This window comes from Oncorhynchus keta, chromosome 5 (assembly GCF_023373465.1).
Source record: "Oncorhynchus keta strain PuntledgeMale-10-30-2019 chromosome 5, Oket_V2, whole genome shotgun sequence".
In the NCBI taxonomy this organism is placed as follows: domain Eukaryota; kingdom Metazoa; phylum Chordata; class Actinopteri; order Salmoniformes; family Salmonidae; genus Oncorhynchus; species Oncorhynchus keta.
This window is the reverse complement of record NC_068425.1, coordinates 23582421-23704316: the sequence shown is the minus strand read 5'-3', so window position 1 is coordinate 23704316 and position 121896 is coordinate 23582421. Positions and strand designations below refer to the sequence as shown.

General features: G+C 43.7%; 3 protein-coding genes, 1 long non-coding RNA gene and 4 pseudogenes across 16 annotated transcripts; 5 read left to right on the top strand and 3 right to left on the bottom strand.

Annotated features, from left to right (window-relative positions):
• Nucleotides 1-1535: 1535 nt before the first annotated feature.
• LOC118382538 (myosin-binding protein C, fast-type-like) lies at nucleotides 1536-55576 on the bottom strand. Of its 4 annotated transcripts, none has more exons than XM_052519158.1 (29): nucleotides 55424-55576; nucleotides 50385-50575; nucleotides 26435-26509; nucleotides 26132-26280; nucleotides 25859-25976; nucleotides 25573-25621; nucleotides 22257-22280; nucleotides 21748-21804; nucleotides 21493-21665; nucleotides 21141-21273; nucleotides 20838-20962; nucleotides 19587-19692; nucleotides 19284-19444; nucleotides 18980-19145; nucleotides 18563-18669; nucleotides 18417-18446; nucleotides 18156-18295; nucleotides 17804-17963; nucleotides 17423-17527; nucleotides 16993-17181; nucleotides 16733-16867; nucleotides 16399-16566; nucleotides 16087-16175; nucleotides 15617-15812; nucleotides 8155-8294; nucleotides 7765-7924; nucleotides 5325-5461; nucleotides 2358-2544; nucleotides 1536-2025 (listed from the first exon to the last, which is right to left on the bottom strand). In XM_052519158.1, the coding sequence occupies exons 2-29, from the start codon at nucleotides 50404-50406 to the stop codon at nucleotides 1985-1987; spliced, it is 3342 nt and encodes a 1113-aa protein (XP_052375118.1). In that variant the 5' UTR covers nucleotides 50407-50575; nucleotides 55424-55576; the 3' UTR covers nucleotides 1536-1984. The 4 variants fall into 4 exon arrangements, with proteins under 4 accessions (XP_052375118.1, XP_052375119.1, XP_052375116.1 ...); XM_052519159.1 differs by lacking the exon at nucleotides 55424-55576 and adding an exon at nucleotides 54945-55061; XM_052519156.1 differs by lacking the exons at nucleotides 50385-50575; nucleotides 55424-55576 and adding exons at nucleotides 27200-27214; nucleotides 27564-28631.
• LOC118375359 (ER membrane protein complex subunit 10-like) lies at nucleotides 55080-64531 on the top strand. 2 transcript variants are annotated; one of them, XM_035761886.2, is made up of 8 exons: nucleotides 55080-55240; nucleotides 58201-58267; nucleotides 58389-58501; nucleotides 58599-58709; nucleotides 58813-58997; nucleotides 59145-59235; nucleotides 63508-63608; nucleotides 64241-64531. In XM_035761886.2, exons 1-7 carry the CDS (start codon nucleotides 55145-55147, stop codon nucleotides 63595-63597), a joined length of 753 nt encoding a protein of 250 aa, XP_035617779.2. In that variant the 5' UTR covers nucleotides 55080-55144; the 3' UTR covers nucleotides 63598-63608; nucleotides 64241-64531. The 2 variants fall into 2 exon arrangements, with proteins under 2 accessions (XP_035617779.2, XP_035617778.2); XM_035761885.2 differs by lacking the exon at nucleotides 63508-63608.
• Nucleotides 59946-61051, bottom strand: LOC127930070 (uncharacterized). Of its 8 annotated transcripts, none has more exons than XR_008136642.1 (4): nucleotides 60611-61051; nucleotides 60281-60577; nucleotides 60116-60214; nucleotides 59948-60082 (listed from the first exon to the last, which is right to left on the bottom strand). It is a non-coding gene; the product is annotated as an uncharacterized LOC127930070 (long non-coding RNA). The 8 variants fall into 8 exon arrangements; XR_008136644.1 differs by having other exon boundaries at nucleotides 60644-61051; XR_008136649.1 differs by having other exon boundaries at nucleotides 60677-61051.
• Nucleotides 64532-71901: 7370 nt separating the features above from the next.
• zgc:195001 (uncharacterized protein LOC567531 homolog) lies at nucleotides 71902-85812 on the top strand. The gene is made up of 5 exons (XM_052519153.1): nucleotides 71902-72027; nucleotides 83676-83702; nucleotides 83876-83938; nucleotides 84230-84369; nucleotides 84509-85812. The coding sequence occupies exons 1-5, from the start codon at nucleotides 71967-71969 to the stop codon at nucleotides 84914-84916; spliced, it is 699 nt and encodes a 232-aa protein (XP_052375113.1). The 5' UTR covers nucleotides 71902-71966; the 3' UTR covers nucleotides 84917-85812.
• A 3552-nt stretch (nucleotides 85813-89364) lies between these two features.
• LOC127930063 (uncharacterized) lies at nucleotides 89365-92954 on the bottom strand (annotated as a pseudogene). The gene is made up of 6 exons (XR_008136641.1): nucleotides 92792-92954; nucleotides 91231-92066; nucleotides 90869-91133; nucleotides 90700-90783; nucleotides 90453-90625; nucleotides 89365-90365 (listed from the first exon to the last, which is right to left on the bottom strand). The product of XR_008136641.1 is annotated as an uncharacterized LOC127930063 (transcript).
• Nucleotides 92955-95035: 2081 nt separating this feature from the next.
• LOC118384725 (TBC1 domain family member 17-like) lies at nucleotides 95036-104053 on the top strand (annotated as a pseudogene).
• A 3953-nt stretch (nucleotides 104054-108006) lies between these two features.
• Nucleotides 108007-109635, top strand: LOC127930064 (G1/S-specific cyclin-D2-like; annotated as a pseudogene).
• Nucleotides 109636-111409: 1774 nt separating this feature from the next.
• Nucleotides 111410-120959, top strand: LOC127930067 (nucleobindin-1-like; annotated as a pseudogene).
• The last annotated feature ends 937 nt before the right edge of the window (nucleotides 120960-121896 follow it).

Genomic DNA, 121896 nt, shown 5'->3' with positions numbered 1-121896 from the left:
CTACCCTCCACTCCCCATACCCATTACCTACCCTCCACCCCCATACCCATTACCCACCCTCCACTCCCCATACTCATTAACTACCCTACCCTACCCTCCACTCCCCATACCCATTACATACTCTCCACTCCCCATACCCATTACCTACTCTCCACTCCACATACCCATTACCTACCCTCCACTCCACATACCCATTAACTACCCTACCCTCCACATACCCATTACCTACCCTTACACTCCCCATACTCATTAACTACCCTACCCTACCCTCCACTCCCCATACCCATTACCTACCCTCCACTCCCCATACTCATTAACTACCCTACCCTACCCTCCACTCCCCATACCCATTACCTACCCTTACACTGCCCATACCTATTACCTACCCTCCACTCCCCATACCCATTACCTACCCTCCACTCCCCATACCCATTACCTACCCTTACACTCCCCATACCTATTACCCACCCTTACACTCCCCATACCCATTACCTACCCTACCCTCCCCATACCCATTACCTACCCTTACACTCCCCATACCCATTACCTACCCTTACACTCCCCATACCCATTACCTACCCTTACACTCCCCATACCCATTACCTACCCTTACACTCCCCATACCTATTACCCACCCTTACACTCCCCATACCCATTACCTACCCTCAACTCCCCATACCCATTACCTACCCTCCACTCCCCATACCCATTACCTACCCTCCACTCCTCATACCCATTACCTACCCTTACACTCCCCATACCCATTACCTACCCTTACACTCCCCATACCTATTACCCACCCTTACACTCCCCATACCCATTACCTACCCTCAACTCCCCATACCCATTACCTACCCTCCACTCCCCATACCCATTACCTACCCTCCACTCCTCATACCCATTAACTATCTTACCCTTACACTCCCCATACCTATTGCATACCCTCCACTCCCCATACCCATTACCTACCCTCCACCCCCATACCCATTACCTACCCTCCACTCCCCGTACTCATTAACTACCCTACCCTTACACTCCCCATACCTATTGCATACCCTCCACTCCCCATACCCATTACCTACCCTCCACCCCCCATACCCATTACCTAGCCTCCACTCCCCATACCCGTTACCTAGCCTCCACTCCCCATACCTATTACTTCCCCTTCCCATTCCCTACCCTTACACTCCCCATACCTATTGCATACCCTCCACTCCCCATACCCATTACCTACCCTCCACTCCCCATACCTATTGCATACCCTCCACTCCCCATACCCGTTACCTAGCCTCCACTCCCCATACCCGTTACCTAGCCTCCACTCCCCATACCTATTACTTCCCCTTCCCATTCCCTACCCTTACACTCCCCATACCTATTACCTACCCTACACTCCCCATACCTAATGCAACCAATATGATGGAAGGTAGGTGCACACACACACACACCAATGCTTTCACTAGCAGAATTACAATCATAAATTCCACCAGCCGTGATAAACCCACTCGGGACCTCACACACAACACTGACAATGCTTTGGTAAATGACTGTTTTATGTGTGTTGCACTGACAGGTTCATGTCACAGATAAGAAGAATCCATCTCTGAGCTGTAATATTCAGCCATTATTAAGGTACTATATTACTACTCTCAATTAGCTTGTCTCAATGCAGTGGTGTGTTATTATCATAATTCATTCAGTTATTACTGATATGGTATTTGACATGCCACTGGTGAGGATGTGAGAACGAGAGGGATAGAGAGAGGAAGAAAGAGAGAGAGAGAGAGGGATAGAGAGAGGAAGAAAGAGAGAGAGGGGGATAGAGAGAGGAAGAAAGAAAGAGAGGGAGATAGAGAGAGCATATTTAGAAAACATCACCAGTTTTTTATTCTAATCATATTTATTCACGTCTATCCTGTTATATATAATCCATTATGATTCCTGCAGAACTGTATCTTCTGGTGTTTCTATCGGTCACTGTAACTCATTTCTTCTCCTCGTCTCCTTCTTTCTTCTCCTTTAAGACTGGGGAGGGCAGAGAGAGAAACTCACCATGAAAGAGAGGCTGGAGGGGGAATTTATCCTACTTTAATCTCCCGTCTATATATATATATAAAAGCAACAAAGTGTTGGTCCCATTTCTGTTATTACTCTTAAATGTTGTGCACAAATTTGTTTACATCCCTGTTAGTGAGCATTTCTGTAACAGGCCCTTTTGTGGGGAAAAACCTGGCTCCCAAGTGGGTGGGCCTATGCCCTTCCAGTCCCACCCATGGCCGTGCCCCTGCCCAATCATGTGAAATCCATAGATTAGGGCCTTATGAATTTATTTAAATTGACTGTGTGTGTTCCAGTACCTCGGACTTCCAGCCTGCACTCCACCTCGTCCTCCCCCAGGTCGTTGATGGCCTTACAGGAGTACTTTCCCCCGTCAAACTGGCTGGGCTTCCTGATGTTCAGGGTCAACACCCCCTGGTTGTTCTGCATCAAGAATTTAGGATCCTCCCCAATGATCATCTTGTTCTTCATCCACACTATCTTAGCCTGAGGAGAGGACGGGAGAGGGGGGGTTAAGAGAGGAGGGAGGGACTTTAATTTTAATTGGGGAAACATTTGGCCTTGAAATATACATCACCAACTCACTAGGCAATTTTCCATTGACCCCGGTTTATTCGACAAAAGCAATATCAAAGTAACATGTGTAATGGAAAGGCAGATATAGGAGACATTTTCTGAAGAACGATAACAGTTTTATCGATTCAACAGGGGTGGATTTTAGTAATTTTTCTTTATTTGTGAAAAAAATATGGAAATTATGTTTTTCAGAATAAATAATGATTGCCTAATCATTTAAGGTACCCGGGGCACGTGATGTCACCGAGTAACTATAAAGCTCCACTCCACATTTAATTCTATGCTTACAATATACATTTTTCCAACTACACTGAACAAAAATATAAACACAACATGTACAGTGTTGGTCCCATATTTCATGATCTGAAATAAAAGATACCATACGTTCCATGTGCACAAAAAGGTTATTCCGCTCCAATTTTGTGCACAGATTTATTTACATCCCTGTTAGTGAGCATTTCTGCCAAGATAATCCATCCACCTGACAGGTGTGGCATATCAAGAAGCTAATTAAACAGTATGATCATTACACAGGTGCACCTTGTACTGGGGACAATAAAAGGCCACTTTAAAATGTGAAGTTTTGTCGCAACACAATGGCCACAGATGTCTCAAGTTGAGGGAGTGTGCAATTGGCATGCTGACTGCAGGAGTGTCCACCAGAGCTGTTGCCAGAGAATTGAATGTTCATTTCTCTACCAAAGTCGTTTTAGACTAGCCCAGGACCTCCATATCTGGCTTCTTCTTCACCTGTGGGTGTCACACCTGCCCCCGCTCCCCCTCCCTGGCCCTTGAGGGCGCCAGGCTACCCGTCATCCTACACACCTGTTACCAACATGCTGCGCTCATTGGACTCCATGTATATCTGTCTGTTCCTTGGTTGTGTTCCCTGTGTCCACATTATTCCGTATTGTGTTTGTCATATGCCCTTGTTTACCCGTGTGCTGATGCTGTTCCTCTCGTGTTCTATATCTGTTCCTGAATAAATGTTTAACTCCCAGTACCTGCTTCTCATCTCCGGCATCAGGTCCTTGCAGTGGGATTGTCTGAAACCAGCCACCCGGACAGCTGATGAAACTGTGGGTTTGCACAATCAAATTTCTTCACAAACTGTCAGAAACCTTCTCAGGGAAGCTCATCTGCGTGCTCGTCGTCTTCACCAGGGTCTTGACTTGACTGCAGTTCGGCATCGTAACCGACATCAGTGGGCAAATGCTCACCTTCAATGGCCACTGGCACGCTAAAGAAGTGTGCTCTTCACGGATTATTCCCGGTTTCAACTGTACTGGCCAGATGGCAGACAGCGTGTACGGTGTCATGTTGGCGAGCGGTTTGCTGATGTCATCGTTGTGAACAGAGTGCCCAGTGGTGGCGGTTGGAGGGGGGGTACATTGTGTGTCAGTGAGAAAGAGATACTCCAGACAGCCTAACTGACCGCTCGGAGACGTCCGCAAGGTCCTAAAGCAGTTTCCTCGTTTTGTATCACATTCCAATGATAAAACTGTGGGGGACAAAAATGCAATTTCAGAATGTGGGGGGGACATGTCCCAAATGAAAGTTGCGCCCCTGTGGGCATGCATAAGCTACGGGCAACAAACACAACTGCATTTCATCGACGGCAATTTGAATGCACATTGATACCGTGACGAGATCCTGAGGCCCATTGCCGTGCCATTCATCTGCCGCCATCACCTCATGTTTCAGCATGATAATGCACAGCCACATGTCGTAAGGAACTGTACACAATTCCTGGAAGTTATTCCATTGCCTGCATACTCACCAGACATGTCACACATTGAGCATATTTGGGATGCTCTGGATCGACGTGTACAACAGTGTGTTCCAGTTCCCGACAATAACCAGCAACTTCGCACAGCCATTGAAGAGGAGTGGGACAACATTCCACAAGCAGCAATCAACAGCCGGATCAACTGTATGTGAAGGAGATGTGTTGCGCTGCATGAGGCAAATGGTGGTCACACCAGATAGTGGCTGGTTTTCTGATCCACGCCCCTATTTTTTTTTAAAGGTATCTGTGACCAACAGATACATATCTGTATTCCTAGTCATGTGAAATACATAGATTAGGGCCTAATGAATTCATTTCAATTTGACTGATTTCCTTATATGAACTAACTCAGTAAAATCTTGAAAATTGTTGCATGTTGAGTTTATATTTTTGTACAGTGTACAAAAATAAAGTTTCTTTGCAGTACATGGATTGTCCTGAATTCGGGATCTCGAGTGGCACTGCATCGCAGTGCTAGAGGCGTCACTACAGACCCTGGTTCAATTCCAGGCTGTATCACAACCGGCTGTGTATCACAACCGGCCTGAAACATGAAACAGATAGGTGTGAAGCGATACAGGTTGTTGCCAATTTATTAATGTAAAATGTGACTAAATGGTAATGGAAACACTTCAACCACTACATTTGTATTTTAGGTGTAACATCATTACGTCCAGCTGTTTTTATCGACACAAGATCGTTAAATGGAAACGCACCGAAGCAGGCAATTGTCGCATCTATTTTCTATGCCAACTTTCTAAATGTTGAAAAGTCATCGGACAAGTTAATGGAACCACAGCTTGTGACACAAACGCACCGTCAAACAGCTTCTTGTTCTCGCTCTCTCAACACACACTCACATTTAATTACAGTACTGCCCCCCACACACACACACCCTCACCTTAGGGTAGGCCCGGACAGCACAGCTGATGGCAGTACTGTAGCCTGCAACAACAACCCTGTCCACTAGGGGAGCTGTAAACTTGGGGGAGCTGCTCATGTCCTTCTCTTTGAAGGCTGGTTTGTTGTACTCCAGATCTGAGGGAGGGATATAGATGGGGACTGTGATAGCTGTTTTTATTAAGCTATATAATAATAATATGAATAAATGCCATTTAGCAGGTGCTTCTATCCAAAGGGACTGACAGTCATGCGTGCATACATTTTACGTATGTCTTGTCCCGGGAATCAAACCCACTATCCTAGCATTACAAGCGGCATGCTTTAGCTTTACCAACTGAGCTACAGAGGACCACATATTGTCTATTATATCTACATACTACATTTGGTTTAGTATAGTATTGTGTAGTGTAGTGGTTCTCAAACTGAGGTTCGCAAGAAGGTTTTGTGGAGGGGAGTCGCAAGTTGGAAACAATCTTTTCACACATTTTAAATCAGCTACATAAAGTTTAGCAATCTGCTACGAACACATCTTTGCCAGAACAATAGGCTACCTGGCAATTTCATTGATTATTTTCACATTTTAGAAGGTTTGGGTGGCTAGTACTGGCTATATTTCTAAAGATATCTGTAACACTGTAACAGTCTTTTTTTACTTATGGGGTGAAGATGTAACATATTCTGGTGAATTTATTGTAAGATTTGTGAGGAAGAAATAGACTACAGACAGACCATGGTTAGGCTGTTACGGTGACTGTATTACCGCCACGCCGGCGGTCACGAGTCATGGCCGGCGGTCACGAGTCATGACCGCAGTCAAATTCCATGTGACCGTTTAGTCACAGTAACTAGACTTCTCCAAGCTCTTATGCTGCTGATGGTCATTAGCAGCCTACCAAACTTGCTAACTGCCTGGTACTCAGCACTCTATTGTCCCTCTAATCACTCTGACATCAATGCAAATGTAATCGAAAATCAAATCAAAACCCTTCAAGAGAGCCCATGAGAAAAGCCCATGCATGAGAAAACAGAGTTTTCACGGCCTCTATTAAAAAGAGGAGGATCCCGGCTAGGCCTACTATATTTATTTCTCACCTTTCATAATATAAAGCACATTGCTTCTCTTTACAACAGGAGATTAGCTGACCTGGCTGGTAAGAAAATGAACCACGTGAAAATCGTCCTCTATTCTCTATTTAAGTGCATAGATGACATGTATTTCTTCCCCCTGCCCGTTCCGACATGTGGATAATGGTACATTCTAAATCAAATACTAAATAATGTGTGTGAAATTGAAAAAGTCAAGAATAAATCAAGAATAGTCTGATGGGTGATAATATTAGCCTATCACTTGTGAATGATGTGTTATCACTTATGAATAATGCATTATCACTTGTGACTGATGCATTATCACTTGTGAATGATGTGTTATCACTTGTGAATGATGCGTTATCACTTGTGAATGATGCATTATCACTTGTGAATGATGGGTTATCACTTGTGAATGATGGGTTATCACTTGTGAATGATGTGTTATCACTTGTGAATGATGGGTTATCACTTGTGAATGATGGGTTATCACTTGTGAATGATGGGTTATCACTTGTGAATGATGCCCAGCTTGTGTGCAGTAAGGAAAGAAACAGAACATGCCTTTTTTTTGCAACTTTTCCGTAATCGCACACCTCCTGTAGCCTAGCCCAAAGCCCTAAATGTTTTGATAAGGTTTGGTAAGGTTTGTATCACAAAAATAAAGTGGCCAAATAACTTCTTAAAATGAAGCACATTAATCCGCTTTACAACCAGTGTAGAGCCTAACTGGTATACATAGGGAGCGTGTGAGTTTCAAATTTGGGGAAGATCATTTTCACACTGTCGTGCGCGCATTGCTGCGCTTATAATGTGAAGAAATTGCCTAATAGTTTATCAACATTTTAAGAGAAACGTTCTGATCTGTTGCATCAGCCTCAATGCCTTTAAAAGTTTTTGTTGATGCTAGTGGTTGTATTGATTTTGGATCTATCACATCCCACAACTGTCCCAGACTATGTTTGGACTATTTCTTTTTCACACAGAAGACCAAGTTGACCAATACAATAGGTCAACTTTTGTACTATGGGGGATAGTAGATTGACATACTGTAGGCTAGTGCTTACCCTAACCATGGTTTCCATCCTCCGATACATACAGGTAGACCATATGACCCGGCTTGCTCTGGACTCCAGAGAAGTGACATGATATCCCTAGTTGATATTGGCTGCTAATAGCTATGAATGACTTTAATCTCAAAATGCTGGTGTAAAACTCAAGTTTATTTCTCGATCTTGCCTTTTGAAAGTGCATCACTGTTTATGGCTGTAATGACAGGCTACATTTGCACAGCGATGGTGTGTGCGAGTTTGCGTGAGTGTGCAGAGGGGTGTAGTATTGTAGTGTGTTACCTGTTTTGCCTATGATGGCAGTGTTCTTGCTGAAGGCCACCTCCTCGCTCAAGCCACAGATGTTCTCACTGAACACACGGAAGGAGTACTCGTTCCCCATGACCAGGTCAGACGCTGTGCAGTTTGGCCGGCGGTTGTGCTCGTACACTGTGAACCAACCCTGACCAGAGAGAGGAGGAGAGGGAGAGGGAGAGAGAGAGAGAGAAATATGTTTACAGAGAACTAGAGAGCTTGAAAGAAAAGGGGATGATATGTGGATATATAGAGGCAGATGTTTGAGAACAGAGGACGAGGGTAGAGAGGGCAGAGAAGGAGAGGTAAGGTGGATACACAGTAAAGAAAGAGAGAGCTATAGAGAGATGAGGAAAGACAGAGGAGGGAGTTGGAGACCTGGGTCTTCTTGTCAGCCTTCTGGATGGTGTAGCCGATGATATCAGTGTTGCCTGTGTCTTTGGGGGGCTTCCACTCCAGAGCAGCATTGAAGCCCCACACATCTGTTACCATCACATTTATAGGAGGACCTGGCTTGTCTGTGAGGGGGTACATTGTGTGTCAGTGAGAAAGAGATCTCTTTTAACAGACAAACAGACAGCGGAAATGGAGCATGTGGAGTGTGTCTCATGTACGTCAGTACTCCAGTATGTTTGTCATTAATCCTGGTCTCTGCCGTGCTGCTGCTGCTGTGACTAAACATGTGTGGGGGCTGATCTGAGGAGGCTGGGCCCTCTCATTAGCTCACCTCCCAGCAGGGGAAAGGAGACAAAGGCCCCTAATCCCACCCTAATCCCACCCTACACACCAATAATTCCAATGGAACCCCACTGCATAATCCACCCACCCAGCCATACAGCACCCTGACCCTCACACGGGTGCTAAAGGGAGCAGGAAGGAGGGAAAGAGGGGAGGGAGGGAGCCAAGCGGTGGTACGGTGGCAGTCAGGGCAGGAGGGAAGGATTAAGAAGAGAGGAGAGGAAGACTGGAATGAGCCTCTTTGATGATTCCCTCCGAGGATTAAATGAGGAATTATCATCACATTAAACTCTGGGGTGTCATCCTAGATTTAAGTCATTGCATCATGGTGGCTCTGTAATAAGACTGTAATAAGTAATAAAACATACTCGGTATAGTGACTGAAGGGTGAGTGGGGACATACATGGTGGCTCCATATTTGACTGTAATAAGTAATAAAACATACTCGGTATAGTGACTGAAGGGTGAGTGGGGACATACATGGTGGCTCCATATTTGACTGTAATATTAGTGATTAGTGTATTAGTGATTAGTGTAGTGTCAACAACGCAGCCACTGCCAGCTAGCCTACTTCAGCAGTACTGTATCATTTTAATCATTTTAGTCAATAAGATTCTTGCTACGTAAGCTTAACTTTCTGAACATTCGAGACGTGTAGTCCACTTGTCATTCCAATCTCCTTTGCATTAGCGTAGCCTCTTCTGTAGCCTGTCAACTATGTGTCTGTCTATCCCTGTTCTCTCCTCTCTGCACAGACCATACAAACGCTCCACACCGCGTGGCCGCGGCCACCTAATCTGGTGGTCCCAGCGCGCACGACCCACGTGGAGTTCCAGGTCTCCGGTAGCCTCTGGAACTGCCGATCTGCGGCCAACAAGGCAGAGTTCATCTCAGCCTATGCCTCCCTCCAGTCCCTCGACTTCTTGGCACTGACGGAAACATGGATCACCACAGACAACACTGCTACTCCTACTGCTCTCTCTTCGTCCGCCCACGTGTTCTCGCACACCCCGAGAGCTTCTGGTCAGCGGGGTGGTGGCACCGGGATCCTCATCTCTCCCAAGTGGTCATTCTCTCTTTCTCCCCTTACCCATCTGTCTATCGCCTCCTTTGAATTCCATGCTGTCACAGTTACCAGCCCTTTCAAGCTTAACATCCTTATCATTTATCGCCCTCCAGGTTCCTCGGAGAGTTCATCAATGAGCTTGATACCTTGATAAGCTCCTTTCCTGAGGACGGCTCACCTCTCACAGTGCTGGGCGACTTTAACCTCCCCACGTCTACCTTTGACTCATTCCTCTCTGCCTCCTTCTTTCCACTCCTCTCCTCTTATACATGGTGGCTCCATATTTGACCTCACCCTCTCACCTTCCCCCTACTCACAAGGCAGGCAATACGCTCGACCTCATCTTTACTAGATGCTGTTCTTCCACTAACCTCATTGCAACTCCCCTCCAAGTCTCCGACCACTACCTTGTATCCTTTTCCCTCTCGCTCTCATCTAACACCTCCCACACTGCCCCTACTCGGATGGTATCGCGCCGTCCCAACCTTCGCTCTCTCTCCCCGCTACTCTCTCCTCTTCCATCCTATCATCTCTTCCCTCTGCTCAAACCTTCTCCAACCTATCTCCTGATTCTGCCTCCTCAACCCTCCTCTCCTCCCTTTCTGCATCCTTTGACTCTCTATGTCCCCTATCCTCCAGGCCGGCTCGGTCCTCCCCTCCCGCCCCGTGGCTCGACGACTCATTGCGAGCTCACAGAACAGGGCTCCGGGCAGCCGAGCGGAAATGGAGGAAAACTCGCCTCCCTGCGGACCTGGCATCCTTTCACTCCCTCCTCTCTACATTTTCCTCCTCTGTCTCTGCTGCTAAAGCCATTTTCTACCACTCTAAATTCCAAGCATCTGCCTCTAACCCTAGGAAGCTCTTTGCCACCTTCTCCTCCCTCCTGAATCCTCCTCCCCCTCCCCCTCCTCCCTCTCTGCAGATGACTTCGTCAACCACTTTGAAAAGAAGGTCGACGACATCCGATCCTCGTTTGCTAAGTCAAACGGCACCGCTGGTTCTGCTCACACTGCCCTACCCTGTGCTCTGACCTCTTTCTCCCCTCTCTCTCCAGATGAAATCTCGCGTCTTGTGACGGCCGGCCGCCCAACAACCTGCCCGCTTGACCCTATCCCCTCCTCTCTTCTCCAGACCATTTCCGGAGACCTTCTCCCTTACCTCACCTCGCTCATCAACTCATCCCTGACCGCTGGCTACGTCCCTTCCGTCTTCAAGAGAGCGAGAGTTGCACCCCTTCTGAAAAAACCTACACTCGATCCCTCCGATGTCAACAACTACAGACCAGTATCCCTTCTTTCTTTTCTCTCCAAAACTCTTGAACGTGCCGTCCTTGGCCAGCTCTCCCGCTATCTCTCTCTGAATGACCTTCTCGATCCAAATCAGTCAGGTTTCAAGACTAGTCATTCAACTGAGACTGCTCTTCTCTGTATCACGGAGGCGCTCCGCACCGCTAAAGCTAACTCTCTCTCCTCTGCTCTCATCCTTCTAGACCTATCGGCTGCCTTCGATACTGTGAACCATCAGAACCTCCTCTCCACCCTCTCCGAGTTGGGCATCTCCGGCGCGGCCCACGCTTGGATTGCGTCCTACCTGACAGGCCGCTCCTACCAGGTGGTGTGGCGAGAATCTGTCTCCTCACCACGCGCTCTCACCACTGGTGTCCCCCAGGGCTCTGTTCTAGGCCCTCTCCTATTCTCGCTATACACCAAGTCACTTGGCTCTGTCATAACCTCACATGGTCTCTCCTATCATTGCTATGCAGACGACACACAATTAATCTTCTCCTTTCCCCCTTCTGATGACCAGGTGGCGAATCGCATCTCTGCATGTCTGGCAGACATATCAGTGTGGATGACGGATCACCACCTCAAGCTGAACCTCGGCAAGACGGAGCTGCTCTTCCTCCCGGGGAAGGACTGCCTGTTCCATGATCTCGCCATCACGGTTGACAACTCCATTGTGTCCTCCTCCCAGAGCGCTAAGAACCTTGGCGTGATCCTGGACAACACCCTGTCGTTCTCAACTAACATCAAGGCGGTGGCCCGTTCCTGTAGGTTCATGCTCTACAACATCCGCAGAGTTCGACCCTGCCTCACACAGGAAGCGGCGCAGGTCCTAATCCAGGCACTTGTCATCTCCCGTCTGGATTACTGCAACTCGCTGTTGGCTGGGCTCCCTGCCTGTGCCATTAAACCCCTACAACTCATCCAGAACGCCGCAGCCCGTCTGGTGTTCAACCTTCCCAAGTTCTCTCACGTCACCCCGCTCCTCCGCTCTCTCCACTGGCTTCCAGTTGAAGCTCGCATCCGCTACAAGACCATGGTGCTTGCCTACGGAGCTGTGAGGGGAACGGCACCTCAGTACCTCCAGGCTCTGATCAGGCCCTACACCCAAACAAGGGCACTGCGTTCATCCACCTCTGGCCTGCTCGCCTCCCTACCACTGAGGAAGTACAGTTCCCGCTCAGCCCAGTCAAAACTGTTCGCTGCTCTGGCCCCCAATGGTGGAACAAACTCCTCACGACGCCAGGACAGCGGAGTCAATCACCACCTTCCGGAGACACCTGAAACCCCACCTCTTTAAGGAATACCTAGGATAGGATAAGTAATCCTTCTCACCCCCCTTTAAGATTTAGATGCACTATTGTAAAGTGACTGTTCTACTGGATGTCATAAGGTGAATGCACCAATTTGTAAGTCGCTCTGGATAAGAGCGTCTGCTAAATGACTTAAATGTAAAATGTAAATGTAAAACATACTAGGTATAGTGACTGAAGGGTGAGTGGGGACATACAGTTACTGTGGCAGTTACTGGTCATACAATTTGATCTGATCTTCATCTAAGTCACAACAACACACAAACAGTCTGCTTAAACTAATAACACACAAACAATTATACGTTTTCATGTCTTTATTGACACACTGTAAACATTCACACCGTGTAAACATTCACAGTGCAGGGTGGGGAAAGTATGTGAACACTTGGATTTAACAACTGGTTGACCCTCCTTTGGCAGCAATAATCTCAACCAAACATTTTCTGTAGTTGCGGATCAGACCTGCACAACGGTCAGGATGAATTTTGGACCATTCCTCTTTACAAAACTGTTTCAGTTCAGCAATATTTTTGGGATGCCTGGTGTGAACCCCTCTCTTGAGGTCATGCCACAGCATCTCAATTGGGTTGAGGTCAGCACTCTGACTGGGCCACTCCAGAAGGCGTATTTACTTCTGTGTTTTGGGTCGTTGTCCTGTGGCATCCCCCAACTTCTGTTTAGCTTCAATTGGCGGATAGATAGCCTTACATTCTCCTGCAAAATGTCTTGATAAACTTGGGAATTTATTTTTCCATCGATGATAGCAAGCTGTCCAGGCCCTGAGGCAGCAAAGCAGCTCCAAACCATGATGCTCCCTTCACCATACTTTACAGTTGGGATGAGGTTTTGATGTTGGTGTGCTGTGCCTTTTTTCTCCACACATAGTGTTGTGTGTTCCTTCCAAACAACTCCACTGTAGTTTCATCTGTCCCCAGAATAGTTTGCCAGTACCACTGTGGAACATCCAGATGCTCTTTTGCGAACTTCAGATGTGCAGCAATGTTTTTTTTGGACAGCAGTTGCTTCTTCTGTGGTGTCCTCCCATGAACAGTCTTTTACATATCGTAAACTCGTCAACAGAGATGTTAGCATGTTCCAGAGATATCTGTAAGTCTTTAGCTGACACTCTAGGATTCTTCTTAACCTCATTGAGCATTCTGCGCCGTGCTCTTGCAGTCATTTTTGCAGGACGGCTACTCCTAGGGAGAGTATCAGCAGTGATGAACTTTGTCCATTTACAGACAATTTGTCTTACTGTGGACTGATGAACATCAAGGCTTTTAGAGATACTTTTGTAACTCTTTCCAGCTTTATACAAGTCAACAATTCTTAATCTTGGGTCTTCTGAGATCTCTTTTGTTCAAGGCATGGTTCACATCAGGCAATGCTTCTTGTGAACAGCAAACTCAAATTTTGTGAATGTTTTTTATAGGGCAGGCCAGCTCTTACCAACATCTCCAATCTCATCTCAATGATTGTATTCCAGGTTAGCTGACTCCTGACTTCAATTAGCTTTTGGAGAAGTCATTAGCCTAGGGGTTCATGTACCTTTCCCAACCTACAAGACGAATGTTTAAATGACGTACTCAATATAGACAAGAAAAATACAATACTTTGTGTGTTATTAGTTAAAGCAGACTGTGTTTGTCTATTGTTGTGACTTGGATGAAGATCAGACCTAATTGTATGACCAACTGATGCAGAAATCCAGATACATCCGAAGGGTTCACATACTTTTTCTTGCCACTGTACATACAGTGCCTTGAACTTTGCGACCTTTTGCCACATTTCAGGCTTCAAACATAAAGATATAAAACTGTATTTTTTTGTGAAGAATCAACAACAAGTGGGACACAATCATGAAGTGGAACGACATTTATTGGATATTTCAAACTTTTTTAACAAATCAAAAACTGAAAAATTGGGCGTGCAACATTATTCAGCCCCCTTAAGTTAATACTTTGTTGCGCCACCTTTTGCTGCGATTACAGCTGTTGCTGGGGTATGTCTCTATCAGTTTTACAGACTGAAATTTTTTTCCCATACCTCATTGCAAAACAGCTCGAGCTCAGTGAGGTTGGATGGAGAGCATTTGTGAACAGCAGTTTTCAGTTCTTTCCACAGATTCTCGATTGGATTCAGGTCTGGACTTTGACTTGGCCATTCTAACACCTGGATATGTTTATTTTTGAACCATTCCATTGTAGATTTTGCTTTATGTTTTGGATCATTGTCTTGTTGGAAGACAAATCTCCGTCCCAGTCTCAGGTCTTTTGCAGACTCCATCAGGTTTTCTTCCAGAATGGTCCTGTATTTGGCTCCATCCATCTTCCCATCAATTTGAACCATCTTCCCTGTCCCTGCTGAAGAAAAGCAGGCCCAAACCATGATGCTGCCACCACCATGTTTGACAGTGGGGATGGTGTGTTCAGGGTGATGAGCTGTGTTGCTTTTACGCCAAACATAACGTTTTGCATTGTTGCCAAAAAGTTCAATTTTGGTTTCATCTGACCAGAGCACCTTCTTCCACATGTTTGGTGTGTCTCCCAGGTGGCTTGTGGCAAACTTTAAACAACACTTTTTATGGATATCTTTAAGAAATGGCTTTCTTCTTGCCACTCTTCCATAAAGGCCAGATTTGTGCAATATACGACTGATTGTTGTCCTATGGACAGAGTCTCCCACCTCAGCTGTAGATCTCTGCAGTTCATCCAGAGTGATCATGGGCCTCTTGGCTGCATCTCTGATCAGTCTTCTCCTTGTATGAGCTGAAAGTTTAGAGGGACGACCAGGTCTTGGTAGATTTGCAGTGGTCTGATACTCCTTCCATTTCAATATTATCGCTTGCACAGTGCTCCTTGGGATGTTTAAAGCTTGGGAAATCTTTTTGTATCCAAATCCGGCTTTAAACTTCTTCACAACAGTATCTTGGACCTGCCTGGTGTGTTCCTTGTTCTTCATGATGCTCTCTGCGCTTTTAACGGACCTCTGAGACTATCACAGTGCAGGTGCATTTATATGGAGACTTGATTACACACAGGTGGATTGTATTTATCATCATTAGTCATTTAGGTCAACATTGGATCATTCAGAGATCCTCACTGAACTTCTGGAGAGAGTTTGCTGCACTGAAAGTAAAGGGGCTGAATAATTTTGCACGCCCAATTTCAGTTTTTGATTTGTTAAAAAAGTTTGAAATATCCAATAAATGTCTTTCCACTTCATGATTGTGTCCCACTTGTTGTTGATTCTTCACAAAAATTACAGTTTTATATCTTTATGTTTGAAGCCTGAAATGTGGCAAAAGGTTGCAAAGTTCAAGGGGGCCAAATACTTTCACAAGGCACTGTATGGCCTCCATCCCAAATGGAAACCCTATTGCCTATATAGTGCACTACTTTTCACCAGAGCCCCTAATGATGTTGGTGCCAGTGACTGACCTACAATCTGGATGTGTATGTCAGCCTTGTCCTGCATGTTGTCTATCTGGACAGACAGGGTGTACGTCCCAGAGTGGTCCCTTTCTGCCGAGCGGATGAACAGGATGGTGTCAAAGTCACTGGTGCGGATGCCCACCGACTTATTCTCCAGGGGCTCACCATCTTTCAGCCAGTTGACCACGGGGCGAGGCTTCCCCTGGGGAAACAGAGGGGTGATATGGTCAGTGAATGAAAATTACATTTACTGAATTAAAGAGTGAGATGCTGCTACAGGAGAAGTGCAGGAGAAACACCCTAAAGTGAGAAAGGTGTAGACTGGCAAGAATATCCCATTTTCTGATGGGTTTATTTTTGCATTACAGGATAATGATTGCTCTTCTTTTCACACACTGAGACCCAGATAACATGAAGTCAGCCCTGCCTCTAGCCTGGGGAAGATTACTACTGTGTGGTGCTAGGTGTTCTCAGACCTGGAAGGGGATGACCAGGTTGATCTTCTCGCCCACTTTCCTGATGAACTTGGTTCTGAGCTGGCGAGGCAGGCGAATCTTTGGGTACTCTGAAACATGGAGGGAGACAGAGAGAAATGTCAACACAGAAGTAATGGAAGTGGCTGTGTATACCGTGTGTGTCAGAGGTCTATGGAGAAGTGTGTGTGTGTGTGTGTGTGTGTGTGTGTGTGTGTGTGTGTGTGTGTGTGTGTGTGTGTGTGTGTGTGTGTGTGTGTGTGTGTGTGTGTGTGTGTGTGTGTGTGTGCGTCCATGCATGCGTGTGAGTCTGACCCATGATCTCTCTGATGATGACAGACTGTTTCATGGTGCAGGGGGGGCTGCGTCCAGCGATGTTCATAGCCACCACTCTGAACAAGAGCTTCTCTCCTGTTGGCAGCCCCTTCACACGGTACGTGTTCTTGTCCACTGGCTCCTTATTGGCTTCCACCCAGTTATCCTCTGAGGGATGGACCAATAGCAGAAGAGTATTCATTGTCATCCACTTGGAAATGAGATGGTTCATCTGTAGGGTTTTATAGGAATTCTATATAGGAATTCTATAGGAGTGATTAGTGAATTAGAAGGAATAATAATGTTATTGAACAATCCCCAAATCCTCCTTCACCTCCTTCTTTGCACCACTCGATTATGTACCCGTCAACGCCCCCTGCTCCAACCCTCTCTGGAGGACGCCACTTCAGGGCACAGGTGCTGTCTGTTACATCCTCCACCGTCAGACGAGTGGGCTCACTGGTAGGGGCTGAGAGAGAGAGAGAGAGAGAGAGAATAGTTAAGAGAGAGGAAGACCGAGGTAAGCTGTATAAGTAGAGTATCAGGAGATTGAAAGGCTTCTCTCCACTGCTCTAGTAATAAGTGTCTACCCACCTATGGGCATGAAGGGCTTTGAGTTGCCGCTGGGCTGGGAGATCCCGATCCCGTTGACAGCAAACACTCTCATCTCATAAAAAACACCCTCAATCATCTTCTTAGCCTCGTACGTGGTTGACTCAAACACCTCAAAGTTCAGCTTGGTCCACCTGGAGGAACCCTGCTTCTTCCTTTCCATCAGGTAGCCTGAGAGTGACATCATCACATAGCAACATTACAGACCGACATTATCAGTGACATCATCACAGAGCGACATCTTCACAGAGCGACATCTTCACAGAGCGACATCTTCACAGAGCGACATCTTCACAGAGAGACATCATTAGATCTTACCAATGTAATGAGAGAGGTTAACAGATGCCTGTTAACCCAGAAGAAAGAGAGTCTGATAGCTCAACAGATAGATATAAAAATAGGAAAGGTGCACCTTTGATGGGCGCTCCCCCGTCAAATTTGGGGGGATCCCATGTAATGGTGGCTGTGTCCTCGCCAACTCCCATACATCTGACGTTCTCTGGAGGGTTAGGCACATCTGGAGTGGACAGGGGGAACAGTCAGGACAGAGGTGTTCTTACCAGCTCAGAATGGGTTCTAACTTAATGTCACATCTATTATTGAATCTTTCTTAGTGAATTGTTTTTACATATCTGTTTACATATATATTGCATAAGACGGGAGAACAAGACACAGAGAGAGAAAAGGGAGAGAGCAGGGAGATGTGGGGGAAAGAGGAGAGGAGTGTAGAGAGAGAGTAGACGACTGGAAAGAGAGAGGAGAGAGAGAGAAGGAAACAGAGAGTACCACTGACCAACAATCTTGACATTGAGCTCAGCTCTGTCCTCTCCAGCTGGGTTGGTCACTATGATGGAGTACTGGCCTTCGTCTGGCCTCTCCGCCCCCTCAATGACAAAGCTGCTCAGAGTGGTTCTGGTTTCCACCCTCACTCTGCCCTCCGCCTCCGATATCACCTAGAGACAGGAACAGGGAGGGCACTTAGACAACTGGACTGACACTGTCTGGTGATTCAGCTACTGGGTGTAACTTGGATGGCCTAATGGTTGATTAATGTGAGTGACACCCTGCCTTCCTTAGAGAAGCATGCTGGGGCAGGGGTTTGATGTGTGTGTGAGGAGGATGTAACAGAAAGACTAGATCCTCACAGTGTCTCCTTTCATCCAGCACACAGTGGGGACAGGCTCTCCTGTGATCTCCACATCAAGGCGGAGCTTGTTGCCAGCCACCACAACAATGGTGTTCTTGCTGCCCGTGCTACTGGTGTCCAGGTGGATTTTGGGAGGGTCTGTGAGGAGCGGAGGAATGTCAGAGAGGGACAGAGGGTCCTGGGTGATTATCACAGTATTAAATACACTGTAATAAATAGGTAATGCCAACGGATGATAGGTGACAATAGCCACACCTACCTTGGCGTGGAACATATTCAATCTTGATTTCTGAGATTAACAGGGAAAACACATGAATCAGTATTGTTTAAAATGCAGGCTCTGCTTCATTGTACTCAGTAAAACTTAGAGGAGTCTCTCTCTCTTTCTTGCTCTCTCTCACTCACCAATGAAGTTGAGTTTAGCGGAGAGGGAGAGTGCGTATCCTTCAGGGACAAATGTGTAGTTTCCTTCGTCCTGCGGCTTCACATCATCAATCGTCAGCTTGTGGATCCTGGAGAACCAAAGGCAACCCAACATTACCAAGGAGACAACAGACACCCACAATTATGCAAAGCACAGTTACCCTGGCAAAATGCTTCATTATGCAATATCAAGTAAAAAGACGCATGGGAAAGCTCCTTCCCTGCATGACCAGTGTTGCCATGGTAAAACACCCGCCATAGGTGGGTCTAGCTAGTGAGAATATGTACTGTACTGACAAGATCCCATGGAGAAGGAGAATTTGAGGATGTTCAGGCCTGTCTGAAGTTACTGCAACTCAATGAGGACCCCCCCAAGGCCCCAGCAATGTGATGCCATACCTTCCGATGTGTGACATCTTGATGCGGTTGCCGGGTTTGACCTCCACACCGTCCTTGAACCACTTGCCCACCACCTTCTCATCAGACACCTCACACTTGAACATGGCCTGTTCACACGCCTTCACCGACAGGTCAGCTATACTCTGCAGAACCTCCAGCTCCTTGGCTGAGCACCAGGGATAGAGATGAAGGGAAGGAGAGAGAAAGAGAAAACAGAAAGAGACAGCATTTCAGACTCTTCCAAAAATGAAGTTAATAAAACATTTCCTTATTTAGTGTACTGTATGATATCCGGAAGTGGTACCTTCCACTTCCAGTTCTCCTTTGGATTCTCCCCCGTTAGTGTAAACATAGTACATTCCGATGTCCTCTATGGTTGCTTCATTGATGACCAGAGTGTGTTTCTTCCCATCCTTCTTTATCCTGTACTTCCCATCCTTGGTCAGCTCAACTCCATCTTTCATCCTGAGCCCGGGTGAGACACACACAGAAATAGTGTTTAACAGTGGAGTCACATATACACACAAATGCCACAGCTGTAACAGAGATTGATTGATTTAGTTACTTAGTCATTTGATTAAAAAGGGTATTAGTATGAGTCCCTTACCATTTGACGTTGGCTCCTTCCTCTGAGACCTCACACTCAAACTCCACCTTCTCTCCCACCACTACATGCACATCGTCCAGCAGCTTGGTGATGGTGACCGGGGGCTCTGTGGATAGACACAGCCGTCAACACAACTCATACACCTCATACAAACACCATGGGGAAGTTACACACATACACAACCACACTTACAGGAAAACTCACCAACAAAGACTTGACCACTCAACACCAAAGTAAGCAGAAGAATAAGGAGGAAGAAGTGGAAGAATGATGAAGCTGTAGATTTCATGGCACAGCACTGTATAATGTGCTAACACAAAGACATGAACACCTAACATGTGCCAGACCGTACCAGGATTCGATACCATGTTTCACAACAACGCAATGTCCTCCATAGTCTCCGTTAATACTGCTATAGAAACAGAGAACTGAGCTGTTGTGGTACGGGGGAGGTCTCTAGGAAGGTGACATCATCATCACTGTGTCAATGCGTGATGCTAAGCTAACATCCGTTAGCTGCCGTCCTCTACATCCACCTCCCTCTGACCTCCTTTTCCTCAGCAACCTCAGCAGATGATAGACATCAACTCTGGTATCTGAGTCACGGCACCACTGTAACGTGAACCCGTCCGCTGCGGGCTCCCATACAGTACCATGCTCACAACAACAACACAACAACGTACTCCGAAGGGTGGGGGGGACAGTACTTCAGGTCTCCAGAAGGTGACTGAACTGTGTGATCGATGCTAAGCTAGCTTCCATCCGCTAAACACACGTACACCTTCTCTCACGTTAGACACATCAACACGTACGGCATTGATATAAACACTGACAGAAGCAATAGGGACGTCTAAATACACACAACAACATACTGTGGTTGTCGCACTGGAATGGCGTCTGTGTGGGGAAAGCTTACCCGTTGCTGTACGGTCTGATAAATGCAAAAACAGGATGAAATGAATGGGCACAGAGAGAGAGCAAAGCACGTGATGATTGAGGAGCAAATGCATCTTTGCCCCTCTACCCAAAATCAACAAGACACACAGAACACGCATAAGACACGCTACAAACCGGACAACAAATATAGGACGACAACGTTGTGCAAACTTACTGTTCATATACATTAATACACACATACATATAAACATTGAGACATGTACTGCATACACAGTAAATGTTGACAGACCCTGAACTAAGCAGGGAACAACTCCCTCCCCTCAAACACCCTATGTAAAGATGCTGAGTGTTTACCTTTGACAAAGACTTCAGTGAAGCTCTTCTCCTCTCCCACCACACACTCATAGGCTGCATCGTCAGACAGGTTGCTCTTGTTGATGGTGAGTGTCCGTTTGTTGCCCACGCACTCAAACACATACCTGACATGACAGACAGACAGGGGCAGAAAGAGACACTAGCAGAAAACAGAGAGGACAGACAGACACTAGTGACCGAGTGTCGCTCACTCAACTCATCGACAAATGAATGACTCACACGCTCATATAGTCAAATATACTGACAATCGCACACACACACACACACACCAGCCAGTCTCACTTGGCAGAGGGTTTGATCTCTACTCCGTTCTTCAGCCATTTGACCTGAACGTTGGGGTCATGGAGCTCAACATGCATCTGGGTCCTCTTGCCCTTGTCCACAGAGTAACATTGCTCTAGCTTCTTCAGGAAGGCTGAGGGAGGGAAAGAACCACTGTTATGTCTCCAGCCTTTACACACCAGACACAACAACCAGAATAACCCAAGCAACACTACACCAGACTACCTCCCTTTCAGAGCCCCTCGGGCATTCACTATAATAAAACATTCCCTATCCCAAACACTCTCAAATAGAAATGCCCACAGCTTGCCTACTTCCTCCTCCAGTATCACCCCCCTTTCTCTCCCCTCACCATCACTCTTCTTGGGTTCCACCTTCTTCATCTTCTTCAGTCTCTTGAGCAGGCCCCTGAGGTCTGTGATGCCATAGTCAAAGGCAATCTTCTCATAGTCACATGGCTTAGCATCCTTCAGGATCTCCCACACATCCACATCCTCTTTGGGCTCGTCCCTCGCCTTTTTTTCCCTGAAAGAGAGGGGGAGAGGAGATTGATTGTGTGTGTGAGAGTATGTGTGATTGCTCATAATGGAGTTAACTCCACTCCTACCTTTTTTTGAGGAGGGCACTGAAGTCCAGGTCACCTGCATCCTCTCCTGCATCTCCCCTGGGGACAAGAAAGGGTACGAGTGGGAGAATTAGGTTTCCTACAGTGTTAGGTCAGGTTAGAGGAGTCGGTCATTTCAAACATAACATACAGTATACAGTACATACAAATATACTTGTTGTATATTAAGGTTTCACATAAGATCAATCAACAATGAATAGCTGCGCTATTTCAATGCTATAGTAGTGAATCATTGTTAGTTTACAAAAAATATGGAAGTGAACGAATGGTACTGGACATACAGTAGATGGTACTACACTGTACCCTGCTAAGACGAACACACACACACACACACAAACATCCACACCCACATTCACGTTCCCTGACATCAACGATACAGTATTGATATAAAAGTTATAACAGCTCGGAATTCTCATATACTGTACACACAAATATACAGACAGTACACTGTGGTTGCACAGTATCGCACAGTGTCTGTAGCCATGTCTTACCCTTTTTTGGTGCCTTTTATGCCTCTGATAACACAAAACAGGATGGTAATGAGTGAGCATATAGAGCAGAGCATAAGGCGCATACTGACACTTTGCCCGCCTAAATTCAATGGGACATAAAAAGCAGCATACTAGTGCACACACACACACACACACACACACACACACACACACACACACACACACACACACACACGCACAGTATTGACCTCTATTTGTTACTGTATGTAACGCAAACCCAGATACACTGTACTTGTACAAGGCTGTACATTGACACATATATACAAGGTAAATACTGTGTAAATGTACACGCACAGGTACTGGTGATACACACCCACACAGAGCTTTTCTTACACTCGCATAAAAATCCACACATATGACACCTCATGATTGCATCTCTAATGTATGTAATCCATGGGAAATATACACTGGTTCCACTTGAGGCCTTGTCAATGGGCCAGACGTACAGTACCAGAAATAGCCTCACATGACAAAGAACACATGAGGGGAAGCACGGGCTATTTCACATCTGAACACACACAGTGGACAGATGAAGAATTACAAAGGTGGGAATATGGAAGCACACGGAAGGGAATCCCACATAATATATTCTGAACACACACAATGGATTCAGGTTCTGGAAGAAGCATAGGACAAGGCTGCCTTATAACAGAGAGGCAGCAAGGCCAGACACAGAATCACTGAGGAGGTAGATGGGGGTACACACGGATGAATCGCAATGACTGGATTCTCCATACTTACTGACAGTGGGAGTGGGAATGCAAAGACCACCACATACTGTGGCAAGGTCAACACTAACCCATCCAGCAACCTTTGGGGTATTGAAGGTTTTTTGGCATCTTGAGTTTTCACACTTTAATTCAGGCTTGTAACGCATCTATTTTTTCACATCTTTTCATTCTCTTTTTCTTTTCTTCATACCAAAATTCACAAAATAAACAAAAACACAATCTGAAATGGTCCTTTGCACATTGTGCTTCCTGTTTTACCCTTGCCTTTTTGTCTTTTTGTCTGATTAGGAGAGGAAATCATATTTGAAACAGTAACTAGAGTGAACTGACTGGCGGCAGCACTATGCCAACAAACAGGGATTTTCTACAGCTTCACAGTGAGAGACAGAGCTGCTGCACACATATTGAAACAAGTCTTTGGAGACAGGGAAGAGAAGACACACGAATACAGAGATACAGAGATATACATAGTGAACAGACACAGAAATAGAAACATATGGACACATCATACAACTGAAACATAAAAACACACAAACAAACATACAGGTAAGTCACAGAGACACACCAATAAGTCACAGAGACACACCAGTAAGTTACAGAGACACATTAGTAAGTCACAGAGACACATTAGTAAGTCACAGAGACACACCAGTAAGTCAGAGACACACCAGTAAGTCACAGAGACACATTAGTAAGTCACAGAGACACACCAGTAAGTCACAGAGACACATTAGTAAGTCACAGAGACACACCAGTAAGTCACAGACACACATTAGTAAGTCACAGAGACACATTAGTAAGTCACAGAGACACATTAGTAAGTCACAGAGACACACCAGTAAGTCACAGAGAGACATTAATAAGTCACAGGGACACACCAGTAAGTCACAGAGACACATTAGTAAGTCACAGAGACACACCAGTAAGTCACAGAGACACACCAGTAAGTCACAGAGACACCTTAGTAAGTCACAGAGACACATTAGTAAGTCACAGAGACACACCAGTAAGTCACAGAGACACATTAGTAAGTCACAGAGACACCGTAGTAAGTCAGAGACACCATAGTAAGTCACAGAGACACCTTAGTAAGTCAGAGACACATTAGTAAGTCACAGAGACACATTAGTAAGTCACAGAGACACCTTAGTAAGTCACAGAGACACACCAGTAAGTCACAGAGAGACATTAATAAGTCACAGGGACACACCAGTAAGTCACAGAGACACATTAGTAAGTCACAGAGACACACCAGTAAGTCACAGAGAGACATTAGTAAGTCACAGAGACACACCAGTAAGTCACAGAGACACACCAGTAAGTCACAGAGACACATTAGTAAGTCACAGAGACACATTTGTAAGTCACAGAGACACACCAGTTAGTCACAGAGACACCTTAGTAAGTCACAGCAACACCTTAGTAGGTCACAGAGACACCTTAGTAAGTCACAGAGACACCTTAGTAAGTCACCGAGACACAAGTGTAAGTCAGAGACACAAGTGTAAGTCACAGAGACACACCAGTAAGTCACAGAGACACACCAGTAAGTCACAGAGACACATTAGTAAGTCACAGAGACACACCAGTAAGTCACAGAGACACACCAGTAAGTCACAGAGACACATTAGTAAGTCACAGAGACACATTAGTAAGTCACAGAGACACACCAGTAAGTCACAGAGACACATCAGTAAGTCACAGAGACACATTAATAAGTCACAGAGACACACCAGTAAGTCACAGAGACACCTTAGTAAGTCACAGAGACACCTTAGTAAGTCACAGAGACACCTTAGTAAGTCACAGAGACACCTTAGTAAGTCACAGAGACACATTAGTAAGTCACAGAGACACCTTAGTAAGTCAGAGACACACCAGTAAGTCAGAGACACATTAGTAAGTCAGTGTGGTCCTTCATTAGTAAGTCACAGAGCTCAGTTAGTAAGTCACAGAGCATGGCGCTTGTAAGTCACGCCAGGGTAGTAAGGGTAAGTCACAGAGATAAGTCACAGAGAGACGGGACCACCAGTAAGTACCAGTAAGTAGAATGTATGCACACATGACTGTAAGTCACAGAGACACATTAGTTGGAGTAGTCAAAGCGTCAGCTAAACAGAGCATATATTATTATATTATTATATATTAGAGACACATTAGTAAGTCACAAAGACACACCAGTAAGTCACAGAGAGACATTAGTAAGTCACAGAGACACATTAGTAAGTCAGAGACACATTAGTAAGTCAGAGACACACCAGTAAGTCACAGAGACACAAATAGACATGAATGCACAGATAAAGACATAGAAAAGGCAGATGTCTAGTACAATGACAGACATACAGTGAAGCCAAAACGCACACAGACAACGTGACTTGACATAGATATACCAAAGACACCTACAAACACAGATATGGGAGCCAGAATGACAGTCAGGGGAAGATATACTCACAGAGTGGGACAGATGCCCGGAGGCAAAGATAGAGAGAATAACCAACATATGTGAGGTGGGAGAGAAAGACAGAAGATATGTTGAATGGAACCACCCTGACAGTCACACTCACGATCGCTTGAAGGCATCCAGGATGTTGGCGGGCTGCTCCTCTTGTACGGCTGAAACATGACAGAGGGAGGGAACGGTGAGAGGAACACTGGACTAACTGACAGACAGTTGAAAAATCAGGAAGAGTAATGGACTGAGTACTGACACTGAAACACATATACACTACCTGCTTTATCATTAAACATTCTGTATCAAATATTGAATTACTTACTGACAAACTCGCTGACCACAGGTTAAGTGAGATACATGACTAAATGGCTGACAATGATGGCCTGGGAGGGACCAACCTTCCACTGTGACTTCAAATGTACAGCTGTCACACTTGTCTTTGGAGGTGACCTCACAACGGTAGCCACCTGCGTCTCCTTCCACTACTTTGATGATGCTCATCTCATATGTGTAGACCTGGTTGAGATAGGGAGAGAGGAAGACATACACCCTTACAATATATACACACACACACACACACACACAGTACACACAAAATAGTAACACAGATGTACAGTAGACTTTCACTTGTGCAGATTTGAGAGAATGTGAAAACAGTGACACACACACACCTTGGAGTTCCTGTCATAGGCCTCTTTAAACTGCACGTGCTTGCCAGCCTTGCTGCCCAGGTCCAGCCACTTCCCTTTCAGCCATTTCATGTTGGGCTTCCTCAGCAGGTCAGATGAGTCCACTTTAGCCACAAAGGTGACGTTCTTCCCTGACACCCACAATTTACATCAGCAATCAGACATTCTGACCTCTGGATCATGGTGTTTTTAGGGTTGTTATGCATGATCCTTATGTGAGTGTCAATCCAAACTTCAGAGTGCTACAGTATGTCTCAGAGAGGGGCAAGAGGGCAGGGGTCTCACCTTTGATTACTGTAGTGCTCTCTGGCCTCTCTACAAATAGTCCGGTCAGCTCGGACTGTCCCCCTGGGACAGTTTCTAAAAGTAGGGAGAGGTCATAGAGGTCAGGGGTTAGAATAAGGTCATGGATAACTGCTCATCAGACATCATAGACACAACAACATCAGTGAACAGACAAGTAGAGACAGAAAACCAAACATTAGACCAAAGCACCTAACCTTTGTTTATAAATACCATTCATTTATTCATATTTTGTCTACTAAGCAGCAAGATCAAAGGTCAGAGGTGAAGCTAGTCTTTGTTCACCCTGTGACTTGAGACTTCTTACATCCACATTTAGCAACAGCTTTTCTCAAAGACAGAGAAAAGTGCTGCGGCATGTGTTTCCACTCCCTGAAATGTCTCCATTATTCTAATGGATGATCATGAGAAATCATGACAATGACATCAGTCTTGTATTTAACTGAGGGTCAGTATCCAAGCCTCTAGTCAACACCAGAAGAGGGCCTCTAACAGCAGTAAGGTAAGCCCACCTGGGAATGAACAAGGAACTAAAAACACATCTGAAGACGTGTTTATCCATCCCTTTCCACTAGTCTTCTCCCACTGTGACAAAAGTAAATATAGCTCTTTAATGTTGTGATATTATCAAAGCATGACTGCTCGCTCCTGTTCCTTTGCGTGCTCCCTCCTTTTCAAAAAAAAAGGATTGCATTGTTTTGTGTCAGCAGATAGACAAATACAAGCTTAAGTATTTGTTTGTCTTACCATCATCGGGCAATTCTGTATCAGGGAGAAAGAGAGAGAGAGAAACACAGCGGGGGAACACATTAGCTGCAGTATCTTTACTGTAATCTGAAGGATGAGCGTTTACTGAGCAGCTATGAAAACCTGACCTGCAGGTGCTCTCTCTCACACACACTTAACGTCTCTCTCTTCCCTCTCTGACTTGGATGAACATTTCCTTTCTTTTCAAAATGGAGGTAAAAACTAGACGGTTAATGAGTTATTTCCTCACTCGTCAAATTCAAACCAGTTGGTGACACTGTACTCATCATTACTATTATTATTATTGAGAATTTAGGGGAATTATTAGCTGTGAAAACGGAACACAATTGATTTGTTCTCTCACCTTCTGAATCTGACAACAGCTCTATGGAAAAAGAGAGTTTATAAGCATAGAGAAGCAGGTAAAAAGCCATATTGATTGACCAATCGATTGGGTGAAAAGGTTGTCGAGAGAATGGAACAAGGGTCAAGAATCAAGTGAGGCCATGCACCTCCATAAACTCAGAGTCACACCGCATATGCCCCTCTCTGCTTTTATGGGCTCAGTTAATTTGATTGGAATCAAGTGACCCTTGTGCACAGATCCAGGCTCAGTTCTCTAGTGTGATTTAAATCATTTCATATCAACATCTTTTGCAATACAGTGATCAATGATAAGGGATATTGTATTGTGCAGGAACAGTATTTTAACTAACGCAACAAAACAGCAAAACTTATCATCAACTTATCCTTCTATTAAACCATTACCGTAGTAAGTGCACACATACACACAGGTCACGATATATACCCAGAGTAAATATATACAGTATATATCATTTGGTCATTTGTCATTTAGATTACGTTTTCACTCTGCATCAATTTCAAGTCAAGGTCATTTGATGTTTAATACAATTCCTTCACTTGGATGCTTTGGCGAAACCATGATACTGTATCATGTAATGCCTAATCTCAACAGATCAGGGTTTTCCCCAAAACATGAAGATCATCTTAAGTCCATTCATAAGCAATAGAAAAATTATGATTTTATGCCATTTTGCCAATATGATCTTTATGTTTTTGGGAAACTCACCGCTGATCTCTAGTAATTAGTATCAGTCGGCGCTGATATCACAACAACTATCTGTCAGACTGATTCTCTGGGTCTAACTCCTCAACAGATGATTCCTAAAGATCTCTACATAAATGATACAGTATCCATAAACCCATCAAATAGGCCTGCAGGATCTTTTCCATTACTGACGGCCATCTACAATGGTCTGTACTGCTACAGTCAGACTATGAAGGCCTTCGCCAGAGCAATCCCAGGATTCAGTAGTCTCCGTTTGTCAGTCCACCGTGACGGACACTCAGGTCACCGACACACCGTGCCGTGACTGAGACTGACAGACATGCACGTTAACCAGGTGATTGACAGGAAGCAGGGAAGCATACGAACACACAAACACAGAGGGGGAGTTGTGTATTGTTTCCTTTCCTTACCATCTCTGCACTCACTTCCCTCTGAATGAAAAGAAACAATTGGTACATAGACATTAGTACTGCGGACATCGAAGGGTTAAACAACAACCAAATGTCCTGTTCCTGTGTACGGCGTCTGTGACTGGAGAAAAAAGTTGTGGATATATGAATATATGAAATACTAGATCATAAAAACAAGACATACAAAAACACATAGGCTTACCCATGATGACACTGGCATACATGCTGGTTTATACAAATACACACAAACGCAGAATGCATTGATACATTTGTGCATTCATACAGTCACTGCACTACAATCCTTTTTGTTACAGTACCCTTCCTTGTCTCAGGGTGCCTCACCTCTGATAAAAGAAAGTAAAAGGTTTTATGGTTAAGTATGAGGAGAATGCTAATATATACAGTACCAGTCAAAAGTTTGGACACACCTACTCATTCAAGGGCTTTTCTTTACCTTTACTATTTTCTAAATTGCAGAATAATAGCAAAGACATCAAAACTATGAAATAGCACATATGGAATAATGTAGTAACCAAAAAAGTATTATATTTCAGATTCTTCAAAGTATCCACCCTTTGCCTTGATGACAGCTTTGCACACTCTTGGCACTCTTGGCATTCTCTCAACCAGCTTCATGAGATTTTCACCTGGAATGGATTTAAATTAACAGGTGTGTCATGTTAAAAGTTCATTTGTGGAATTTATTTCCTTCCTAATGTGTTTGATCAGTTGTGTTGTGACAAGGTAGAGGTGGTATACAGAATATAGCCCTATTTGGTAAAATAGCAACTCCATATTATGTCAAGAACAGCTCAAATAAGCAAAGAGAAATGACAGTCCATCATTACTTTAAGACATGAAGGTAAGTCAATGCAGAACACGTCAACAGTCGCAAAAACCATCAAGCGCTATGATAAAATTGGCTCTCATGAGGACTTCCACAGGAAAGGAAGACCCAGAGTTACCTCTGCTGCAGAGGACAAGTTCATTAGAATTAAATTCACCTCAGATTACAGCCCAAATAAATGCTTCACAGAGTTCAAGTAACAGACACATCTCAAAATCAACTGTTCAGAGGAGACTGCGTGAATCAGGCCTTCATGGTCAAATTGCTGCAAAGAAACTACTAAAAGACAACAATAATAAGAAGAGACTTGCTTGGGCCAAAAAACACGAGCAATGGTCATTAGACTGGCGGAAATCTGTCCTTTGGTCTGATGAGTCCACATTTTTGGTTCCAACTGCCATGTCTTTGTGAGACGCAGAGTAGGTGAACGGATGATCTCCGCATGTGTGGTTCCCACCATAAAGCATGGAGGAGGTGGTGTGATGGTGTGGGAGTGCTTTAATGGTGACACCGTCTGTGATTTATTTAGAATTCAAGGCACACTTAACCAGCATGGCTACCACCGCATTCTGCAGCGATATGCCATCCCATCTGGTTTGCGCTTAGTGGGAATATAATTTGTTTTTCAACAGGACAATGACCCAAAACACACCTCCAGGTTGTGTAAGGGCTATTTTACCAAGAAGGAGAGTGATGAGTGCTGCATCAGATGTCCTGGCCTCCACAATCACCCGACTTCAACCCAATTGAGATAGTTTGGGATGAGTTGGACCGCAGAGTGAAGGACTCCTTCAAGACTGTTGGAAAATCATTCCTCATGAAGCTGATTGAGAAAATGCCAAGAGTGTGCAAGCTGTCATCAAGGCAAATGGTGGCTACTTTGAAGAATCTAAAATCTATTTTGATTTGCTTAACACTTTTTTGGTTACTACATGATTCCATGTGTTATTTCATAGTTTTGATGTCTTCACTATTATTCTACAATGTAGAAAATATCTGGTTTGAGTAGATGTGTCTAAACTTTCACTGGTACTATACAGTATATGTAGAAGCCCACACTGAAATACCCACACACACCCACCCAAAAGACACTCCCGCAAATATGTATACAAGATACAAACAAACAAGTAAAAGCTAATATACAGTGCATTCGGAACCTATTCAGACCACTTCACTTTTTCCATATTTTTTTTATACCTGAAAGCATTATTGTAAAATAGATTCAATATTTTTTTTCAATGGAAACAGGATGCACCTGAGCTCAATACCGAGTCTCATACAAAAGGTCTTAATACTTATGTAAATAAGGAGTATGTTTTTTATTTTTAAGAAATTTGCAACAATTTGTAAAAACAAATTGTGTTAATGTTTCAGGCTGGACCCTGTGTTAATGTTACAGGATGGGCCTGTGTTAATATTACAGGTTGAGCCTGTGTTAATATTACAGGTTGGGCCTGTGTTAATATTACAGGTTGGGCCTGTGTTAATGTTACAGGATGGGCCTGTGTTAATATTACAGGTTGGGCCTGTGTTAATGTTACAGGATGGGCCTGTGTTAATGTTACAGGATGGGCCTGTGTTAATATTACAGGTTGGGCCTGTGTTAATGTTGCAGGTTGGGCCTGTGTTAATGTTACAGGATGGGCCTGTGTTAATATTACAGGTTGGGCCTGTGTTAATGTTGCAGGCTGGGCCTGTGTTAATGTTACAGGATGGGCCTGTGTTAATGTTGCAGGCTGGGCCTGTGTTAATGTTGCAGGCTGGGCCTGTGTTAATGTTGCAGGCTGGACCTGTGTTAATGTTGCAGGCTGGACCTGTGTTAATGTTGAAGGCTGGACCTGTGTTAACCTCTTGGAACACTAGGGGCATTATTTCATTTTTGGATGAAAAAACGCTCCCGTTTTAAACAAGATATTTTGTCACGAAAAGATGCTCGACTATGCATATAATTGACAGCTTTGGAAAGAAAACACTCTGACGTTTCCAAAACTGCAAAGATATTATCTGTGAGTGCCACAGAACTGATGCTACAGGCGAAACCAAGATGAAACTTCAAAAGGAAATGAGCAACATTTTTGAGGCGCTGTTTTCCATTGTCTCCTTATATGGCTGTGAATGTGCCCTGAACGAGCCTACACGTTCTGCCGTGACCCCAAGGTGTCTGCAGCATTGTGACGTGTTTGTAGGCATATCATTGGAAGATTGGCCATAAGAGACTACATTTACCAGGTGTCCGCCCGGTGTCCTTTGTCGAAATTGGTGCGTAATCTCCAGCTGCAAGCATTTGTCCATGTGATTCAGAGGAGAGAGGAGACTTCCACGAACGATATATCATTGAAGAGATATGTGAAAAACACCTTGAGGATTGATTCTAAACAACGTTTACCATGTTTCTGTCGATATTATGGAGTTAATTTGGAAAAAAGTTTGCCGTTTTGACATTTGCTATCTAACTGAGAGTCTCCTCATTGAAAACATCCGAAGTTCTTCAAAGGTAAATGATTTTATTTGAATGCTTTTCTTGTTTTTGTGAAAATGTTGCCCGCTGAATGCTAAGCTAAATGCTACGCTAAATGCTACGCTAAATGCTACTCTAGCTATCAATAATCTTACACAAATGCTTGTTTTGCTATGGTTGAAAAGCATTTTGAAAATCTGAGATGACAGTGTTGTTAACAAAAGGCCAAGCTTGAGAGCTAATATATTTATTTCATTTCATTTGCGATTTTCATGAATAGTTAACGTTGTGTTATGCTAATGAGCTTGCAGGATAATTACACTCCTGGATACAGGTTTTTTTTCGTAGCTAAACGTGATGAACAAAACGGAGCGATTTCTCCTACACAAAGAATCTTTTTGGAAAAACTGAACATTTGCTATCTAACTGAGAGTCTCCTCATTGAAAACATCTGAAGTTCTTCAAAGGTAAATGATTTTATTTGAATGCTTTTCTTGTTTTTGTGAAAATGTTGCATGCTGAATGCTACGCTAAATGCTATGCTAGCTATCAATAATCTTACACAAATGCTTGTTTTGCTATGGTTGAAAAGCATTTTGAAAATCTGAGATGACAGTGTTGTTAACAAAAGGCTAAGCTTGAGAGCTAGCATATTTATTTCATTTAATTTGCGATTTTCATGAATAGTTAACGTTGCGTTATGGTAATGAGCTTGAGGCTGTATTCACGATTCCGGATCCGGGATGGCTAGAATCTAGAGGTTAATGTTGCAGGCTGGACCTGTGTTAATGTTGCAGGCTGGACCTGTGTTAATGTTGCAGGCTGGGCCTGTGTTAATGTTGCAGGCCTGTGTTAATGCTGCAGACCAGAAATCATCTTAGCCTCAGTAGCAGGCTGGGCCTCTGTTAATATAAGATCATAAGGATTTAGGGGATACATTTAACTAACATGAGTTGTTAAGCATGAGGCACGTATTTTAAAATGACAAGCACACCACTCACTCACACACACTGTACAAGTGACATGTTAGGCCATCTATAACAGAAAATGATAACATATTAGGCAGGGGGTGAAATAACTTAGTAATGCTAGCATGATGCGCCAGTCACTCATACATACAATCACACAGGTACACTTCCACATAATAGTAGGCACACACACACACACCACACACACACTAACATGACTAGTAATGCTAGCATGGTGCACATTGCACACCCACTCTGTACAAGTAACACATCCAGACAGAAAAGCTTATCCTTTGGAGCAGGCTGGGTCACTTACGGCCCCCAAACCCCCCCTAAAAACTCTGTCGGGGTCTCAACCCCCATTGATTTTGTTAGCCAACCAAATCTCGCTCAGGGCCCCCAACAGGCTAAAGCCGGTCCTGCACACAAACATCACATACACATTTTACAAGTGACACAATAGGCCAGAAAAGCTCTTGCCATCTGTAACACCATCTGCTAATGAAAATGATAAGATATTAGGCAGGGCATTAATTGAGAATGAGTAGAATTAGAAAAACTGTTTTGTCCATTTGTAAAGCTAGCATGATGTACCTTATCCACACATACAGGTACACTTCCACATAACAGTATGCACACACATACAAGTAACACATTCAGCTAGAGAAGCACTTACCCTCTGCAGCAGGCTGGTTTTGGGGGATGAACTGAATAAGTAGTATTGCACCTTGTAAGCATTCACACACACACACACACACACACACACACACACACGTACACACACACATCCCGTACAAGTGACAAGTTAGGCCAGAAAAGCTCTTACCCTCTATAGCAGACCGGTCTTCTGCCAAGAAAGTGAAGGGCTTTTAGAAGAGGAACTTGAGTAATTACTTGGTAAATATGGCATGATTTACACACACACACCTGTTCATACAGAATGCTATCTTCATACATTGCATACACTCACGTAAGTATCACATTCAGCCAGAAAAGCTCTTACCCATTATAAATAAGAGGGTTTAAGGAACCGGACTTAAATGTTGAGTAGAGCTGCCTGACATGATGTAATATGAACTCACCCATACACATCCACAAACACATAGTGTACACAGACGCAACTAACACATTTAGCCAGAAAAGCTCTTACCTTCCGTAACAGGTTCGACCACTGTCAATACAATGACAGAATTTCAGTGATATGAACTAGACTGTACCAAATTATCTGAGTCTGTACCAAAGCTAGCATCAATGCAGTATGTATACAGATGTAGGTCCTTAATTTGACCACTCTTTTGTTGATCAGAATTTCCCTGCGAAGCAGGAAATGCAAACTTGTCGTGCACTCAAGGTTTAAAAAGGCTTCCAAAGTTTATAATTTCCACTTTAAAACGTCAGACTTGATTTGCCTTAGCGTGAAGTGTATCCCTACAAAAATATCCATGAATTATAATCAACATAATAATTCACATTTCCAGTTACTGCAGGATTATTTTCCTGCTGTAGCAATCTGGCTCAAATTAAAATCCTACATGTACACTCTCACACACACATAAATTACTCGTATACCCACAAGCAAATGCCTCCACCATCTCTCTGATGAACCGTAGATAACACACTGACTTCAACTTAATGCTGTGTGTGTTATACATTGAAGAACCATATTAAGCCAGAACAGCTCTTACCCTCTACAGCAGGTTCGCCTTCTGTCAGTAAAGATAAACAGGGCTATCAGGGAGGACGACTGGACTTCATTGTTGAATAGAGCTGACATGATGCATGGAGTACACATACAGCACTCTCACAATATATGCAAACTTACCGTGTACACACACACAACAACCCATGTGCTCGTGCTGCATACACTTATTTAAGTAATTCATTCAGCCACAAAAATGTTTCCCCTCTATAGCAGGCTGGGCCTCTGTTAATACACACAAATGGATTTCAGTAGGAGGTACTGGACTTAAGTCCATATTGGAGCTAGCATTATGTACAGACAGTCACAGTCACACGCACATACACACACACGCTCACACACACAGACATACAAACACAAATACAAACATACAACACGGACAAAAACCTATACCTGCACACATCCACATGCAATACATCCACAAATGACACAACAGAATAGCTCCAACCCTCTTCAGCAGGCTGGGCCTCTGCCACTAAAACGAGAGGATTTCAGTGTGGAGTAAGTGTGTAATAAAGGTGGTATACTGCAGTAGCAGACACTCACACAAACTCACACACTGAGTACAAGGAAATACACATCCGAAACGTTTCCTGAACAATCCTCCACGTATGCATGTATGTATACACTGTAACAAAAAGATGTTGATTCAACGTACAATTGTTCTTTGTTGTGAGTTTGTTGAGCAAACTCACAATCCTATTGCAGCTGGTTGTTTTGCAAATGTACGTTGATCCAACAGATTTTTTTTTTTACAGCGTACACACACAAAATAAAAAATAATAAACACACACACTCACACAGACCACAGCACACACACGCACACCCAGATACATACACGCACCCAGAAACACACTCCAGTGCTTGCCAAAATAACCCACATAACAAACATCACCTCAACCTTAACATAGCTCTTACCAACTGATTGGTGACCTGTTATCTCAGGTAACAAAGAAAACAGAATAAGAATCAGAAGAATAATGACTAATATATCATTTAAATGAATATAGTCTGCTTTGTCAGGCATAAACCAGTAGGATATTGTGATAGGCGTGAATATAAACATGTGAAGCCTAAGTTAGTTAAGTGGATTGGCATTCTGTCTGATCAACACTGTCATGGTGCGTGGTGAGAATCATGCATGGCCACTCTCTGTCTCATCCCCACAGAAAGCTACTTCTGTGATTGGTCTTAGAGGCCTTACCATGATCCTCCGCTGGCTTCGCTGAGTGAGGGAAAACTGTTAACCGACATTACATTGGAATGATGAGGGGATGGTTATGCCCTACTGACTAACAAACACACACAAAGGGACACAGGTTAACACACACACACACACACACACATGCCCTGTTCTCACCCACCCTTATCTGTAAAAAAGAAAATGTAAAAAAAGAAAAAAAGAAAGAAAAGAAAAATTGAATCAGACATTGATTGTAGTATAGGCCTAACCATAAAAGCGTCAGCTAAATGGCATATATTATTATATTATATTATCAAAGTATTTCATGTATAAGTATTTGTCATTCATTTGTTATGAGTGGACTCACCAGCAGGTGCTGCTGCAGCCTTATCTGTCTTGGCTGCTACAATTAAAGACAAACATATACAATAATGAATAACTAAAGTGACATATGTTTTCATCGGTAGTATGTAAAGAGGGCAAAGGTTAGATTCCAACCATACCATCTCGAAAACATCATGGACCATTAAACTTACAATATAGTTGATATAATATAATCACCACTGTGAATTACCAATATTTGACTTCACACTGTGCAAACATGCATACATACAAACATTCACAAATGATTTGAATGCACATGTATTATGTAGAAGTCTAGATATGCATAATCCACGCATGCACACAGCACTGTAGTTTAAATTCAGAATGTTGATACATTAATGCATTCCCACAATATTATACCGGTACGTAGACACATAACACATAAGTTCATACGATAAACAAATACATATTCTAATGTAACCACAGAGGAGTTGCACATTCACTCAACCTTGCTTTGTGCAGTTCTTACCAATTTCTTCAGGCTTTGCCTCTGGCAAAGAAAGAGTATTGGAATTGGAGTCAATGTAATAAGTACACTGTATATAGAAAAAAAGGTTGGCGTTCATTGGGATGACTCATGTACTGGAGGCAGCTCTGCCATGTGGTCACCAGCTGGCACAGCCACAAAATCATAAAATAATTAACCCTAACCTTAACCACACTGCTAACCTTACGCCTAACCCTAACCTTAAATGTATTTTTTGCAATATATAGCTAATTTTGACTTTGTAGCTGGCCCATCTAGTGGATATCACTCAATTATGCCTCCAGGACAAGATTCATCCCAATAAACATCAACATGCTATAGAAACAGTGGCTACTGTGTGTATATTCTTGATAGAGATGGGAAGTTTTAAAGAGAAGATCATTTTTATTTTTTATTTCACCAGGTAGGCTAGTTGAGAACAAGTTCTCATTTACAACTGCGACCTGGCCAAGATAAATCAAAACAGTGCGACACAAACAACAACACAGAGTTGCACATGGAATAAACAAACATACAGTCAATAATACAATAGAAAAAGTCTATATACAGTGTGTGGAAATGAGGTAGGATAAGGGAGGCAAGGCAATATATAGGCCATAGTGGCGAAATAATTACAATATAGCAATTAAACACTGGAGTGATAAATGTGCAGAAGATGAGTGTGCAAGTAGAGACACTGGGGTAGAAAGGAGCAAATTTTTTTTTTTAAATAACAGTATGGGGATGCGGTAGTTGGATGGGCTATTTACAGATGGGCTATGTACAGGTGCAGTTATCTGTGAGCTGCTCTGACAGCTGCTGCTTAAAGTTAGTGAGGGAGAATTGAGTCTCCAGCTTCAGTGATTTTTGCAATTCGTTCCAGTCATTGGCAGCAGAGAAATGGAAGGAAAGGCGGCCAAAGGAGGAATTGGCTTTGGGGGTGACCAGTGAAATATACTTGCTGGAGCACGTGCTATGGGTGGGTGCTACTATGGTGACCAGTGAGCTGAGATAAGGCGGGGCTTTACCTAGTAAAGACTTATAGATGACCTGGAGCCAGTGGATTTGGCGATAAATATGAAGGCCAGCCAACGAGAGCATACAGGTCGCAGTGGTGGGTAGTATATGGGGCTTCGGTGACAAAACGGATGGCACTGTGATAGACTGCATCCAATTTGCTGAGTAGACTGTTGGAGGCTATTAGGGTTTTGATAGGGTTTATCAAAAGCATCTTAGTCTTGAGGCTGCGTTCTTTGATATTTTTCAGTAACTGACTATCCTACCGATCCTTGACTTTGGCGATGTCATTTACAATGACTGTAGAGATTAAGTCTTAGTTACTGACAAACAAACTGAACCACACAGTAACGGTAATGATCTCTGGCTCAAACTCTGGCCGGACACATGGATCTGCCATCCAAAGCTATAATTTGTACAGCCAGTGTCCTTGTTCAGAGCACCTGTTAAAGTGATAACATAAATAGTCTCAGTGCCTTGGGGTTTGTAGTCAGCTAAATCCATTAAACTACCCAACCACAGAATGTAGAACATCAACCAAGTCTCCCGAACCATCTCCATCTGATCAATCACAACTGACTTTTCAGAACTATTGTCCCATGAGTATACCGAACTGTGATTCTGAGATTTCAGCCTTGGCCTTGACACTCTGGTTGTGCTGAATGACCCTGGCTGTGTTCTCAGTGTTGGCATACTGATCAACTGACACATCTATTTTTGAAAAGGTTTGTTTTTCAGGCAGCAATATGTTAGCGTTCTCAGCACATCTAGTTTTATTCCTGGCAACACCCACTGTCTTAGGTCTCAGGGGGTCTTTGACGCCCAGGGCATTAAAAGCCTTCTTTAGCCCAGGTTCTGAGCCTTTTTTAGCAGGCCCAGTCCATAGATGGAGGGTAAGTGGGTCAGTGAAGTGCTGATGCTCCATTTGCTGCTCAGTCCACTATTGTTGACTGGGATGGGTGTTATGCACCATTGAGCACATGGCATGAGACGGTAAGCCCCGATGACAAGGCCTTGTGTACTAAGCTGGCACAAAGCATTTGTTTAACCACCCATCATGGCATTGTTAAATGACACAGGATGAGTGGCTGTTGTAAAGCACGGGAGAAATATGGAACATGTAGTGACTATCACTGCATGGTCTCCTCTGTGACAACAGTGTAGAAGTCAGCAATCAAAATGACAAATCCTGTCCCTATACTACAGTATGTTCCAGGATGGTGGTTACCAGTCAAATCCCCTGTTCAGATTCCCATGAAAATGTATGATAGCAGAAATTGATAGATGAGACCATCCCTAGATTCCATTGCTAAATATGATGCCTTAGGATACTATAAAAACAGGCCGGAATTTGACAAGTGATTGTCTTTGGTTAGACCAACACACAACCCCTTCTCTCCTTCAGGCCTTCAGCCCAGTTTGGCCAAGGCTTCTCTCTGGTTACGACCTGTCAGCACTCTCTCTATCACAGGCCAGCTCAGTGTCTCTGTCTGTCTGTCTGTCTGTCTGTCTGTCTGTCTGTCTGTCTGTCTGTCTGTCTGTCTGTCTGTCGTATTCATACCAAAAGTTCTAAGTACAGCGTTAAGTCATAGAGCGCGCGAGGGGGAGACAGACAGAATGACAGACAGACAGAATGACAGACAGACAGAAAAGATGAGAGCGAGAGAAAGAGAGAAAAGAGAGCCGAGAAATGAGAGAAAGTGAGAAGGAGCGAGAGGGAGAGGTAAATGAGAAAGGCCATCAGGGGTCAGATATGGTGAGAAGTGTTCAGTTGAGGGCTTGAGGGTCAGCTCCATCAGATTTAGTCATGGGAGAGATGGATACCATGGTGTATATTTAACAAATATCCTGTGAGATAGTTGATGAACCAGTGTTTGATTTCCTAAATTTCTCTACCCAAGCTGCCCCATCACTGTCAAGCCTTCCTCTAAATATATACTGAACAAAAATATAAATGCAACATGTAAAGTGTTGGTCCCATGTTTCATGAGTTGGAATAAAAGATCCCAGAAATGTTCCATATGCACAAAAAGGTTATATATCTCAAATGATGTGCACAAATCAGTTTACATGTTAGTGAGCATTTCTCCTTTGCCAAGATGGCATATCAAGAAGCTGATTAAACGGCATTGTCATTACACAGGTTGTCACGGACGTCCTCCTCTTCATCTGAAGAGGAGAGGCGAGAAGGATCGGAGGACCAAAATGCAGCATGGCATATGTTCATCATGAATTTTAATAAAGAAACCACTGAACACTGAAACACACTATACCAAAAACAATAAACGAAATAACGACCATGAAGCTAATGAGAACTGTGTTGACAAGCAATCAACATAGACAATCACCCACAAACAAACAGTGAAACCCAGGCTACCTAAGTATGATTCTCAATCAGAGACAACTAATGACACCTGCCTCTGATTGAGAACCATGCTAGGCCGAAACATAGAAATCCCAAAATCATAGAAAAACAAACAGACTGCCCACCCCAACTCACGCCCTGACCATACTAAATAATGGCAAAACAAAGGAAATAAAGGTCAGAACGTGACACAGGTGCACCTTGTGCTGGGGACAATAAAAAGCCCCTCTAAAATGTGCAGTTTTGTCACACAACACAATGCCACAGCTCTCATTTTGAGGGAGCGTGCAATTGGCATGCTGACTGCAGGAATGTCCACCAGAGCTGTTGCCAGATAATTTAATGTTAATTTCTCTACCATAAGCCGCATCCAACGTCGTTTAAGAGAATTTGGCAGTACGTCCAACCAGCCTCAAAACCACAGACGTGTATGGCGTCGTGGTTCCTGCCAATATCCAGCAACTACACACAGCCATTGAAGAGGATTGGGACAACATTCCACAGGACACAATCAACAGCCTGATCAACTGTATGCGAAGGAGATGTGTTGCGCCGCATGAGGCAAATGGTGGTCACACCAGATAGTGACTGGTTTTCTGATCCATGCCCCTACCTTTTCTTTAAGGTATCTGTGACCAAAATCCATATCTGTTTTCCCAGTCATGTGAAATCCATAGATTAGGGCCTAATGAATTTATTTCAATTGACTGATTTCCTTATATGAACTTTAACTCAGTAACATCTTTGAAATTGTTGCCTGTTGCGTTAATATTTTTGTTCAGTATACACACACACATATATATATATATATGTATGACGGAGGATATTTCTTCTCTCTGTATTCATGCCTCAGCCTCAATGCTCTGAAAAGTGGTGCTTCATCTTTTTGGGAAAAATCCATCATATTATATTATCATCATCATTTGAGATTAACAGATTAAATCAGGGACAAATCAAAATGGCAAGTTCTTTACCATTCAATAAGAAATGGAAATGCATGGGAGGGGGGCATTTGGCTTTTGAACTATGCTATACAGTAAATGAAAGTGCACGTCTTCAACCACAGGGTTATATGGATTAAGGATATCATATTCTTTCTCAAAATATACAGAATCTTTCAACATTTGTAGCCTGAGTATTTCTTATATATATATATATATACACACACACTCTCTCAGCACTCTCCCCCTCGACTTCTCCCTCGCTCTCTCTCTCTTTTGAAGGGTAACCTCTGTGGAATGTTCTTAATCTCTCTTGACATTTCCCCCTCTTCCTTCTCTGTGTGCTTCTCCTCCCTCAGATACAGTAGTAGTATGCCATAGACAGTCTACTGCCATGTGTGGCCTCATTTTATACGTCACTCTCAAAGGCTTAATCTTTGAAGTGTTCGCTAATTTCATCACTGACCCAGCTCACATTAGCAAGAGTTGTCTTAAAGAGTTGAATCTGTGATATCTTTAAAATAACATATGTTTGTTTTATACTACCATTAGAGTTATATATTTTAGCCTTGCGGTAATGCATCTACAGTATGCTTGGTGAGGATTCCTTTTCCTAAGCCAATGTTAGAGAGCTTCTGAAATACCTGCCTATAGGCTCTTTAATGTAGGGGCCGATGCTGGAGTAGAGAAGCAGGTACGGGGAGTTGAACATTTAATGAGGAACAGACATGGAACAAGACAGGAACAGCGTCAGCACACGGGGGGAGGGGCACACAATGACATACAAACATTAATCCTGAACCAGGGAACAGAGCTTGAGACAGACAGATATAAGGGAGGTAATGACACAGGTGATTGAGTCCAGGTGAGACCAATAATTGCTGATGCGCATGACAGGGGAAGGCAGGTGTGCGTGACGCTGAGGAGCCTGGTGCCTTCGAGCACCAGGGAGGGGGAGAGGGAGCAGGCATGACACTTTAACACGTCTACAACCGTGAGTTAAAGGCAACATGTTGTGTTAATGCCGCTTGGTGACCCTCACAACACCGCAGAGATATCTACAACCTATTGACGTGTGACATACGTCTGACATACAGTGCATTCAGAAAGTATTCAGACCCCTTCCCTTCTCCCAAAAATGTTTAGGTTACAGCCTTATTCTAAAACGTTTTCAATTGTTATTTTCTCCAATCAATGTACACACAATACCACATAAAGGCAAAGCAAAAACAGGTTTTAGAAATGTTTGCAAATGTATATAAAAAAATATTACATTTACATAACAATTCAGACCCTTTACTCAGTATTTTGTTGAAGTACCTTTGGCAGCGATTACAGTCTCAAGTCTTCTTGGGTATGACGCTACAAGCTTGGCACACCTGTATTTGGAGAGTTTCTCCCATTCTTCTCTGCAAATACTCTCAAGCTCTGTCAGGTTGGATGGGGAGCATCGCTGCACAGCTATTTTCAGGTCTCTCCAGAGATGTTCGATCAGGTTGAAGTCCAGGCTCTGGCTGGGCCACTCAAGGATACTCAGAGACTTGTCCCGAAGCCACTCCTGCGTTGTCTTGGCTGCTTAGGGTCGTTGTCCTGTTGGAAGGTAAACCTTCGCCCAGTTTGAAGCCTGAGCGCTCCGTTCATCTTTCCCTCGATCCGGACTAGTCTCTCAGTCCCCGCCGCTGAAAAACATCCTCACAGCATGCTTCACTGTATTCAAGGTGCCAGGTTTCCTCCAGACGTGAAGCTTGGCATTCAGGCCAAAGAGTTCAATCTTGGTTTCATCAGACCAGACAATCTTGTTTCTCATGGTTTGACAGTCCTTTAAGTGCCTTTTGGCAATCTCCAAGCAGGCTGTCATGCCTTTTACTGAGGAGTGGATTACGTCTGGCAACTCTACCATAAAGGCCTGATTAGTGGAGTACTGCAGAGATGGTTGTCCTTCTGGAAGGTTCTCCCATCTCCACAGAGGAACTCTGGAGCTCTGTCAGAGTGACCATCGGGTTCTTAGTCACCTCCCTGACAAAGGTTCTTCTCCCTTGATTGCTCAGTTTGGCCGGGCGGCCAGCTCTAGGAAGAGTCTTGGTGGTTCCAAACTTCTTCCATTTAAGAATGATGGAGGCCACTGTGTTTTTGGGGACCTTCAATGCTGCAGAAATGTTTTGGTACCCTTCCCTAGATCTGTGCCTCGACACAATCCTGTCTCAGAGCTCTACAGACAATTCCTTCGACCTCATGACTTAGTTTTTGCTCTGACATGCACTGTCAACTGTGGGACCTTATATAGACAGGCTTTTCCAAATCATCTCCAATCAATTGAATTGACCACAGGTGGACTCCAATCAAGTTGAAGAAACATCTCAAGGATGATCAATAGAAACAGGATGCACCTGAACTCAATTTCGAGTCTCATAGCAAAGGGTCTAAACACTTATGTAAATAAGGTATCTTTTTTATTTGTAATACATTTGCCAACATTTCTAAAAAACAGTTTTTGCTTTGTCATTATGGGCTATTGTGTGTTGATTGATTAGGAAAACAATTAATTTAATCAATTTTAGAATAAAGCTGTAACGTAACAAAATGTGGAAAAAGTCAAAGGGTCTGAATACTTCCCGAATGCACCGTACATGTCTCATTACTCATAACATTACTCACATGTGATGCTGCACACCCCAAAAAATCATGCATATCAGTATGGGAGAGTGGGTTAAGTTGAGCCAAAGGTTTTTTCCCATCATTTCATGGAAGAAACCACATGGAAAAAGAAGTAAGCAAGTTAGGTCCAAACAGGTGATTTTCACCAAATCAAATGAATTTATTGTGTTTAGAGGCTTCTTGATGCTTGTTTCTAAACCAAAGTAGATCATTTTAAGATTGATCTATACATCAGTTGTGGTCTTCAATATGAGGACCTAAACCTAAACCTAACCTCCTGTGTGGGCTAATAAAGTCCAAATGTTCAGTGTTAGTAGTTGTATCTAGTATTGTACTTCAATTAGTAATTATATTTCTAAGTGCATAACCTACAGTATGTGATACAAATTAACATGTTTATCTAGACATCAGCATGTGCTTGTTTATCTATAAAAGTCACCATGGTATAATACGCAGGTTGGAATTTATTGTCATGAATCTTACCCTGGATGCAGTTCTGAAGTGTGGTCACTAGCTGGCACAGTCACAAAGTCATCAAAACCTAAACCTAACCACACTGCTAACCCGAATGCCTAACCCTAACCTTAAATTATGACCAAAAAGCTCATTATTTTCATTCATTTTTACGATACAGACGATTTTGACTTTGCAGATGGCCCATCGACTGGAAAAAGCTCAGTTCTGCATACAGGGCAAGATTCATGAAAATCAACGTCAACCTGCGTATAATGCAGGCATTTTCACATTTCATAAATATATATATAACTATAGCACCAAGCGGGCATATTCACATTAGGACTCCGAGGGGAGATTCATATTCAAAGGGTCTATTTATACCGCTGTGCGTGTGGTGGAGTATCAATGGTTTTATTGGCATTTGGCGGGCATCTATGCTGGGGGCAGAGTGTGACTGATGGAGTTTCATCGTTTTATGATGAGGATGAAGAGAGCGATGCTTTTGGCAGCATGGGGGTACACTTAAGCCTCTGCTCTCTATATCGCTCCATCATTTGGCGGTTTTATTTGACAGTTCCGATGATATGAGTTGGGGCGGCAGGGTAGCCTAGTGGTCAAAGCATTGGACTTGCAAGTTCAAATCCCCGAGCTGACAAGGTACAAAATCTGTCGTTCTGCCCCTGAACAGGCAGTTAACCCACTGTTCCTAGACCGTCATTGAAAATAAGAATTTGTTCTTAACTGACTTGCCTAGTAAAATAAAGGTAAAATAAAATAGAGGTATATATGTCATAGTGTTTTCTGGACAAAGGCAGAAGGGGGGGGAGTAGGCATGGTGGGAGAGTAATGTAAGTTTAATGAATACCATAACATGTATGCAGGCCAATATTGCTGGCATCAGGTCTTGCTATGAATAGCATTAATACCACTCTAATGTAGTATTTATTTGTGGTTGTAACTTGGCGGAGGTTGTGGTGGGTCCCAGCCAGGTGTATTTGTTTCCACTGTGCAGTAGTTGTGCTGTGTAATTGCTTCAGCTGTCTTTTAACACAGCATGTGTGGGCTGTAGAAGTCACTGGGCTGGCAACTATAACTTCACCTGTTTAACAAACCACTTTCATGTTTTCCAACATGGCAACAGGAAGAGGTGGGAGGACATTTATTAGGGTACTACAGTACTGAGGTAAGCCTGTAAGGGAGCATAGGAAGAGAGGGGAGAGAACCTGGGAGGGAACCTGGGAGGGTAGTATATCACACCGTATTTTATTAGACAGTAATGATGATAAGAATTATAGCCTGTATGCATTCCTCAAGTGATGTCTCTCTCCGCTACCCCTCCCCCATCTGCAGGCACGCGTCTGGGGTGAAGGTCTATAGTGGAACAGTGGAGGAGAGAGGATGAGACATGGTAATAGGAGTGGTAGAGAAGTAAACGGAGAGAGAGGACAATACCAAATACTATTTGGTATTGTCGTAAATATGTATTTTAGAACGTCTTGTAAATAGAAAGCTTTCAACAAAAACCACTTTGGCACAGAGGAAAATGACACCTCTTTAGGGAAGTAGAATCTGCAGAATGGAATAAACGAGACCCCATAAATATCATCCCAAAATGTCTTCTATCTCCATTCATTACCATTCCCTCCGCATCTCTCTCCATGCCTTACCAGAGGGCGCTTAAAATAGGTCTGGCTCAAAGCGCAGAAAAACACTTTTACATTAGAGGACATTACCAAATACTACTGCCAGTGTCCCTATCCGCCACAAAATGCTTACAGAGTGTTTATAAAGTCTTAGTTAATGACATATTGGGGCTTAACGGTTCACACTCTGATTGTGAACTCCTCTGGCTCTCTGTTGACTCTGCATCTGTCTGTAATCCATCGAGCCAGAGCTGCATACATGGGGGGGTATGGTGACGGCCCTGGTATGAGGTAATGCTATACTCACTGCCTCGGTTTCATGAGGGCAGGGTGTGGAAGAGGAGGCTCAGGAGAAGCCAGTCTTTCCCTGCCACTCTGTCCAAGCAGCAGGGCCCAGTCCATAAGGGGTGGAAAGGGGTGTGGAGAGAGGTGTGGGTAGAGCGGGTCAGTGGCAGTCGGTGCCATTTAAGATTAGGGAGGACGGTTCATTTTAAGGGCCTTAATTCTATTACAGTATATTGGTTGACTGTCATTCATATTCCTTTCACCAAGCTCCGTTCCGTGTAACAGCGATAGGGTTAGACTACGGCATGATATTTGAATTTGTCCTATACCCATCATGATTTTGCTACGCACTAGCCTACAAATTAAAGTTTAACGTAGGTGCACAGGTCAAGAGACAAATTGGTGTAATCAACGTGACAGACAGTGACACATTCAATATAGCATTGCACACTCTTGCATGCACCTAACTGATCTAGGGTGTAATCATTAGTCCAAACAGTTTAAAAACATTATGTTTTGCAACTAAAACAAGTTTTTAATTGGACAAATACAGGTAGGTCCATCCCGTTTAGTTCAATTTGCTTCTGTTTAAGAAACATTTTGCAACAGAATTGGTGGAGTGAATACACCCCTGATCACACAGTTCACTTTCATAGCAGCCATACAAACAGCATCATCACATCTACACACTCTCCTCCTTTCACATTTTCCCTTCACTTGAGGACTTCAGTGCACAACACAACAGCTGTCTGTGACCAGGCGAAAAAACCTTTCCAAGCCAAACCTTCATACCATAAGGGCTACACACAGCCTGCATCATTGTCACCATATTAGCTAACATCAACATATGCGACATGACCAAAGGTATGTGGACACCTGCTCGTCGAACATCTCATTCCAAAATCATCGGCATTAATATGGAGTTGGTCACCCCTTTGCTGCTATAACAGCCTCCACTCTTCTGGGAAGGCTTTCCACTAGATGTTTAAACATTTTTGCGGGGACTTGCTTCCATTCAGCCACAAGAGCATTAATGAGGTCGGGCACTGATGTTGGGCGATTAGGTCATGCTGAAACAGGAAAAGCCCCCCCCCCTCCAAACTGTTGCCACACAGTTGGAAGCACAGAATCATCTAGAATGTCATTGCATGCTGTAGCATTAAGATTTCCCTTCACTGGATCTAAGGGGCCTAGCCCGAACAATGAAAAACAGACCATTATTTCTCCTCCAACAAACTTTATAGTTGGCACTATGCATACGGGCAGGTAGCGTTCTCCTGGCATCCACCAAACCCAGATTCATCCATTCGATTGCCAGATGTTGAAGTGTGATTCATTATTCCAGACAACATGTTTACACTGTTCCTTAATTTCCTTAGTTCCTTAGTTTCAACCAAATTAATTTGTTCAAAACTGTTAAACTATTGTCTTTCTCTTTGGGTCAATTACTCACCACATGTTATGCACTGCAGTGCTATAGCTAGCTGTAGCTTATACTTTCAGTTTTAGATTAATTCTCTGATCCATGGACAACATGTCAGTTCATGCTGCAAGAACTCTGATAGGTGGGAGGACGTCCTCCGGAAGTTGTCATAATTACTGTACAAGTCTATGGAAGGGGGTGAGATCCATGAGACTCCTAAGCTTTGTATTGAAGTCAATGTATCCAGAGGAGGACGGAAAATAGCTGTCCTTTGGCTACACCATGGTGCTACCCTACAGAGTGCTGTTAAGGCTACTGTAGACCTTCACAGAGTGATTTCATCAGTTATTTGGTGACGTGAATATCTTCAGTAGAGTTTTATCTAAAAAAGATCACTTAAATGTTTCACTATTTGTTTTATTATTTATTTTTCACTAAGTTTTATTCACTGATTAGGATGGTTCTCCCCTTCTGAAGAGCCTCCACTTGAAGGGATCATGAAACCCTAAACTTTCACTAATCAAATGGCCCCACCGCAAAACACGGTGGAATATCTTAACACTCTATTAGGGACATTTCCCTGCACCGGTCTACTGCTCCAGACCCCCAGGGAGGGGGGTGTAAAGATGCTGATCTTTCACTGCATTACAGCCAATAATTCATTGTGTTATTTTTGCTCCCCTGATGAAGGGAAGCAGTGTCAACAAACAACTCTTCACCTGTTATCACCCCTCATATTGCCTGAGTGTAATTGATACCATGATGTGTCTCACAATCATATACTGTATGTCCAAAACACAAGACATTCATGGCTAATCATTAATATCTCTGATAAAATATTCATATTTTCCACCAAGCTTAGGTATTCCCTCTCTGGTATGCTCAATCCCCTTCCTCAGGCTAAGCACACAGGCTGCAGAACTATTCTTAATGCTGTTTATCGGGAAGCGTGCTTTCTCCATGTCCCAGTGGCTTCTTGAGTACCAGACAGTCATCATGGGGGAGGGGAAGGCTCCGGGGCTGAGTTGAAGTTCAAAGGGGGGGGGGGGATTGGGGTTGGTGGAAAAGTAAGGGAGTGCAGTCTAAAGGATGGAATTAATGTGGTGACAGGAACACGATCTACATGATGTCATGATGTTAGATTGGCAACACATGGCTGAGACATAAAGAAATTGGTGTGGGATTACTCCGAGCCGGCCAGGCAGGCAGTATAAACAGGAATAACAGTGGTGAAATGAAGGGTGTGTAAGGTAAGATGACAGAGTACAGTAAAAATTTAAAAAATAAAAACATATAGTAAACACAGTACAAGATATTGTATGTCCTTTGAATGAATTTACTGTATATAGTTAATAATCTATGGTAAGGATCCAAACAGGCCACATTAATCGGTTAGCCCAATGAAAGAGTTCAGTAACATTATACACACTTACACCTGAGGTGGCAAATTATATCACAGTATTAAGTTTGTATATAGGGTGATCTGTTATTAAAATTCAGGCAATCAGGGTCAGATAGATTGAGCCTCTGAGGTGCAGAGAAGTGATGTGAAGAGGTCACACCTGACATGGCATAACCTCCTCCGACACTTCATCTCGTTCATCTTTCTCCCCTCATCTTATCGGTATGCTTTACTATGCTACTGCTCTACTCTGTTCTTCCACACTACACTCTTAGAAAAAGAGTTTCAAAAGGGTTTTTCAGCTTTCCCCATAGGAGAACCCTTTTTGGTTCCAGGTAGAACGCTTTTTGGTTCCAGGTAGAACCCTCTGTAGAAAGGCTTATACATGGAACCCAAAAGGGTTCTTCAAAGAGTTCTCCTATGGGGAAAGCCCAAGAACCCTTTAAGGTTCTAGATAGCACCTTTCTTTCTAAGAATGATTCTTCTCCCTCCCTCCCTGTTTGAGTCTCTCAAATGTCATGTTGCCATGTGATTTACAGTGGTCACTGTTGAAAAGAGACCATGACATATTTTAGATCCCCTCAGATAGACAAACATTACTACATACGGGCAATACATTTCACTGACACTTATGGCAATGTTTTGTCAACAGATGCCGGAGCTGCAATGTCTAGGTCTTCACAACAACTAATTCCATGCATAAAAGACCTACGTATTGCTGGTGTTAATGCTGTCTGAATATAGGCCAACTAAGTACAAGTCCTCACACTTGAACCACTTTTCCCCCATATCAACAGTGTGGGTCTATTACAGACATGGGAAGACTTTGTGGTGTAAAAGAGCACAGATCTGTGCAAATAATAACATGAACCTTATTATGATCTATAACCTCATTTTAACAGATATGTGCTATTTTTGATAGTGCCAAATCAATGGTTTGTAGATGTTCACTAGATCAAATATCTGTCAACAACATTTTAACTAACTATCCACTCTAACCATAGACCTAACAAAACCCTTATCATAATGTCTATAATAATAAAAGTTCCAAACTAACTATTGAGACGAGATAGGCCTCTACCTTGACACTGCCTGGACTCTCCACCATCACAAAAACATGCAGATTCTCACTATCTTTCCTACCATCCACTTTTCTCTTTACCTCACTCTACCTTTATAATGAATGCAACCTATGTGAATTCAGATGATTTCATCACTTTGTCATGCTTATCGTAACATTTCCCAACAGATATGCCAATAAACTTCATATATTACTACTTTGAACGCTATGGGGGTATAAAGTGCAAACACAACAATGTCTCCCATTATCAACAACATACTATCTTACGTAGGGAACCAGCCTATGGGAGTACTAGAGAGTCTGTCTCGGTCGATGACAGGAAGAACACTGACCAATATAGATACACAGAAGTCCAAAGAGGACACTAGCTGTACAACAGTACTGAAGCTTATGATATGTAGGACCTGCTTACCTGGCTTCTTGGCTTCGGGCATAGCTGCGATAGTGTGTCTATCTCTTCCTTCGACTGTGTCTCCCTCACTCCTTGTCTGTTAGTGTCTGCTTTTCCTCCTTCATCCCTTTTTATTCCCTCCTCCCTCTCCACTTCAGTCCCCCTCCCCAGGAAAAGGCTGTCAGATGACACCTAGAGGGGATCCAGGAGCTCTGAGGAAAGAAGGAAGGGGTAGAGGGTGAGAAGGAAAGGAAGACAGCATAGAGGTGAATGGGGGTTGGATGCAGTAACGAAGAGGACGACCCGGCTGGAAACTGTTAATTGGTTAACACAGTAGGGCGGGAGCCAGCCCATTAGCTAATTGATTGACACTCCGACTAGCATTGATTGACAGGTTGATTGTCTGACTGTTCTCTATATCACTTTTGACTGTCTAACACAAGACACTTTAGGCAAGTTTCCATTGACCCAGGTTTATCCAACAAAATCAGTGGTGCCCCACCTGTTTAGTGAAGATATATCAGGACAGCGATCATTCACCTCGGATTAGACTAAGATTTTTTCTTCAACAAGCAGGACACACAGGATGTACTTCAGATACCCGACAAGGCCAAAATCTCCGTAATTGGCAAGAGAAAGAAATGCAGGAACAGAGGACACAGAGCAGGGTGCCTCGTAAGGATCCGTCAACGGCGAGTGGGAAATCTGCCTTTACCGTCAGTATTACTTGCCAACTCACGATCATTGGACAATAAATTAGACGAGGTACGATCACGAATATCCTATCAAGGGAACATCAAAAACTGTAACATCTTATGTTTCACCGAAACGTGGGTGAATGATGACATGGATATTCAGCTTGCGGGATATACGCTGCACCGGCTAGAAAGAACAGCACAGTCCGGTAAGACGAGACAGGGCGGTCTGTGCATATTTCTAAAGAACAGCTGGTACCCAAAATCTAAGGAAGTCTCTAGATTTTGCTCGCCTGAAGTAGAGTATCTCATGATAAGCTGTAGACCACACTATTTGCCAAGAGAGTTTTCATCTATATTTTTTTTGTGGCTGTTTATTTACCACCACAGACGGATGCTGGCACTAAGACCGCACTCAGTCAGCTGTATAAGGAAATAAGCAAACAGGAAACATCACACCCAGAGGCGGTGCTCCTAGTGGCTGGGGACTTTAATGCAGGGAAACTTAAATCAGTTTTACCTCATTTCTATCAGCATGTTAAATGCGCAACCAGAGGGAAAAAAATTCTAGATCACCTGTACTCCACACACAGAGACGCATACAAAGCTCTCCCTTGCCCTCCATTTGGCAAATCTGACCACAATTCTATCCTCCTGAATCCTGTGTCTAAGCAAAATTAAAGCAGGAAGCACCAGTGACTTGGTCATAAAAAAGCGGTCAGATGAAGCAGATGCTAAACTACAGGACTGTTTTGCTAGTACAGACTGGAATATGTTCCGGGATTCTTTTGATGGCATTGAGGAGTACACCACATCAGTCACTGCCTTTATCAATAAGTGGATCGAGGACGTTATCTCCACAGTGACTGTACGCACATACCCCAACCAGAAGCCATTGATTACAGGCAACATTCGCACTGAGCTAAAGGGTAGAGCCGCCGCTTTCAAGGTGCGGGACTTATAAGCTTATAAGAAATCCTGCTATGCCTTCCGACAAACCATCAAACAGGCAAAGCGGCAATACAGGACTAAGATCGAATCGTACAACACCGGCTCTGATGCTTGTCTTATGTGGCAGGGCCTGCAAACTAATACAGACTACAAAGGGAAGCACAGCCGTGAGCTGCCCAGTGACACGAGCCTACCAGATGAGCTAAATCACTTCTATGCTCAGTTCAAGGCAAGCAACACTGAGGCATGCATGACAGCTTCAGCTGTTCCGGACGACTGTGTGATCACGCTCTCCGTTGCCGACGTGAGTAAGACCTTTAAACAGGTCAGCATTCACAAGGCCGTGGGGCCAGACGGATTACCAGGACGTGTGCTCCTGGCATTTGCTAACCAACTGGCATGTCTCTTCACTGACATTTTCAACATGTTCCTGAGTCTGTAATACCAACATGTTTCAAGCAGACCACCATAGTCCCTGTGCCCAAGAACACTAAGGTAACCTGCCTAAATGACCACAGACCCGTAGCACTCACATCCGTAGCCATGAAGTGCTTTGAATGGCTGGCATTGGCTCATATTATCACCATTATCTCAGAAACCCTAGACACACACCAATTTGCATACCGCCCAAACAGATCCACAGATGATGCAATCTCTATTGCACTCCACACTGCCCTTTCCCGCCTGGACTACAGCTCAGTGTTCAACACCATAGTGCCCTCAAAGCTCATCACTAAGCTAAGGATTCTGGGACTAAACGCCTCCCTCTGCAACTGGATCCTGGACTTCCTGACGGGCCGCCCCCAGGTGGTGAGGGTAGGTAGCAACACATCCGCCACGCTGATCCTGAACACTGGAGTCCCTCAAGGGTGTGTGCTCAGTCCCCTTCTGTACTCCCTGTTCACCCACGACTGTGTGGCCAGGCATGACTCAAACACCATCATTAAGTTTGCAGACGACACAACAGTGGTAGGCCTGATCACCGACAACGACGAGACAGCCTAAAGGGAGGAGGTCAGAGACCTGGCCGAGTGGTGCCAGAATAACAACGTACAGTGCCTTGCAAAAGTATTCATCCCTCTTAGCATTTTTTCTATTTTGTTGAATTACAACCTGTAATTTAAATGGATTTTTATTTGGATTTCATAGAATGGACCTGAACTGCTACTATAGATCTGACCGGAGTGGACTGAATGATCCATAGTAGAGGTTGACACTTGATACTTTTAACACTAAAATTCTAATTTGGGATACAAGTTAAGGACCATACACCAACTGGTGCACCCACTCTGATCTTCCAAGGTTCTTAACTTCTCAGTAGGGGCTCATAAGATATTAATGGATGATTCCTCACAAACTACAACAAAAGAAGGTGATTTCAGAGATTTCCACTAAATGTAATCCATAGAAGGGTCTTTTGGAAGGATTGTTGACACCAATTGTTGCTTTGTAGCAGCTACAGATGAAACATTATGGAGTCTTAAAGGAGGCCTGGGTAAGGCCAAAATGTAAAAAATATTCCAAATTCAATTAATTATTTCTCAATTATGCTTTAAGATAAAAAATGTCAAATATATGTCAACAATCCTTACTCTGTGGATTAAATTACATGAAAATCTTATTTCGCTCTAGTTTCGTGATGCATCCAGATTATTCTTTTTGAAGGTCATTCTACAGTTTCACATGAAGGGACATGCTGTGTACATGGTGCTGATTGTCCTAAGAATAGTATGGAGGGGTGTACAGAGAGGCAGTACCATTGTCTGAGAGTGGTGACAGAGAGTGATGGGCAGCCCCAGCGAGAGGGAATGGATTCAAAGCAAGAATTTGAGAGAATCACATTGCAGGGGAGTTGCCATGTCCCATAAGCAACGCTCACACATTCAGACAGAAACAGGAATCCTGGGAAGGAAGGTAAAATATACAGGTTTCAAGTGAAACAGGATGGTACATGACTACACTCCTGGGCCTTTTGCTTGTATTGAATGTGTGACAATGTGAGTATCTGTGTAGCCGATTTACTATTAGGCTCGCACTCACTCTCTATGTCACAGCAAATAATATATTTGAAGTCCATAACATACATAATTAGTCTCACGGATAACCCTAGGCCTATCAATTATTTAGTAAAAGAAGGGTAATATATGAAGACAGTGAAATTAAAACGCAAAGAATGGGAGCTCAACACATTATGTTTTGAACAAGACTAATCACGTGTTCTTCAATAAGTCACAAGAACACTTCGTTTTATATTCGTTTGATGTTCTGCTTTTAGCGTCTGTGCGTCCTTTGTTGTGTTTTATTGTTTTATCAAATTTCCCCGTTGGGAGATTAATAAAGTACTATCTTATTCGACTTTTTTAAAACAACATAAAAAATGTATTCAAATTCAAATACACGCAAACCACATGTTTACAAAAATGCTTGCATCCTACATTGAGGAACTGTAATGTATTTGTTTTTTTAATGACCTGACTACATCATAGAGGAACAATTGTCCAGACAGAGGATTGAGTTTACAAGTTATTAACCTAATTTCACACAGATTACTGTTTGGCCGTAGCCCACGCCAAATAAATGAAGGACAATCTATAAAACAACCGTGACCTTCTCTTGTGAAGGCCAGACGTAAGAGAAAGAACAATGGCTAAACCTTGTCTTAACTTCCAATGTTCCATCCCCCTGCCCAACCCCCCTCCACGCCACTCCGCCAACCACCAGGAAGCCCGGCATCAACATTACAGGCATTCCCGTGATTGGCATATAGCAGGTTAATTGGCATGTTGGATCCCGCGAACACTGGGTAATGGTAGATTCAACACAACCAGCTAATAGCCTAACACACACATGACACGTCTGTGCGTTTCGCTACAATACATAATTTCTTACATTTAGGCCTAAGCATTATTGAATTGTGAGGGTTGGCGTTTCACACCTGAGTCACCAAAGAGTTGGCCTTCCTTTCGTTTTTCAATCTTCTGTTTTAGACATTTCAACAGTCCTGTATGAAGTTTGCTGTCAACGCTACTCTATAGCCACCTGCAGTTTACTATAGGTAGGTGCTCGTTCTCCAGTGTATTACGTCATCGCGTAACATTGTAGTTTCATGCTTACTTTGACGCACGGTCCGACAAAATGGCTTCAGTTCCACGGTCGTTTTTGTTACTGTCAATTATTCCCACAATACTTATATTGTGTGCTGATTTTGCGTGTTGCAACACTGGCAGAAAGGTATGTCAAAACCACGTTTTTTTTCTTTGCCAATATCTAATTCCATTAATTTAGACAACTAGTGTGCTTGCTGTTAGCTCTTGCTAACCGTCCGACCTTAGCTAACTAGCCAAATGAGTTAATGAAGACAACACATGAATGCAAAACAGCTGTTCAATATGCATCAAATACAGCGTTACTTACTGTGCAGATAATGTTTTCACCAACGTCTATCAAACGCAACGTTGGCTAAGTAGGCAGCAAAATTAGCGTTATATTAACGCTAGCTAGATTGATATTGTGTTGTTTAGCTAGCCGTAGTTAGTTAGCTAACGTTATCTAGGTAGGTGGTTTTGACAGCCTTGGTTGGTGGTGCTCAATTTCTGTCACGCCATGGTAGTCATTTGTAATATTGCGCGGATGTGTTCAACACATACGCACTGTAAATCAAGCCAAGAATAATTCGGATCAATACCACAATGTTTGAATGGCAGGACCAATTTGTGGAAATGTCATCTTACATCTGAACTGCTCATTGTAATGTGTTCCCAGGGTATATATCTATATTACAGCATCCAATGGGGCCCTATCTAACGTTGGCCTACTGCACTTTTTGCTCATTCTTGCTTGCAGCACTTCTATTGAAAAATGTTCTACCCCCAACTTTCAAAAGCCAATCAAATTAGTTCTGCAGCCCATAGTGCAGATCTGCCCTGGGAACTGCCAATGTAGTAAGTAAAACTACTAGCCAGAATAGATTCCGATCCTACGCTTGTTTACATCTGCGTTGGGGTCGGATAGTTTCGATTCTTGCTTAGGTTAATACACCACGGGGGGTGAGAAAATGCGTTACACTTCAAAATGTCCCATTATCCCAACTGTTACACCGAGAAGAATGAAGGACTGCTAATCAAAGTAAACCATCATATTGGTGTTGAGAACAATGCGGCTGAGGCAGCAGCTAGTTAGAGGAGAAAACAGCCCTTGCCTTAATTGTCTAAGAAAAATGAGGAGAGAGGAAACGCCAAATTAATTAGGTCTATAATCAATAGCCTCACTGTTAAATGTAAGACAGCTTCTGTTGCCTATTTGAGTGTTTAGTTGATAGCCTACTGATTCTGTGTGCACCAACAATTTCACAAATCCTGCTGTTTTTAATCTTTGCTATGCTGTAATAAAGGCTTTACACTTAAACAAAAAAAAATTTAGACCAGCCTGCCTCTCTGGCATTATTTATAATTAGTGTTTGCCCTGTTCCAAATTGACCGGAAAAATATATTTATGATAATAATAACCCCTTTTCCTTGATCTCCTTCAAATTGTTATTATTACTATTATTATTATGATCGTCCTTACAATAATAAGTAATGTCATTATCATGAGTAGGCATAGTATAGCAACCTCGTATAACCACCATCAAGCTTTAGGCCAAAGAGTGCATCCTGTTTAGTCTTAACAACATAACTTATTTAGGCCTATATACTTATATAGGCTACTGCATCACTCAATCATTTATCCGTTCATGTCATCACACAGCAATGGAATCAAGCATTTTAGTTTTAAAATAACAAGCAATGATTTCATTAATTAGCGTAAACAAAAAATTGGCCTAAACCGTTTCATTTCGGAAATGCATTCACAAATTATTCTAGTCTTTGCTGTAATAAAGGCTTTACAAAAAAACATTACAACAGACTAATTTATTTAGTGTTGTTTACATTGTTCGAAACGGTCAGGAAAATTATATTGTAGTCTAATGGCACCTGTTTGGCACACACAGGACTAATATGCACGCAGCGCTTGCGCCATACCATCTTTTTCTTGATCTCCAGTATTTTCCACAACTAGCTAAATTTATTCCACCCATCTGGCTTCCCCTTTACCTCCTGCGCAACCAGTAAACGTTCCACTGCTTCAAGATTATTTGTCATGTCCTCTGCATTCATTTTGCTGTCATATGTGTTAAGGTGTACAGAGTTTATTATAACCAATTTATTGATGTGATTATGATATGCTATAGGTCAGTCCCTATTGGTCACGTGATTGCGAAGCATACATATGTCACATAAAGAGAGCACAGGTTGAGGGAATAGGGATAGTTTTTCCTAAACAAATGAGGAATTTCGGTAACAGAACTTTTCAGTCAAAAATGGCTGTAATTATGTTGCAGCTTCAGCAACACAGACAGTGATATACACACTGATGTTCTGTGGTGGTCTCTGCAGCAGGAAGGAGGAAGAGACAACACTATACACACTGATGTTCTGTGGTGGTCTCTGCAGCAGGAAGGCGAGAGAGACAACACTATACACACTGATGTTCTGTGGTGGTCTCTGCAGCAGGGAGGAGAGAGAGACAACACTATACACACTGATGTTCTGTGGTGGTCTCTGCAGCAGGAAGGCGAGAGAGACAACACTATACACACTGATGTTCTGTGGTGGTCTCTGCAGCAGGGAGGAGAGAGAGACAACAGTGCTAGTCACACAGTCATTCGCTGTCTCTTTTTTTTGTAACACAGAGCAGCAAATCTGAGCCAGGCAGCACAATCAAATCAATTGCAGTCGTACTCCCTCTACTCATTTGTGTCTTAACTATTTCATCAAACAGTTCGCTTAAAGCATCAGACAGGCTCTGTGTATATAGTTGAAACACATAGGATGTGTCAATCGATTGGTCGAAAGAACAGACAACTCTTGGTCGACCAATATTTTATTTTAGTAGGGGGGACAACAAAGGAGCTGATTGGCTGACAGACACTACCATTAAAAAATACATTCTCGGTCTAACATTTGGGATAATTGGACAATTCCTAGTACAACACAATTCTGTGGATTGAGGTACGTTTTCCAAGCCATATCTCGCTCCAGCTCCGCAGTGTCTTAATCTAAACAGGAAGCTTGTTTCACCACAGTGTACCTGTAAGCAAGAGTCGGAATCTATTCTTCCTAGTAAAACTGCATCTATTTCCTTCTCTGCAGACTGGTGATGGGCTGGACACAGACTTCAGTGGATTCTCTGTCCCTCTTGAGCATTCCTTTGAAGTTGGTGAGTATGTATTGTCTAACTGATACGTTATTCTTCAAGGTTCCATTTACCAAATGAAGGAGATATCAAGGTCACGATTTTGGTGATCATCGTGTGTTGTTATACCATTTCTTTCTTTCAGATGATGTGTCTCGGTTCCGTATGCGTGGAGCTCTGCAGTTAAGGGGTGGGAGGGAGACCAGTGTGTCCCTCTCCCAGAGCCAGCTATCAGAGGAGGACAGGAACACTCTGAAGGTGGGAGAGGAAGGTAGAGGCAGATGTGGTTTGGAGTTTACTGTCAGCAGTCAGGATTTTGTTCTGAATCTGTATCCCTCCTGTCCCTCTGACACAGGAAGCGGCTGCTGTGGATGGTCTGTACAAAATCCGAGTGCCCAGAGTGTCTTTGACAGACAGGCAGACAGAGCGCCAGATGGATGGCTACCTGACGGCATTCGTCAGAGCGGTATGTGTGTCTCACCCTCATTGCAAGCTGAAATAAAAAAGACAACACACCTAATTGGCATTTTCTTTTGTAAACATATCTGTTTCTTCTCTGTCTCCCTCAGTGCTCTTTAGTTGAGTCCCACCTCAGCGATGTCATCACCCTCCACACGGATGTCTCAGGCTACCTCATCGGCGTTTCCATAGTGACCATTCCAGGCGCGTGTCGGGGGACAGAGGTGGAGGACGAAGTTGATCTGGAGGCCTTTAACACTACGCTGACCATCATACCGCCTACCAATGCACCCCAGTGAGTCATCAGTCCTTATTGATGTTCTGGTCACAGAAATATGGTTCTGGCTCTATCAAATCTTAATTTGATTTGATTTTCTAACTATTTTGGGTCGACATCAACCTTTCTCTGTCTAACAATACCCTTCATCATCCTCTCCCCCAGGCCGGAGACTGCTCTGTTTATTGAGCGCATGGACATAGAACATGAAAAGAGAGGCAAGCCACAGGAGCAGAAATCCTTCTTTGCCAAATATGTAAGTGTGCATAGACATCTGTGGTTTGTGTCCTGCACTGTGGGCTCTTCAAGTCTTTTAAACTCTGCTCTGCTGTTCAGTCTTGAGCTGCTCTGTTCCATTATATATATATATATATATATATATATATATACACTAAGTGTACGAAACATTAGGAACACCTGCTCTTTCCATGACAGACTGACCAGGTGAATCCAGGTGAAAGCTTTGATCCCTTATTGTCACTTGTTAAATCCACTTCAATCAGTGTAGATGAAGGGGAGGAGACAGGTTAAAGAAGGATTTTTAAGCCTCGAAACAATTGAGACATGGATTGTGTATGTGTGCCGTTCAGAGGGTATATGGGCAAGACAAAAGATTTAAGTGCCTTTTGAACATGGTATGTAGGTGCCAGGCGCACCGGTTTGTGTCAAGAAATGCAACACTGCTGGATTTGTCCGCTCTCAACACTTTCCCGTGTGTATCAAGAATGGTCCACCACCCAAAGGACATCAACGCTTTCGACACCTTGTAGATGGGGCTGTGGCGGTAATGACATTTCATAAGCCAGTGATTGTCAAGCAAATAACTGCCGGTCTCACGGTAATTTACCGTTAATTAACAGAAACAAATTTAGCATCTCCTGTCTTCCACACACAGCCTACAAGCAACTGATGGAGATTTTTGGAACATCTACATTTTAAAATGCAATAAATCCATGTAATATAGCCTACACCTTCACAATAAATCCATGTAATATAGCCTACACCTTCACAATAAATCCATGTAATATAGCCTACACCTTCACAATAAATCCATGTAATATAGCCTACACCTTCACAATAAATCCATGTAATATAGCCTACACCTTCACAATAAATCCATGTAATATAGTCTACACCTTCACAATAAATCCATGTAATATAGCCTACACCTTCACAATAAATCCATGTAATATAGCCTACACCTTCACAATAAATCCATGTAATATAGTCTACACCTTCACAATAAATCCATGTAATATAGCCTACACCATCACAATAAATCTGTGTAATATAGCCTACACCTTCACAATAAATCCATGTAATATAGCCTACACCTTCACAATAAATCCATGTAATATAGCCTACACCTTCACAATAAATCCATGTAATATAGCCTACACCTTCACAATAAATCCATGTAATATAGCCTACACCTTCACAATAAATCCATGTAATATAGCCTACACCTTCACAATAAATCCATGTAATATAGCCTACACCTTCACAATAAATCCATGTAATATAGCCTACACCTTCACAATAAATCCATGTAATATAGCCTACACCATCACAATAAATCCATGTAATATAGCCTACACCTTCACAATAAATCCATGTAATATAGCCTACACCATCACAATAAATCCATGTAATATAGCCTACACCATCACAATAAATCCATGTAATATAGCCTACACCTTCACAATAAATCCATGTAATATAGCCTACACCTTCACAATAAATCCATGTAATATAGCCTACACCTTCACAATAAATCCATGTAATATAGCCTACACCTTCACAATAAATCCATGTAATATAGCCTACACCATCACAATAAATCCATTATTTATTTTAGACAGGTCTAAAGAAACATGACATGAAGAAAATGTGGTCTATTTCAGAACAGGGTAGCATACTCTGTGTTAGGCCCTGATCTGGCTATGCCATGTGGCTGTGGCCTGCACTAGTTGATTTAGCAGACAAGATTTGCTAGAATTCCGTGGCATTATTTGATATTATTTTATAATATGAAGAATACAATTGGTTGAATAAAATTGAAAGGATATTTTGATTTGAGGGAGTGCGCACATGCGGCTATTCTGTGTTGAGAAATTAACAAAGAAACAGGTACTCCTTAATTTAGAGATTTATGTAACTTTAGTTGTGATACAAATGTTGGGCTATATGTTTTGATTTTTAATACATTCTAAGGCTGCATGATGCGACTAAAGATGATTTGAAAAAAGTCGCAGGAAAGGCATGAGCTCTGCTTTGTTTCTTGCGTAGGTTGTACACATCAGTCTTTCATTCACAATTTGACAAGCACTTGATAATGCCTCGAATTTCCTGGTGGCATCCCCTTTGTGTGGCCATACTGCTCCTTAAAAAGCCCATGCCATTGCCACCAGTGGTCGTTGTGCCCTTGGGCTGAATATTATAATTCCCTTCTCCCGGCTGCATGATCCAAAGCACCTCTCACTCAAATGGCTCTCCGTCACGTGATCATGTCTTTCTCACAGGCTACAAGTGAAGACAGACACTTTGGGGACGCCACTGCGCACGTCCTTATCCAATTCCGAGGCGCATATTGAAGATATTGGAAGAACTGTCCACATTTACTTTTCGTCAGTCAACAAGATGAGAAGGCCTAACGAATAGCAAAAGCACTAGACTATGTCAATCCCCCATAGTACAAAAATGGACCTATTCTGTGCGAGAAATAAATATTCCCAAAATAGTCTGGGACAGTTGTAGGATGGGATAGATCCCAAATGAATACCACCACTAGCATCAAAAAACATATTTTAAGCAATGAAGCTGACACAACAGATCAGAACGTTTAGTTTAAAATGTTGCTAAACTATTAGGCATTTCTTCACATTATAACCGCAGTAGGCTAAAAGTGCGGCTGTCCATTAGTGGGAAAATATCATTCTCAAAGGTGACCGCAAATGCGATTATGCATGTAATGCTTTTATTTATTTATAAGGTGTATTTTTATGGTGACAATTGTCTTCCCCCAAACTTGACTCACATGCTGCGTATGTATGCCAGTTAGGCTCTGAACCCGTTGTAAAAGCTGATTTAATATGCATCATTTTCAGAAGTTATTTGGTCACTTTTGATATGGTTTGTATCACAACTAGGCTACATGAGGTGTGCGACTATGATTTGAAAAAGTCGCAAAAAAAGGCATGCACTGTTTCTTTCCTTACTGCACACAAACTGGGCATCATTCACAAGTAATAACACATCATTCACAAGTGATAGGCTAATATTATCACCCATCAGACTATTCTTGATTTATTCTTGTCTTTACATAACTCAATTTCACACACCATTATTTAGTATTTGATTTAGAATGTACCATTATCCACATGTCGGAACGGGCAGGGGGAAGAAATACATGTCATCTATGCACTTAAATAGAGAATAGAGGACGATTTTCACGTGGTTCATTTTCTTACCAGCCAGGTCAGCTAATCTCCTGTTGTAAAGAGAAGCAATGTGCTTAATATTATGAAAGTTGAGAAATAAATATAGTAGGCCTAGCCCATAGAAAGCTGACAGGATCCTCCTCTGTTTAAGAGGCCATCACACGCATGGGCTCTCATTATGTGTTTTGATTTTCAATTACATTTGCATTGATGTCAAAGTGATTAGAGGGACAGTAGAGAGCTGAGTACCAGGCAGTTAGCATGTTTTGTAGGCTACTAATGATCAGCAGCCGTATAAGAGCTTGGAGAAGCCTAATTACCGTGACTAAACGGTCACGTGGAATTTGACTGTAATCATGACTCGGGATCGCCGGTGTGGCAGTAATACGGTCACTGTAACTGCCCTACTTGTAGAGTCCATGTCCCAATGCATTGAGGCTGTTCTGGGGGCAAAGAGGGGGGTGCAACTGAATATTAGGAAGGTGTTCCTAAATTTGGTATACTCAGTGTATATGTGCATGTTAGGTGTCTTTGTTTTGTCTAACCCTAGCCAATCCGGATATGTGGGGTATGCTACGATTGGAAGCTACTCGGGGTTTTCTAAAGCTAGCTAGCTTCAGTTAGCTTCACATTCCAGCTCAGGCTTTATCCGTACTTCGACGGTTGATATTGGTTGTCCGCCTGCCGCTAACTCTACGTATTTTAACACACAAAGTCGTCTTCCTCAAATGAAGGGGAATGGTGACGCAATCTTTGCGAGAGGGAGGGAATCTGATTGCGTTGGTCCTCGACTTGCAGCTCAGACACTTCATTCAGGATAAATGGAGTTAGTCCTGAGTTAACCCGAATGGGAACAGGGTAGTATCCCGAGTTTAACTCCGTTGACCAACGTTACCTCACTAACTGCTCAACCCGCATTCACAGTATAGGGCTCTGTGCTGTGTTGTTTTATGTGCTGTGCTTCCATTTCTGTGTTTGATTTAATCAGTGCTGTTGTCTGAGTTTGTGTTGCTGATTGTGACTGTGTCATTTGTTGACTCAGTGCTGTGCGGTTTGTTGACTTAGTGCTATGCTGTGCTGTGTTCCAGTGGTATTTGATTCTGGGAGGTGCAATCTTCCTCATGGCCAGCAGTTCGGCACAACCCTCAGCAGGGGGAGCCGACGAGCAGCAGAGCTGATTCCCACTCAAGTACTGTTCTCACTTTGGCTCATTCAGCAACTCACTCTGGGCTGTCAGCCTATGTCTGTGCCGCGCTCCGTGTCTCTTCTGCTTCTTGCAAGCTTATGTATATATGTGTTATACTGTTAACTGATTTGATTAACGCTAACATTTTTCACTAATCATTTTTCCTGTTTGTCCCTCCCTTTCTGTCCTTGTCATTCAAGGTCAATGCTAATGATCTGTTTTTTTTTGTCACTGCAGACCTTTAATTAATCCAGGTGTGTCCCATTGATTAGTAATAAGATGAAGCACTCTGGTAGAATAGGATTGGACAACATACACACCTTAATTGCTAAAGTGGATTAGATTATCACAGTTTAAGTAGCCAAAGTCACCACAGTCATTTTGTGCCTCCTTCTATTACACACTTGTCATTGGCATTGACCCTGAATTGTCTCACTTCACTGTTCACCTCACTCTCTCAGCCACTCTTTGTCCTTCTCTCGTTTGCTGAGTGAGGTGGACATTGAACGGGATGAAACTGTGGGACTGTTGTGCAGGAGAAGCATCACTAATCACAGCTTGTAGTCTTACCCTGAGTTAGATTAACATCTTGTATCATTTGATAATAACATTAACTTCTGCCTCCCTCTCTCCAGTGGATGTACATTGTTCCCCTCGTTCTCTTCCTGATGATGTCAGGAGCTCAGGATCAGTCCGGGGGTGGAGCAGCTAATGGAGGAGGCCGATGATCGCCATGCCAACATGATTTATGTGGAGCAGTTTCTTCTACTTGTAAATAATTATGTAGAGAAATGCACACCATTCAACACACTGTTACACATAAACTAATATGGACAGATGAGCTAACCTTGAGAACGTATGTCATGAACTTCATTTTTAATGTTGAATTGATGGGAAAAAATAAAATATTTATTACTACCTGATAACTGTGTCTGTCTGACTATGGTATTGATAGCCAGTATGATGCTGCTGGATACATATTCAAGAGTGGGGTGGGTGGGGGACGCTGAGTAAAGAGGGAAATGGGAGTTGTTTTCAGTCTTCTCTACTCCACTAGATGTCCTCTTTCTCTGCCCATCCAGAACGATGCCTTATTGAAGATTCGTTCAACATTAACGCAATTCAATGGAGGATGACAAAGGGAAATGATTGCTTTCGTGAACATGTCACCATGGATAATCTTTGCAGCATTTAGTTTGTGGTAATTCTTAAGTACTTTGTGTAATAGCTGTAGACAGTGTAATAAGTTGTATTTATTATGTGTTTAGCTATTGCAGTGTCAGAGAATTGTCATTCAGATCTCATGCCATTAATCTCTTATTGCACGACTTGACTGGCACGCATATTCAAGCGGGCACATAAAACCACATCAAAGCAGTCATGCTAAACAGTCCAATAATACAGTGTTGCCAGGACACTATTGAGTCACTGGTTAAGTCCAACCCCTCTCCTCAAATTTCTTCTCTGATCTGTTACTCTGTCCCTCCTCGTGAAAATCCTGCTGTCCATCTTCTATTCAATTCTCTGCCTGGCTCTCTGGTACTGCCTTTTACTCCCATCTATTTCTTGCTGAATTCTAAGCCACAGTTTCACTCTCAGTGTCTCTACCACCCTTATCCCACTGTCTCTACAACCCTTCTCCCTCTGACTCTACCCTTCTGTCTCTACCACCCGTCCCCCTCTCAGTCTCTACCCATCTCCCAATTGGTCTCTACCCTTCTCACTCTCTGTCTCCCAATCACACTTCTCTCCCTCATATTTATAAGAATGAGTCAGGCTAGGGGGATTGTAGAATGCCAGCAGTATAGCTTTAGAGACAGAATGTTCTGGATCCCCTGTGTCAACATGGCCACCCCTCGTCAGTCAGACTCAACGTTCATTTGTCTGTTTTTAGTCTATGTACAAAGCTGTGAGGTGTAGTCCCTTATTCTCAGAGGCTCAGTGTTGAGTTTTAGTGTCCTCTGCCCCCCCCCCCCACATCACCAGCTACCACTTTGGTCCTACAAACACAGCATTATGTTAGGCTCTGCCTTGAAACCTTTAACCTCAACCTTATCCCTATGTTCCTCCCACCTCGCTCTGTTAACTTGAGAAAGGAAGGGATGAGGACAGCTGAAGGAAAAAGGAGAGCTTGAATGGAAGAAGGGAGAGAGCGACAAAGTAGTTTGTTAGTTAAAAAATATGCCACTGTGTCAGGTGGGAAGGCATATGACAGTAGAAAACACTCAAGCAATGTGGGGAAAGTTATAGAAAAATATGTCTGTCTGCTTTCTAGTGGCAGCCCACAGGTACATGGAAGTATGAAATACAAATATAACAATGTGTGAATATATCTCAAAACATATGATTTTGAATGTTATACCTGTACCTTTGAATGATACACCCGACCTATATCTACATCATTGCAGCTCCAATCTCTCTCAAACTAACCACGGATGTTTTGTTCAGCCTGTCCATCAGCATTAGGTAGTTGGTCACCTTTTTCTTTCTCCACAAATAGCTCTCATCCAGCAACCTGGACTCATAGATCAGATGTAACATAGTAAATGTAAATTCAGAACACTCAAATTAGTATGATATGTTATGTTCAGCATGGTTACATAAGACAGAGGATTACTTAAGGCAAAAACGAAAGTCGGGCGTATACCGTGAACGTCTAGCAACCCAAAGGTTTCATGTTCGATTCTCATCAAGGACAACTTGAGCATTTTAGCTAATTAGAAACTTTGCAACTGCTTAGCATGTTAGCTAACCCTTCCCCTAACCTGAACAATTTACCCTAACTCCTAACCCTAATTTCTAGACTAGCTAACATTAGGTTAGCGTTAGCCACCTAGCTAACATTAGACATAACAAATTGGAATTCATAACATGTCATAAGTTTAGCAAATGCTTTACATATTGTACGAATTGCAATTTGTAACATTTTACAAATTGCAATTTGTAACATATATGAATTGTAATTCATAACATATAATACGAAATGGATGTTGGACATCCACAAATGAATACATATCATAGGAAACATAACATATCATACTAACTGGAGTGTCAGGATTTACATTTACTATGTTACATCTACCCATGAGTCCAGTTTGCATCCAGAGGAGCCTATCAGCACCAGGTCTGATGAATGCCTGTCTACCAGGAAGCTGGGGGAAGATGACACTGGTGCACATGAGAGTTGGAATCTTCAAGAATGGAATCTTATGAGTTTGTTGCTGAGCTTTAAAAAGGGATTTAAGAAAATGCATAAACAAGTCCATACTGTAGTTTCTAAATGAAACACATTCTAGAAGAACAAATTCGTATTTACAATGACGGCCTACCAATATATAACTATATACCAACATATAAGGCTCTGCATAGCATTATGGAGTGATGTATGGTGTCAAGGACAGAGCATATATCACAGGCCACAGATAGCTAAGCAAGAGAAAACAAAATACATTTGGAAAAGTGAGGATGGCCACATGGGATAGAGGAAAGGGGATAATAGACAAATCGAAGGATAAGAAATGAACGGGTGAGAAAGAAGGTAGAGGATATAGTGAGTGAAGGGTGAAGAGAGTAAGAGAAATCTTACAGACCAATTGGGCTGCTGGCTGCATGCAGGTGGTGCCACATAAATCTCTGGGTTCCCTGTCGCTAAGAAACCAAAAATGACACCGTGCGTGGGCAGGGACCACCGGCTTGGGATATCCTGTGATTAAGGAGTATTATGGGGTTTATGTTGCTCTGGCACAGCTAATGGGAAAATCATATTTAGTGCAAACATCTTTAATATCTTTAATGCTGGTTAATGTTTACCTTGTCTGTACCCCTGCTCTGTAAGCACAATGTAGGTTACCGTTACCAAGTCCTATTCCTTCGAGGGCCTACTTAGTAAACTGTTTGTAACTCATGTATACATGGTACACCATGGTGCGGTTTCCCAGACAGTGAATCTCCATTGAAAGTGCTTTTTAGTCCAGGACTAGACTTAACCTATGCCGCGAAAACCGCCTCCGTGTATTTACGAGAACACGTTATCATATATAAGTCATGAACAACAATTCTTATACATTACATTAGTACATGTAGCATTTAGTAATCATTTTTACAATAAGTGTATTAGCCATTGCTTAAATTCAGCATTAAAAAGCTTGGTAAAGTTCACGTACGAGCTTCATTGCATTTGCGGGTCCTGGGTTGCCAGTTTAAGCAGATTTGCTGGAAAGGTTGCGAAGTTCGTACTGACCCAAAAGCACACATAGAAAAACAGCCACCATGAGAAATGTGAGAGGAGGAAAGCACATGGCTTTTCAATCAGCTGGTAAAAGGCTCCTAACAGGGCGTCAAAAAAGGGAAATGATCGCAAGGGCATATAAAGCATTACAGTCCCACATACAATTATGCTTCTAAATCTATATGGTACAGTATGCGTAGTGTGCCATTATTTTAGTCATTTCACCATACCACTATAACATTATCATAACTCGTAACAAATGGAATAAAGCACTAGCTATCAGATAACTTAGTGAGTGGACATGTTCCGGTATGGAATATACCGTGGTGGTATTAGTCTGTTGCTTAGCTTTAAAATATGTAGACATAATAATGATGCTTAGCAACCCTGGAGGTGCTAAAATATCGTAGTGAAATACACTTTAAATCCACACACTGACAGCCCTACGCTGTGGGTGTTGAATGCTGATGTTTATTAGCATACCACACACTCCACATATCTGGTATTCTGGTGGCCAGCACGAAGCAGGCTCTTTCACTTCATTAAAATGCCTCTAATAGCTGGATGTCCCCGAACACAGTGACCCATTGAAACACTGTCCTGTCAGGAAGTTATTTTGTTACAGAAATCCTGCTGTTTGAAATGATTTGGAGATAGGAGGCAGGTAAGGTGCACCTTCCCAGGCAGTATCTGAGGATGTCGACAGCATGGCTTTTGACATTACAAGCTAGAACACTTCAACAAGCCCGCAGCCCAAGAATCATACAGTATCTGCAAGGGCAATGCAATCGTCATTCAATAGCTCCGCGTTTTGCTCCACACCTCAGACTCACAATATTCCATCACCTTTCTATAGGCTAGGCCTACTATATTTATTTCTCAACTTTCCTAATATTAAGCACATTGCTTATCTTTACAGCAGGAGATTAGCCTACCTGGCTGGCATGAAAATGAACCACAGTTTGGAGAGAGAGAGGTCCATGATATTGGTCCATTCTAAATCAAAACAAATTTCACACATACACTACCGGTCAAAACGTTTAGAACACCTACTCATTCAAGGTTGTTTTTTTAGTTTTTAAAAAACTATTTTCTACATTGTAGAATAATAGTGAAGACATCAAAACTATGAAATAACACAATCATGTAGTAACCAAAAAAAGTGTTAAAAAAAATCCAAATATATTTGAGATTTGAAATTATTCAATGGTATCACCCTTTGCCTTGATGACAGCTTTGCACACTCTCAACCAGCTTCATGAGGTATTCACCTGGAATGCATTTCAATTCACATGTGTGCCCTGTTAAAAGTTCATTTGTGGAATTTCTTTCTTTCTTAATGCATTTGAGCCAATCAGTTGTGTTGTGACAGGGTTAGGGGTGGTAAACTGTCACGTTCTTTCAAAATCAAACCCAGAAGCAGACCAGGACAAGGAGAGTAGGAAGAAGGTGAGTATTTATTTACAAGTGAATGTGAAGATATATCCAGGTGGCGTAGCGGGCAGCGGTGGTGAGTTGATGGGAGTAAATAGGTGGATCCAATGGGGTAGCGGAATCCTCCGACGACCAGGGGGTAATGGAGTAAATGATCCGGGTGAGTAACTGAAGACAGAACAAACGGAGGTAAGTTTAAGGCAAGCAATACGTAAAAAAAATAAATAAAAAAATTCTATCCAACTTGAGGCTGATACTATGGCACAACATACTGTTCATGGCTAACGATCCGGCAGGGAATGGATGTCAAGGTCCGGGCTTATGAAGAGGAGAGATGATGATCAGGACCAGGTGTGCAGATAGCTGATGGGATACAGGTGCGGGTAATCAGAACTCCCAACTGGCTACATTGCCCGGCAACCTGACAGGGTGCGTTCCAGGACGCCGGAAAAAAAACACTTCAGGACAGAACACAGGCAAAAAACAGACTCAGGAAACGGGATTCGTGACATAAACAGAAGATAGTCCTATTTGGTAAAAGACAGAGTCCATATTATGGCAAGAACAGCTCAAATAAGCAGAGAGAAATGACAGTCCATCATTACTTTAAGACATGAAGGTCAGTCAATCCGGAAAATTTCAAGAACTTTGAAAGTTTCTCCATGTGCAATTGCAAAAACCATCAAGCGCTATGATTAAACTGGCTCTCATGAGAACCGCCACAGGAAAGGAAGATCCAGAGTTACCTCTGCTGCAGAGGATAAGTTCATTATCAAATCAAATGTATTTATATAGCCCTTCGTACATCAGCTGATATCTCAAAGTGCTGTACAGAAACCCAGCCTAAAACCCCAAACAGCAAGCAATGCAGGTGTAGAAGCACGGTGGCTAGGAAAAACTCCCTAGAAAGGCCAAAACCTAGGAAGAAACCTAGAGAGGAACCAGGCTATGTGGGGTGGCCAGTCCTCTTCTGGCTGTGCTGGGTGGAGATTATAACAGAACATGGCCAAGATGTTCAAATGTTCATAAATGACCAGCATGGTCGAATAATAATAAGGCAGAACAGTTGAAACTGGAGCAGCAGCACAGTCAGGTGGACTGGGGACAGCAAGGAGTCATCATGTCAGGTAGTCCTGGGGCATGGTCCTAGGGCTCAGGTCCTCCGAGAGAGAGAGAGAAAGAAAGAAGGAGAGAATTAGAGAACGCACACTTAGATTCACACAGGACACCGAATAGGACAGGAGAAGTACTCCAGATATAACAAACTGACCCTAGCCCCCCGACACAAACTACTGCAGCATAAATACTGGAGGCTGAGACAGGAGGGGTCAGGAGACACTGTGGCCTCACCCGAGGACACCCCCGGACAGGGCCAAACAGGAAGGATATAACCCCACCCACTTTGCCAAAGCACAGCCCCCACACCACTAGAGTTACCAGCCACAGATTGCAGCCCAAATAAATAAGTAACAGACACATCTCAACATCAACTGTTCAGAGGAGACTGTGTGAATCAGGCCTTCATGGTCGAATTGCTGCAAAGAAACCACGACTAAAGGACACCAATAATAAGAAGAGACTTGCTTGGGCCAAGAAACATGAGCAATGGACATTAGACCAGTGGAAATCTGTCCTTTGGTCTGATGAGTCCAAATTTGAGATTTGTGGCTCCAACCGCTGTGTCTTTGTGAGATGCAGGTGAACACATGAAGCATGGAGGAGGAGGTGTGATGGTGCTTTAATGTTGACACTGTCTGTGATTTATTTGGAATTTAAGGCACACTTAACCAGCATGGCGACCACAGTATTCTGCAGCGATACGCCATCCCATTTGGGTCATTGACCAATTTGACTAAGAAGGATCAGATGACCACAATCACCCGGCCTCCACCCAATTGGGATGGTTTGGGTTGGACTGTAGAGTGAAGGAACAGCAGCCAACAAGTGCTCAGCATATGTGGGAACTCCTTAAAGACTGTTTGAAAAGCATTCCAAGTGAAGCTGGTTAAGATAATTTAATTTTACTAGGCAAGTCATTTAAGAACTAATTCTTATTTTCAATGACGGCCTAGGAACAGTGGGTTAACTGCCTGTTCAGGGGCAGAACGACAGACTTGTACCATGTCAGCTCGGGGATATGAACTTGCAACCTCTCGGTTATTAGTTCAACGCTCTAACCACTAGGCTACCCTGCCGCCCCAGAATGCCAAGAGTGTGCAAAGCTGTCATCAAGGCAAAGGGTGGCTACTTTGAAGAGTCTAAAATCTCAAATATATTTTGATTTTTTTGGGTTACTACATGATTCGATATGTGTTATTTTATAGTGTTGATGTCTTCACTATTATTATACAATGTAGAAAATAGTACAAATTAAGAATAACCCTTCGATGAGTAGGTGTGTCCAAACTTTTGACTGGTACTGTATGTAAAAGGAGTATAGTGTTTGTGACATACTGTACAGTGTGTGTTTGCTTGTGTTTTTTTGCGCTCTAGAAAGGTTCACTAGGTTTGCAGAAGTTTCAGATGACAGGACCAACCCTTCGGTAACCCCTTACATCCAACCAAACTTCACCAGACACCCCTCATCTCCCAACCTGGGCACCTCCTGCCCTGACCCGCCCCCCCATTCTCCCTGAGGAAATAAAAGTGTTCATGGAGAGAGGATCAGCCACTATCTCTGCTGAAGACCATAGGGTACCATGCCATTGCCAAGCTACGCTCCAAGCAGTAACGAAATCATGCCTGTGCCAAAGAAAGCAGGTGAGGGTTCATGATCTACTCTATAAGCTTGCATGTGTTAATACATTATGTAAATGAAAGCGGACCAAAACCCTCTCCTCCTCAGTTGAACAGATTTTTAAAGCAAATGTAATAATCATTCAATCAGTATTACATGAATATAAAATTTTATTGGATTCCCCAATAAATGATAGAAATTACAATTTTTAACGTATATTTCACATTATCAGAAATTAGCATTCATATTTAATAATCACATTCTCATGAATACATGTTTTGTGTTTTGTTGTGTTATAAATGGTTTTACTTTATCAAACACCAGGCAAATAATGAATCATTTTGGATTGTTTTACTTTATTGACCTTGTATTGTTTTGTCTCAAATGATTCATTGTAGTTTGTCAGTAACTCAACTAAATAATAAATACGAAAACATTTCATTACCATTGAGTCATTTTTATAATAGTGAATAGGGAAATTAGGATTGTTGTGGCTGATATATTTCTGAAAATCAAGTTATTCGTGTTCCTATGCCTTCCTCTCACTGAAAACGACATCCAAATATGGAGTAAGTCCAGTGTCGTATTGTGCAATGATGCCAGTGCTGTTTTTCCGGACGACCTCAGTTGCAAAAGGCCAGTGCCTCCAGGCTTTTCTGGTCCGCAGGATTAAGAAACGAGTCGTTGTTTTAAGTTAACAAAGGAACCGACAGCCATTTCACTGTGTCATACTCAAACACACGTTTTAGCACTGGTGTATTGGGCATGCGGGAGTCTATATGTAGGCTATAGGGCATGGTAGAGTCTATATGTAGGCTATGGGGCATGGTGGAGTCTATATGTAGGCTATGGGGCATGGTGGAGTCTATATGTAGGCTATGGGGCATGGTGGAGTCTATATGTAGGCTATGGGGCATGGTGGAGTCTATATGTAGGCTATGGGGCATGGTGGAGTCTATATGTAGGCTATGGGGCATGGTGGAGTCTATATGTAGGCTATGGGGCATGGTGGAGTCTATATGTAGGCTATGGGGCATGGTGGAGTCTATATGTAGGCTATGGGGCATGGTGGAGTCTATATGTAGGCTATGGGGCATGGTGGAGTCTATATGTAGGCTATGGGGCATGGTGGAGTCTATAGTCTATATGTAGGCTATGGGGCATGGTGGAGTCTATATGTAGGCTATGGGGCATGGTAGAGTCTATATGTAGGCTATGGGGCATGGTAGAGTCTATATGTAGGCTATGGGGCATGGTGGAGTCTATATGTAGGCTATGGGGCATGGTGGAGTCTATATGTAGGCTATGGGGCATGGTGGAGTCTATATGTAGGCTATGGGGCATGGTGGAGTCTATATGTAGGCTATGGGGCATGGTGGAGTCTATATGTAGGCTATGGGGCATGGTGGAGTCTATGTGGGGCATGGAGGTGGAGTCTATATGTAGGCTATGGGGCATGGTGGAGTCTATATGTAGGCTATGGGGCACGGTGGATGGGGCTATGGGGCATGGTGGAGTCTATATGTGGGGCAGGCTATGGGGCATGGTGGAGTCTAGGCTATGGGGCATGGTAGAGTCTATGGGGCATGGGGCATGGTGGAGTCTATATGTAGGCTATGGGGCATGGTGGAGTCTATATGTAGGCTATGGGGCATGGTGGAGTCTATATGTAGGCTATGGGGCATGGTGGAGTCTATATGTAGGCTATGGGGCATGGTGGAGTCTATATGTAGGCTATGGGGCATGGTGGAGTCTATATGTAGGCTATGGGGCATGGTGGAGTCTATATGTAGGCTATGGGGCATGGTAGAGTCTATATGTAGGCTATGGGGCATGGTGGAGTCTATATGTAGGCTATGGGGCGCGGTGGAGTCTATATGTAGGCTATGGGGCACGGTGGAGTCTATATGTAGGCTATGGGGCATGGTGGAGTCTATATGTAGGCTATGGGGCACGGTGGAGTCTATATGTAGGCTATCGGGCACGGTGGAGTCTATATGTAGGCTATGGGGCATGGTAGAGTCTATATGTAGGCTATGGGGCATGGTGGAGTCTATATGTAGGCTATGGGGCATGGTGGAGTCTATATGTAGGCTATGGGGCATGGTGGAGTCTATATGTAGGCTACTGTGTGTGCTCTGATATTCACACCCTACTTCTTACAGTAGCATTTCTGTGCAGGTTCACTTTTATAAGAGTGTTGTTCAGTTACGGTTAAGCTATGGAATCGTAAGTGTTAAGTACTGTTTTGGCATATGGACTTTATTATAAGGCTAGCTAAGGAGAGAGACAGACAGACAAAAATTTACAGACAGACAGACAGACAGGCAGGCAGGCAGGCAGGCAGGCAGGCAGGCAGGCAGGCAGGCAGGCAGGCAGGCAGGCAGGCAGGTCAGACAGGCAGACAGGCAGACAGACAGACAGACAGACAGACAGACAGACAGACAGACAGACAGACAGACAGACAGACAGACAGACAGACAGACAGACAGTGCTCATCACTGGGTGTTTATTATTATTATTTATTATGTATGATGTTGATAACATGTTGTTTATTGACCACCAGTTAGTTACAAGCTCTATCATGTTCCTTTGACAGGCCCACTTTGCCAAGTACCTCTCTCCGCCTGTCTTGCTTCCAAATCTGTCCCCCATCTCATCAATCAGCTCATCAAACTGTTTCCCCCTCTTCTGACATCACCAGGCTCCAGACCACAATGTTCCCACCGGATCAAATCCATTCTTTCAGCAGTCAGACAGACTCACACAGCCTCACTGGCCCGTTGGCCATGTCAGCTCTCACACAGCCTCACTGGCCCGTTGGCCATGTCAGCTCTCACACAGCCTCACTGGCCCGTTGGCCATGTCAGCTCACACAGCCTCACTGGCCCGTTGGCCATGTCAGCTCTCACACAGCCTCACTGGCCCGTTGGCCATGTCAGCTCTCACACAGCCTCACTGGCCCGTTGGCCATGTCAGCTCTCACACAGCCTCACTGGCCCGTTGGCCATGTCAGCTCTCACACAGCCTCACTGGCCCGTTGGCCATGTCAGCTCTCACACAGCCTCACTGGCCCGTTGGCCATGTCAGCTCTCACACAGCCTCACTGGCCCGTTGGCCATGTCAGCTCTCACACAGCCTCACTGGCCCGTTGGCCATGTCAGCTCTCACACAGCCTCACTGGCCCGTTGGCCATGTCAGCTCTCTCACAGCCTCACTGGCCCGTTGGCCATGTCAGCTCTCACACAGCCTCACTGGCCCGTTGGCCATGTCAGCTCTCACACAGCCTCACTGGCCCGTTGGCCATGTCAGCTCTCACACAGCCTCACTGGCCCGTTGGCCATGTCAGCTCTCACACAGCCTCACTGGCCCGTTGGCCATGTCAGCTCTCACACAGCCTCACTGGCCCGTTGGCCATGTCAGCTCTCACACAGCCTCACTGGCCCGTTGGCCATGTCAGCTCTCACACAGCCTCACTGGCCCGTTGGCCATGTCAGCTCTCACACAGCCTCACTGGCCCGTTGGCCATGTCAGCTCTCACACAGCCTCACTGGCCCGTTGGCCATGTCAGCTCTCACACAGCCTCACTGGCCCGTTGGCCATGTCAGCTCTCACACAGCCTCACTGGCCCGTTGGCCATGTCAGCTCTCACACAGCCTCACTGGCCCGTTGGCCATGTCAGCTCTCACACAGCCTCACTGGCCCGTTGGCCATGTCAGCTCTCACACAGCCTCACTGGCCCGTTGGCCATGTCAGCTCTCACACAGCCTCACTGGCCCGTTGGCCATGTCAGCTCTCACACAGCCTCACTGGCCCGTTGGCCATGTCAGGTCTCACACAGCCTCACTGGCCCGTTGGCCATGTCAGCTCTCACACAGCCTCACTGGCCCGTTGGCCATGTCAGCTCTCACACAGCCTCACTGGCCCGTTGGCCATGTCAGCTCTCACACAGCCTCACTGGCCCGTTGGCCATGTCAGCTCTCACACAGCCTCACTGGCCCGTTGGCCATGTCAGCTCTCACACAGCCTCATTGACCCGTTGGCCATGTCAGCTCTCACACAGCCTCACTGGCCCGTTGGCCATGTCAGCTCTCACACAGCCTCACTGGCCCGTTGGCCATGTCAGCTCTCACACAGCCTCATCACACAGCCTCACTGGCCCGTTGGCCATGTCAGCTCTCACACAGCCTCACTGGCCCGTTGGCCATGTCAGCTCTCACACAGCCTCACTGGCCCGTTGGCCATGTCAGCTCTCACACAGCCTCACTGGCCCGTTGGCCATGTCAGCTCTCACACAGCCTCACTGGCCCGTTGGCCATGTCAGCTCTCACACAGCCTCACTGGCCCGTTGGCCATGTCAGCTCTCACACAGCCTCACTGGCCCGTTGGCCATGTCAGCTCTCACACAGCCTCATTGACCCGTTGGCCATGTCAGGTCTCACACCTCATCTCTGTCTGTCACTTTGCTCCATGAAACTAACCTCTCTGAATACTGCCAAGGATTCCGTCCATTTCTTTTTCTATATTTCTCATCCTCTTTCTCCCTCTCCAGTTTCCATCCTTCTGTGCTTACACTCCATCATTAACATAACCATGTGTATGTGACTCTGTCCATCCAACAGGCCTGCCCTACACCCAAACAAGGGCATGGTTCATCCATCCTCCCTACCACTGAGGAAGTACATGCTCAGCCCAGTCAAAATTGCTCTGGCCCCCAATGGTGGAACAAACTCCCTCACGACGCCAGGACAGCGGAGTCAATCACCACCTTCCGGAACACCTGAAACCCCACCTCTTCAAGGAATACCATCTTCCCCCAACAAGATTTAGATAACCATGTGTATGTGACAAATACATTTGATTTGATTTGATTTGATGTATTCAGCCCAGTGTGGCCTCAATGTCCCATCACTCCATATCACTGCCATCCTCTGGCTCCCATGGTAATGAAGTGTGAAGTCATGGACAGTAACTCAAGTACCTGGCTGTGAGACACTACGTTTTAGTCATGGCTGTTTGATTCTGTGAAAGTTGCTTCACTTCTGACTCATGAAGAATTCTATTTCTTCAGATTGCCAGATTTAAATTTAGACAGTTGCATTGCTTTCTTTTCATGACAATGTACTGCTAAACATTGATTATTACAAAGTCAATTGGAGCTAGGTCTTCATGGGTCCAGGTGGACCCGATATACCCGATTTCGGACCAGGGCCTGATATTCTAACTTGTCCCTCAGGTCCGGGTTGGGTCCTGTTTGATCGGACCCAGCCACGGCTCTGCATAGCCTCTAGCATATTTATTTCACGCTAATAAGGATAATTTATTGACTTATAGAAGGCCTAGCCAACATATACTGTAAAGACCTATTTGTTAACCAGAAGAACAACTTGGCTGACAAACAGATTTTTTTGTCACTCAGACCAGTTAGGGTACGGGTTGGGTCTAGGTCGAGTTGTGCTTGGGTCTATTCTGGTCCTGGTCCAACTTTTTAGACCAGTGAAGACCTCTAATTGGAGCCCATCACATTTCATCTCATGTTGAGAACCTCCCAATGACTTTCTCCTTTTTCTTCAAGAATGCTGTCATGTATCATCCTGTTGGTTTGCACATATTTCTGTCCATGCTTTTTCCATCCATCTCCATTTCATTATCAGCATGGAACACCACAAGTTTTTTTTAGACACTTCATAACAGAGGGCAAAGGGATGGTTCTGAGCTTTGGCCAGCTCCCTTCACCTCTCTCGTCACATCTCGTGATCTCCCTATCAGTGGAGATCCCGCTGTTCCCGAACCCGATCTGGGCAGAGAGCTCCATCTCTTCCAGGGGGGTTGCGCAGACCACCGTCGAGAACCCACATAAGCAGCTTCTTTTCTACCATGTCAGAGGGTCATCGTCCTGGCCTCTGAAAGGAATCTACAGATGTCCTCAACATGGCCGACTGGCTTTCCTCCAATTACCAGGGAGGAGTCTTCATTTCATTCTGCGATTAGCTTATGTCCATCCGCAGCACACCTATCATATGTCCTGAATGTCGTTGTTACTGTGAATAAAAATCATACTCATCTTCAAAAACATCTCTACAAATTGACAAATGTTGGTTAAATGGACAAACTTTTCCAAGATCAGAAGAAATCTATTCAAATGCTGTTTCCAATACTGTTGGACTTCCATTCCAATCCTTCCCCTGCCAATTCAATCCTATGATTTCACAATTAGATTTATGGTTCAATGGACTCCAATGCATTTGACCCGTATGTTTGACCTGAGGTAGCAACCTCCCTTGTTTGTCATTTTCTGCCACTGTCTCTATGTGCCTGAACATTCATCCACCCGTTTCCTCTTTCTTTAAATGTCTCTATCTCTGTGTCAACTCATCAATCTCTCTGAGTATCTGTTTATCCATCTGTCAATCTGACCCCACTGAGAGCAGCAGGGTATCTGGCTGGGCTTATCCTCCACAGGGGAGCCAGAGCCCACTCTTATCCTCCCCCCCCACCCACCCATCCCTGCCGGGCCCTGCTCATATTAACCAGCCATGTCTCACTCCATGGTGATGTTTTCCAGAGTCACCATGGATGTCAGAAAGTATTCAGACCCTTTCCCTTTTTGCAAAAATTTCTAAAAAACAGTTCTTTGTCATTATGGGGTGTTGTGTGTAGATTGATGAGGGGAAAAAAACTATTTAATACATTTTAGAATAAGGCTGGAAAATGTCAAGGGGTGTGAATACTTTCAGAATGCACTGTATACTGCCTGTGAAAAATTCTCTTCAAATGAGGATCAGATACTTTCAAATAGCAAGATTGCCTGTCAAATGCTCCATCACATTATTGTGCTAGCAACATTTTAGCAGTCCCCCTCTTGACAGCGTTTTAGAGTTAAGTTTGTGCAATTCCACACATTGTGAAACGGGGCACAGACAAAATGTTGACCATTTAAAGCAAGTTTGCTGCAAATCTACACATTTTACCATGCGGCAGAGAGACGATTTAGCAATTGTATAACTCATTTCATGTAATTGTACTCATTTTGCAATGGTGGCGGAGAGAAACAATTGGCTGTTTGACAGCTAATTTCCTGCAATGCTATACATTTGTCCATAGGGTAGAGAGAAATGTTTGCAGGTTTTATGATATCTGAGTGAGACTGACTAACAAAATCACTTATTAAACAAAATCAATGGGGGCCCCCCAGCCGATATTCCGACCATGATTACTAAGTAGCTAGCTAATTTGCCAATATACAAATGTTTTGCTGATTGAGTGACTATCAGTGTCTGACATAACAAGAGAAAAACTGCTGATGCACAACCAAATTTCAAAATAGCACCTTGTGTATTCCACTATTCTAACTTGCAACAGTAAGGCTTATTACATTTTTGGGGGGAGCCGCCAATTGCCCATCCCCGCATTAAAATGTATATTTAAATCTCTCTACCCTCGCAATGATTCTCCTAAATACCTTGGTGACACCCTCCATCAATGTCTTACTTTTGCCATCTACTAACTATCCTTGATTATCCCATTAGCCGACTCTTGCTATCTTTCTCTGTGTCCCTCCCTCTCCCATCGCTCTGTCCCTATAAGGGAGGATTCCGGGAGAGTATGGGGAGGGATGACGGATTAAGTGACCTGTCATCAACCCCTTTCCTTCCTACTGCCCACGTCCCGACTCCAGAGATCAGATGTCCTTCTCTCTTTCTGTCTTCCCTGATCATTACTTCTACTTGTTGTTCAGCAGAGTATACATTATATGCATACCTTTCTGTCAAAGTCATTTTAATCTCTTTGGGGCAGTGTGCAGCTGTTCAGTCTTCAGGACACATACAGTGGAGTGTAAGTCACAAACATGGAAGCTTTATTGGAAAGACCAGTGGATCAGAGTTCAGCCAACCACGGTGGGAAATTGTTGAAATACATCATAACCTCTAAACTGGGCATACAGTAATGTGGCAGCTTCTTTGGTACACATGCTTCAAGCAAGGAAGACAGTGAGGTTCTCAGCCTTATTCTTCCTTTGCTCATCCTCCCAGTTTCGCTTGGCCTCTGCTGATGTTGTAACAAGCTCACATTTTTCTCATCATCCTGTCGGCTCCCTCTCCGGCAATGGGCAGACACATCGCGAAAGCTGGAGAGTTAGGTTTCCCTCAGACAGGTGCCAGCATGGACTGTCCTGCGCAAAAGAGCTGGGCTAAAAGGACAGACTGGCCAATCATTCCAGCAATGTGTTGGCAGGGCCACCGTGATCAATGACCAGTAGACCACCTGTCCTCTACAAAGTAATCCATTGGTATTAACAAAGGCCCTGGCTTCCTGCAATGGTGCAGACTGTCAGGAAGAACCATTAAGACATATCGCACACCCTCTCTGTTATCCCCTCCATCACTGAAAGCTTGCTATCTAGCGACATCCTCAAACACGTGTTTAGGGCATTTGAGAGCACTTTGGCATCGCAATGGATGTAGAAAATAAATGGAAACGCTCTCTTTGTACCTAGTTCTCACGTGGGTGGGTGTGTAGGGGTACACGTGCGTACCGGTATCCTAAGTGTGCACGTGTGTGTTATGTGAAGGAGAAAATACCCATATCAGTCCCTCCAGGATTTTGGAATTCTGCGATTCTGCATATTATACGAGGGGTTGCAAATCAATCACCAATCACCACACTATTACTGTATAAAACAGTCAAATCACAGCAATATTACTGCATAAAACTGTTCAATGACCACACTACAAAAAGAAGGCTCGAAATTCTTACCAATCCCAACACTTTTACCACAAACAATGGTTCAATCAAGCCACTTAACAAATCCGCCTATGCCCTCAGAAGGATCATCAAACAGGCAAAGCGTCAATACAGGACTTTTATGCTCGCTTCGAGGCAAGCAACACTGAAGCATGCATGAGAGCACCAGCTGTTCCAGACGACAGTAATCACGCTCTCCGTAGCCGATGTGAGCAAGACTTTTAAACAGGTCAACATTCACAAACCTCAGGGCCAGATGGATTACCAGGACGTGTACTCGGAGCATGCGCGGACCAACTGGCAAGTGTCTTCACTGACATTTTAAACCTCTCCCTGACTGAGTCTGTAATACCTACATGTTCAAACAGACCACCATAGTTCCTGTACCCAAGAAAGTGAAGGTAACCTGCCTATATGATTACCGCCACGTAGCACTCACGTCGGTAGCACTCACATCAACACCATCATGTCGGAAACCCTAGACCCACTCCAATCCACATACCACCCCAACAGATCCACAGATGACGCAAGCTCAATCGCACTCCACACTGCCCTTTCCCACCTGGACAAATGGAACACCTATGTGAGAATGTTGTTCATTGACAACAGCTCAGCATTCAACACCATAGTGCCCACAAAGTTCATCACTAAGCTAAGGACCCTGGGACTAAACACCTCCTTCTGGTGAAGTGAAATGAAAAAAATAACTGGTTTGAAAATATATTTTTTTAAAGAAACGGAAAAGTGGTGTTTGCATAATGTATGTATTCACCCCCTTTGCTATGGAGCTACTAAATAAGATCTGGTGCAACCAATTACCTTCAGAAGTCACATATTTAATTAAATAAAGTCCACATGTGGGCAATCTAAGTGTCACATGATCTCAGAATATATACACCTGTTCCGAAAAGCCCCAGAGTCTGCAACACCACTAAGCAAGGGACACCACCAAGCAAGTGGCACCATGAAGAACAAGGAGCTCTCCAAACAGTTCAGGGACAAAGTTGTGGAAAAGTACAGATCAGGGTTGGGTTATAAAAAAATATCTGAAACTTTGAACATCCCACGGAGCACCATTAAATCCATTATTAAAAAATAGAAGGAATATGGCACCACAACAAACCTACCAAGAGAGGGCCGCCCACCAAAACTCACAGACCAGGCAAGGAGGGCATTAATCAGAGAGGCAACAAAGAGACCAAAGATAACCCTCAAGGAGCTGCAAAGCTCCACAGCGGATATTGAAGTATCTGTCTATACGACCACTCTAAGCCGTACACTACACAAAGCTGGGCTTTACGGAAGAGTGTCCAGAAAAATGTCATTGCTTGAAGAAAAAAATAAGCCAAAAGGCAAGTGGGAGACTCCCCAAACATATGGAAGAAGGTACTCTGGTCAGATGAGACTAAAATGTTGCTTTTTGGCCATCAAGGAAAATGCTATGTCTGGCGCAAACTCAACACCTCCCATCACCCCAAGAATACCATCCCCACAGTGAAGCATGGTGGTGGCAGCATCATGCTGTGTGGATGTTTTTCATCGGCATCGGTTGGGTTGTCTAACGCATGACTTTCAACCTTCGTCTCTCCCGAGCCCGTACGGGAGTTGTAGCGATGAGACAAGATAGTAGCTACTAACAATTGGATACCACGAAATTGGGAAGAAAAAGGGCAAAAAAATTCACACACACAAAAAAAAGAGAGAATCTGTGGTATGATTTAAAGATTGCTGTAAACCAGCAGAACCCATTCAACTTGAAGGAGCTGGAGCAGTTCATTCTTGAAGAATGGGCAAAAATCCCAGTGACTAGATGTGCCAAGCTTATAGAGACATACCCCAAGAGACATGCAGCTGTAATTGCTGCAAAAGGTGACTCTACAAAGTATTGACTTGGGGGAGGGCGAATAGTTACGCACGCTCAAGTTTTCAGTTTTTTTGTGTTATTTCTTGTTTGTTTCACAATAAAAAATATTTTGCATCTTCAAAGTAGTATGTTATGTAAATCAAATGATTCGATCCCCGTAAAAATCTATTTTTATTCCAGGTTGTAAGGCAACAAAATAGGAAGAATTACAAAGGGGGGGTATTCGCAAGCCCCTGTATATCAAGGGACTTTAATGTGAACCTTGTTGGGGCAATTAAAACAGATTAAGTCTGATAGGTGAGAATGAGAGATGAGCTGAAATGAGATGGATGACCCTGTGAAAATCAAGTAATTTGAGCTAATTTCACCGATAGACGAAAGGAGACTGACGGACGGTGACAGTCTGAGTGGAAACAGCAATAGCACCCAGTTTCCTGAGAAAGTGGGATGACAAATGAATGGACAGGAGGGAGAACCAGAGATTAAACAACATCTAGAGTACTTCAGCAGCAGAGACAAACATGCTGTCAGTGGCGTGAAATAATGTCCATCACACACAATTTTTAATCTTATAACGAACGGCCTGACTCCTGGTGTCAGTGGCTGTGATGTGTGTCCTTAGCGGATGTAGAGCAGTAACCCAAACCTGGGCTGGTTGGGTAAACTACATTAATCAGTGCTAAGAAAAAAGACTCCGAATAGCACACACTCTCGAAAGTAATAAATGGCATAAAGGCAAATAGTGGGAGGGAGGGGGGATGAAGGCAGAGAGTGACAGGAGCAGGGAGATGGAAGCAAGGAAAGGAGAGATGAAGAGAAGGAAGGGAGAGAAGGAATCATGGTCAGTAACTGCACCTAGCACAACCTCTACAAACTGCAACTAGCACAACCTCTACAAATTGCACATAGCACAACCTGTACAAACTGCAACTAGCACAACCTCTACAAACTGCAACTAGCACAACCTCTGCAAATGCACAGTGAATAAATACATAACAACAATCTGACACAAGATAATGTTCTACTTGGGAAAGATAATTCATTTTTGCCTTTTTTCTGTAGGAAGAAAATCCCAGGCAGCTCCTGCAGGTATGATTTCTGTAATACTGCATGTATAAGTACTGAAAAGCCTTTGTAAATCCTGACTAACAATGGCATCCCAGGAATTACATTAGACCGGTGGTGTAATTCAAACTGGATTATCTCATCAGTATACCTTTAATGGATTTCACACTTTATCTCTCTCTCTCTCCACATAACAGAGGTGCCGCCGGTGTACGAGCCCAATATTCATGATCCCACCACCAGGGCTGACCTCATGAAATGTAAGGCCATGTAATTGGCTCTTTATCACTTTGGGCCTCACTCTCTGTAATGCATTTGATGCCAAATCCTGCTTTCCCACAGCCTATACAATGTTGAAATGCACAATTATGACCTGGCTTACAGTATATCCGCTTCACGGCCTACACACAAGAGATTGTACATATCTCAATAATATCACAGTACTCATCTGACCTTATCTGTTCTCCGACCCTTTCTTCTCATCCATATTCATCCAACCACTCAACTCAATTCCTCTCTCTTTACCTCATCGTTTCTCTTTCTCCCCTCAGACTGGATCCCCCTCTCCCTGGATGACAAAACGGCCCAGAAGCTGCTGTGGATATCCGAGAGCAACCTCAAGGTGTCGCGTATGTCAGAGGAGGTTTGTCCATACCCCATGAGACCGGAGAGATATGAGCATTCACCACAGGTTGGTCTGCCATCCTCAGTTACAGTGCACATTGTGTAACTAAAGTGTGCCCACTGTTTTGGACATGCCATCAGTGCATGCCTGGCTCTAAGACATCTCTAATCTACCCTTTCTACTATCCACTCTCTACTCTGTGCAGGTGCTATGTAAGGAGGGTCTGTTGGGGCAGAGAGGGTACTGGGAGGTGGACTATGATGGCTGGGTGGTGATTGGGGCAGTGTACGAGAGCATGGGCCGGAAGGAAGGGCCATGTGGGCTGGGGGAGAACGAAAGCTCATGGGGTGCGGGCTGGGCCGGCTCCTGCTACCAAGTCTGGCACAACGGGGAGAACGTGAAGGTCGGGCTCCCTTTGTGCAACACCATGAGCATATACCTGGACCAGCCCGCTGGCATCATCAAGTTCTTCATCGTGGAAGGAGAAGGGGAGGCGGAGAAGGCGGTGCGACTGATACACAAGTTCAAAACTGACCTCAAAGAGAAGATTCTGCCTTGTTTCTGGGTTGGCAGTAAATCCTTCTGTTGGATCCGGAAGAAAGAGGGACAGTAACAAGAAGGGTGTAAGAAAGGAGATATGGAATAACGGGTCAGGGAATTTGTAAGAGAGGGAGGTAAAGTGAATGAGAAGATATATGTTTCTAATATTTGGAGAACAAGCACTGGTGTCAGAATGCAGAATTGAAGCAGAGAATAATGGAATCTTCACAACATGAAATCAGTTGTAATCTGTTCACATCATGTCTATGGTTTTAAGTGTTGCTGTTATCCCTCTGTTGCATGAGGACAACATACATATGAATTACTAGGTTATATTATATTTAGAATGACAATTTTTATTATATTGACTATGACTATTTATTAGTACTGTCAGTCGTTTTTGTTACAGCACTAGTGTTAAAGTAATGAGAGCACAGCACAAGAGAACACCACAGCAACTGTCACAAGTTCTGCTGCAACAGTGGGCCACAAACAGATGCAGGTATGTGTCTGTGGTTGGAGGAAAGTTACATCACACCATGGGTTGAGGATCCACCAGGGGAAGAAGGGGTGTTTGGGTAAAGAGAGACAGAGAACTCACATTGATTACTTTCTGCGAAAGCGATCAAATCAGTCGAATGAAGCACAGCAACTGGACGCAAACCATAGTTTGCAGTGCATCAGTACCACTGTCATGGAGGACGTAAACTCAAGCACCGAAGTAGCAACTGAGGTGGAACCAACAACAGGAGTGGAACTCACCCAGCCTCCCAGACCTGCAGTCGAGAGGAGACTACCAGGGCACAGACCGTATGTGAAATGGCCTGGCGCCAGTGACAAGACGTTGTGGGAAACAGTGAATACTGACCTTACCTTGACCCTCGAGAAACTTTGAGGCACTATAAAGATCCCTTCAAGTTCCTCAAAAGTCTCTTCACAAAGGAAAAAAGTGGAGCTCTAAAAACAACAAAGAAAGACCTAGAGGAGCACCTGAGAACAACAAACTTTGACTCAAAGCGACATGAACATCTGGCCATCCCATCAGATATCCCACCCATTGAACCCCCGGAACATCATATTGAGACCAGCCCTCCGACATGGAAAGAGGTGGAAAACACAGTTCGACGGGCAAGAACAGCATCAGCCCCGGGGCCAAATGGAGTCCCGTACAAAGTGTATAAGAACGCACCAGACGTCCTGAGGTTCCTCTGGAGGCTTATGAGAACAGCTTGGCAGAAGAAGATAATACCCAAAGTGTGAACATCAGCCAATTCCGCCCAATCTCCTTACTGAATGTCGAGGGTAAAATCTTCTTTAGGGTCATTGCCCAGAGGATGGCCGAGTACCTGCAAAGGAATGCGTACGTCGATACATCTGTACAGAAGGCAGGAATATCAGGGTTCTCTGGCTGCTTGGAACATTCCAGCATGATCTGGCACCAGATCCAAATGGCCAAGGTGGAGAAAAGGGACCTCCATGTAGTCTTCCTCGACCTCGCCAATGCATTTGGCTCTGTGCCCCATGAACTCCTGTGGTCTGCCTTCAGATTTTTCCACATACCGGACACCATCACAAACCTGGTGAAGTCGTACTTCCAGGATCTGCAGTTCTGCTTCACCACCTCAGAGTTCACCACCTCATGGCAGTGCCTGAATGTAGGTATAATGGCGGGATGTACCATTTCTCCGTTGGCATTCACAATGGCAATGGAGGTTATCATCAGATCCTCAAAATGGTTTGCTGGTGGACAGCGAGTCGACTCTGGTTTCCGCCTCCCTCCACTCAGAGCCTACATGGACGACATTACAACATTGACCACCACTGTCCCATGCACCAGGAGACTGCTCAGAAAACTCAAGGAGAACATCAGCTGGGCCCGTATGAAGATTAAACCATCCAAGTCACGCAGCATCTCGATTGTGAAGGGAGTACTCTCTGACCTGAAATTCTTCATCGGAGATGACCAAATCCCAACAGTGTCTGAGCAGCCGGTAAAAAGCCTTGGAAGGTGGTATGATGCAAGCCTGAAGGACAAAGACCAGGTGCAACAGCTGCACAAAGACATCAGTAGTAGCCTACAGTCCATCGACAACACCCAGCTACCTGGAAAGTTAAAGGCCTGGTGTCTGCAGTTTGGTCTCCTACCCCGGGTGTTGTGGCCCTTAGCACTGTATGAGGTTCCAATCTCAACAGTGGAGAAGATGGAAAGAGGAGTCACAGGCTACTTAAAGAAGTGGCTCGGAGTTCCACGATGCCTTACCACCATAAGCCTCTATGGAGATGGTGTCCTCAAGCTGCCCCTCACCAGTCTAACAGAGGAATTCAAGTGTGCAAAAACCAGGCTCCAGATGACACTGAATGAATCTCGAGACCCAGTGGTGAGCAACAACGCGCCGACCTTGGCAACTGGGCGCAAATGGAGGCCAGGAAAAGCAGTCCAGGAGGCAACAGCAGCCCTCAAACATGCTGACATTGTGGGTCATGTTCAGCAAGGGAGAGGAGGCCTTGGGCTAACTAGCCGTGCTGCTTGGAGTAAGGCCACTGCACCAGAGTGGCGGAAGATGGTAGTGCAGGAAGTACGCCATCAGGAGGAGGCTGCAAGGTGGGCCAAGGCAGTCTCTCTTGCCAAACAGGGACAGTGGACTCGATGGGACAGTGTGGAGAAGAGGAAGATCAGCTGGAAGGATCTGTGGGCCATGGAAGCGAGGCGGTTGAGCTTTTCCATCAGAGCAACATATGACGTCCTTCCAACACCAGTTAATCTTCACCAATGGTATGGTGAAGATCCGGACTGCGCCCTCTGTTCCATGCCAGCCAACCTCAGGCACATTCTCATAGGGTGTAAAACAAGCCTCACCCAAGGACGCTACACTTGGCGTCACAACCAAGTCCTTAAAAACCTTGCGTCCGCCCTGGAGGACAAGCGAGCTGCCACCAACTCCCTACCACCCACAGCAGCATCACACTCCTTACGGACAAACTTTGTCAGCAAAGGGGCTAAACCACCGAAGAGCGGCTCTACACCATTAGAGCGAGACCAGCTGCGATAGTAACATCTCATCCTGTGTTCTTGGAATCTAAAGTAGGGTGTGTAGTTTCAATTCATAGCTTATATCATTTTTTTCTGATTGAACCATGGTCATGTATGAAAGGGGATGAATAAATACAACTGTGTAACAATAGAGTTCAACTATTTACACTGAAAAAATATATATAAACACAACATGCAACAATTTTACTGAGTTAAGGTTCATATAAGGGAATCATTAAATTGAAATAAACTCATTAGGCCCTAATCTATGGATTTCACATGACTGGGAAAACAGATATGCATCCGTTGGTCACAGATACACCTGTTTTTTAAAAGGTATCAGAAAGTATCTGGTGTGACCACCATTTGCCTCATGCAGCGAGACACATCTCCTTCGCATAGAGTTGTCAGGCTGTTGATTGTGGCCTGTGGAAATTTGTCCCAATCCTCTCCAATGGCTGTGCAAAGCTGCTGGATATTGGCAGGAACTGGAACACGCTGTCGTACACGATCCAGAGCATCCCAAATATACTCAATGGGTGACATGTCGGGTGAGAATACAGACCATGGAAAAACTGGGACATTTTCAGCTTCCAGGAATTGTTTACATATCCTTGTGACATGGGGCCATGCACTTTCATGCTGAAACATGGCTGTGGATGAATGGCACGACAATGGACCTCAGGGTCTCATCACAGTATCTCTATGCATTCAAATTGACCTAGATAAAATGCAAGTGTGTTTGTGGTCCATAGCTTATGCCTGCCCATACAATAACCCCACCATGTGGCACTCTGTTCACAACGTTGACATCAGCTCATCCACACGACGCCATACACAATGTCTGCCATCTGCCCGGTATAGTTGATACCGAAATGAATCCGTGAAGAGCATACTTCTCCTGCGTGCCAGTGGCCGTTGAAGGTTAGCATTTACCTACTTTAGTCAAGACCCTGGTGAGAATGACAAGCATGCATATGAGCTTCCCCGAGACGGTTTGTGACATAAATTATTTGGTTCTGCAAAGCCACAGTTTCATCAGTTGTCCGGGTAGCCGGTCACAGAAGATCCTGCAGGTGAAGGAGCCAGATGTGGAGGTCATGGGCTGGCGTGGTTACATGTAAGTCTGCAATTGTGAAGCCGGTTGGACGTACTATCAAATTCTCTAAAATTATGTTGGCGGCGGCTTATGGTAGGGAAATGACGATTCAATTCTCTGGCAGCAGCTCTGGTGGACATTCCTGCAGTCAGCATGCCAATTGCACACTCCCTCAACTTGAGACATCTGTGGCCATTGTGCTGTGTGACAAAACAAAACATTTTAGAGTTGCCTTTCACTGTCCCCAGCACAATGTGCACCTGTTAAGATACATCAATTATATTGCTGTTTAGTTAACACCTGTGGATGGATTGTCTTGGTAAAGGAGAAATGATCACTAACAGGGATGTAAAGAAATGTGTACACAAAATGAGAGAAGCTTTTTGTAACATATGGAACATTTTTGGGACCTTTTATTTCAGCTCATTAACATGGGACCAACACTTTACATGTTGTGTTTATTTCTGTTCAGGATATTACTTAATCTAATACTGCCCTCTCTAGGACAGCCATTATACTGCATCCAAATAATATTCAGTGTCAGAACCAACAGCCTGATTCACAGATGTTGTTCCTTAATTTAAACCATACAGGTACTCAAATTAAAACATTTATCTGCTTTTGAAAAGTTGGGAGATGATAGATACATCTCTGTTCGCCTCCTCCGCTTTCTCTCGCTCTCACAGTCAACACATTATTATTATAATAGTGTGAATATCAGAGATTGTACACGTACTATCATTCTACCAGTCAGTCATTCATTGGCATGGTAGAAGTATAAAAAGGCATGTTTCATGGAGACATGGTGCCCTTCACTCACAATTTGAAAAGCTACAGGCTTCATGTTAAAAAGCCCCCTAGAGCCAACCATTTCTAGAAGAGTGACCCATCCTCCACAAATCTACTTGGCAAAGTCCCACAGATTCAACACCTGTGTCAGTTAGAAACATTTCAATATGTTAGTGTCCATGTTGGTCAGTACAGTGGGTCACTATGAGCACATTTGAATTTGTGTGTAGTGAGTTGTCTTGTAGTGTTTATGGGTGTAAGGTAATGTGTTGAAAATGATATTAGTGTGTATACGAGCATATGTTATGTCAGTTAATCCTCTCTGGGTTTATTGTTGTTACTACCAAATTTGGGGTTAGTGATTAGCTAATACACTGGGGTACTTCTACGCCTGCCAGCCAATCAATTAGCTCTCTTTCATCCACGCACTCTCTCTCACTCCTTCATCCCCTCACTTTCTTTGGCTCAGTGTTTGAGGGAGAAGTCTCCCGTGTTGAGGCGAGGGCGAGGTAGTCCTCCAAACATTTCTGTTCCGTCGTTGGCTCCTGGGGCCAACAGGGCCTTCATGCTGGCAGCAATATGATCCAGGTCAGCTACACCAGCCTGCAACACAGAGACAGTTACTGGGTATGTGTGTCAGAATGACAGAGAGGAAGTGAGCTGTATGTTTTTAAATGAAGGTTGACTGACCCGTTCCCCACTGTGGCCTTCTCCCTGGTGGGGTCTGTTGCCCTTGAAGCCCCACACAGGAACAGACACGGGGAGGGAGCGGGCCATGTTCATGGGGTTGGGGTGTCGGGATGAGAATGACTGCCCCATGGCCATGCTGCGGGGGGGAGGAGGACAGTCCTCACTTAACGAGCCTGGAGCAGAGAGGAGGAACATATTAAGAGCATTAGATCATCATTAACTAATATTACGACACACATACACTCACCATCAGTGCTCTCCTCCTCTCCATCGGACTCAAAGAATGGTTCACAGTCACGAGACAGCGAGTCCTCATCCATGGAAAACACTCCTGAAGTAGAGAGAGATTAATATTTAGGAAGTCATTCAGACCTGAAGATTAAAAAACAAAAATAGTCCCACAGAGCTGTGTTCACCTGCAGTCTCATTCAGATTACGGCTCCTTTCGTCCATGTCCTCCTCTTCCTCACACTCTTCCTCTAAGTCCCCAATTCCAGGAATGTCTCTCCCTCGTCCAGCCTCCTCTATCATCACAGCCATCTCTCGCTCCCTCTCTCCATTCCCATGCTGCCCAGCAGCTTGGCCAATGACAGCCCCGGAGTGGTAGATTGATGGGTAGCTTTGCGAATAGAGTGTGGTATTGGGGCTGATGGTTCCCACCCCACCCTCACCTGTTAGGCCCTGTGGAAGAGAAGTTAAGAACTTTACGATCACTCACAGCACTATGAATGACAGCCACATTGAATGGCACAAAATGACTGACAGTCAGTCTACTCACCGCCCTGTCAGTGGGCATGTCCACTACCAGTTTAGCTCCTCCGTCTCCTGCACTCAGACGTGTATATCTATGCGCCGTTAGCATAGATGTGGAGTGTAGCACCGCAATGTCGTCCACGTAGCGCCGCGAAGACTCAGCCAAAGCCCCCTGACCCCACACGTGATAGGAGAAATCCCACTTCCGGCCTCCGGCAGGCAAGCCACTGCCACTCTCCCTTTTCCTCTCATCTCCCTCCACTACAGATGGCCAGAACTTCTTACAGGCTGTAAGAATAGCCAGGTCGCAGCCTGACTTCTGACAATATCCCTCCGCTGCGGCAAGTAGTGCCAGCCAGCTCTCTTTGTGGTTGTCTGGGATCTCGGGTCAGATGATTGGGTGATGGAGGCCATGATGGGTAAACAGGACTTCCAATGACTGTTGGATGTGTTTAATTTATTAGGGCTAGCTTTTATGGAATGTATAGATGCTTTGTAACTGTTTTTATTGATCAATAGTTAAAATGGTTTAGGTTAGTGTAATCAGGCACCTGTAGGACTCAGCCAGCAGTTTATTAAATACTATATATATTTTTGTTAACAGGTCTTGTGATAAATGTACCTTTTTTTTCTTACTGGATTGTAGGCTGTAGCGTTGTTGTGTTTTTGGAATCTGCTTTTGGCTAATCTGAGGAAACGTTAGGATCCTTTTTCTATTGCTGGTTTGGTTTAAGCTAAGAATAAAACTATCCTTAGTTGTTATAAAGCAGGTTTCAGAGGCACAAGGTGATTGTTTAATATTATTAATGTCAGTGTGCCTGAGAGAACTAGGGAGAGAAACGAAAATGTTGCTGTTGTTACCTGGAAAAAACAAAATGGAGAAATAAAGCTTGAGTTGCCCCCAATTATTTTTGAATTGTTAGTCATTATAGCAATATTAGCTGATGTCACTAGCTAGGCACTATTTAGATTATCACTAAACCAGAATTCAGATAATAATATCCTAAAATTAGGCATGATGAAACTTCATGAAATTAGATTACAAAATATATGCTTGAGTTGAGTGTAAAATTCACAAGATCCAAATACTGTACATACATTTCAATTCCATATAACTTTTCTGATGTCAGACTGCCTTGTTTCAGTCTGAGTTCATGGTCAATATCTCAGTGGTCAATAATATCTCAGTGGCAGTTTGAGGATGTTCCAAAATAGACCTATGCTAACCGTGGGAAGACGTTGTCCACCTGTCGTTACGTCTCGCGAACTGTCGCAACTCAGCGTCGTCGTCCCCCCTTCCTCCCTCACACAATATCGTGCATTCGTTAGCATACGAACTGGCTCTGCCAAAACCTTGTGGGGTGACTGCCTGCTCTAGATTTACCCAGCTCGTTTCTAAATGTCATCCCTGTGATTATTACTACCAGGAAAGCACTGCGGACTGTTTGTTTGCTAACATGCTAGCCAACTGGTCTCCTGTGCACTCTCCTCCCAACATGAACACAGTTCACCTCCATTTCATGCCTTTGCAGAGACACTAGCACACACAGACACAAATAAACAGCAATAACAAGAAGTCAGCTTACACATTCAGTTCCTTATTTCGTCTTTTGCAAGCGTTTTTCTAGTTCTAATTGTTTCTTTATCCCTCTTTGTCTGATTCTTCATCTCTCAAGAATAGTCTCCCCTAGGCTCCGACGTTGCTGTTTAGAGACGCTAGACGAGACGCACGTTTTACACGTGACTGTGGGCGGGCTCGTACTCGTCTTGTTTTGGACGCGCGCTTGGGGCTGGCTGCATCTCAATAGTTTGTATTGGTTTCTTCTACTGGTATAATTTACTTCATCCTCACTGATCTGACATGATGGATAGCTTGACAGGTGGAAGCAAATGCTTTTGGTAGGCTTTTCAATCTCCATATTATTCCCACCTAAACTATCTTCTAATTTTGCAGTGCAGATTAAGGAAAAGAGAGGAGAGTAAAACGTTACATTTTTATTTGACTAAGCAAGTCAGTTAAGAACACATTTTTATTTACAATGACAGCCTACCCCGGCCAAACCCTAACGACACTGGGCCAAATGTGCACCGCCCTATGGGACTCCCAATCACGACTGGTTGTGATACAGCCTGGAATCGAACCAGAGTCTGTAATGACACCTCTAGCCCTGAGATGCAGTGCCTTACACCCCTGTGCCACACGGGGGTACTAAAACTGGGATGCAACTTTGAGAAGACAGATAACAACAACCACTTGCCGCCTTCATCAGCCTCCCTGTCTAAATTCTCTCTGTCCTAACCACTTCTGTTTTTCGGTGTGATTTTTCTGTTCTTTGCTACATTGGTGGCAGCACCAGGACACTCACTGTCACTCACACATTTGTTAGAAGTGTTTCACTATTCACATTGGGATGTTCATTACCACCACTGATGCCTAATAAACTGCCATTTTCATAATTACATGAAACTGACAAATATTGCAAGAATAGAGCCCCACGGTGGAGGTGCCATAACAGTAGTAGGCCTGATTACCCACAATAAAGAGACAGCCTACAGGGAGGAGGTGAGGGCCCTGGCAGAGTGGTGCCAAGAAAATAACCTCTCCTCAACATCAACAAAACAAAGGAGTTGATTGTGAACTTCAGGAGAAGCAGAGGGAGCACACCCGCATCCATAGGACCGCAGTGGAGAAGGTGTATAAAGCTTCAAGTTACTCGATGTACACATCACTGATCATCTGAAATGGTCCACCTACACAGACAATTTGGTGAAGAAGAAGCAACAGCATCTCTTCAACTTCAGGAGGCTGAAGAAATTTGGCTAGGCTCCTAGGACCCTCACAAACTACAGAAGCACAATTGAAAGCATCCCGTCAGCTGTATCACTGCCTGGTATGGCAACTGCACCGCCTGCAACTGCAGGGTTCTCCACTGGGTGCTGCGGTCTGCCCAAAGCATCACCAGTGGCGCTGCCGATGGCACAGGAAGGCCAAAAAGATCATCAAGGACATCCACCACCCGAGACATGGCCTGTTCAACCGCTATGCCTCTATCCCAAGGCCATCAAACTGTTAAATAGCCATCAATAGCTGGCCTCCAGCCAGTACCCTGCCCTGCACCTTAGAGGCTGCTGCCCTATGTACATTGAATCACATGTCACTTTAATAATGGAACACTGGTCACTTTCATATTTTTTACATACTGCTTTATTAATTTCATATGTATATACTGTATTCCAGCGGTTTAAAGCACTGCATCTCAGTGCTTGAGGCGTCACTACAGACGCCTGGTTCAAATCCAGGCTGTATCACAACCGGCTGTGATTGGGAGTCCCATAGGGCGGCGCACAATTGGCCCAGCGTCGTCCGGGTTTGGCCGTGATTGTAAATAAGAATTTGTCCTTAACTGACTTGCCTAGTTAAATAAAGGTTAAAGAAAAAAAATCAATAAATAAATTCTAGTCAATGCCACTTCGACATTGCTCGTCGTTATATTCATATATTTCTTCATTCCATTATGTTACTTTGAGATGTGTGTATTGTTCGATACTATGGCACTGTTGGAGCTAGGAACACAAGCATTTCGCTACACCCGCAATAACATCTGCTAAATATATATATGTGACCAATTTGATTTGAATACACATAAAACCTAGTTGTCAAACAGAGAAATGGTTCCAATCGTTTTTCCACCATTAATTTGGTGGAAAAACGAAACACATAAGGGCTGTGTTCGTGTAGGCTTACCCTGGCGTGACGTTTTGATAATCATGTAAACCTCGGACAGGAGACTTATCAGTATATTCGGCTCTATTTACTCTCAGATTCGAAAATGCTAATTACCATCAAGGTGGACATCATGCAAAACTACAAATCCCTGCAAGCTCCTGCACATCATCGCTTGCTGACACCCTTGTTAACAGGTATTGTGTCAAGACAGTTCACAGAATTGTCCATTTAAAGACATTTAAATCCATTTTAGCCAATTTATTAATTACTACATTTAGATAGTTAATCCAGAGATTCTTACCTTTGCCTCAATTCAGCAGTCTTGTCCAGATCATCATGGCATTTGTAGTTCTTTATAATAGCCTCATTAGCGTTTGCTTTTTGGGGGGTAAATACAGGCGAAAATATTGATAAGTCACCTTGTCCTAGAGAGATTCACACAGTTATCAAAACGTCACACCAGGGTAATCCTAAATGAAATATTTCATCAAAACGTCACATCATTTTTATCAAAACGTCACACCACCTGGTGTGACGTTTTGATAACTGTGTGAATCTCTCTAGGACAAGGTGATTTATCAATATTTTCGCCTGTATTTACCCCAAAAAAAAAGCAAACGCTAATGAGGCTATTATAAAGAACTACAAATGCCATTTAGGATTACCCTGGTGTGACGTTTTGATAACTGTGTTTTAAGGTGATTTATCAATGGTGGAAAAAAGATTGGAACAATTTCCCGCTTTGACCACTAGGGTTTATGGGCATTATGATTCCAACCGTGGTACTCTTGCCACGTTAAAAACAACTGGGAAAATACGTCAAATCCTGACATCGGTGGTCGGAAAGTCGGAGCTCGAGAAAGAAGCCCGACTTCCCGAGTTGGATAACTGTTCTATTGTTTTTTCCGAGTTCCCTGTTGTTTTGAACGCACTGAAGTCGGAAGTCGGACATTTCCGAGTTCTGAGTTCCCTGTTGTTTTGAACGCGGTATCTATTCCAATTTAGACATGCCACCACATATGATTGGTTGATGTTCCTGACAACCTGCCTTACGTATAACATAGACCGTGCAGTCTATGTAGGCGGAAGTCTTCTTTCTGACGACATTTGTTTTGGAAAAAAAGGCTAGTGGAAGAATAATGGAGCCAAAGGCTGAGACTAGTCACAAGGTAAGCGCAATATATTGAAATTGAAGTTTTGTCTTCGTCTGGTTGATTCGGTCTGTATTAAAGGGCCGCTAACTAAATAAACTCGGTTATCACCAATTGTAGCTTGACTATCACCTTCACAACAAAGTCGTGTGATATTTGGGGAAGCTGACGTAACTACAGTAACAGTTAGCTAACGTTATAACAACAAACAAGCTAGCTTCATAATTATTTCCAGATTAAATGGATATTTGCTATCTGTGAAATATTACTTGTTCAATAAATTAGTCACGAGAAATATCATCATAGCTGTGCTATTTTCCACGGCAGACTTCAATATGTAAAGCAATAAGCACTGCTTGTTCTCTAACAGCTACTAGTAGTAGTTAGACCTGTTTACAGTGAAGAAAGGGTCCCGAGGCCGAGGATCCCATTCCATAGAATTAGCATTGTAAACTTCCTTGTGAATGTGATTACAGTATCTAACTAACTAAACGTTTGAGCAGTTCGTTGGTGGAGGATGGCTTATGTAATATTTCACCTGAATTTATGTCACATCTGGCAAATTATTATTGATTATACATTTCGGTTAATATTCAGGATAGATATGATGGTATATTGTATTTGTATGGAAGCTAGCTAGATCTATCCAATTGGGTTCAGTCAGTTTAAGTCCAGTAGGGTAATTCGATTCTGAGCTGCAGTAGACACAAATCAAGTGTTATTTGTCACATGCGACGAATACAATTGGTGTAGACTTTACCGTGAAACGCTTGCTTACTAGCTCTTCCCAACAATGCCGAGTTTAAAAATAAAATGGTAACATAAGAGGAATAAAATGCACAGGAATGGAGCTATAGACAGGGAGTACCAGTACCAGACACTACCTGGGAGAACCCCCTGGCAGGCACACAGGTGGAATCACTGTGTGAGTGACTCATAGTGTTCATGTGACTCTATTTTGTAGGCTACAGTAAAGTCCGCAAACTCATCCTCTTTGGGATGTCATATGATTGTCATTCCCCACCCTATTCCCACTCTATCACACTTTCTGATTCATTGCACTGGAATCCATGACATGACATTTTGCCATTAGTTTTCACAGCAAATTATATTCTATTAATAGCATATGTTGTTTTGTCACACAGCTGGTGTTTGAGAAGGAGGGGTTTACCTTCACACCAATGCCAAGAGGAGCAACCAGGACACCACAATCCCAGGATTCATCCGTATAGTGGAACGGGTAAGTTGGGCTTCTCCCATAGACACCATATTTACAGTGAGCTCCAAAAGGGGTGGGTATAATTTGTGGAACGTTCCGAAAGGAATCTGTCCAAAAACTAAGTAATTTACAAGGAGGTTGCCAACAAACAATGCATACAAAGTAGCATGATCAATTCACCTAGCTAACTATCTGCCGAATAGGCATCAGCTCACCACGTAGCTTATACTTAATGTTTGTCCCTAGACTACCAGAGTGAGGACAGACATTTTTTGTAAAAAATGTGGTAAGTGGAAAAACTTTAAAATAGCCCACTCCCTACCCGGTATCTTTTTCTGCCACTATACAACTTTGTATGCGTTGTTTGTTGGCAACTTTGTTATTTGCAATGTTTTTGGGACCGATTCCTGTTGGAACCTTCCACAAATTATACCCACCCATCCAAAAGTATTGGGACAGTGACACATTTATTGTTGTTTTGGCTCTGTACTCCAGCTCTTTGAATTTGAAATGATACATTGAATATGAGGTTAAGGTGCAGACTCTGTCAGCTTTCATTTGAGGCTATTTTCACCTGCTTAGGAGATACAAAAGTATTGGGAGAAATTCACTTGTGTGTATTAAAGTAGTCAACATTTTAGTATTTGGTCCCATATTCCTAGCATGCAATCATTACATTAATTACAATCATACATACATTAAGCTTGTGAACCTACAAACTTATTGGATGCATTTACTGTTTGTTTTGCTTGTGTTTCAGATTAGATTCAGATTTTGTGCCCAATAGAATAATGTAAATAATGTATTTTGTCATTTTGGAGTCACTTTTAATTGTAAATAAGAATACAATATGTTTCTAAGCACCTCACATTATTGTGGATGCTACTATGATCACGGATAATCGTTAATGAGTTGTGAATAATGATGAGTGAGAAAGTTAGAGGCATACATATCATATCCCCTCAAAAATGCTAACATTTCCTGTTACTTTAATGGTGAGAGGTTAGTATGTCTTGGGGGGTATGATAACTTTCTAACTCATAATTGTATAATTTCAAGTCCAAAGTGCTGGAGTAGAAAGCCAAAACAACAACAACAACATTGTCACTGTCCCAATACTTTTGGAGCTCACTGTATATGAAAATATTGCCCCCCGAGTGGCACAGCGATCTAAGGCACTACATCGTAGTGCTAGTGGCGTCACTGCAGACTTGGGTTCGATCACAGGCTGTGTCGCAGCCAGCCGTGACCGTGAGAAACCATGAGGCGGCGCACAATTGGCCCAGCGTCGACTGGGTTAGGGGAGGGTGTGGCTGGCTGGGATGTCCTTGTCCTATCGCGCTCTAGCTACTCCTTGTGATGGGCCGGGCACATGCGCGCTGCCATCGGTCGCCAGCTGGATGGTGTTTCCTCCGACACGTTGGTGAGGCTGGCTTCTGGGTTAAGCGAGCAGTGTGTCAAGAAGCAGTGCGGCTTGGCGGGGTCATGTTTCGGAGGACGCATGGCCTCTCCCGAGTCCGTACAGGAGTTACAGCGACGGGACAAGACTGTAACTACCAATTGTATATCACGCAAAAGGGGTAAAAATAAAAATGCTACTATTGGTTGATTGAAAACCAATTCTGGTCATATTCAAAGTGTACTCATCCCTGTAGTGGAAGTCTTTGTCATCAGTAACTTTGTTTTGTTTCCTTTAGTCAAGGCCTATAGATCATATACAGGATGTCCTTTCTTCTTCGTGTTAGGCTATCACACATTATTCTGGACTAGACTAAGGTGTTTGTCTATGTTTACAGGGTGGGGAGCCAGCTTTGGAGTGGAGCGCACTAGAGGACGAGGGCCGCAATGCGGCTGCTGTATTCTACACTAAAAAGGTGAGCGCTTGTTTAATACACTAGTAACACACATCACTCTGTTTTCTTCATGTTCTTTAATAACGGCCTGTCTTCCTGTTAGGATGGAGAAGGAGGGGTGGAGGACACCAACTTTGACCCTGGCTACGAGCCAGACTGGGCAGTCATCAGCACAGTGAAGAGAGACCAAGTCAGAGAGCACCCTCCCGTTAAAGAGACAAGTACGTAAACTTTTATAACTTGCCTTCTGCGTTTGTAGTTCTCATACTGGGCTATACTCACAAGTGTGTTTGCAGCAAGTGTATAGTGCTATTCTTGATGTTGATGTCTCCCCCTCTGTTCCCAGGCCAGTGGTCGTTCTCCCTGCCTCTGTCGGAGCTGTACTCTCTGCGACGGTCCCGTTTCTCCCTGGGCCGTAACTTTCTAGTTTTTACCAGCAGGGGTGGCCACCCCCTCCCTCCTCTACACTTCCACAGGGGGGGCACCAGGGAGCTGTTGAGGGCCATGCAGCGTTACATCATCCTGGCCCCGTGAGTAGCAGCAGACAGCCAGCTCTCCCTCCCTCTCTCTCTCCGATCAATGCCTCAGAGGAATTCAAGGCATTTCACTGGCATTTAACTGGAATCTGAACAGTAGAGTTTAGCATCTGTTGTACCCAACCCCCTTACTACATATATTTTGAAGTGTCTTTTTCATATTTTCTCTCTCTCCTTCTTGCTAACATTTTCTTTTATTCTGAGCTTCTATATCTTCTCTGTCACTGTCTGTGTCTCTTACTATCTGCCTGACTGTGTTTTTCTGTTGTTTTAGATCACCTGTAGATGGTCGTCTCTTCCTAGCGTATCCCCATGACTCTGGGGCTCTCTCTCAGTCCTTTGATGAGCTGCACCTCTTTGACGATGGAAGCTCCGACCTCGTCTCTGTAAGTCTTGTGTTTTGTGTGTGCTATTCTCTGAGAAGGTTTAATGTGTGTGTTTATAATTATATGAATCTCTTTGTTTCCAGAGGTTTATCCAGGACCCTTATGCCACCACCTTTGGGGGATTCTCCAAGGTCACCAATTTCTTCAGAGGGGCTCTACGACCACCAGATTCCCCCTTCCACCCCCGTGGCCCTCAGGACCACCATGGGCCCCCCTCAGCTGACGACGAACCAGGCTTTGAGCTCATCACCTGTGTAAGTGGGGGGGGGTTGAAGATGTAAACTCATCACTAGCCCTGACATCTGTGGAGTAGATGGAGAAGAGGACCTCACTTTATAGCATCCAGATGTTGGCGTTAACATACGGATGGCGATATCGTCCAGATGTTGGCGTTAACATACGGATGGCGATATCGTCCGCATGTTGGCGTTAACATACGGATGGCGATATCATCCAGATGTTGGCGTTAACATACGGATGGCGATATCGTCCAGATGTTGGCGTTAACATACGGATGGCGATATCGTCCACATGTTGGCGTTAACATACGGATGGCGATATCGTCCAGATGTTGGCGTTAACATACGGATGGCGATATCGTCCAGATGTTGGCGTTAACATACGGATGGCGATATCGTCCAGATGTTGGCGTTAACATACGGATGGCGATATCGTCCAGATGTTGGCGTTAACATACGGATGGCGATATCGTCCAGATGTTGGCGTTAACATACGGATGGCGATATTGTCCACATGTTGGCGTTAACATACGGATGGCGATATCGTCCAGATGTTGGCGTTAACATACGGATGGCGATATCGTCCAGATGTTGGCGTAACATACGGATGGCGATATCGTCGTCCAGATGTTGGCGTGCAACATACGGATGGCGATATCATCCAGATGTTGGCGTTAACATACGGATGGCGATATCGTCCAGATGTTGGCGTTAACATACGGATGGCGATATCGTCCAGATGTTGGCGTTAACATACGGATGGCGATATCGTCCAGATGTTGGCGTTAACATACGGATGGCGATATTGTCCACATGTTGGCGTTAACATACGGATGGCGATAGCATCCAGATGTTGGCGTTAACATACGGATGGCGATATCATCCAGATGTTGGCGTTAACATACGGATGGCGATATCAGTGGTGAGAGTTTTCTTTTTGGTGGCACCAGGGGGTGGAGCTTGGCCCTAAACCAGACGTAACCAGGGGACAGCCTCTCGACAAATGGGAGGAGTTCCTGGATCCAGAGGGGCGTGTGAAGGACCCACAGCAAATCAAAGAGCTGGTCTTCAGGGGGGTAAGACCTTACAGTATAATTCCTCTCTTGTAAAGAACACCGGACACCATCTTCCATCCAAATGTGTTTTGCTGTAAGTTGTCTACACCATGTCATTCAAACCATCCCTCTTTTCCCTCTCCTAGGGTATCACACCATCCCTGAGGAAGGACGTGTGGAAGTTTCTGCTGGGTTTCTATCCCTGGAATAGTACTGTGAAAGAGAGGGAGGACATTCTGAGGATGAAAACGTTAGTCTCTTATTATCTTCCTCGCTTGTTATGGCTCTCTTATCACAGACTGGGACTGTTGTCTAAACGGGAGTGAGTAAATTCATCTCCTCAACCCCTCTGTGTTTCTCTTGTCTTCAGAGATGAGTATTTCAGAATGAAGGTTCAGTGGAAGTCAGTCAGTGAAGAGCAGGAGATGAGGAACTCCTCCTCAGAGGATACCGCAGCCTGATAGGTTGGTGTTGCTGTCTGTTAAACATGATCTCACGCTTCATTGGTTGACACATTTTATGATTTGTTACTTATCTGTTCATGTTGTTTTGATTGGACAGAAAGGGACGTGAGTCGGACGGACAGACACAACACCTTCTTCTCTGGCAATGACAACCCAGGCCTGACTCTTCTCAATGACGTGCTGATGACATACTGCATGTTCAACTTTGATCTGGGTAAGCCACTCCCCTTGTTCTTACACTTGAAAGTTCAAAGCCATTGTATCACATTTCAACTTTATTTATTATCAATATCTCACACCTGACTCTCCTTGTGGTTCCTGTTGTCTCTCTCTTTCTCTCCCTGCAGGCTATGTCCAGGGGATGAGTGACCTCTTGGCTCCTCTCCTTTTTGTCACTCAGAACGAAGTGGAGTCCTTCTGGTGTCTGACAGGTTTTATGGAGATGGTGGTAAGCACCTTACTCTCTTGTTAAATACTCATATATTACCACATAAGAGTGTTAAAACATAGCATTATACATTTATACACTATTTTAAAGTTCTCTCTCTCTCGGGCCCTCAGCACCAGAACTTTGAGGAGTCTCAGGAGGCCATGAAGCAACAGCTCCTTCAGCTCAGCCTGCTGATGAAGGCTCTGGACCCTGAGCTCCTTGACTACCTGGGTAAACAATGACTATCACTCAGTTACTGTGTTTCTCTCACACTTCACCATAACTCAAATGTGTTATTACTCAGTGAGGTAGACATTCATCAGGCAGTCAATTCTCCAATCAGCCAATTATATTTTACCTTAACTCAAGTTGTGTTATGTAACTACCTGGATGCGTAATCGATTGACATAGTAAATTCTTCACATTGTTATGTTATTATGTTGTCTCTCTTTCAGACTCCCAGGACAGTGGCTCTCTGTGCTTCTGTTTCCGTTGGTTACTGATCTGGTTTAAGAGAGAGTTCTCCTTCGAGGACATCCTGTCCCTTTGGGAGGTGAGTGGGTGGATACTACTCATTAGAAACACTTGCATGTAGCCTAGGCTCTACACACTATATGGAAAAAACACCCTTCGTTTTACAATATATGTAAGTAAACACACAGTGAGCGCACTGTTCTGTACTAGGTTCTTTGGACTCGTCTGCCCTGTGAAAACTTCCATCTGCTGATGGCCGCTTCCATTCTGGAATCACAGAGGGGGGAATTCATCGGCTCTGACCACGACTTCAACACTATTTTGAAGGTTTGTTGGAAATGTGTTTGAAGTTATTTTTCTTAATGATGTTGTCTTTTTGTTTGTATGTACAGTACTAAGGACTGTGTATGTGTATCTATGTGCAGCACATCAATGAACTGACCATGAAGCTGGATCTGCAGACAGTCCTACGAGGAGCAGAAGCTAACTACCTACAGCTGGCCTGCTGCAAAGTAGGAAATATCTTAGAGGAGGATACATTCATTTGGACAAGATATATTTAACATATTGTGTATTGTCATCTAACTGATCTAACCTCCTCTCCTCTCTCCATTCCTTCTGTCTCTCAGGAGCTGCCGGTGAAGGTGCAGGAGGTCATTGGTCTGTACGTTCTCCCCAGCCCTGATGACGAGACAAGCCCAGAATCAGAGTCACATGAGACGCAGCAGCTTATCAGCCAATCACAGGCAGCAGCTACGGAAACGAGCCAGTCAAGTAACAGCACTGCTGCTGCAGCAGCACGCCCGCCCTACCTACCCATAACTCTGAAGGACAGGGTGATTGACATGAGGAGAGAAAGCCATTAACCGATATGAGGTGTTTCATATAGCAAGATATACGCTCAATGGCCAGTTTAGTTATTTTTTTCATTTATTTTTAGGTTCACCCATCTAGTACCGGGTCGGACACCCTTTTGCCTCCAGAACAGCTTGAATTCTTAGGGACATGGACACGTTGCTCAATTGATGTCAAGGGACCTAACATGTGCGAAGGAAAACATTTCCATGCCATTACTTTACCCTCCACCAGTCTGTACCGTTGACACCAGGCAGGATGGGTCCATGGACTCATTGCTGCTTACACCAAATCCTGACTCTGTCGTCAGCATGATGCAACAGGAATCGTGATTTGTCGAACAAGGCTATGTTTTTCCACTCCTCATTTATCCAGTGTTGTTGATCTCGTGCCCACTGGAGCTGTTTTTTCTTGTTTTTAACTGATAGGAGTGGAACCCGGTGTGCCTGTCTGCTGCAATAGCCCATCCGTGAAAAGGACCCAGAGTTCAGTGGTTTAAGATGCCTTTCTGCACACCGCTGTTGTATTTAGCTTGCATGATTCTTATTTGCCTGTTAGCTTGCATGATTCTTGCCATTCTCCTTTGACCTCTCATCACTTGTTTTGCCCATTCTAACATTCAATGGAACAGTAACTGAATGCCTGTCTGCCTGCTTTGTATAGCAGGCCATGACATTCACTGTCTGTAGGAGCTAACCATTTTTGTGAATGGGGTGGTGTACCTAATAAACTGGCCATTTATTGTATGTTGGATGATCTGGGGCATAGGAGAGAGAGTTTGATAATGTACTGATGAGGGTTGCAGACTGTTACCATCTCTGACAGATGAGGAATTAGACTGAATGGCGAGTTTTTTTTTTTTTTTTTCATGAATGTAACTATCCCAAAATATTGAAACAGTCTATATATGCAGTGCTTTGTCTTTATATAAATACCGCAATATATTTTTTGTTTCCCATTTTGTGTGAATCCAAGTTATGTCCAGTCATTTATATTTATGTACCTGTCTCGTGAGAATTTCTTTTTTTCATTTTTTTGTTCCAAATTCTTCTTTGTGTGAAATGCTTCGTTTGTTCGTTTGTTTTATCCCTGTCTTTCTATCTCAGAACATTTGTCCCTTTTTAATGGTGTATCATTGTGGTCTGCATTAATTCCACCCTGTTGCTCTCCTCTCTATTGCTGTCCTTCTCACTCTAAGTAATTCTAAATATAATATGAAGAATAATCTTACTGACAGAGCATTACAAGTACTATAAAATGCCTGCCTTAGAGTGTTATACATGCAGTACTATAATGTTTAAGGTTTTTAACTACCGGTATTATGTCATAACAATATTTTCATTTACCTGAAATTGCTGAATCTTACCAAATAAAGGGTACAAAAACAATCAATTACTGGTGAAATTGACTTTTTTTCTGATGTTTACTAGTCATATGTTCCCACCAGACTGTGTGACCCCCCCCCCAATTCTGTTAACCCTCCACTACCCTCCCAAACTATTCATCCTAACACTCCCATGAATTTTAATGCGTGACTGGTCCATGCCCTCTCCCTCATCTCAGTTCCATATGAAGTTTTAGACATGGTAATGCTAGTACGTGTAAGAGAGAGATCGACATGCAAACAATGAAAGATTTACCGGAAACCTAAAATACAAATATGTATTTTGAAGTGGGGTAACTGTTTGATTGTATTACTATTTATTGATTGCATTTTGTATTTTACTAATGGTGTTTTATGTTCTGCAGCGCTCATTTGGAAAAGAGGCCTGGATCTTAATGACTTCCTGTTGAAGTAAAGGTTCATTCAAATATTGTCTTGTCAGATGGTCTGTGAGTTTTGATACTCTTGTTTACACTGTAGTTATTGTTGTAAACTAATAAAACTAAGTGTAAAACACAGCTCATTTGCCAGAAAATTGTCAAAAGCACTTAGTTGTTTGACTTAGTTCTGAGTGATAGTGTTTATCAGTTCTGTAGGATGGTTTATGCAGTGTGTTAACTGAGTGAGCAGACCCCCCTTCCCCTCCCCGTCAGCAGGTGTCTGTGAGGTGAAAAGGATCTCTGTCCTCCACTGTCCCGGGCAATGAGGTGGAAAATGAGGGGAGAAACACACTCCCCTCTCAAGACCGACTGGGTCGTCCATGTCTCTCCATCCCCCTCTCTCCCTCCTTCCCTCTCTGTCTCAGTTTGAATACAGCTGCAATGTATGAATTTAGCAGGGTACTTAAACAGGCGGGCGATCTGTCACTCTGTTTCTCTTCCCCACGCCCCTCTCTGCCCTCTCTCTCTTCTGACCTAACCTCTTCTGACTCCCACAGCCAAACTCACTCTGGCTCTCATTCAAACTCAATCTGTTTTCAGTGCTAATCCAATCACTGTTTATGGATGTCTCTCTCAACAGCCATCATCCCCTCTAATTCTACAATGGTCCCAGTGTGTTGGGGTGATAATCTCTCTTGTTGTGATTGTGTTACCGCTTGGAGGGGGTTTTATCTGGAGTGTTTGAGATCTCAGAGGAGATCAAGTCTGTGGTTTAAATCTCAAGTCCCAGATAAGTGTGCTCTTACTAAAGAAGAATGCCTTTTGCATTCTTCTTGGGGTTTTCCAGCAAATGTGCAGCCACACACACACAGATGACTAATGATTAAGGGTGATTGAGGAATATTTCAGCAATGAAATCTCTTGACTTCGAAGAGATTCAACAAAAGGACTCAGAAATTATGCTATGACTTTCCACAGTGAATGTTAGTGAGAAACACAAAATACATTCCAGCTAAACATTAGCATAAAATAGATACTATTTTAAAAGAAAACAACTGTATTACAACATATCTATTTGAAGGTCTGATTAGTGATTGATTTAAAGCAGCAATCAGCAGTTGAAACAATAAGTGACTCCCCGCCCCTGTTTTGGGAAAAAGCTAAGGGATGGGGCTGTAGAAATGTAACAACTCTCAAATTCAAAGAAAGAGCTATGGATGCAAGGACTGACCATCCATGATATCAATATGATAGTTTTAACCATGTTTGTTTGCATTTACTTTGTTTACAACCATTGGGATAAAACAAGCTAGTATTTTGGGTTCTGATGTGCAGATTTCCCCTTTAATCAAGTAAAAATACAACATAACCTTAATTTATGCTTTTGTCTTATGATATTTTAAGGCTGATTCAAGAGGTGTGTAATTGATTCATTTTCAGTGCTTCCCAAATGTCTCTGTGAAACATATGCCCTCGTGTGTCCCTTTAAACCACCTGTAGTGTGACTCACTGTGTCAAATAGAATCTGAATTCACTACTTGTAAGTGTGACCCCATTGTGACCGTCAGGGAGTCCCCGAGGAGCATGCGAGAGTGTGTCTGCTGTCCAGTGAATGTGTGAAGGGTGTGTGTGTGTGTCAGAGAGAGAGAGGACCCAGCAGAAGGCCAGGGGCTGGTGTCTGACACTGATTTGTAAAGGAGACAATACGGCTCATTGACCTGCCTGCTCTACTGTCTGTTGCTCATACCTCACCCTGTCCTCCCCTAGTGGATTCACTGCTCTTTAAACAGGGGAGCAGATTGCTACAGGCTGGGGGGGAGTGACTGGACACAGGTTGCTTTGACAATGAGATTCCTCAGAGAGTTCTGGGCACTAGAGAGAGAGTTTCATGCCAAAAGTTAGATATTTAGAGTACGGAAATCTTTATTCATATATTAGTTTGTAGCACAATAAATTATGTGTAGCTACAAACAGGTCAGGGCAAAAAAGTTTACAAAAGGATTTTGTAAAAATGCAACCATTCAACACTGCATAAACCCTCACGTTGCTTTTCCAATTAACTGCAATTATAATCTCTAATTTCTCTATACAGTTTATATTATTTAATGGGAAAGAATTTGGAACTTTCAGTTTGAGAAGATATATTTCCATCTTTTCTCTTTCCCCTTTAATATTGTCAACAAACAACCTACTCCTCATGTTATCCATTCCGATTGTCAGAGTTTGTAGATGACCTTTTTTCTCCCTTCTCTCCCTTTCTCCCCTTCTCTTTTTCACTGTTGGGGGCAAGCTGTTGCCCTGTCCCTGCGGGCCCCTCCCCTCTTGTCTGCACCCTCTCCTCCTCCCCTCCCTCTCTCTCCTTCTCTATTTTCTCCCTCTCTCCACCTGTTGATGCAATTGTTGTACAGACAGCATTGTTGTCTTTTTATTATTTTATGTCAGTCACTATGTTACCACCCTCTTTCTCTTTCATTCCCTCTTCACCACACCCTCTATGTCATTTTCTTTCTCCGAGGGGTATAAAACCCAGCCAGAGGAGGTTCGATTCACAAGCGCCACACAGGAACACACACATAAAGAAGGGCGAGGAAATAAAAGGACATCCAACATAGCAGTGACAAGAAGAGGGTTTAATTGAGTTGGATTAGTTGCAGATTTTCAGCACACACATTGGTCCTACATTCTCTCTCCTTACACTGACAGAGTAACATTGACTTGTTGTATCCCACTTTCTGGACCGAGAGGAACACAAACCCACCTAGGTAGTTGTGTGTGGGCTGAGCTGAGGGATGTCTGTGTCTGTGTCTCTGTGGTGTGAGGAGGAAGTCCGAGGCCAGCAAGGTCAGGGAGCCCAGCAGGGCCAGGCCAGGGGCCAGTCACAGCTCCGGGCCCCCTGGGACCCCAGTGTGTCTGGGCAGCGGATCATCCAGAGGCTGCTACAGGTGGAGGAGAGATATCTGCCCTCCGCCCTCTACGTCGCCCTCATCCAGAGAGAGCCGGAGCGCAGAGAGGAGCTCGCCAAGTGGGCTATGGAAGTATGAACTTTCATTCTCTGGATTCCATTTTCATCTCTTTTTTCCCCACATAAATGTCTTTGGTGTACTGTGATGAGGCACTAATTGATTCTCTCCTGTTGGTCTCTCTACTAGGTATGCTGTGAGCGTGGCTGTGACGAAACAGTGTTTCCCCTGTCTGTCTCTATGTTGGACCGCTTCCTGTCTGCCTCCCTGTCTCTCCCTGTTTCACCCTACTGCCTGGCTGCAGCCTGCATCCTCATCGCCTCCAAACTAACAGAATGTGACACAATCTCTGCTGACTCTCTTTGTGCTGCAGCTGAGTACAGCTTCCTGCCCTCCAACATACGGGTAGGTCACCATTTTGATATTGAGGAGAGACACTTTCAAAACTCTGTATGTGACAATATGGGGACCTTGTGAATGCAAACCATCTCTGTATTATTATATGCATTGTATTCAGTGGGCTATATATACACTAAATGAAAATGTTTTTACACAGAAACACATGTATATTGATGTTCTTGCCCTTTCAACATAAGGAGATGGAACGTGTCATCCTTGCAACTCTTCGATGGGACGTTGCTGTGGTAACCGCTCAGGACTTCATTCCACATTTCCTTCCCCCTGTAGGGGAGAGGAAGGATGGAAAGACAGATACAGAGGAGTTATTCTCCACACTGCGTCGGCATAGTGACACCCTGGTTGCCATGTGTGTCTGTGACTACCGTTTCCTGGGAGCCCCTCCATCCCTGGTTGCTGCGGCAGCTCTGAACTCTGCCCTTCGGGTTTGGGCAACAAGGGTCCAGGTCATCTGGGTCATATGAGTGCTACACTGGCAGAACTGTGTCAGACTGACCTGGTGAGTGCCTAGCAGTATCTCTAATATCTCTACAGAAAATATCTCAACATATTGTTTGTATTACAGCCAGGAGCTGCAGTTCAACTCTATTCAGTAGCAATGCTGAATGAAAGACTGATTTAGAGGTGAAAATGGGACTGGAAAGAAAGGACCACAGAACTAAGTGTTTGAGTTACAGATTGGTTGTGATATGGTTAGTGTGACTGGAAGGGTACTGGTTTTAATCCTAATCTGTGTTTATCTTTCTTCTTTGATCACAGATGGTGTTGCAGTGTTACAGTGAATTGATAGAAGCTGCCCTCAAACAACGGCTCAGAGGTGGACTCCAAGACAGTGCCATGGAGAAGGATGGAGAAATAGAGGATGAAAGAGCAGGCACTCCTACTGATATGAGAGATTGATTTCTAAACACTAAATTGTGTAAGGCAAAGTGCGAATCAATGTGTCCTGCATGTAGCTCATCAGTGAAACTGATATAAACTCTTTATGACCTCAAATGCTGTACAATTTATTATATTTTGAAATTACTTTAATTTAATATTGTTTATTTATTCATTGTGTTTCTTGTGCCATATTTATTTTCATGACTGTGATTCTTTGTCATTATGTTGTTGATAGTATGTCCTTAATCTATTATTTATCCATTTATTTATTATGTGCAATTACATAATATTAATTTATTTCAATTCACCATTGTTTGTGTTTGTGACAAGGTAATTGATGAAATAATATACATAGCTATCTATTTTAATTAAATAAAAACATACCGTTTACCTGTTAGAATTTGATATTTTATTTATTTTCTCTTTATATGTGATGTGTATGATGGACAAACACCCTTATGGAAATAAGACACCCTTACAATGTAAATGAAATACAATTTCACGTATTTATGTATTGCCTTATTTAACTTCAAAACAATAACTGTACTTCGCATATGTTGGTGTTTTTCATAAGATACGGAAGACGTAAAGGAATACGTTTTTCTGTATTGGAACGAGACCAAAGATGATCTATTATATTGACAAGACTGACCATTCTAACAACGGAAACATATGTCATCAATGATGAAAGGCAGGAGAAATCAGGTGAGACCATTTTAGCCAATGAGAGGGTAGATAAGCGTGTGACCAACAGGCAAAACTAAGTTGTTTTTCTCTAAATTGCCGGAATGCCACGTGAATCCACTTATATAAGTACATTTGTAACCGCCTAAACATTACAAAACTTCTATTCGATTTCGACACCCTCCATGCAAAAAAGGGCTTATCTCACGCGGACATATTTTGGGCGCAGTAAATCCTCTCGCTTCGCCTCTTTCTCTCTGACGAGACCACTGAACTACAGTTTATTAATAAGAACCGACGGGATGGAGACGCTGAGGAATAATAATGCCGCGTTCATGTAATAGTCGGAACTGGGAACCTCAAAACTAGCAAATCGGAAATGTACGAATTTCCTAGTTCCGAATAGTAGTTGAACGCGTTATAAGAACGGACGGTACCCATACAATCGGTCAACATAGTCGCTTCTTTCTGACGTCATTTTCGGCTGCGACGCAAAAAAATAATAATAATTTCGGAAGACTTTCGGTAAAGGAAGTAACGTCAGCTGGCTAATACAACGGGCAAGAATTAGCCACCGATCAACAAGTAACGGTAAGCGAGAATCCCTCATGTCACACCTAGTGTACGTAATACTAAATTTGGCCTGTTGGCGTTGCCTGACGTTTTCTAGTGGGATTCGCGCATTTAATATGAATGGGGGATGCAAGATGGATGGAAGCCTCTCATCCGTAGCTTGCTAACGTTGGCTAGCTAGCTTCCTGTTGTTCAAGAGGCCGGTAGTGTCTTTGCTGTTGCGTGTTGTTGCGCTTTCTACTGAAAAGCTGTATATTGTCACACGAACTCGGAGCGTAGACCTTTCATTCAGTGAGGTTTCGCGTTAGCCCATAGTGCGTCACAAGCCCACAGTATCTGATGGTCAGTCTACCAGTTCCCATATAATGTCCATGCAACAGGATACGCCTCCTGTGATGTGCCTCTGTCTGTCAGATGTCAGCCGTCAAACATCATTCCGTTGGTGTTCAGTACCAAATGACAGACAGCTGAATAATGTCTGAATACACAATTGACATAGACAGATCTTATATGTTCATACTTCTCTTGCAGGAGGATGAACCTGGATCCTGGCTGGCTGCTGCTCCTATCCATGTCTCTGGAGGTTTGGTCAGTGCCCCTCGACCGCAATGCAACCCCCAGGAAGCACAGCCTCCTCAGGAGGAAAATGTGGTACGTCCATCCATCCGTTTGTGTGGTTGTTGTCTGTCTGTGTCTGTGTTGTCCATGTGTGATGTTTGTGTGTGTGGTTGCCTGTGTGTATCCATGTGTAACGTATCTGTGTGTGATGTTTGTGTGTGTGTGTGGTTGCCTGTCCATTGCAGGACACAGGCCTATACTATGACCGGTATCTGAGAGAGGTGATTGAAGTGCTGGAGACAGATCCCCACTTCAGAGAGAAACTCCAGACTGCCAATACAGAGGACATCAAGGTCTCTCTCTCTCTCTGTTGTTTTTCCCCTTGTCTTATATTTTCTGACCTTAGTTTTTTATTAGTTTTTGAAAGTATTAACTCACTAAGTACCCCCTCACCTCCTCTCTCATGATGTCATCTATAGTAGGGATTGGCACGGGTTATTTGAATGTCTGAATGGACGTTAGTATTCGATTACTTAATGGTCTATTTTAACTATGAAAATGCCTGGTCTAAAATTTCATAAAAGTACCTATGTGACATTGCTACATAGCCTGCAAGGATAGACCATTACATTAAACATTTTAATAACACAACAGTTTTATGACAGTTTTTAAGTGCCCATAAAAAATATGCTCCGGTAGCCTTCACACGTGTAGCTTGTTGTTATTGATGGTCAATCAAAGTGGTGTTACAGTCGGAGGCTCAATGTGTAGCAAAGGAAGTGGGAGATTTCTAATCGATGCAAATTAGAATAAAAATTATGGAAATAAGTTGGCTAAATGAGAAGGAGTAGGCTACAATGATCAACCAACAGGTAGGCTGTTGTTTCATATGAATGGAGTTGTCGTAGACAATTACGAGGTGTGCCGCAAAATAGCCTCAATTAGCCTTTCTACTTTAGCTAGCTAGCTGACTAACTTAGCTGGCTACTGTAGCCAGCTAGCTTCTTTACAATGATTTGGTTCAGTCAAGACCGGTACTACCAGATGGTATGATAGATAACCTTGTTGCAGCCAAGTTTTCTAACTAGCACGAGTCGGTTTGTCTACTTTTTCTCTCTCCCTCTGTGCCACACACACTGGCCCCTGCTCCTCTCTCACACCTCACTTACCCTTCCGCTGAAACGCGTAGGGTACCGTTTTCTTTAAAACATGTACTTCAACAATCCAGATATCTGAAAAAATATCATATTTGTATAGTGAAATAATTTCAAATGCCCATCCCTAATCTATAGTGTACATACTGTATGTGTAAATTATTTGTCTATACATTCTGTCTGTATTCGGTCTATGTTCTGTTTATTGTGGCAGCATCAAGTCACTGGGTCAAGTTCCTGGTACATGTACAGTAAATGTCCTGGCGAATAAAGGTGAATCTATGTGTCTGACTGACTGTCCATCTTCAGAATGGTCGTCTCAGTAAGGAGCTGGACCTTGTGGGGCACCATGTTAGAACTCGTCTGGATGAGCTGAAGAGACAGGAGGTGTCTCGCCTCAGGATGCTGCTCAAAGCCAAACTGGACAGCACCAACACACAGAGTGAGGGTTTCTAAAGGCCTGGAAGACCAAGATTATATATGTTTTCTCAGTCACTTGTTAAAACCCCTCTGTTTATCCCCAAGGTTTACAGATGGACCATGCCTCTCTGTTGAAGCAGTTTGAACACCTGGATCCACACAATCAGAACACCTTTGAGGCCAAAGACCTTGAGCTGCTCATCTCAACGGTAATGCAGTGAGCATAGAGTCCAGGGCCTGTATGTGCATTCATAGAACATCTAAGAGTATCTAGGATCAGTTTAGCCTTTTCAAATCAAATTTTATTGGTACAAATACACATTTATTGTGTACACACACACATATTTATCAGATGTTATTGCGGGTGTAGAGAAATGCTTGTGTTCCTAGCTCCAACAGTGCAGTAGTATCTAACAATTCACAACAATACACACAAATCTAAAAGTAAAAGAAGGGAATGAAGAAATATATAAATATTAGGACGAGCAATGTCGGAGTGGCATTGACTAAAATACAGTAGAATAGAATACAGTATATACATATGAGATGAGTAAAGCAGTATGTAAACATTATTAAAGTGACTAGTGTTCCATTATTAAAGTGGCCAGTGATTCCATGTCTATGTATATAGGGCAGCAGCCTCTAAGGTGCAGGGTTGAATAACCGGGTGGTAGCTGGCTAGTGATGGCTATTTAACAGTCTGATGGCCTTGAGATAGAAGTCTCTCAGTCCCAGCTTTGATGCACCTGTACTGACCCCGCCTTCTGGATGATAGCAGGGTGAACAGGCAGTGGCTTGGGTGGTTGATGTCCTTTTTGGCCTTCCTGTGACATCGGGTGCTGTATGTGTCCTTGAGGGCAGGAAGTGTGCCCCCGGTGATGCGTTGTACAGACCGCACCACCCTCTGAAGAGCCCTGCGGTTGCGGGGGGAGAAGTTGCCATACCAGGGGGTGAAACAGCCCGACAGGATGCTCTCAATTGTCCATCTGTAAAAGTTTGAGTGTCTTAGGGGCCATGCTGAATTTCTTCAGCTTCCTGAGGTTGAAGAGCAGTTGTTGCTCCTTCTTCACCACACTGTGTGGGTGGATCATTTCAGATTGTCAGTGATGTGTACGCCGAGGAACTTGAGGGTACTATGGTATTGAAAGCATTCTTCTGTAGCTATTCCTCGTGTCCAGATGGGATAGGGCAGTGCGATGGCGATTGCATCGTCTGTGGATCTATTGGGGTGGTATGTCAATTGAAGTGGGTCTAGGGTGTCAGGTAGAGGTGATATGATCCTTAACTAGCCTCTCAAAGCACTTCATGATGACAGAAGTGAGTGCTACGGGGAAATAGTCATTTAGTTCAGTTACCTTTGCTTTCTTGGGTACAGGAACAATGGTGGACATCTTGAAGGAAGTGGGGTCAGCAGACTGGGATAGGGAGAGATGGAATATGTCTGTAAACACTCCAGACAGCTGGTCTGCACTTACTCTGAGGACGCTTCTAGGGATGCCTTCTGGGCTGGTATTCTTGTGAGGGTTACCACGCTTAAATGTCTTACTCACAGAATGAGAGCCTACAGTCCTTGAAATCAGGCCGTGTTGGGCATTGTTATCCTCAAAGCGGACAAAGAAGGTGTTTAGTTTGTCCGGGAGCAAGACGTGGCTGGTTTTCCCTTTGTAATCTGTGATTGTCTGTAGACCCTGCCACATACGTCTCGTGTCTGAGCCATTGAATTGTGACTCCACTTTGTCTCTGTACTGACGTTTTGCCTGTTTGATTTCCTTACGGAGAAAATAACTACTGTTTGTATTCGACTATATTCCGCAGTGGTTCGCGCTTTCAGTTTTGTGCTGCCATCTATCCACGGTTTCTGGTTTGGGTAGGTTTTAATAGTCAGTGGGAATAACATCCTCTATACACTTCCTGTTGAATTCAGTCACCGTGTCTTTGTATACGTCAATGTTATTCTGAGGTTAGCCAGAACATATCCCAGTCCGCTTGATCAAAACAATCTTGAAGCATGGATTCCGATCTGGTCAGACCAGCTTTGACTAGACCTTAGCACGGGTACTTCCTGTTTGAGTTTCTGCCTATAGGAAGGAGGAGCAAAATGCAGTCGTGATCTTATTTGCCGAAGGGAGGTTGGGGGAGGGCCTTGTAGGCATTTCGAAAGAGTTGCAGTGGTCTAGTGTTTTATCAGAGCGAGTACGACAGTCAATGTCTTGATAGAACTTCAGTAGTGTTTTCCTCAGATTTGCTTTGTTAAAATCCCCAGCTACAATAAATGTAGTCTCAGGATATGTGGTTTCCAGTTTGCATAAAGTCCAGTGTAGTTCCTTGAGGGCTGTCGTGGTATTGGCTTGAGGGGGAATATAATAATACATGGCTGTCACTGGAACCGGAGAGAATCGGGAGGTTGGGAGGTAAAACGGTCGGCATTTGAATTTGACGTATTCTAGGTCTGGTGAACAAAAGGACTTGAGTTCCTGTATGTTATCACAATCACTCCATGAGTAGTTAATCATGAAACATACACCACCGCCCTTCTTCCCTGGGAGTTCTTTATTCCTGTCTGCGCAATGTACTGAGAACCCAGCTGGCTGTATGGACGGGGACAGTATATCCCGAGAGAGCCATGATTCTGTGAATCAGAGTATGTTACAGTCCCTGATGACTCTGGAGGATCCTTGCCCTGAACTCATCTACTTTATTGTCCAGAGACTGAATATTAGCGAGTAATATACTTGGAAGTGGTGGAGGGTGTGCAAGCCTCCTGAGTATTCGGGAAAGTCGTATTCCTGGTCGTTACCGCCGCTCTGATTTCCAAAAGTTATTTCCGGCTATATGTAATAACACAAAAACTGCTCTGGGCTAATAATGTAAGAAATAACACCAAAAAAACCTAAATACGGCAAAGTTGCTTAAGCGCTAGAAGCAGATCTGCCAAGTTTGTCTGTCGGCACCATCTTTTATCATAATTAATGCGATTTATATTGGGTGCTAATCCTAGATCAGTATTCCTACTCCAGAATGCGTTATGAATACGGGCCCTGATTCTTATCTACTTGTGTCATAACACTGGTGTTGATGTACTTCATTATCCCCTCGTCCTTGTCCTCTGCCTCCCTGCTAGGCCAACGTACTTCAGTATCCCCCCATCCTTGTCCTCTGTCTCCCAGCTAGGCCGATGTATATCAGTTTCCCCTTGTCCTCTGTCTCCCTGCTAGGCCAATGTACAGTACCAGTCAAAAGTTTGCTCATTCAATGTTTTTCTTTATTTTCTACATTGTAGAATAACAGTGAAGACATCAAGACTATGAAATAGCACATATGGAATCATGTAGTCACCAAAAAACGGTTAAACAAATAAAATATTTTTAGATTCTTCAAAGTAGCCACCCTTTCCCTTGATGACAGCTCTGCACACTCTTGGCATTCTCTCAACCAGCTTCATGAGGAATGGTTTCCAACAGTCTTGAAGGAGTTCCACATATGCTGAGCATTTGTTGGCTGCTTTCCCTTCACTCTATGGTCCAACTCATCCCAAACCATCTCAATTGGGTTGAGGTTGGGTGATTGTGGAGGCCAGGTCATCTGATGCAGCATTCCATCACTCCTTCTTGGTCAAATAGCCCTTACACAGCCTGGAGTTGTGTTTCGGGTCATTGTCCTGTTGAAAAACAAATGATAGTCCCACTAAGCGCAGACCAAATGGGAGGGCGTATCGCTGCAGAATGATGTGCTAGCCATGCTGGTTAAGTGTGCCTTAAATTCTAAATAAATCACAGACTGTGTCACCAGCAATGCACCATCACACCACCTCCTCCATGCTTCACAGTGGGAACCACACATGCAGAGATCTTCTGTTCACCTACTCTGGGTCTCACAAAGACATGGCGGTTGGAACCAAAAATCTACAATTTGGACTCATCAGACCAAAGGACAGATTTCCACCGGTCTAAAGTCCATTGCTCATGTTTCTTGGCCCAAGCAAGTCTCTTCTTTTTGGTGTCCTTTAGTAGTGGTTTCTTTGCAGCAATTCGACCATTTATGCCTAATTCACGCAGTCTCCTCTGAACAGTTGATGTTGAGATGTGTCTGTTACTTGAACATTTATTTGGGCAGCAATCTTGAGGTGCAGTTAATGCTAATGAATTTATCCTCTGCAGCAGAGGTAACTCTGGGTCTTCCTTTCCTGTGGCGGTCCTCATGAGAGCCGGTTTCATCATAGTAATAATAATAATAATACTAATAGTACTTGATGGTTTTTCCGACTGCACTTGAAGAAACGTTCATAGTTCTTGAAATGTTCCAGATTGACTGACCTTCATGTCTTAAGGTAATGATGGACTGTTGTTTTCTCTTTGCTCAAATGCATTAAGAAAGAAAAAGAAATTCCACAAATTAACTTTTAACAAGGCACACCAGTTAATTGAAATGCATTCCAGGTAACTACCTCATGAAGCTGGTTGAGAGAATGCCAGAGTGTGCAAAGCTGTCATCAAGGGTGGCTACTTTGAAAAATCTCATACATTTTGATTTGTTTATCACTTTGTGGTTACTACATGATTCCATATGTGTTATTTCATAGTTTGTCTTCACTATTATTGTACATTGTAGAAATAAATTAAGGAGTAGGTGTATCCAAAATTTTGATTGGTACTGTACATCAGTATCTCCCTCATCCTTGTCCTCTTGTCTCCCTGCTAGGCCACTAAAGACCTAGAGAACTACGATGCAGAGAGACATGATGAGTTCAAACGCTATGAGATGCTGAAGGAGCACGAGAGACGGGAGTACCTCAAGGGTCTGGACCAGGAGAAGCGAGAGAAGGAGGAGAAGAGGATGGAGGAGCTGAAGGATAAACACCGCAAGCACCCCAAGGTCAACGCTCCGGTGAGAGAGAAAGACGGAGAGAGCGAGTAAGATTGAGGGAATGCTTTTTGTATGCGAGACCAGTAGAATGGAATCTCTCTCTCTTTTCTCTCTCCCTCTCTTTTCTATCTCTCCATCAGGGCAGTGTAGCTCAACTGCGTGAGGTATGGGAGGAGACTGATGGACTGGACCCAACAGAGTTTAACCCAAAGACCTTCTTCAAACTGCATGGTCAGTTAAGCTGCACTCTACTATTACATGATGATGACGTTTGTATGTGTTCAAATAATGTTTATTTTCCTCCCTGTAGATGCGAATGGAGATGGTGTTTTAGATGAGCAGGAACTAGAGGCCCTCTTTGCCAAAGAGGTAACGCACATTGTGTGTGTGTGTGTGTGTGTGTGTGTGTGTGTGTGTGTGTGTGTGTGTGTGTGTGTGTGTGTGTGTCCCTCACGTGTGTGTGTCCGTGTGTGTGTCCGTGTGGTATAGTAACAGCTCTCTCTTGCCCTCTACCACCAGCTGGAGAAGGTCTACGACCCAAAGAATGAGGAGGATGATATGATGGAGATGGAGGAAGAGAGGCTGAGGATGAGGGAGCATGTCATGAAGAACGTTAGTATTGTTTGGATTTCTGTCCTCTGTTTTAATCCTCCATTCCTGTTTTTCCTTGTTTCTGTGTCTTTATCCCTCTCTCCCTCTCTCTGTTCTCTCTCTCTCTGTTCACCTCTCATCCTTTCACTCTGTCTGTTTAGCTCTCATCCGTTCACTCTCTGTTCACCTCTCATCCGTTCACCTCTCATCCGTTCACTCTCTGGCTGTTCACCTCTCATCCGTTCACTCTTGGTCTGTTATCTATTACTTTTTCTGTTTTGACAGGTGGACATCAATCAAGATCGACTCTCAGCCTGGAAGAGTTCCTTAAATCAACAGACAAGAAAGAGTTCAATAACCCTAAAGAATGGGATGTAAGTGAGTGAGGGACGTTGGGTCATTTTATAGTTTGTGTGTTGAGTGATGTCAGGCTCGTCTTCACCCCATCCCTCCAGACTTTAGATGACACCAAGCCGGTGTTTACAGAGGCTGAGCTCCAGCCGGTTTGAGGCGGAACTGCGGACCAAGGAGGAGGAGCTCGGTAAGAGGGCGGAGTCTCTTCGTCAGGAGCAGGATCTGCTGAAGGAGAGGGGCAAGGCCCTGGAGGCCCAGAGACGAGAGTACCAACAGGTAGACAACCACCACTTACTCTGCACAGTGGTATGGAGGATAGCCATACTATGAACAGCCAAATACTGCAGAATAAGCCATACTGTCACTATAGCGATTATATCTTCAATGAAATATGAAACTATGAGTAGCCATATGATGAAATGTTTGTCTGATCCTGTCAGGCAGTGCTAGAGATGTCTCAGAGGAAGGAGAAACAGGCAGTGGAGGGGCAGCCTCCTACGGGTCCTAACGGAGAACTACAGTTCCACCAAGAGATGCAGAAACTGGAAGATCAAGGTAAACGGGATAGACAAGATAAAAGGGCAGAGATGGAGTGAGTTGGGGACATTTTTGCTTTTGTCTCCTCTGAGGGGTTCTTTCAGTAATGGAATGTTCTCTCTGGCACTCTCATTCAGGTGCTAAAGCTCCTGTTGAACAAGAAGTCCAAGAGGCCCAGAATAACCTGCCTGCAGAACCACCACAGAACCTGCCCATACACACCTAATGCAGAACCCTGATACACATAGGGTTGCAATGGGAGGGTATATTACTGGAAACTTTCTAAGTTTACCAGTAAACTACCAGAATTTTTGTAACTTTCAAGGAATATATGTAATTTTATCAGATGACATCTAGTGTCTTTTTTTGGTACTTCAGATTATCACAGGTGTTTGTGAGCATGGTTACATGCATACCATAATTGGATTTTGTTTAAAACATTTACATGCTTTGCAAGAAGAACAATTTCCTTAATAATCCTGTTTACGTCTGAAATCAGGCTACTGATGAGACTTCAGATAAATTCAGAAAATCAGCCATCTAAAAAAATGTTTGACCACATTGGCCAAACTTTTTTGCAAAACCTTTTTGATTCTGAGTTGGGACATATAAAGTTTGTATGTGAAAACAATTTCTAATATGCATACTTTTGTTTTTCCAAATTCACGCATAAGAGGGAGTCTGGTGCTGGGCGCAAATCAAATACACAGCTCGAATGCAGTAATTTGAAAGATTGCCTAGAAAACCAGGTGTTTTAATTGGTGTATGCTTACTTAGATTTTGACCGTACGCCGATTCAAGATAAGCAGAGTAAGGTGTTCACGTGACTATTTCCATACCTGGCATAATGCCATAATCAGTTTAATATCAAATTATTAGTGTGCATGTAAACATACTCATGAATTATCTCTGGCCCTCTGTGTGATATAACATCTATACAATAATTAAATGAGATGACAAAGCTGTAAAATATCCTAAATATAAACCATCAACGTAGTGAATGTCATTGATGTTTAATATGAGGGTTTCAGAATAAAATACCCTTTGTTTATTTTACACTTTTTTTATTTTACTATGTCAATATGTCTTTGTTGTAAATATTTGGGGATCAAACTGGTGGCAGTTGTGAAAAAATACAATAGTTTGTGGAGTGAATTGAAAACAATGCAATTGTTGATTAGATGCTTTTCCAAAATGATTTAGGTTATTTTTCTCTTGAACCATATAGTCTATCCACTAGAAACTCACGGACATTATGGTCACAGATGTAAAAAATAATAATACTATATATGAATAACATTTTTTTAGTTCAAGTATAAATCACCAAAGTTACCATAGATGACCTGTTATTTACCAAAATTACAGAGGATTCCAGTAACTTTGGTAAAATAGTGGTAGCTGTGCAACCCTAAATACACACATGCTCTTGCAGGAACACATCTCTTTCACTGACACACATATCCAGATGGGTACAGCAGATGACATCATACAGCACAAGCGCACAACCCCAGTCAGTCAAGCACATCGTATCGTCCCCTGGCACAGTCCCGGTGTTCACCTATCTCTGTGGTTTACATTTGATCTCAATAAATTATTCAACTCACTGGACCTAGCCTTCTAGATTTTTAAATTCTCTGTCTATAGATATTCTGCCCTTATGTTGTCTGTGTGTTGTATACCTAGCTTACTATTTCCACTGTTTTCCCCCAAATGTTAAATTTCTGATTTGTGACCGCTAACCCTTTCCCAGATGAGGTACATTGTTTGAATATTTAATTCCCAATCCCTTCTGCCTTCACACTCCTCTAGTTGACCTTTGACCTCTCCTGCCAATAACTAATGTATCTATTGGTCACTGGGATCTGGCATGCTTCTGTACATTGTTGTTATTCCAGCCTTGTCCCTTCTGTCATCACCCTTCTTATTTTAAATGTATTTGAAACATTCTGTTATAGTAATGAATCCCTTCGGTGTCTGTACTGTGCTCTCTCTTTTCCTCTGCTGTTGTCCAGTGGTATGGTTCTCCGGGGAGTATGTGCTGATCATTGTTCTCTCCCATGGAATGGGTCCCTGGCACACAGTGCATTCCTACCCTGCATTCCACTCACACCCTGACCCCCAGTGACCTCAATGATGACCTCACTGCCCCTTCTTTCTGGGTGGCGATACAGCTGTTAGCTGTCAATCACTATGCTGCTGGTGATGTCACAGCTCAGGAATGGACATATCTGTGTGTTTAGCAACATCTGCACTCATTTTTCTTCAAAATGTTATTTTTTATTCTCAGTCTGGTGGTAGGTGAGACAAGTATGTGACAAAATGAAGGAGAGACAGCTGGATGTAATCTCCAATTATGAGCAACATAAGTTCTATATGTGACCATTTTGAACATCTATATGGTTGGAAAACATGCAGTACCAGAGCAACACAGCAGATGATGGTAGACACTGATCAAACTGAGTGTCCCTCACACAGATTTATGTAACTGTCTTTCCTTTTTTATCTATAAAGGAATCATCTTTCAGCTTTGATATTTACAGCACCT

Coding starts and splice junctions, on each gene's coding strand:
- LOC118382538 (XM_052519156.1), bottom strand. CDS start 27,633: ATGGCTTTTTACCTGCTTCTCTATGCTTATAAACTCTCTTTTTCCATA. Junction 21,274..21,492: donor GGAACCCAAGAAGAGTGATG/GTGAGGGGAGAG, acceptor TCCCTCCCTCAG/CCTTCCTGAAGAAGCTAGAG. Junction 2,026..2,357: donor GTGCAGGCTGGAAGTCCGAG/GTACTGGAACAC, acceptor TGCCCTCCCCAG/TCTTAAAGGAGAAGAAAGAA.
- LOC118375359 (XM_035761885.2), top strand. CDS start 55,145: ATGGCTTCAGTTCCACGGTCGTTTTTGTTACTGTCAATTATTCCCACA. Junction 58,502..58,598: donor AGGACAGGAACACTCTGAAG/GTGGGAGAGGAA, acceptor CCTCTGACACAG/GAAGCGGCTGCTGTGGATGG. Junction 58,998..59,144: donor CCGCCTACCAATGCACCCCA/GTGAGTCATCAG, acceptor CCTCTCCCCCAG/GCCGGAGACTGCTCTGTTTA.
- zgc:195001 (XM_052519153.1), top strand. CDS start 71,967: ATGCCATTGCCAAGCTACGCTCCAAGCAGTAACGAAATCATGCCTGTG. Junction 83,703..83,875: donor ATCCCAGGCAGCTCCTGCAG/GTATGATTTCTG, acceptor TCCACATAACAG/AGGTGCCGCCGGTGTACGAG. Junction 84,370..84,508: donor GATATGAGCATTCACCACAG/GTTGGTCTGCCA, acceptor TACTCTGTGCAG/GTGCTATGTAAGGAGGGTCT.